The sequence below is a fragment of the Thunnus thynnus genome, chromosome 10 (genome assembly GCF_963924715.1).
Source record: "Thunnus thynnus chromosome 10, fThuThy2.1, whole genome shotgun sequence".
NCBI lineage: Eukaryota > Metazoa > Chordata > Actinopteri > Scombriformes > Scombridae > Thunnus > Thunnus thynnus.
Window position 1 is genome coordinate 26,113,653 of NC_089526.1, and position 144,179 is coordinate 26,257,831.

Sequence of the window (144,179 nt, forward strand, 5' to 3'; positions counted from 1 at the left end):
GTGTGTCAGATCCTGGATGATTTATACATTTGGACTGATCTAACAGCTCTGTGGAACAGCTATGACACCCTGACAAGGCAACAATGGATATGAAAAATGAGCCAATACCACAGCACTAAATCTGAGACTTTCAAAGCCAAATGCACGCATAGAATCGAAACCTCTAACATACTCGCAAGTATAATGAAAATAAAGTGGGGAAAAAAAATCCCCATAAGATTCTCTGCACAATTTTAGCTAAATCATTCAGTGTTTATATGAATGGAGTGATGGAGACAAATTGGTCCGAGTGGAGTGTGGCAGTACTTTGCCTTTCTGATGTCTTTCTGTGGCTGCGCGGAGAGCACATCACTTTACAGCTAAATGAGATATCAGGCCTATTGCTGAGCTTTGACTCAATAGGAAAATGTCAAATCAAGTTAGAGCCAAGGTGCTTTTCAAAATGCCTCAATTCTCCTTCTGTTTCTATCAATTTTAAAATACGTATGTAATTTATTGTTTCTTTTTCTTCCTCTTTTCTTTCTGTTAGCTTTACTCCAAAAAATAAAATGCTGTATGCAGCTCAGTAGCAGCAGAAACTGAAGTCAACCTTTCTCCAGTGAGCATAGCAGTGGCAAAAGCTGTGTTTATAATTATGTTGTGTGGAAGGCTAGTGGCCTTACTCACTTGTTAGATGAAGTGATAAAAACCAACATGATGGACTAAAGCATTTTTGCTTTTCTTAGTATTGTCCTTTTACCCTCTCATTCTCTGTCTGATGAAAAACTGCACTTGGTGTTCCTCAGAGCTCAGCAGATTTAGAGGAAACAATTACCAGTCCGGTGATCTCTGCTTCTCCAGTCCCACCGATAAACACCCTGCGCCCTGAGGTATGGTCAGAAAATGATACAGTTTTAAATGGGTTAAATTTCATTGTTTCCTTCACACCCTCCTCTCATCCCCCCGCCCCACCCACCACCCCCTCACCCCTCTTTCTCTCCCTCTGAGGTTTTATTTCACAAAAGTGTGCACACATTTTTTTTCTGTCGATGGGGGCAAAAAACGAGAGAAACAATAAAGAATATGAAAAGCCCATCTTCACAGAACATTAGACATCGCAAAACAACCCAAAGCTATGATCGGATATATCAAAACTGACAAGTAAAAGTTGATTGCTGAGTGTCTATTGATTGAGCCATATTTCACTGGAAGAGCACAGCCTCATAGTTGTCTTCACAGTAAACCAAACCTGCTGCAGAGCTGCGTTTAATGGAGATGGTCAAGTAAATACACAGAAACAGCCGGTATATTACAGTTGATAACTTTATTATTAGGTAGATATACACTCACCAGCCACTTCATTAGGTACACCTGTGCAATCTAATGCAATCCAATCCAATAGCTCTGCCATAAATTCTACTTTTACAAAGCTTATATGTTTCCAGTTTTTGTTGACATTGTCAGAAAGGTGATAATTCTACTTTATGTTTATTATTGTGGTCATAGTGGGTGGTGGTGGTGTACTGGAGTGCATTATATTGAAAGGTGTTCCTAATATTTTGGTCCCCTCTTGTATGTTAATGGAGTGGAACCCCATTCAATATAATGCACCCCAGGTACACCACCACCACCCACTACGACCTCAATAATAAACATAAAGTAGAATTATCACCTTTCTGACCATGTCAACAAAAACTGAAACTGTATAAGCTTTGTAAATGTAGAATTTATGATAGAGCTGTTGGATTGGATTGCATTACAACAGCACATGTGTACCTAATGAAGTAGCCAGTGAGTGTATAATATAACAAGTAACATTAGGTGGATGTTTTACATCTCACAATTTTTTTACATTATCATACAGTAAATGTATACATTTTTTGGTGTAGGTGAAGAGGAACTAAATGCTGTTGCTAATGTGTTTATGGATTTCCACACTTGCATTTTTCATGCAACAGTGTTTAACCACTATGGGTTTTTGAAGGTTGGCAAACTTTTGTGCCATTATTAAGCATCATAAAATTTGACCAAATTTAATATTTGGTTAATTTTCAACACAGAAAAAAGTGTTTCCAAAGGAGCTTTGCTTGTGTTGAAAGTTTCTGAAATAGCACCCAAATCATTAGGTGCTGAAGCTATAGGATAGATGACTTAATTGCATTACTGAATATAAATACATTATGTTACACTGTTAAATACACTCACAAACAGGCAAATAACAGTTCATATCAGTTACATTTCACTGTGGCTTACAAGATATATATTTAACAGCTCTTGTATACACATTTCCTGATTTTTCACAATCAATCAACATAACAGCAGTTTATGTAAAAGACATTTTTTTATTGTGTCAGTGCAAATAGAGCCACAAATTCAGTGGAGAAATTCCACAAACACATCAATTTGGCCATATTTCACAACAAAGGACATGACTATGAATGAACCAGTGTCATAGCATTTCAGGAAGGAAGAAAAAGGGTAACTAGTGAGCAATTTCAAACAGCTGAAGAGGAAATGGGTCAAACTGAGAGTAAAATGAATGTTTAAGATGTGTCAGACATTGCTTTAAACCAGTTCATAGAATGTCAGTTAATAGATAATATGACTGTACCGGATACTACAAAGCCAAAACTACAAAAAGCACCAAATGCTGAAATAAATGCTAATGCTTTTGAGTATTACCATATTATTATAACTTGCAGATCCTTTAAAGGTATAGTTCGACATTTTGGGAAATACATTTTTTAGTTTTACATTTTTTTTAATCTAAGTTAAATGGGAATATTGATACTGCTGTCATGTCTGTACCTGTAATATGTAGCTACTGCCAGCGGCTAGTTAGCTAAGGTTAGCACAAAGACTGGAAACAGAAACAGCTAGCCTGACTCTGTCCAAAGGTAACAAAATATACTGATCAATATCTTTAAAGTTCACTAATAAACATTTTAGATCATGTTTGTTTATTCTGTGAAAAAAAGTATAGAAAGACAAATTGAGCCTGCTAGCAGTGGCTTCATATTTAGCATACAGAGTGGTATAAATCTTTTCATTAGTTCATTTCAGTTTGATAAGGCTCAAAAATAATAAATAAATAACTTGAAAATTTACTTTTGATAATTTTGTAAGATATTTGTATTAGTTTTCAGGTAAAGGGAATGACACAGATAATGAAGTACAGTTTGAAGCTACTGTTGTGGAGCTGAAAAGCAATGATAATTATATTAATGGTAAAAGCAAAGTTAAGGCATGACAAAGGTTAAGAGACTTGGAGGATGAGAACAGGCAGAAATGTGCCTTCTATATGTTTTCTAGGCTCTGTTTGATCATGTGACATTTAGTTATGACAGGCACGCAGTGATATGATCATCTGTAATTTATATCTTTATCCCCCGCAAGTGAGAGAAAGGGACGGGGAAAAGAAGGGGATGAAAAATAGGAGAGATGCTGACACTGAGTGAACCACTTGAGCTGTAGAGAAGTGTACCGAACGCAGCACAGCCCAGGAGTGATTGAATGATCCCATTCTGGGCTTTTTGTTAGACAATAGGCAGCGATGTATGAAGATTGATACACAAGTGCTTGACTCGGTTTGCTGGATCATCAAACAGATTGATATTATACTCCAGCCAAGGATGAAGACAAAGTAAGTGTTATCATACTCAATACGGGGCTTGTCAGAGGCGGGAAATCATCCCGTGTCACTAGTTATGGGAGCATTTCGCAGACTGTCATGAGAATTTATCTGGGAGATGTGGCGCTCTATGGCAGTCTGCAGCTGACGGTGGAGGCCCCGGCTGTACCGTAAAGATCTTAGCCAAAGATTGAATTACAACATCGTGCTTTGGACTACATTTATTTCACTACTATCATGTTTGTCCCCACAGACACTGTAAATCCCCGGTCTTCTTATCAAGCAGCCATTTATTGTTGCACAAATAACATTATTCATGGTGATATCATTATTTAGATAACATACACATTACAGCAAATGATTTGTTTATCTATTGTACTACAAGGGCTTCCTACATTACCCCTGAGGTTTCTTCAGACTCCTCATTATTACTGAGCCCTGGTAGCAATGTGTACAAAGTGAGGGGAATAATGGATTGATATTGCTGGTGTTTGGTAGTTCTTTTAAGAGTGCTACATGTAGCTTTTTAACAACAGTTAATTATTACTGCATTAAACAGGAAACAGTGGTATACAGTAATTTCCTATTGCTCAATAACTGAGGGCCTCTGCTCTGATTTCTATATTCAGCAGGTTGGATTTGGTTTGTAATCCTCCAGAGCAAACACTGCTCAAGCTTTTCAGAGTTTCCAGTAATGCCAGCTTGCAGAATTCGTGTAAGACATGATGAAAGTGAGAAACACTTCAAATGTGTTGCATTTTCCAATAAACCAAAGAGAAAACACTGTGCAAAACTTTGCAAGAGGAAGCAAATGCGGTTTCACTTTGAGAAACCAGACTACCGGTATACCATAGAGGTCTCATTTCTTTCTCAAATTAATTATATTGGACAGCGTTCATATAAATGTTTAATAGTTAAGCATGTAGAATCTTATAAAGGGCGACATCAGTATTGTCAGTACTGTAGTTAGATTAGGCACTTCAATCATCTCTCACTTCATCTCTTTGCTAATCAGATGAATTTATGGCCTGCACATGTTTCTTCGAGGTGGAGTTTCTTTAGATGTAAAATAGTCCCTCGCCTTTTAAAGTTCCATAAAACTGGTGTAGTAAAATCAGGAACAGTCATTTCCTATGAAATGGTCTTTATTCACTGTTAAACTGTACAACAAAAAAAAAGCTGTTGCAAGTTATTTTCAGTTTTCTTTTTTCCCCTTAATTTACATGTGACAAACATGATACCTGTTGTTCCTTATTGAAAATGTTATGTTCCAGCATGAGTAGTAGTTTTTACTATCAGGTGCAGTAAATTCACCTCCTTAGCTGGAGCTCATAGGATGATTTGCTCTGCATTGAAAATGTCATTCTATCTATATGCAGTCATGGATGAAGTATTCAAAGTAGCAATGCCACGATTTAAAAATACTCAATTACAAGTAAAAGTTCTGCATTCAAAATGTAAATAAAAGTAACATCAGCAAAATGTACATAAAGTATAAAAATAAAAGTACTCCTTATGAAGCTGAATGGTGCCTGTCAATGATATGTTATTACTATATTGTATTATTATTACTGATGCATTACTGTGTAAGCAGAATTGTTTTGGTGTATTTAGTGTGTATTTTGGATGATTTAATCTAAAACCATGCATTTTATTTCATAAGCTGATGCTACAGGTTTTCAAATACTAATTTGTATGGCTGCCAGATAAATGCAGTGGAATATTTTCATCTGAATGTAATGTAGTAGAAGTTTAAAGTAGTATAAAATGAGTACAAGTATTCTGCAAATACACTGGAATATTTGATGATATGTGAGCTGTGCAGTCCCTCTGTTAATATGTCCATGCTTACACTACTGAAGCTTACTGGTGCTGTTTTCCTAAGAGATAGAAACACGGAGCAATATAAGTATGAGCTTCTCTCTAAGGAGAGATTTTATGCACACTGTAAAGCTGTCATTTATGTCTGTTCATACAGTGCCCTCACCTCTGTTAAAGTCATGTACAGGAAACACTGCAGGCGATGGCACTTATGGATATTTCTCTTTACATTCATCATTTTTACATGTACTCACAGGAAGCCGGGGGCTGTCACAAAGACTTACTGCTTTTCATCTTCATATTGAAATACCAGAGGAGGTATAGTTGTCCTGCTGCTTGTATTATATTGTTTCTATTGTTATGGTATGAAGTTACACTGCACTTATCCCATCTATGCATAAAGGCAAACACACACACTCACACACACACACACACACACACACGTAGACCAAGAGGGATGCTTGAGCCAAGAGGTGCTTGCTATGATTTGGCCTTGTTAAGCTGTTGACCCTGAAGAGAGAAAATTGCCTCTGTTGGGAAGCAGGCGGTGCACGTGTGTGTGTGTTTGTGTGTGTGTGTGTGTGTGTGTGTGTGTGTGTGTGTGTGTGTGTGTGTGGTGATAGGAGGAGGAGGGGGTTGTCCTAGTTTTGAGTTAAGGGCTCTATCAAGGGACAAACTTCTCTCGCACCACAAAGCCACATGATCCATCTCCCTTTTTAGCTGGTGTCAGGACCGTTTTATGTGATGATGATTTGATGCTTGGGTACCGGGCCTCCTTCTCCCCCGCTCAGATTGAGCTATGATAGTCGGAGCTGGGATCACTGAGCTACTGGGCTCCAGCCATCACAAAATAGCAATGTGTCCCTTAGCTGGAGAGCATGCTGACAAATCTCCTTCCTATTGCATTCACATATTCTACTTGGATTCACAACTTCTCACACAGAGACTGTTATCAAAAAAAAAAAAAAAAAAAGTGTAAATTCTCACTAGAACCTATTAATCTGGAGCTGAAAAACTTTTATATACTATAAATATACTACTATAAAAACTACAGTGTTTTATGAAATTACTGAATATTTTTTTAAAGTCGCACTTAAATTTGAATTTCAGTTTTTGTGTAATGAAATATAAACTTTCATGATGTGCAGGATTCATCTGGTTGGACGTTTCCCGTGGAAGCTGATGACTGACATTTGAGAGCTGCGTCGCTAGGAGACGTGCTGTCATCTTCTAAAGTGTGCTACTTACTGGAGAGTGTCGTAGCCCTGTTTGAAAGCGGAAGCTGGTTAGCGTAGCTTGCTAACATGTCCCACAGACATAAGTTTTTGTTCATGTCATTTCAATACCTGCTGAGTCATTGGCAGCTCCCACAGTATAGAAGGGTTCTAGCTAGCGTTAGTTCTCTGTCTTTCATAGATCCAACAAATTGCAGTACTGACATTGTCAGTTGCTACCAAACATAAGAAAAATAAATAACATTTAAATTTCTTATTTTTAGTAATTACAATTTTGACCAAATAAATACACAAGTTAAAAAAAAAAAAAAAACCCACTAAGGATATAAATTAATAAATTCTACATTTACAAAACTTATGCATTTTCAGTTTTTGTTGACATTGTCAGAAAAGTGATAATTCTACTTTATGTTTATTATTGAGGTCATAGTGGCTGGTGGTGGTGTACTGGAGTTCATTATATTGAAGCGTTCCTAACATTTTGCCCTCCTCATGTATGTTAATGGAGTGGACAAAATATTAAGAACACCATTCAAGTAATCAGGCAACCTGAGTGAAAACACGTGTCCATGGCCTGTGGGTGTGTAAGGGCTTCAAAAACTCTTAACTAAATTACATCAGTTGGACACAGCTTACAAAGATTTATACTATAATATTTTTTCAAAGGAAATGTGTGAACATTGAGTATAAAAGGTGGGCTCACCCAAATTACAAACAAATCATGTTGCTACTATTACCACTTGTGGTAAGTGAGGTTAGTTAAATCTAACCATTTTTTCTGCTAGTTAATGAGATATGAATCTCTTAGAAAAATGTCCCCATTTCCCAGGATAATCCACACCACACTATCATCGGAACTGCTTTTTCACCAAAGTCGACAAAAAAATATTCACGGCATATTCTGCTGATTATCCAGAGTAGCAGGGCCTCTTTAAAGAGGTGTTACTGTTGAATTTTTCAGTGTAACTTTTCAGTGCTGTGAGGATTAAGAAAAAAATCCATTTGTTTTGGGTGGTAGCAGAAATCACAGAGACAAATATTTTAAAAATATATATATATTTTTGTAATTTGACCCTTTAAGTACGGTATTTTCCCACTCATGCAGCTCCCTAGCCATACCACCTATGCTTAAAATGCTGGTAATAAACAAAATCCTTTGACACATTGCTATTATGATCATAAATGTTGTAAATCTACAGTATTGTCCAATTACATGTAGCTTTTAAACAGTGTCAGTGCTGTGTTTGTGATAGGCTGTGTAATAGTGTAATAACTCTGTCCCCTGTAAGACGGCCAGGGAGGCTGTGTGTAAATGAGACGGTTCTGCTACATTAGCTTCATAACACCATAATCCTTTCTCCATAAACCATTACATGCACTGCAACATTTCTGATTTATGGGGGGTAGAGAATCAATGGGAAAAAATTAATGCTCGCAAAACGTCCCTGGGACAATATTGAGCAGATTTTAATTGTGATTTCGTTCAAGTGGCTGTTAGCCAGATGATGAATGGGAGCTAACCTTCCACTCTGCCGAGCACTGGAGAGAGTCTTTAATATGACAATTAAGTGTCTGTCTTTTAGATTTTATTGTATCTTTCTCTCTCTATCTTGTGGGCTCTTCTGTCCTCCCTCCACCTTTTTTTTTTTTTTTACCTCCCACCCACTCTCCTTTTTATCTTCCTATCTCTCTCTCTCTTCACATCACTTCATCTGTACAGTGCAGCTTTTGCGCAGATTAAATTGAGACTCCAGTTTTCTCCATCTCAGAGCACTTACTTATGTTTTATGACACGCACTAAATCAATTTTATGTTGTTATTGATTTTTTTCCCCTCCTCTTATTACCCTCTTGCTTAAATCGACACAAACCATTTTGCCTTTTGCTCCCTGATTCTTCCCACTCTTGTCTTGTGGTGACCTTAAGTATATGACCAAGACAGAAAAAAACATCTATGAGGGGGGAAATGCATGTAAGTGCATTTGTGTGTGTGTGTGTGTGCTTGTGATGAAGCTTAAAAATTGTGGTTGTCTCAGAGAAAAAAAAAATCTGTGCATAGACTGATGTAAAATGAAAGTGTATGACCAGAAGGTGGCAGGTTAAACTTGGCAGTGCCACTTCACTTGTATTTAAAGATTCAAACACACACTTTAGTTTCTCTGTAACATCAATGCAGGAGGTAGTAAAACACACACATATAGTTGAGTTGCGTGTGTCTTACGGTGCTACACCTGACAGGACAAAAGGTTTACAGATATTTCAGTGAAGGTGAACCACATCACCTATTCAGCCTAATTTGTGGCCCCCACAGGGAAAATAAACCTTTCCCTTCCCTCATAAGAAACAGTGTCGGCTCCAAATACTTTTATAGAAATAATTGTCTTCATGAGTTGTTTTCATTAAGTTGTTCAGGTAAAAGAAAACATGGTTTGGAGGGATTTTTAATTTCACCTTCATCATTAAGAGTGACAATGCCTCTGGCACAATGGAAGCAGTCTCTTCTGACTGTGTATTTATTCACAAGTGTCTCTGCAAACTGAGCCAACAAAACTGAAGGCCAACATTTTCAATGATTGTGTGAAGCAATACAAGATGTAATATAATAGATGATAACAAAAATAGAGTAAAAACATAAGCGAATATAATCAGAAAACAATAGAAATCAGGAACAAACATTAATTATGGCCAAATTTGATATGTGCATTACAAAAAATATTATGAAAAGTAGATATTTTAAAGAGGATTTTGTTTTAACAGAACAGAAATTATAAATAGACTTCCTTTACAGTTTACTTATGCATTGCTTTAAAGAGAACTAACTGCTAAGTGCAGCGGGTTAAATGCAATGAGAGCTTAATCAATTTGTCCCTGTCTGTTGGCAGGTGCCCAGGCTTTGCTGTGTCCCAGTTGGCTCCATCAGGACTCCCAGCAAAGAGCTAAGCAGCGGCATCAATGTGACCATTTAGAGTGTGATCTGTGCAGATGCAGTAGGAAGGTCAGGCCATTGTGCGGGCCTCCTCCCTCTTGCCTTTCACTTCACCCTCTAGGACGCCGTCCACATCAAAGTTGTTATTGAGGCCCCTCAATCGGAAATCCCGGTTTGGCAGGGAAGCTTGGTCTTTAAGAAAAGAATGAGGGCCTTGACCCAACATGGATGACTAAATCAGTCCGCCGACAGCCAAGAGGAAGATTAATACTCATAGGGCCTCTTTACACCTGTATCTGGACTGAGTCTAGATTGTATTTACAACAGTCCTGACCTTAAAATGCATCTTTGGTAGAATCAGATTTTTCTAAAACACAAATTGCCACAAATATCTCTTTCATAGTATCATAAAGAGTAAGAATTGTATATGATGATTTTCAACAATTATTTAATTTTCAAAATTAAATGTTTTAACCTTGGTGTTCTGTTTGGGGTCCTACAGACCTCAGGCCCTCATTATCAGCTCACACAACATTCTGATGACAGGTTCCACTGAAGAAAATCACACAGTACTTCTTTTTGTGGCCCCAGAGACCCTACCTATCTCAGAACACTACCCATCCCAAATCACAAACCAGTCTCTTTGGATTTCTGTTAATCAAGATTAAATCAGTTTAATATAATGTACATTTCTTTGTCTGTTAATGATTTTTTTTTCTTTTTTTGCAAACAAGGGGAATTTACATTGGTTCATGCATGAAATATCACCTTATTTGGAGCCATAACAATGTTTTATGGCCATTTGTGCATTTCACACCTTGATCAAATCAAGCTCTGTTTATGATGAAGGGAATGATTCCCACTTCAATATGTGGGTTTTAGCAAGGTCAGAAGGAAATAAAGCGTTTTTATTTTACAATTATTATTCTTATTTTACACTTGCAGCAGTGGGGGGTCATGGGACACAAAGAGGAACTAAAGCCAATCTAAAAAAACCCTCAAAGGTAAACACTTTTAGAACACTTATTTACAGTGTTTAATTTTTGTTTGAACAAATGTAAAAACTGAGAGAAAGTCAGATTCTTAAAGGGTATAACACCCTGCTAAAGAAAGAAAAAAAAACAAAAAAACACACATAAGTAAATATGGTGATGATATGTTTCTGACATAGAACAAATCAACATTACTTCAACAAGTTATTTTCATAAAACTAACTTGAGTAACTAACTTTTTAAAGTTAGAAATACGTGAGAGAAATTTGTCTGAATACATCTGTGGGTGGTTTGGTGATCATATCTTCAATGTGTTTACATCTTCAATGTGTTTATGATCTCATCAGCAAAGACAAGTTAATGCAGGCACGAAAGATGCCACGGTTTTCTGGTTGACCGTCTGAAAAGGAAGAGGACACTACATCATCTCAGTCCTCAACAGAAAGGGAGAAAGAAAGGTGAGATGGAGGTAAGGAAGTAGATTGAGGAGGAGGTTGCAGATAGCAGGGTGTATGAGTTCTTTCCTCCCTCTCTTTCCCTTTTCCGTTTTCAGCTCATGTGGAAAAGCTTTTCAAATTATGATGTGGATTGACGTGCAGCAGCTGTCCCCTCTCCTGGGTCCTGTCCGTCACCTCACCGGTCACTGCTGACAGGACTATGATGGATTAGGAATTGTCATCCAGGACGCTTGTCACTTGTTTACAAGTCAGCCATCCCTCATCTCTCACCACAGGCCTTATAATCTGGCCGACACTCCTCCAACCCCACCCCCCCGCTGCCAGACACGCTATACAAGACAACACCATACATTACAACAGCTTTTTTTTTCCTCCCCCTAACCTTTCTCTCTCTCTCCCTCCTACATCTCTGAGCTGAACACAGTCAACACATTTAATGCATTAATATATGTGTTGTGTTCGCCAATCTCCCAGGGACTGGGGCGATGTCTTCTCCTGTCAACCTCTACCCCTGAGAACTGACTGGGTTTTATACAAACATCCCAGTGGGAGAGGGAGGGAGGCTCAGATCTAACCTGCATTCTGTTATTTGAACAATGGCGCTTTAAATCAGCTGCCCAAAACTATGGAAGATATTCTCTATCACTACAACCACTACAGTATAATTATTAGTGTTACGGTAAATAAAAACCTGGGTTATCTATAACCTGGTTGGTAGGCTTGAAATGATGTATGCAGAATAGCAATAACTCTTGATTTTCCTTCTTGAATTACTATTTCATATCACATTTTAAAATGTAAAACCTGAATTTACTTAAAAAGAAATAACATGATCTACTGAAAAAGTGTGGATAAAGATAAGTTTGCCTTTTACTACTACTATTACATCAGTGTTGAAATGAAATTGTTGATTGTCAAATAACAGAGCAACCAACAATTTTAATAATCAATTAATCATTTTGCTCATCTATCAAGCAAGTTTTGCTGGTTTCGACTTGTCATGTGAGGATTTGCTGCATTTCTCTGTATTATATCACTGCAAACTGAATTCATTTTGATTTTGGACTGTTTTTTGCACAAAACAAGCCGTTTACAGTCATCACCTTGGAGATTTTTCCATACTTTCTGACATTTTATAGACTAAAAGGCTAATTGATTAATAAAAAACCCACAAATTAACATAATAATTTGTAGCAGCCCTACTGTAAATATTGAAAAAATAAACATTTGTGTAATTTATGGAGGGACAGACACTTTTATGCACACTTATGTGTTATGTACATTGATTTGAACATGTTTTTGAACTGGTTTTCACAGTTTGAAGCAAAAACAGTAAAATCAAGCTCAAGACAAAAGCTTCCGAAAGCTTTCAGACCCAATGTTGTCGAGTCTGCATCTGAGAAATGTCGAAGAACGAAGCCCTGCCGAGCAGACTTTGATCTCTCTCTACAGCTTCTCTCAGTCTGTGGCCTGCTGTGGTAATGTGTGAGTTTATGCTCCCTCTGCAGGCATACTCCAAACTAGAAGACGAGCTAACCAGCCGGCCTTTCTAGCTTGGACTCAGCCCTGCCAGCTGTGATCACACAGAGAGGATGAGTGGATGCCATGTACGCTGTACTGCCGAGACCCTCCCTGTGGCTCCCAGTGTGGCCCTTGAGAGAGGCCATAATCTTCTCCTATCTGCCTTAATGGTTCCCTCTGTGGATGCTGAGATGGCAGGCCTGGGAGCGGGGGGTGGCACGCTGAATCCTACCATGAGCATATTGTCATTAAATTAAAAATTTTCAAACACTCCCTTGCTCATGGCATAACCGCCACCGTGAGAGCGATCATAATTGGCTCTGAAAACATGCGTAATTGCCTTCAGCTGGCGTTCTTTTACAGTTGACATTGTTGAGGCGGCGGCGGGGCGATTGGTGAGTTGAATATGCAGCTTGTTTCACAATGGCAGTCGTAATTGAAATATGGTACGTGTGAGTGGAAGATTACATTAAAGCTCCTAGATAATCACCTGACAGGGGAATCATTGAATTGACAATCTGCCACGGTGTTTCGGGGAGCGGGCCAGTGTAAGCAGGCCAGGGAAGGGATTGGGGGGGGGGAGGAAGGCACCAGGCAGAAGTAGAAGAAGAAGAAAAAAAAAAGCTCTTGGCTGTCTCACTTATTCAGAGCAGTCCTGGATTGCCAGGCTGGCATTCCTGGGCTCTTTCTATCGCCACACTCCCTCCCTATTCTCTGTTAGACGCTCACCCCTCTGCTGCTTTCAGTAGACCACTTCCCCTTTAAGAGCAAACAGATGGCTTTCCATTGCTGTTACATTTCATCCTCATATTCATTCATATTATTCTTGCTTTTTTTTCCATTGTGGTAAATTATACCTTTCTAGTCATACAAAATAAGGCTGCCTGCGGTCAGTTGACTTAAAGTTTAAATACCCAGAGATTGTGTACTGTAAGTCAGGAAGTATGTGATTGTAACATCCCATGATTCAACTCACATATTAATGTTTTGATTTCTCTGAAACTTCCTCACAACATTTTTTGCCCCGTCCTTTCACTTCCTCATTCTGATAGACAGCAGGAGGGGAAGTGTTATTTCACAAATATTTCCAAACCACAGTGTGCCAGTGCAGACCCATTACCGGAAAACTGATAGAGAATGCACAAAAGAAAAGAAAGGATGCTCACATTCATCCTCTCTCATGCGTGCCATAGACCTATCAGTGTTGTTGTTGTGGCTAGGGTAAAAAACCTTGCAGGTGTCTCCTCTCTTTAATCTACTTCTCCCTTCACCATTATCTTATATTTGGGTATAAACACACTGTCTGTGCAACCCGATAATATGCAATTAAAAACAAAGATCATTAAAAAGTTATTGGTGTCTGCCTAATTACTATAACTTTACCCCCCTTATAATGAGCGTGCATGGGTATTGATTTGAAGCAAATCTCCCTTTCCTCCTGGAAAAAAACAGGTAGTTACTTTGTGTTAAATCATTAATATAGTAATGATTTTTCCAGAACACTCTCAATTAAGACCAGAGCAGAAAATGACCCAGGGGAGTTAAAGCTCACGCTCTTAAAAGTGTGATGGTCCAAATATATCCTGGCTTCTCTCACCAGAGAGTATGGATAGGGCCAAACCGTGTTTCTGAATAATTTAAAGTGGAGATTGTTGATTAGGATGTGTGTAAATGTGTTTCTGTGTTAAAGGTCTGCACCTTTAATGTAATACAGTATGTACTAATACACTGTACTGAATAAGCTTTGTGTGAATAGGAAGTGATGTAGTGGTGAGGTTTGACCTCCAGTAGGTGATAAAAAAAACATTTGCCAGGATGTTAGACAATCACCATATATATAAAGAAGAAGCATGCAGTTTTGTATTACTTCCTTATTAAATCCTCTCTTCAAGTAACTTTTGTGTCAAACAAAAACTGCAAATACCAACACAAAGAGTCTATAGCCATGTTAGCAGGCAAACACATTCAAATTTTTTTGTGGGTGAAGGGAAACAATCATCTGTATCCTCTGGGCACCATGAATATATATTTTATCTTTCATGGCAAGTTGGTGAGACATTTCATTAAAAAACAAAAATGTCAACCTCATGGTGGCGCTAGAGGAAAAGTCAGAAGATCGCTAAAATCAATAGGATTCACCCTCTGAGGACCATGAATGTCTGTACAAAATTTAATGGCAATCAAGCCAGCAGTTATAGAGATATTTCAGTTTTGGCAAAAATTCTAGACCGAATGACCGGCATTGCCTATAGTGCCACGCTGCGTGATATGATAGATATGAAAGACACCCTGTCTCTGTCATAGTTTTCAGTTTTACATTATGTCAAGTTGTTTGCCTTTGTAATTTAAATCCTGCTTCTGTTTGATCTCTGAACCTCCACCCAAACCCATCTGAGCCCCTCCTCCGCTCAAGTCTCCAACAATTAGATCATTTGTCCGTCTATTATCTCAACACCTGCAAGAAAATCTGTCTCAATTTTCCCCTCTGCTTCTGATCTAGTCTCCCTCCCTTCCCCTGTGGCCCCATCGAGGCACTGGTTCGGCCCCAAGCAGCTTCTGTCTCTGTCAGGAGGCTTCTGGGCACTGCCATCCCACCATGCATTGTGCCCATGCCAAAAGCCTGTGCCAGTTCACTCCCCTATAGCACAGAATACTTGTCGTGACCCTGCCTTTTCTTTTCTTTGCGCTTTTTCGAGGCCCCTGTGCCAAACACACACAGGGCTCAAGTAGGGATACACAAAAAAACATCTCTCTCACTTTCCTTTCACACAGACCCATAATATTCACTTAGTGAGGGCCAGGAGGGGTTGGAACAAAGAGACCATTGGGGTTGGGCAGGGATCGTTATAGTCTCCGTAACCACAGTTTACAGAAGCTTTCTTTTGAAATGCTTGACATTTTACTTCCTATTCCTTAGATATAGTCGGCTGGTACAGTGCGTCATCTTTGTTTGACTTTATCACACGTAAAGAGCCGTTTTCGCTCGGTTTAATGTCATCGCCAAGGTGACCAGAGGTTTTTGGCAACAATGTAGAAACAGCCAATCTGTCAATGGAATGTGTGAAGTGTCAATATAAATCTATCAAACCCCTCAGGGCCCCATTCAGAAGATAATTTTTCATATGCATATGAGAAATTTTGGTGGATTACTTTCTCACACTTTTTTTTTTCTTTTTTTACAGCCAATGACAGATTGGAGTGAGGCTCCAGCTCAGGGGTCCAGAAGAGTGAGGAGGGGGTAAGAGAATGTGGGAGGGAGGTAGAGGGCAGGGAGCCAGTTTGGAGGGAGGAAGCAGTCGGGTGCCAATGGGTTGATGAAGAAATTTGAGTTCAGTTTTTACAGTAGGCATTTAAAACTTGTTGGGGTGAGAGCTCCAGGGAGAAAGAAGTACTTTAACATTAAATCCTAAATAAGTGAAGGATAATGTGCAGACAGTAACATTCAAAACTCAAACCAACAACAACAAAGATCTTCCCACCCCTAGGTCCTTGGGATAAAAGTCAAATCGGGGTCCATGCCCCGTAATGATTTTTTTACTTGAGTGTCCGTGACGTGAAAATGTTTGAGATCCCCTGCTGTACATACTTATGATAGCTGCAGAACGGTGTGTCACAGCATGACATTTATGTTCATGTGACATTATCAAAATGTTCATATGACAGCACACCAATTATGAATCTTGACGAGACGACACCGGAAAACATTTTGCACTTCCACTCTCGCTGACATGACCTTTTAATATGATCCTGCGTTCTTCCAATAGATGTCCCCTCCTGTGCTGCCCACTCTTTTTTTTTCTTCTTTTTTCTATTCATAGCTCCGTCCTCTCTGCTTCCATCCCAAGGTAAATCCCATTAGGTGGATGTTTTGTCGTGGAGACTTGTGAATGTTTCTGCCGCGCTGCTGTTATTTATTGGCCACTGACAGGGTCATGAATTCCGAACCAAAGTGAAACTCATATTGTTATCAAAAGCATAAAATTCCTATCACTTTAGGTGTCAGAGCAGAGACAAGAAAATGAAACAGGTACTCATAAAGGCAGCGGATGTCATAAATCAGCTGGAGGGACCCGAGCAAGGAGAAGCTTGATTAAATAAGGGGAATTAGGTATTTTTGCAAAAGCGGGAAATAACATTGATCTATGCCCCTGTCAGCAGCAAGGCTTGACACTATTGTGTATTGTTTATTTTTCTTGTGTATTTATAGTACATCAATCTCTCTCTGTCTGACTGAGAGATATGGGTGAGGAAAAATCCTGCCTCCTTTGGCCACTGCGTGCTCTGTTGCTGGAAAACTGGGAACAGACTTATCCAGGATCTGAGTTTGCCTTCTCTTGTTCCCACAGCAATTGAAACACCAATCATATTGTGTAGTTTTGTTTACCAGGACATGTGTGAAATGTGCTTATAGGACTACTGTTTATTTCCTATAGTGCCATAGGCATCAGGAGGCAATTTCAGGTCAGTTAGAGGTGAGACACTCCACTAGTTTATACCTGGGTGCAATCAAATTTCATTGTGTTTTACGGAAAATGACTTTCAGCAAATCATTCCTATTTTTCTACTGAATGCCAGATATCTATTTAAAAAAATAAGTGTTGTTATTAAGAAAATACAAAATTTCATCACACTTTACCTGAAAATTCTAACACAACAAACAATCTTTTACTTGTGTAGCCTCTCTAGATGTTCCATGTTGACCTCCATCAAATTTGTGCAGAAAGTTTATTTGCAAAGCAGCTTTCCCTCTACTTGAAAATTCCCCTTCTGCAAGGGGTGCTTGGAAAATAGTGTCAGAGACACATGACAGCTAACGTAAATTCCAAAGTATGACTTATTGCAAATGACATCTCTCTGAAAGCAAAACTTGCAAAGCAGCACATCTTGTTTCAGGTTGCTCTCTCTAAATGTATGATTTCAGTAACGTCCCCCACTATGATTTGGAGGTGTCTGCATGGCTGATGGGATCAGTGAACTCTGAAGAGTGGGGTGACGACCTTCCACCTCATCCATCACCCAGTGATGGACATGGGAAGCCGGCCCCTGACAGGTTGGGGGGGTGGAGGGTACAAATGGGGTTAAGGATAGGCCTGAAGAGGGATCTTGGTTACTGCAGAATGGTGGCTGGAAGAACAAGGGGGGGAGGTGGATGAAGAGAAGTGTGGCCAGGATTGAGGTCAGGGATGTATGATTGGGGTATTAGACAGACCACATTGGTTAAATGTTTATGTGGGGGACAAAGATGGATTATCTGACTGTTTTGCATCTCTTATGTGTGACAAATAAACAAGTAAGCATGATATGACTTTGTCTTCACCAGAATCTTCTGTTGTTCATCCTTGAGAACATTTTTTTTACTGTACAGGGCACAAAAACACATCACTAGTTTTGATACAGTTCTCCAGCTGACATTTGTGAAAGAGCATCCCAATCCAATACAAATGATGAATCTGGTAATCAGGAGCAGTGTCACTCCATTCTCCAAATCTTGCTGAGGTGTAATGAGTCTCTGAGGGCCACTTGCTCCAATGAAATGAGGACCAACGTCATCAATCTTCAATGCGGCTGAAGTGAAGTTGACTTCTGTCTAAAGGTGCTCTCCTCTGTTGATTTCTTCTTAGGAGCTCAGTGGAAAGCTCGTGTTCCCGTCACACGCCGAGAGCGCGTGCACTAGAGAGAGCGGTGGCTGCACGCTGTGCAGACAATGAGAACCAAACCTCCAATTGGCACAGCCAGTATTGAGTGACACTACACCATGAAACAAGGATGGAGCACACACATAAACTCACAAACGTTAGTGTGGAAAGGGTTCAGTGACATCTGACCTCGGCCATCCAAACGTCTGTCAACACCATATACCATCGTTTTGTGCATGACTGTGTGATCATATGTTTTCCTCTGTCTGACCTAAATGCAGTCATGTCTAGACACTTTCTTTCTGCTGCTGCATGGTTATATTGTGCACCTCATGTCAAAAGTTTTCTTTTTCAGGAAGTTAAACAAGACTCCTTCCCCTCTCCTTTCAGACAGTAGCTTCACACTTGGTATAGTGAAACCAGGAACAGGTCAGGGTTGAGCTGCCCAGATCACTCTCCCTCATAAATCTGCGGTTTCACTGTTTATGTTCTCTACACTGGTTTGATTTCATTTTTTACTGTGGTGTTGTTTTGTTTTTCTATGCATAACGGTGCCACAGATAATGTCTTTGCATACCAATGAATTAAATAAGGAGGCTATCATGTCTTAAATCCCAGATCAGATTAAATCTTGTTCTGTAAATAAGGATATTGCTATTGCTACATAACATGAAAAACAACAGGGATTAACACAGATACTGTACATTATAATCTTCAGGAAGATTTACTCTTATTGATCCTGTTGTTTCAGACTTTCTTCTCCTTATCTGTTCATCAAAATATTTGTGCAAATGACTGCATATGCTTGCCATGTATGTGGGAGTGTGATCTGTTTCAACCATTTCTGGATTAATATAAAGACACAAGCACAATACACATGTTGTGTGTGGATCGGGTGAAACAACAAGCTGCCCTTGCTTGTCTTCTGCTGGCCAGGGCCTCAGTGGGATGGGCAGTTTGTGAAATGACAGGACATGCCAACAAATTGCATCACTTCTGCCACTGTGGCCGAGGACAATGGGCCACCATATGCCGAAGTGGGGAAATGAATGGAGCTCATTTGTGCTGGCACCCTGAGCCCCCGCTCCCCCCGACCCTGCAGGGGCCTCCGTGGCACCGAGGCCGACACAGACAGACGAGCCCACCCTCTGCCACGCTGCCATGCTGCTGTCCACCACTGCATCTCATAAGCCAACTCTAACAAACACATTATTGGATTTGTTGTCTGGTTTATGGAAATTAATAAAAAAGGGAAATCAATTGAGCTACTTTGGTAACACTTCACCAAGTAGGGCTGAAAGAGCATTTTACATAATTACAAACAATTTTAAACACACTATAACTGCAGGATTATTGTTATTGGAGTTTTCAGAAGTTGGTCTGATTATTTTGGAGGAAAAAATATATTGGGCTAATAACATATGTTGCATCACATACTCTCCATGTAAATATCTTATAAAATCATATATAAATATATTGCGAATAAGTATATAGGACGTGTGTGCACCCTTATGCGAACCCTGTGTGCAAATTTGTGTTTATCTGTGTCTTTATTTGTGTGTGCATGTATGTGTGCAGGCCTGGGATGATAGCAGATGATTAAGGAGTGGCTGCTCTGTTGACATGAGATACTAATGAGGATGAAATGAGAAGGTCAGGGCTCGTCTCCAGGAAGGGGACACCCCTCCTCTCTCTCACCCCACAACCACCTCCCCCCACTCCCCACCTCCTCTCCTCGTACCCCCTAGTTGCCTAATCCCCCTCTTAATCGACACAGACCAGTACACGCACACACACACATGCACACACACACACTGTATACACAGACACAAACACACACGTATACACTGAGGCTCCTCTGATCAGGCACTCTGCATCTTCATAATGGAGGTAATTAGCAGCTCAACAAGGCTAGCTCAGCATTATGATTAGCACCTCTTTTTGAGCACACTCTAAATCTGACCAGACTGGCCTCTGCTGTCAGTCCATTCTGCTTTACACTGCCAATAAAGCTGACATCAAACAGTTCATTATACAATGAGGTTGATGCATATATTTGTCTCATCATATACATATTTGAAAATATTGTATTATTTCAGTCTGAAAGTCCCATTAGCAGCCTCTAGAGGTTGTGCCACTTCTTAAACCCAAACAGACCCGAGCAAGCAAGTGAGCAACTGTTTATCTCATTTTATAACCATGAAAGCCCAAATCAAAGGCACATGCAATAATGTTCACATGTGTCTATTTTATTTAAAAGTATTACTGATATGCTTCCCGATTGGAAATCCAAACACTGAACTTTAAGGAGCAAAATGATGTGAAGTTTAATATGAAACAAACAACATTTTTTTTACAAACTGACAGTGATTTCAATTTAAAAAGCTTTGGACTGATATTTTAAACTCACTTATGAAGATATTTAGATCCTCATTTCACAAAACAGTTCCACATTTTCTTGAGTTAGTGCACAGCAGCTGTCAGTCACTAAAAATATCACTAAAAATAATCAATGACTTATACAGCTCCCCCAAAGAACGTAATGATGGAATATCCAGACAAACGTAGGAGTGATGGCCGTCCAGCGATGCAGCAAAGCGACCTGTGTGAGTGCAGTGGAGCTCTTATTAATGGAGGTGCGAGGGTCTCTATCAGCATAGTGAACTGCTGACCCTGACAAGGGGAAGGAAGTGCTCGGCCAGCTGCACGCCATTTTTCATCTCTCTGATAGACCTCAAAAGAGAGGCAGAGAGGCAGAGAGGCAGAGGGGTGGGTGGGGGACAGAGGGGAGAGAAAAAAGGGGGCGTGCCCAATAATAAAAAGAAGTTGGTCCTGTGAAGTGTGGCGAAGTGTTGGATGGAGGCCTCCTAAGCCATAACCCCTGTGATTTTAAAGAGCGTCCACCTCACCTCGTTAATCAAAGGCTGATGCGTATCACCCCCCCCCAACACCCTCCCTACCTCAACCGGGTCTGTGTTGCACTTTGTCATTTTTCACAGGAGGTTCATGGGAAGATAATGATCCTCAGGTTGCCACCCAAGAAATGTAAAGAATCTGAGCCTGATTGTTATTGTGTGTGTGTGCTTGTGCAAAATGTACAAATGTATGTTTTTATAAATGAAAGGGGAAGGCTGGAGTCAAGACCGTGGTCCATATCAAGATGAGATTTTGCAACACTTTGTGACTGTCATATGTATAAGACATAATGCTTAATCATGCATTATATCAGCATAGGCATTATATGCACCATAAGGTATCATAATTAAGCTTGATATATGATTTGTAATAAACAAGAAAACTGAAATTTTACTCTTGTGTGAATCTGCCGTTCTTGCAACGTGTAATGTAAAAATGCCTGTGCAAATTGCCTGCCATGTTTTTTGTGAGACTGAAGTCCTAATAATAAAACTCACATGCAAATTGTACTTCAGGAGTAATGTGTTTTTGGCATGTGATGACTTCTTCTTCTCCCAGGCATCCAGCTTTCATCCTCCTCCTGTAATGAAAAAAATGGAGGCAGTTAAGGAATTTATAGAGAAAGGTTGTGAAAGCATCTTCCGTACAGTCTGCACGTTTTGTTCTGTTTAATTAGGGAGTGACCAAATCATGCAAAAGACAGAGGTTAGGTAGTATATTTTTTGTGACTTTCACACATAAAAGTGTTGCCCACTTCCTACAAATCAAACACAACCAAAATATGCTCTAACTTCATAAACGTGTCTTGTATTAAGTCTCGCTTCAGTCCAGTGTGATTGCTCTGGCTTGCTCTGTTTGATCAAGAGCGAGAGAGTGGGAGAGAGAGGGAGAGGAAAAATGAGCCTGCCAGTGGTTAATTGAGCATACAGATTCCTAATGTGTCAGGCGGTGGCCTCGCAGATGAGGGATGGCACTTTTTTACGACGCATCTTCCTTTGTTTCCTCTTTAAGGCTAATGAAGTCGGCCTTCCAGTTGCCACCTGGGCCGGACGCTCAGACACCAGAGACACTCTCACATCCCCATTCACAAAGTCTAACAGCGAGTCATCATCTTCAACATCCCCCCACCCAGACGTCCAGCCTAAAGACAAACACACAAACACACACATGCACACAATGACACACAGGCTCAAATGCAGGCGTTCTTTTAGACATACTGTACTGCATATGAGAACGCACGCACGTACACACAAGTCAGGTTATAAGCTGGACGTTTGTGATAAACTCACACTCTGGGCCGATGTTTACAGCATATTCATTATCAAAGCCGCAGACCTGTTTATTTTTACTGTCTCAAAACAGCAAGCATCCATTATCCAAATTTTTTTTGTGTCTCTCTGTCGTCTTTTTTTCCTTCATGCCTTTAGGTCACCCACTAATGAGCTTTACACTGAGGAAACGTGGAAGCGATTAGACGAGGCTTGGCTGTTTGAACAACATGGTGATAATATTGCACCTTATGATTACATGTATTTATTTCAACAGAAACAGGAGGTAAAAGGAGAAGCTACAAGGTCTGTAGTATTTCAAAGCTCCCACTATGTCGAGCTGGGTGACTTTTCCTTTCCTGTGTGCGAGCAAGTAGTGAATGATGATCACTGTTGTTGGCTGCCTTGTATTCCCTCCTTATCCTTGTTCTGCTTTAGCAAGGTGGGCCTAAACCTCCTTCAGACCATCTCCTCTGTCTCTTTGCTGTGGCATCTCAGGCCAAGTAGTTCTGGTCACCCAAACATGTTCAAGGTGCTCCGAGACCATATGTTTGCTCATTGGGGAACAGAGCAGGGAAGGGCTGGACTCTATGACCTTCACCCAGGTTGAGCAATGAATACTCCAGGCTCAGCTCGCTTGGGTTCATGCCAGGTGAACACAGTAGTTGAACATCCCAGCCATGCAACCAGAGCCCAGCAAGCATTTGCTGGCTGCCAACACACAGGAGGTGGAGAATGTGAGAGTGGGAAATTGTCAACTTTTTAGGAGGAAAGCTAACTACTTTTCAACTACATGGTCACTGACTTTGAGTTTGTGACAAAGTTTTATTTGCAAGGGATCCACATTAGGACAAAAGTAATACACTAATATGTGTTGGATTGCTGCAAGTGGCTCATTTAGAGCACAAAATGTTAAAAATTAAAACATTTTAGGTAGATTCTGTGGATGTTTGGGTGCCATATACCATATATGGTATACTCAGGTTTTTAAAATGCCATACATATCTAATCCAGTCTCTGCTGGGTGACAGAAAACAAAATCAGCTATTGGCATGCCATGCATTGCACGCATTGCCTTGTACATTTCCTTTAAAAACCCAACTTCCATTTTTTGCTTGTTTCATTATATGATATCAATTCCTTATTTAGAAATATTCAGCTATGACAGTTACGGACAGCATTGTAGCAGAATGCCTCAAACAGTAGCGACAGTTCCCTGTTTTAGTTCTCTAGGCTGTAGACAAAAGTGTTGTGGTTTTACACACACTCTGTGCCAGGGTTATGATAATGATGAGGGACTTTTAGTTTCAGTTTTAGCATTTTAAAGTCAGGGTCACATGATAAATATGTACAGTATATAATCAAAAATGCTATAATAATATCTTGTTCATAGTACATATTATGTTCAAAATTTAATAGAATTATAAGACTATATTACTGACAGCAAATAGAGAATATATCTAATAGTGGGTCCAAAACTCGCTTTGTACATTTTACTGAAAAAAATAATTCCAAACATAATTTAGGAGGACAGTTTTTGTTCATTTTTATGTGCATCATTTCTATATAATTTTTTTATAGTGTTTGTAAACTTTCCATTTCTAATTTTAGTTCTCTTGAGATACAGAAGCTGTAAAAGGAGTTCCCTTACATTATTTCCACTAATTGTTTGGTTTTAACCTCTTTTAACACACACTCCTTGAATTATACTAACGGCATGGGTTCCAAATAAGCAACAGATTAAACCTGTGCTGATAACTCAAAATGTCTGCATAGTCGAGTCAACAAGGGATCTTAATAGGAGGGAAAGGGCTGAAGGAAAATGCCATTACTCTCCAGATAATTTAAACATGTGTTGGCATTTATCTTGGTGGTCCAAGTCCGAACACTAATGACAAACTCTTGTTATTAGTGGACTGAATCAAAGCCAAAGGCATGCCCACCCAAAACTTTAATCCGTTAATGTTCCCTACTCTCTAATTTGGTATTACAAAAAAATACACTGGTTGTGTAGTTACAGTAGTTCTTCAAAGTAATATAAATACAGTGTAACACAACACATATTTGGCATGATTTGTTTTTTTTAGATCTCTCTCTTTCACTTCCCTCTCTCTCTCTATATCCTATAATCTTCTACCATCAAACTTTATTTTCGTGGGAAGATTAAATATTTCTGCTTGAGAACACCTTTTAAACTATGAAATGACTGCTGTCACTGACACACAGACCCCCCCTGTACACGCACACACACACACACACACACACACACACACATACACACACACACACATGCACCACGCTCCCCTGATTTTGGATGGATAGATGGTTGGGAGGAGGAGGGGGTGCTGAAATATATAATCTCCTGAAAAGAATGAGGCCCTCTGGGATTTTCTCAAAGTGGCCCCTCTCTGCACTGGGGCTGGGGGAGAGTGGGTGAGTGCTGGTGGTGTAAAAGAGGGGAGGGGGGTGGACTAAAACATGGCCACTCCACACTGTAACCTGAGCCAGAAGGGGGCCAATCTGTCAAATAATTAGCTGTTGCCCAGCACAAAGGTTTTATTTGCAGGAATTTCATCGAGGCAGGATTGAATAATATGTCTGTGTATTGTGCGGGGTCATGGGAACATCATCTCTTACTGGTGGGCCATAAAAGACGGCTAAATGATAATGAGAAAAGGCTCCGGTAATTCAATTCCTCAAGCGTTGGTTTCCATCTTTCTCCCCCCTCCTCCTCTACCCCTTTCTTTCAGTCTTTCTGTCTTTTTTCTCTCTGCTCAGCTAATTGCAGAACTTCATGTTGATGGCGAAGAGGCTTTATTCAGTGTGCAGGAAAGTGCACACTGGAGAATGATTGTAACTGCACAAAAAAATAAATGTTTACTAGATTATTACATCTTTATTCTTATTTTTTTTTATTAGGATACTGAATTCATGAATAAAGCTGATGATGTGCTGTGTTTTCTCATTGCACATCGTTAAGCATTAATATCAAAGAATTCATTTCAATTCCTTTGATAATTTGTTGGCGTATTGATCACTAAAACGTAAATGAATAGATAATCAGTAGTATGCGCTTTCCTGTCTCAAACCCACCGGCTCAGTTGTCTTTTTGTACATTGACCCCTGACCTCTGAGAGCAGCCAACCAGGAAGTGGATAGTGTTAAAAGGGATTGATTGGTTTGTGGTCTATAGATGATTGTTTATATCATTCCATACTGGAGGTTTGACCTTTGGTGACCTCTGTGTGGACCAATCCGCTGAGAGCCATGACCTGCATCCATTTGCGACAGCGTTAATTAGCTTTGACGGGCCTCGGCTTGCATCGGGGTTGTAAAATGAAGCCCTGCAGTGCCCTGATTGAAGAAAGACGCAGCGCGGCTACTCCACTTCATGCCTACCATTTCCTCCCACCGAATGTCAAACACATTAAACTTAATGTACCAGCAAATCTTACTCAATTATTTGTATGTTGCTGAGGTGTATGCACGTGTATGTTTATGTGTGTGTCTGCTTGCCCTAAATGGTGTTCATATGTCAGTGTATGTTCAGCTGTCTGAGCACACTCAAGCATGCTGGTGTTTACATGTAAGAGGGGGATAAAGTGGGAGAGACGGAGAGTTTGCTGTTTCAGTGGTATGTCCATATGGGATGAGGTTACACATCCTGCAACACATTGCACAGGGATGAGGAAACTTGCTTTTAAGTAAAATAATTGGATTATTGCATCCTGCGATCTCGCTAATTATAATGAAAGCAAGCTTACAATTTTCCAATTATTATTCTATGCCGATTCTGTTCCTCTCTAATAAAGAGGAGCACTGATGCAAAACAAAATGCCAGGACTCCATTTCCTGCCTGTGCCTTAGAGCTATTCAGAGATGAGGGACGTACACACCCTCCAAATATCAGCCCCAATACCCCACATAAAACATCTGACTGCACAACATGCACAACTCCCAAAATTATACATAATAGTATGCAAATTGTTGCCATGTACAGTACTGTTTTTTGTGAAATAAATACAGAGATGCTTTTAAAAAAGTAACTAATTACTTTTAAAATAAATCAGGAAAACACATATTGAGAAACTCTAATGTGTGAATTAAAAAAGGACGGTAGTAGTGAGTTTATGTGCTCTATTCTCTACTGCATCCTTGGTTATTGGGCATCAAACTGACATGAGTCACTCACTCTGCCTCGGACAAATCATTGTATTAAATCTCCTCCCCGCACAGTATCTCCCACTCTCTCCCTGCTCCTCCTCCTCCTCGGCCACAAGCACACGCACTCGTGCCTCTCAGTGTCAGTCACTCATACGTCTCTCTGCCCTGCCTGTCAGTCTTCCACCAAATTCCCTGGATCACAGTACATCTGACAGTATTTCATCTTGGATTTGAGGATAAGTGAGAGGATTTCAGTTCAAGCTCAGAGCTTAGCATGAAAACGCCGCTCAGTGTGAAAAGCTAAGGGTTTACACGAAGTGGGATCCCCCCCGACCCACCCACCCACCCTCACCCCAAACTTCTTTTTTCCTATTACGTTGCTCTCTCTCTCTCTCTCTCTCTCCTCTTCCCTCTTTGCAGGGTTTTGTTGATTTAGCTGTGAGTGGCTGCCTGACACAACATTGGCTAACTCCTCAAGGAGCTAAATACAGCTAACCCTATTGCATAGTTATTCTATCACTGGATTCCAAGGGGAACACAAAAAGGATGTATTTTAATTAAGCAAAACCCAGGGGCTTCAGTATTACTATAACCGCATGGAGGTGGAGACATTGAGATGAAGAAAAGAAAGAACAGGGATTAGACTGAGTGTGGATGGAGAGAAATTGTAATGTTTGAAATCACTCTGCATGATGCACCCAGCGCATGTGCAATAGTCAGAAAAGAATGCGTGTTCACATATTTTGATTGCACACATAAATCATATCATAAACAATCAATGTTTGAATATAATTATGGCAAAAAAATGTTATAGCGTTTTATTAGAAACGTCTCCAGACCTCATATAGACTACATTAAAGTTAGATAACATAATCTTACATAAAAGCCAGAAACCAATTCAGCCTATGTTGTCCAATGTATCAATCTAAGTCAAATCTCATTGGAATCAATACTTAAGTTATTTTCCTCAGTGCAACGTAACCTAACTGCACTAATAACAAATAAGGCTGCTCAGAGGATGGCATGTAGCCTGTGGAAGTGAATGTTTAGGGTATTGAAATGTAGAATGCACAGTAAAGTTAAAATTAAAGAATAAAGCTGGGAGATTTCTGCATTTTTCTTATTGGCAACAAATGCCATGAAAAAAACCAAAACTTACAATGAATTGATCCTACTGTGCTAACAGCTTTGGCCTTTGTAGCCAAAGCCAGATATACAGAAGTTTATTCCTCTGTGTCATAGAGCTCTATTGTTGTCCTAGAACTATTGAAAACACATGAGCGAGCCACACCGTTACATAAGTGGCACGTTCCTTCATCACCATCTTCTTGCTGCCAGAGATGCCTCCAAATGTGTATTAATATGCAGCTAAATATAGCCCCCCCCCAAAAAAAAAAAAAAAAAATTACTCCTGTTTGAGTAAAGTTTGTTAAAAACTATAGTGCCCAGCTGTTCGAAATTAAACATGTATCAATATGTTTGTTACATATTTTTAAAGATTTACATCTTCACTCAGAACAACTGAACTTGGGGCTGAGTGCTGCAGATGCAACAGGAAAGTATTGAGAGACAAACTAATGCATTGTTGGTTTTGGTCTTTTCATGGAATCTGTGAACAACAACAGCAAAATATATAGAACAGCACCAGACTTATTCTGTATCACTTACTTTTGTGCCATTACTGCAAAAGAAATAGACGCTTGTGACAGACCCATTAGTGGTATCTTTGGAGTTACAGAAGAAGATATACATGTTGGAAGTGATTTTTGTCTCATCAGCCTTTTTCTTCTCCCACCACCTTCCACTAGAAAACATAGCTCACTCTGGTCTGGAAGAACCTCCTTTTTGATTTGTGCTGTAAAGTGTCTTTGTGCTACAAACCAATATTTGTTTATCTCTGTTCAAACCCACAATGGCCTACAGTCTAACCCAGAGGTTTGATCCGATCCTTCCATCACTTCATTTGGCTTAATGAGGTTAATCTTCAATGACAGTAAAAAAACAGACAGATTAGATTTGGGGTTTTTATTTTTGGGCCCGGTACAATTTTTAATGTAAAACATTCCAGCAGATATCCTGCCAAATCCAACTAGGCAACACGCAACGGAGCGAGTGGCTGATACAAACCAGTCTTCTTGTTTAAAATATCACATTTACATATAATTACAGTAATTATACTAATGCTTTCCAATTTCTGTGGTATGATTTATTTAGTGTGGGAGGACTGATACTGAATTGACTTCTGTGTTTACTTGTATGTAGTGCATTCTGCCGCATACATGTCTAAGAGACTCTAATAACAGGTGAAGGGTTAATGTGGACCCCCCACCCCGACACCCTCATGCACACACACACACACACACACACATACACACACACATATACACATAACTGCAGCATAGGTTAACCCTGGAAATAAAGAAATAAAGGCATTACATGGAGAACCTGAGGAGAATCTTGAATGCCAGTTGCTGGTAGGAAAGATGGATTGCCTGAATTCTCCACCAATCACCAAACAACACATCGGCTGCAGCATTGATTGATGAAGTATTTAAGTCGTCAATCTCACATCACCTGCTTTTCTTCTCTCTCTTTCCCCCAAATGGCTGCAGAAAAGCTATGCTGTGTCTGCAGATCGAGTGAACCCTGACCGATGGAAAACTTCAAAGATTCTCAGCTTGTCTGATTTTTGGGATCAAAATCAAAAATGTTGGTCAGTTTGAATTAAGGTATACAGGTAAGACAAAAATGTTGAAAAAGCTAAACACAACGTGTAAGCAGATTGTACTATAGATTTGTTATAACCTGTTCACCACACAGAAGTCAGGGCAAGACCTCTCTAGGAGCATGCAGTGGGGTTCAAACAGAGGTCTTACAATAAGTCTGTTTGTGTGCTTTGTCCTTTATACATATTCAAGCAGTCATTTTCCAAACCGCACATTATGCCTGCACCACTACCCTCGCAGTACTATGTAATAGGCCTCAGTGTATATAACTCTGCCCAATATTATTGATTACAAATCATGATTAACAATAATAATATTGATAAAAATGGAACATTAGCCCTCACCTCTGACCTTATTTGCAGACCTCTTTGTACTCTATGATGTATTCAATATCATAATCATGCTTGAGTACACTTGGCTTGAAAAACGGGGAAAAAAAAAAAAAAATCAATTGGACTGCTCACATAAGCAGAGAGAAAACATCACACCTGCAGATATTGTGTTGACAGTGCATTGGAGAGCAAACACAGAGCCAGTGTCTTCTGTTATGCTGAAGAGGCCATTGATCCACCGGTTAACCTATTCTCCTGCATCAGTACAGCAGCAAACCCTCGGAGGAAAGCGACCACCCCCACCCCCCATCCATTGTTTCCCTCCACTAATATGATACCCCCTGAAGGTTCTCCACAGACCTCATTTCTAATCAATGCATGTGGTTGGTGGGATCATCCTGTCTCTGCAAATTAATGACTTCACTTTTTTCTGTGGTTTCATTCCATCGATTTGTTTTATTAGCCCATTGATCTCCATGCACCCCTTCCCCTCATCACTCTCCACCACACCAGCCAACCCTCTGCTTCCTCTTTGCTTATCAATATGAGAGCTGATTGCATCAATTCTGTTTGAAAAAAAAACAACTGCATATTAGGTATAACATATATTCGTGCTTTTATTTTGGACTACTTCTTACATTAGCTTGGCAGTTATCCCAAAACATATAGCAAATAATAATAAATAGGCCTGTAATTCAACAAAAATGCCCAGTGTTTTTCATGTTCATATGTGAATATCCAGGTTAAAGGAATCTGGTTTCATTCATTTAATACAACTGTCATGGTCTAAATCACTTAGACGTTCGTCTGGCCAGGGCTCGGTGGTCTTATTAACAGCCATATCTAACACTCTCCCCTATAATTCCCTTTGAGATCCGAACAAAAGGATAGGAAGTGCTTTACTCCGACAAGTCAGACTTCACTTCACAGGAGGAATTACAGCTTTTCATTTTCTGTCACTGGAGCGTTTTAGTGAGGTTCCCCACTAGCATAACAATGTTCTTTCTCTCTTGTTTTATGACTTGAACCATGCACAAAGAGTTGATTCACAGTAATTACATATGAAAACACAAATGCTGATTTGTATATGAGCAGTTCAAACTGAACTCGCTGAGAGATAGCTGCGTGAGTACACACACACACAGATATTCTTATGCTGACAGAAATATGTAGTTGGAGCTTTATATACAACAACAGAGACTTACACCCACAAGTGACACAAAAAAACACACAAAGATCCCTAAAGGAACATAAAATTTAAATGTGTGGTTGTTTGAGTTCGCCCCATGTCCATCAATGAAGCTGTCTGAATACATTAGGATAAACATTGTTTGCATTCTCTAGGCAACTACAGTTGTCCTCTCACAGCCACTGCAGTATTATTTCTGTCCTTTCTGAGCCATCAAATAGTGACACATAGCCGCCTAGGAAAATAAGCTGAAGTAATCCTGAAAGCTGTAAAATGTCTGGCTCCACCCATCCTCCCTTCTTCTACCTCATTCCTGTATCTTCCAATTTTTGGCTGTCATTAAACTCTACAAAGAGACTGTATTTTACTATCTCTAAACACATCTTTCATCAGCCTTTACTGTGATTACATACAGTATATTTAGATCAAGATATTCTGTCAAAATACAGCAGGAAGTGTTCATCTATATAACTTCCCAAGAGGCAACTCCTACAATTTATAATGTCATTTCTGCAGTGTAAGTGCAGTGTTACATGTTGGCTCTCAAGTTACACATTTTCAAAGCAGTTTCAATTATTAAACATTGAAATATTTGCTGTATTTCACCTACTTGTCCTATTGGCGCTTACAGTGAAGGAGGAATATCAAGTAACATGTTGCCTTTCAAAACCCCGGTCATGTTAGGTGTATGCTACATACACCTACTTACTCTGAAGAATAGTGCATTTCTATGGTTAGATATGACCAAACCCTGAGAATGTCCATGCTCAAAGATGAGAGAGAGTCTATCACACCCCACTCCCCCACAAAACTGCATGTTTATCCAGCTTGTGGGAATTCCTGTTCCTCAGGATGGATCTGGAGTCGTCACGATTGGCGACGTTCCCGTCCCACCCTGCCCGGCTCTTTTGTGGAAATCACATCCCACACAGATAGACGATTACTCACTTTCCCTCTGCTTAGACACTACACTAGTGACCTCGCTGATTCAAGAGGTGGAATGTGTGTTTTCATTCATAAACAGCAATCTGGTGAGATCTCTATATGTGCACACATGCAAACATGCAGATTGAATTTGCACTTTTTTTTTAGCTCCACCCATTGAAGTTTAACTCAACCAATGAGTTTGTTTTTTTTTCAAAACATTTTCTCTCTCTGTCTTGGATGTAGCAAAAAATAAAAATGAAGGTACACTTTTAATCAGTGATCATCATAAGACAAATCAAAGATATAGTGCACTCCTTAAAAACATTATCACACATATTTTTCTTTAACAGACTTTTCGTCATCTAACTTCCATCATCTTGATACTATTATCTTTAATTTATACCCAGGATTCAGGTCATAAAAATTTATCTGGGTGATTAAATGTGGCACACTATTCAGGACATTAACAGGTAGGTAACTCAAGTTTAGGTGGGTTTAGCCACCACTACATCCCTACATCTCTCTCCAGTCTTTACATAAATCCTTTCAGGGCTTCTGGCAGCAGTTTCCTGCTCTTTCATCTGGCTCCCTTGTGGTAGGACTATTAGCCCAGCCTGTATACCTGCAAGTGTTTGGGAGGCAGCTGGCTCTGGACGCTCAGTGCCTGCACGGGCCCAGGGGCTGCTGGGACCTGGGAACGCTGGCACCAAATACCGATGGGTAATTAGACCTTCATTCAAGAGCGAATGTGGCAAGCATTAGACACAAGGCTCTTTCCGGTTCAATTCATATCTCCATCCTGCCTTCCTTTCCCTTCCTAACAACCTTGCGCCATCATCACTTTTCCCCCTTTTTGCCCGTTTTTGTTTTCCAGTCTTGGACGATCCCTAATCTCAGGCCAATATCTTGATTTGGGATTATTTTAGAGGTGAAACTTCAGGGTTTAAGAGAGAGACAAAAAGTTGCCGGTCAACAGGGAGAAAAAGATCATTCTAAGTAATGATTTAAAAAAAATCTAAGCCAATTAGACTGAAAAGAAAAGACTTTTTGGAACCTGGGATAATTCAAAACAGCAGTCTAACAGCGCTTGTCTTTTGAGTTTTAATTTGTTATCCCAAAACTACTTAATTAACATGGTCAAAGCAACACACAATTATTATAGATATGACAATATAATCATTTCTGCTCTTTAAAGGCAGACCAAAAAGCTTTTCAGAAAATGACTTTTCAGTATTTTTGTGTTTAAAAATCAAAGCAGCAACAAGCCACAAGCACCATCTTCTCTTTCACTATAAACACACTGGTTAATAAAAACTGAAGTGCAGCTAAAGTGCAGTATAATAGCTCACCCACTTGAGCACATTCATAAAAAAAAACAAAAAAAACCAAAACAGATCATGTTTTTTTATAATTTCCAGTTTTCATCACAGACTGCAGGTACTCAAGTATCAAGATATGATTTGAACTGAACTGAATTTGAATTGTTATGATGTCATAGCACGAGTCACTTTGTATCTTCTCAGCTGTGAGAAACATGATACTGGTTGTTTCTCATGTAAGAGGAAAACTATGAGAGGCCCCTTCTAGTTTTGTGGTGAAAGGTGACATAACCCATAATTCCACTCAAACCACAATGTTCAGATCTCAGATGTTCCTCTTTGATACTGCGAGGGTGGTTCACATGACACAAAACAGTCACAAATGACAAATGACACAGAAGTATGAAACCCCAAAGAGTTCAACATTGAATAAATAAAATAATTAAGACATTATGAAATTATATGAACTAATATAGATACATATACAGTACCAGTCAAATGTTTGGACACACCTTACAAAAAGTTTTTCGAACTTTTGATAGGTATTGTAAATTGATTTAAGAAATTATTAAAACTCAACTGATTTTATTTCTCTATCTCCTGTTGGCTAGATGCTAAATGCCTACATAACTGACTATCTCGCTAAGAAGGTGTGTGAGCTTGGATTATTACTAGGCATAAAAGTGAAAAGCCATTTTTGACTGCAGTGGTTTAATGGTAAATTTTCAGTTACTTAGAGTTAACTCTAAAGGGCAAAAACATGAATTCTCTGTGCCAGCAGGAGCTGAAACGTTGGGAATGAAAACTGGTGACAATTCAACTGTCACGAGAAGTGACATGACATAATAATGCCACTGGGAAAAATGCCATTATGACATTTTGAGAACGGGTTTTTAGAAATAAAATTTATATAATGAAATAGAAATGAATATTTTCTTGGTTCATTTATATATTCCACTTTATTTATTCATCCATTCATTTATTTATCCAACATTTATTTATTTAGCAATGTCTTATTTATTTATTTCATATTAAAAACTTTGAGGCTCCATAGAGATGGGCATAAACAACTAATATGAAATGCCTAAATTCTACTGATTATAATGAGAAATAATTGATTCCCTCATTAAATCTTTGTGTCACAGGTAAGGGAGACATGAATAGGCTGACGGGCTGCTCTTTGCTGTGCAGTGAATTGAATCAGAAGGCTGGGGAGGATGCTGCTTTTAGCAGTCAGGGAAAAACACTGGGTCCAAATTAGCATAAACAGGAACACAAAAGGAAAAGGGGAGAGGAACGAAACAAAATAGTGTTGTCAACAGGACCCCCCAGTGAGGAATTTCAATTTCATATATCTAATTATCCCTGTCAGATGGAAAGAAGTGACAAAAAGCTGTCTTTGTTCTCTCTCTTTATCTCCCGCATCTCTCTCAATTAATTTCAGCATACGAATATGACTAATTGTCTCTCTGCAGCTCTGCAGCCACATAAATAATAATTTTGGCCCATGTTGGGGGGTGGTGGGATGTTCACGCATCAATTTATGATATTTGAACACAATGGATTGTGCATAATTCAGGTGATCACGTTAGCAGGTCGATGCAACCTCTCTGTAGGCATCACCCACAGTCTTGTAGCCCACATAATACCTCTATACTTTCCCTCTTTTGTAAACGAGAGCATTATGTCTCTCATTTCTGTCGTTGGGATTGTTTCTTTGTTTAGAATGGTGATATTAGCATCATAATCAGACAGAACGAAAGAGGCGACAGTGATGACTGATTTATGCATGGTTTTGTGGTGTGTGGAGAGACCAACAAAGCCGGTCAGCATCTACTGTGCATTTTCATCAGATATGTGCATGTTAAAGTTTATTATTTCAATTATTCATGTGCTAACTAACTCAATCAAATTCCTCAAATATACAGTAATTTAGCGCTAAAACTTTTTCAGTGGATAATTTTATTTTCAAAGTTGAAAAAAAAAGCGCTTGTTACTATTTGAATCCAAATGGCAGTGGCAAAAAAACACTCAGACAACATTAACCCTTCATACAAATTGCTCTACCATAAGAGTATTGCACTGTGGTTTACATTTAACTCACATCACAAGGTTTGTGACTCTGACAATGATTGTATAATTTGTATTCACTCAAAGAGACCTTGTCTTTTCCTGCATCTCAAAAAATATCAAGTGAGGAGGAAGGCCAAAAAATATGCTCTCCCACTGTAAAGATGTTTTATCACTTATTGACACTGACATTAGCAGCCCTTGAAGGATACTGCTAAAGTGATGACATTTGTTTATTCAATCAAATCCTTTTGAATATCAGCAAAAGCTAAAACACAATGAGCCAAACATCCCAAACCCGTCTAAACAAAGCTGCAGTCGAGCCTCAGCACTCCAACCATATAACATACTCACTCATTCACTCACAGAGAGAGAGGGGGGAGAGATGGAGGGGGCGGTGGGGGGGGGGGGGGGTGGTATTGTTACATTTCATTAGACACATTCCTTCTCTGTGGACTCTTGACCAGTTGCCATGGCATTTTAACTGACCACATTTCATATCAACCTCTCTCCCTCACAGTCAGCTTCAAATTCAATATGGCTTTAATTACATTAATGTATTTGAAGCAATATCGCCAAAGTACAGCATTAAATATTATATTTAATACAAACTTAAAAAGAACTCATTGCTAATAAAATATATATATTCAATTTAATTTCCTGGAGGATTATAGATAGTGGTTTGTTTAAATTGTTTAAGATAATATAAAAACATCTTACCGTACATTCATTTCAGATTAGATCAGATTATGACATCTCAATACACCACGCTTACAAGTGTTTGCACTGACTGTATTTTTTAAGCACTGAAAAATACATGAGTGCTTTCCATTAGATTGTAATTGACTGAGGAGTAACACATAATGTTATGACTATGAGTGTAGTCAGAAGTGCTAGTTCAGCTTAAAGACTGAAGTTGCTGTCAGTGTGATGTCCATCGTCTGTGAACATGTTGCCCAACCCTATCACCAGACAAGAACATCGATATAGAGTTGTGAAGTTGGAGGGGCTGCTAGTTCTGAAAGTGGTTTTCCCCATTCTGTATTCCCATGTCATTTTTTTTTTCTTAAAATGATATCCTCAACATTACTTAACATAGAAACTGAGGACTCTCCCACATAATGTTACAATCTTATAGGTTTATATTATGATCACCAGTTTCAATTATTTCACCCTCTAAGAAATCAAGTTTTGTCTGTGATTTTGGCATGGCAGACAGCTAAGAATGCTACAATACCCATGAGCCTCGACCGTCAGTGTTACGGAGATGCCAGTCAGAGGTACGAATCAGAACAGTAATGAGAATAAAATGTGGCGCCATAGTTGCTGAATTCACTCAAAAGTGACCAAGAAATTAAAATGGAACTGATTCCCACTACAGATTGTAAAATCAGTTTTCTCAACACCATAATGTTAAGCTTCCACCCGCTGTTAGCGGCACACTGTTTCTTGTCAAAATGCAGCTTGGGAGTCGTCGAAGTCTTTATGTACACAGTACCTTTGACTTTATATCACAGAACCAGTTTTTCATCTTTTGTACTGATGATTTAACTGGGAGAATTTTATGCCAATGCAAGCTGGGGAAGTGCGAGTCACGTAACATTGTCTTTGGGAAAAATTAATGGGATTTTTACTTTCAGAACCAGGAGTGTGATTATACTTATGGCAAATAAGATTAAGGTAATGGTTGGCGTGAGGAAACTTTCTACCTCATAAATAAATACAACACTACAGCATGCATTGCCACTGATGGTTGTAAGTTGTAAGATGCAGAATCAACCAATATGGTCATAATTTGTCATTATATTGGGCAATGAAGATACCTATTAGAGCCCTTACAGAACTAACATCAGCTGACTGTTGTTTTGCATTGCCTAATGTCTTTGGTTGATGTAGCACTCAAATAAAGCAAGGCCTGCAAGTTTTACATTGCTGTTCTTTGCAATGACATTGTCAGCATGTGGTTTTCACGGACAAAGTGGAGGTGAAGGATAATAAGAATGCACTAAATGGGTAAAATGACGAGGCTAGCCTGAACAGCCAGTTAGCTTACCTATAATGAACTTTCTCTTTCAATGACTATTAATGCCAATACAGGCGACTTAACATTCTAAGTTAGCTGATTGGCTGTGAGAAATGTTTGGAGAACTTAAGCTTGTGTTCTCTGAGAACCTGCTTGGGGAGAGGTATTTAACTGACACCTGTTGTAGTCAAACCAGAAAGTGTCATTCAGCCGCTACCTTTGGTGAAACACACTGGATCATATCAACAAAATACAACAGTCACTCATTCATTCAAATCCAGCAGTATAATTTAAACACGAAAACTTTCCATATACACATAAATTTGCATTTTTCCATCACAGTCAAGTGTTCACAAGAAAAAAAAAAGGCCGATAACAAAAGGAGAAAAAATTGATTAGCATTTGGTGTATAAATAGTTCCAGGACAAGGGCTGTTAAGTTTGAAATTAACATGTAAACAGTTGGAAAGTCTGCCCTGCTACCCCCTATCCCCTTCTCCTTAACACCCTTCCCTGGCTCCCTTTTAGCGCCTTGATAAATATACATAAAGCCTCACACAAAGACTGCCTTGTTCCTTTAAATGGGCTACTTTTTAATGGAGACATATATTTCCAGGATTATATCAGCATTCAGTTGCAAATTGTGAGTTTTAATACTCCAGTTGGGGCAGTCTATGAATAAGAGTATCATTTGAATGCAGGGGACACCTGGTGCTGAGGGCTGGGCTGTGAGGGGGCTTCGAGCTGACCTGGTGTCAGTGCCAAGACTTCACTTGTTCCCAGCTTTCCCATTCACACTCTCACTGCCAAAGCCTGTGCTCTGATACTGTAGACTGCGATACACATGTAACTTTATGCTCCCATCTTACAAATGCCAAAGAAGAGACATGAAGAAAGCAACAGAGTTCAGAATCAGACAAGCACAGAATTAAAACTTTATGCATCATAAAGACACTTAAGTCTTGATGTAAAAAAATTCAATGCAGGAAGTTTTTACTTTAATTTTTACTGTACTTATACAGATTTCAAACTGGTGCAGGTTGTCATATCAACATCTATTCAAAGTCACATTTGTGCTGGAAAAGCACATGTGAATACATAAATGGGTGAGGAATTATCTTATCATTCTCCAAGATTATTTTTGGCCAGGTCGGTTGCATCTAGTTCAAGTGGAAACAGAGGAGAGTTTAGAATTCAGTAGTGTAATGAAAAACAATAAAACTACACAGGCTTTTTTTTTTTTGTACATTACTTACTTGGCTGCATGAGAAGAGACAGGGGGGAAGAGGGGGAGGTGGAGGGAAAGAGTAGTACTATTTGGAGGAGGAGAGAGGAAGGGGTACAGGGTCTATTCATATGCACCCCACATCCACTCGACACACAATCAGGCCTGTATTGCGTTTTGCAAATTTATACCCAGGATGTTGGTTTAGAGTGTTTCCCTGAAAAAAAAGAGAAGGATTTTTTTTTCAAGTAAGTGTCTGCTTTCATGAGCAAGAGTGATTGAGGCACACAAACAAACCTTTGTTTCCGAGCTCACAGATGCAAGGCCCGAGCTCTGATTTATGCCCCACCCCAAGACACATTTGCACTTTTTTTTTTAATTCTTTGAGACTAACACTGTATGAAAAAGTATGCTACTATAAATGGAACAGAAAGGCTACTGCATAATGAAAACTGGCAAATTGTAGATTTTTTTTTTTTTTTTTTAATTTAACATAAATAATATTCTGTTACTACAGATTAATATAGAAATACATAGGAAAATGAAATAAAAAAATCTGAGGTTTCTCCCTGTGATTATTACCACTACACTCAGTGAGTGACATACAATTCTACACTATACATTCACCAGCCATTAAAACCAACCTTCTTACTCAAAATATTTGCACAGCCTTATGTTTGCAGTGGCTGAAGAGCTGTACTCATGACAAGCCAATCCATAGCCAGACACAAACAGTCAAAGTCAAATGCAAGAAGCACTGAAGCTGAGGGACATTGACTTGCCTCAGCCCTGTTTGAGAAGGTGGACCTTGGCTAGAGATGCGCATAATGTTCAAGCTTTAAATGAGAGGTTATCTGACTGCCAAATCTCCCTTCTCATAAGCCACTGATTGCACCAAGCCAAAATATATGTTTTGTCTTATACAAGAAGTGAACCATAATTACTATTTATATTCCACTTATTCATTTTACACAAACTATGTGTCAGGTTACTTTCCTGCAGGGGTGGATTTTGTGATTTGTGGGGCCCTCGGCAAACTTAGCATGGGGTCTATGATTTGCTGATCATATATTTTTTGTGTAAAATCTGAATCTGCAATATAACCAGTAACAAGCTGTCAGATAGGTTTAGTAGAGCGACAAATACAATGTTTAATCTGAAATAGTAGAGACTGAATGCTCCCAGTAGAAGTGGAGTACAAGTATATAGTTGCATAAATATTCAAGTGAAGTGCAACTACCAACTGCAATTAAAGGATTTGGCTGGTGATTTTCTATATTATTTCTTATTGTCATCAAATCTCATGTGCAGAGCCAAACCAACAATGAACTGCTCCTACACTGTAAAATGTAATTTGTTGATTCAACTTAAAAATACAAATTAAAAGGCTGCCTTAAAATTTTACGTTAAGTCAAAAAATATAAATAGTTCTTCTAACACTACCGAAACTTATATTGACTAAATATTGGATGTTGTATAAACCTTAGCTTTAGCTTGGTGGATTTAGATCTGCTAATTCATGGGTCTGGTCAAATGGTTGTTTGAAATTATAAATCTAATTCAGATTAATTTTGATTTTCATTTACATTTCCTAATTTAAAGAGTCACACTTCAATTTGACACTAATAACTTGCAGCTTTGGTTGCTCCTGTTGCTCTGCAAAGTCAGTACAAAGATAACAAATTGCTTTCAGTGATCTTATCATAGTAGTGTAGAGGGTAGGGAGTGAATTCAATACTTACCTTCATCCTGGTTTGCATTGTTTTTATTGTTATGAAAAGAAACAACCATGACTTATTTTAACATATTAAAGACACACAGTTAGTTTCCATCATGTATGTTTTCTTCAAACTTGCTAATTAAATCTGCTAATAGGCTGATCATGTTTCTTTAGAAACTTATCAAACTGTTTTAGAACTCATATTAATGAGTTCTAAAATGGTATTGAAATAAAAACTAGATATTTTGGCTTGAATCAAGTTGAAATTATAAAACGTACTGTATATTTTTAAGTGAAGTTAATGACTAAAATATTAGTTGATTACACTAAATTCCTGTATGATATTTTACAGTGTACTTTCAAGCATTGTGTATGTATCCAAAGTCTGATATATCATATTCCTTTGTGCCATAGACCTCTGTTATTGTCCAAAAACTATTTAGAACACATCAAGCCACAAAGCTGCACTGGGTAACATGTTGCTTCATCTCTGAAGAAGGCGGTTACCATAACCTGCTTGGAAATGGCTCCAATGAGTAAAAACAGCAATAAAAGATATTCATTAAGTCTAGATATTCATAAAAAATAGTAACCTTTAGGAGTGAGGTTCCTATATGGCAGATGCCACTACACATGTGCGACATGTGGTTCCTTTCACAGAGCTTTGCTAGCGTGTTGTGCTACATATCAAATAACTTCAGCACAAAGTTAAGAGGTTGTGTTATGAAGCACAACAAGCTAGCTAAGCTCTGTAAATGGAACTGAGTTTCCACGCATGCACATTGGCGGGTTTCTATCTTATCGCTATTGTTACTCTTTGGAGCCGTTTCTAAACAAGTTACGGTTACCACCATCTTCATGGACAAAGGAACATGTCACCCAGTGCAGTGGTGTGGCTCACTGACTTGTTTTTAATAGTTTTTGGACAACAACAGGGGTCTACAGCTCTGAGGAATAAGATATATCAGGCTTTGGATACACACACAGTACTTGTAAGCAGGATCAGTTCATTGTTGGGTTGGCTCTGCGCATGAGATTTGTGGACAATAAGAAAAATATAGAATATTACCATCCAAATCCTTTGAGCACAATATGTACCCGGTTATTTGTAAGTAGTAGCTCTCTTGCTTTCTCTTGTTATACTGTAAACTATGATTGCATCTTCCTCTTTCTTTCTTGAATGCAGGAAAAGGGGATTAGTGCTCCCATCGTCTAACAAGTGTGTTAGATGAAAATATCACCTCTGGCCCTACTAGTTGTTTTAGGGAGAGCAACAAAGCAAAGAGGTTACCAATGGGAGTTTTGCAGTGAATGCTTTACTTCCCCTCTTGTTTTTTTTTTTTCTTTTGAAATGCCCATTGTGATAACTGTGTTTCAGAGATTCAGCATCCTTAACAACAAGACTGAGTAGTGCAAGTAACCCTGTCTCCTAGATATTACGTTTCTACTGAAGTGTTTTCCCAATTACGTTGCGTTGGCAAATGTAATCACTGCCTTGATTATGTTCACAGCCAACATTTTTTCGAATGAATGAAGCGCTATATTTATATACCTCACTGAGGGAGACTGAGGTTCACATCCTGAGTCCCATGTGTGGTTAGGTTTAAGCAACGAAAGTACTTTAGTTAAGGTTAGTGAAAGATTGTGGTTTTGATTAAATGTGAATAAACACATTGTGTCTCATGCTTCAAGTCATTGTGGACTTTTTTCTGTATTAAACCAAGACCATCTTTCCCTAACCTAAACCAACTGCTCTCTGTGCCTAAAAAGTTTAATTATTTTACTCATATGTTTAATAGAAATTATTTTGTCATTATGTTGACACCAAATGTAATTTGGGTGGTATTATATTTCCTACGAAACACATTTGCTGTTGTAATTTAGTAGTATATAAACATAATTTCCAGGGGACGGGGTTGGCAGCAGTTGGAGTGGCCAGTCTGATGGAATAGTCCATTAATCTGTAGTACATAGGGGGGTGGCACTTTGACAGTGAAAACACTGTCAATGTGCTACCCACCAAAGGAAACACTTTGAGGGAATTTGGCAAGTTTGTTTTTGTATATACGAGTTAGAATGGTACCAAAACTTTATATGTTTAATATCCAAACATATTAAATCAATAGCTCTCAGGGCCCCCTTTTAGTTGGGAGCCCCAGGCATTGGCCTACCTTGCTTAATGGTAAACTACTTTTCTGTACTGGATTTGCATCAGTGGAAGTCAGACATTTTGATGCCCAGATGATGGGTTTGTAATATGCACACTACAGTTCTGGTACACTTCAGGTCAATGTGTTATATTTGCTGAGCTGAGAACACAGTCAAGTTGGCAGGCTGCTGACAACCTGTTTACGTCAGTCCCAATTAATAATTAGTTTAATGATTTGAGCGCTTGACATGTGCCCCGGACAAATGCAGGCAGGAAAATGCACACGCAGTGCTGTTTGCATAAATCTGCCATTTCAGCCCGGGTTGAGGGGGAACAGAGGGAAGAGAGCGAGTGAGCGAGAGAGGTGGGGGAATTATAGGACTCAGATGTGTGTGATTGGCGGTTCCCTTGGCTCCCAGGGTTAGAGAGTTCAGAGAAAAGCCGATTATTGCTCTCCCTCAGGTCAAGCCTTCATAAATAAACAAGGGGAGAGCCTGAGGCACCGTGTTTTAGTATGATTAGCATATCATACAGCCTATCGACAAGGCACTTATCATATTACAGCACGACCGTCCGCTGAGTACACGGAGGTTACATGTACAGGGCTGCTGAACATACATCTCTGTTCATTAGAAAGGTCCTCGGGGAGAGAATAAATCATATCAGCACGTGGTTATGGCAGCACATGCGTTTGATTTCGCCATACAGCGGATGTTAACTGGGGTCTTTGATAAGTTGGAGAGGAGTTGACAGTTAGCTTCACACTGAGGAACAGGAGGGGAGGCCAGTGGAAATGAGGAGGAGGATTGATAGAGTGAGAGGAGTGTAGGGGAAGGCCAGGACGAAAGTATAACTTTTTTGTACAAAGATGCATTTATTTAGAGTAACCATATTTTATTGTGAACAACATACACCTGTCCTCTACCAATACCAACTATTTTTTAAAATTTTGAATAAATGAGTCAGATGCAATCAGGCCGGAAATTGACATATCAGACAAAAGAAACACAGGTGTGGGACAAAAGTAATGGTTGGATGAATTGACCACAGAAGTACTTAATATTCCTGGAATATAACACTCATTAATGCTTCAGTTATTCAAGCAAATGATTAGTTAGGTAAGCAAATGACCATATAACTCTCAAATCAATTCATCATGTTAAATGTCACAATTTTATGAAATTGATCCAACGCGTCAAACTCACCATTTTCTCTTATGAATAACATTGGGTTGGAATTTAATGTTTAAACCATCACAAATCCTTACTCCATCTCCAAATCATGCCTGTCCCTCTCTTTTTCATTAACAGCAAGAACAGTCGAAGCAAAGATAATTAAATAAATGGACCAGTAAGGCTTCACTCAAGGCAAGTTATTCCAGAGAAGATTCAGTCACTTGCTTAAGACAAGTAACTTAATGAAATTTGTGTGTGTGTGTTTTTGTTGTTTGTTTTAAGTTCACATCTGGACTGGTGAGACCTCTGTTGGTCTTCCTCACCCTAACCCTGGGCATTTCCTGCAAACATAAAGAGCAAAGAAATACATCTTTAATAATAGTAAAACAAAAGTAACAGCATGTTACTTTCGTCCCTCCCCTTTCTCAGGCAACTTTACCCTAGCTAGCACCAAAGATAGGCTCGCATGATAAATTTAACCTTCACTGATACTTAGCCTAGGATATGTCTAACAGATCATATACATTTACAATCTTCAACAAATAAACGCAACCTTAAAACAGAAAACACTTCTGTTCTGTATTTTTTACTTGCTGAGTGAAAAATCTGTTTTTCTACTGTAACTCTGGCAAAATTGATCAGATCAGGCTGATTTTCCGCTGTGGACTCAATGGTCGGGTGCACCTCATGTGGACTTCACAGCATGTCCCTGACTTCTGTGTTACAAGAGAAAAGGTCCATGTTGTAACCGCCCCTCCGATACTTTCCTCCCAGCCCTCTGAAGGAGGTAGAGCTGTGGTACTTGAGACTAATCTCTAGACCACTTTTCTGACACCTTAGACTTGTCTTGGTCTCCTGTGTATTCGGACTCAGATTTGAATTGGTTTCAGCTTAATTTCAAAATGGTCCATTTTGGTTTATGTTGTCCTCAACATTACAAATGATCCCATAAAAACCCTGAAGGGTCTATGACCAGGGTTATGGTATGAGTTAATATTAGACTGATGAAATACAGAGAATAAGTGAATGCACACTGAACTGCCTATTTTGACTTTGACTCAGTTTCTTTGATCTTGAATTTGGTTTCACTCTTGGACTTGGACTCGGCGATCATGGTCTTGGCTACCTGCAAGGATTATCCAATGAACAGCGAAATGGAATTAAATAAGAGGAAAAGAGAGTTTGGTGCAGCCAACAGACAGAATAATGTTTCTATGGATGATGAAATTAGCACGGAAAGGAATTATGACTGTGTCTTAAAACTGCACGATGGAGTGGAAGTCAACCCGACTCTCAGACACGCTACTCAGATTTCAATTTAGGCAAGCCTTTTTCCTTAGCTACACAAGCTCAACTCACAGACCAGGGGCCACAATTAGCTGCTAGCCACTCTGACCAGGGAGAAAGAGCAAATGACATCCGCACCTAAGCCCTCCTAAGCCTGAGGAGACGGGGCTAGGAGCAGCCTCAGTGCTCTCCTCCCTCCAGTCAAGCATGGCCTCTTTAGGTGGTCCACACACTCGGGAAGGATAGTATATTTTAACTGGTATTAGTGCTGTTTACCCTCCCTCCAGGAGGCGGGACTGCTGGGGATGACCAGCTGGGTTGATATACAGTAGGCTATAAGAAGTTACAATGCAAAAACTGGAATATTGGATGGATGTTTTTCTTGTCTTGGTTTCATGGTGGTGGCACAAAGCTGGGATCAGTCCAGATGCCATGTTGCCTGGATAATCACATCCACTACTGGCATGGATCTTATGCCAAAAAGAGGGACAGGAGACATTGAGCATATATTTAGTTTTGAACCTAACGTTTTCAAAAAGACCTGATGCAAATGTGGTGAAATGGCTAAAATCTGAAGGTGTATTTGTTGTAGAGATTTCTATAATCCAATGGAAGTATCCACTTTTTTTGGGGAATTTTCAGTATGATATAGAACAGTTGTAATTCATTTCCTCACACCATCCCACTGCATTTCTATGCACCTAACGGTTTCTGAATGAGTGTGAATTTGTGTGTATGTGCGTGTGTCTTCCTAAGTGATGCCATCCACTGTGCCCCCTTCATGCCCACCCCCTCAAAATTCCCCCCCCCCACCCATGCAAATTAGAACTTCACACACGTCGCGGCAAGCTGCCGGGTGCTCTGTGATTTCACACGACCAATTAAGGCCCTCTTGGCAGTTGTGTGAACAGTTTCATTAGAGGAGATAATATTGCAAAGTGAAATGATAAGCAATCATTATGATTAATGCCCAGACATTACATTGCTCGTTAATGAGGTGTAAATGATCTCATTATTTTTTGAAAGAGTACAGATTAGATTAAAGTGGAGTGGACAGCGCTCCTCGGTGTTCAGACAAGTTAGTGTTAATTAGGCCCAATCTCCAGGAGCAAATGAGCCGCAACCCTTTGGTAAACAATTAGGCTCCCATAGCCCTGGGCTAGATGGACAAGGATAGGCAACTGAATGGATAGATCGCTTGAGAGATGAATGTTGAGGGAGTGTTAAAATCTGAATCCGAGTCATCGTTCTGTATCCAAGCAAAATTAGACAAATCATCTTTCATGTTGTGCAGAACAGTAGAGTAAGGCAATTAAATATCAGATATCATCCAGTTCATGCTGTTCAGGCTAGATATGATGTTGTTTCCTTCTTACATAATATCCGCAAAAATATGACATTAAATTTCATTTTCTTTCTTCCTTTTTTTCTCTTTTATCTATTTTTACTGTACAAAATATAAAAAGTTGTTTTTTACTAGTGATCAGGTGGAGTGGGTCAGATTAAAAAACAAAAACAAAAAACAAACAAACAACAACAAAACAAACAAACAAACAAAAAAACAGTGAGGCTAGATTACATTCTGCATCATCTCCTCTGAATCTCTGTGTATAGGTAGGCAGTTTGAATGGCAGACACCATCAACAATAAAATGAATATATAGAACGGTAACTACAGAATGCAAATACACTGAAAGTCTATCAATGAAAAAATGCAGACAATAAATACTAAAAAATGGGGTATGATTTCATGAAAATCTTAAGGATTATAACTTTTTATAGGTATTTTGCAGTGTGGATTAGAGTGGGGAGATTTTGTCAGTTCTGGGGGAAACACTGAATTTTTGTATTGTATGGCATGTAGCACAAATAGCCAAATGCAAATATGAAACATTAACAACATATATCAGCAGCCTTGTTATAAAGATACCCATATTGGTAAAAACCCTGAAAAAACATCAAACCTGACTGAAAAGTCATGGACACTGTACCATATCAATGCGTAGCTTATCTATCCATCGTTCATGTTTTACAAAATGGCACAATCCACTCAAGGGTAATAGAAAATTGGCTAATATCAAGATCATGTCTGACTACTGTACTCATTTTCTGTCCTGAGTCCCACATTTTCAAGCGTGGAGGCCTTGCAGCTGCTCTCAAGGCAAATAAAAGTGAAAAGGAGGGACAATTTTTAAGTGTTTTTATCTTCATTCCTGAGCTCAGTCTACTGGTGTCAAATTATTATTCATTGTGAGTCTTTACTGAATCAAACAACACTTTTTTTTAATTTAAAATAAAAAGTGTAATGTCCAATTTAGCAAAACAAAACACACAAAGGCTTTTGTTGTCGTGCTTTTGTATTTGACTTTGGTAATGAAATTCACTCAGCCAACTAGACCCATTGTGCTTTATTGAAATTATTTCAGGATTCATTGTCTGAGTATTACAATAATGTCAGTAAACATGAGAGCAAAATTGTTTCAAAGTTTTTTCAAAAAATGTAATATGTGTGATCTTTTATTTCAAGAAACTTAATTAAAAATACACATAAAAATTTCATAATTATCAATTAGAATTCTTCACCTTGAAAGGAATAGAAACATTTTTGACAAAGACAGATCTTGATGTCTCCAAGGTTGGTACAGTTTTCCTGTATCGCATCTTAAGACAGACTGGACCAGCCACAGTGGGAAATGTCTGTCTCTGACAACATTGATTTTACCATCCTCTCCCTTTGTCTGAAAAGATATGCTTAGATTATGACAAGAGAAGCGATGCTGTAATCCCTCTGCCATAGGAGTTATGTTTTAGAAACATCAGGCCCTTATCGGTGATTGATAACGCTTAACTCAAAAACATATAGAAGCATTAGGAACGTCAATATTTTGCCGGCGACTGAAGGTGACCCCTGGTTCCTCTGTTTGCAGTGTGTGCGCGGAGGGCTTTGATGGTAAATTTGTAAGAGTGGTTATGTGGGGAGGCTATTATGGATTTGCTATCTTGGCCTGAAGTGTTTGCGGCTGATTATGTGATTAAATCAATAATAATTTCTGTTTGGGCTCCTTTGCTCCTCTGCTTCATCTTCTTTTTCCTGTGTAGTTGAGCGGAACGGTGGGTGGGGACTGGTGTACACAAGTACAAATGCAGGCACACATAACCATATACTACACACACGCGCCAGAACAACTGCTCGGCAGATGGCATAATCGGAACATTCCAGAGTCCAAAAAGTTTACATGATGGGATTTATCACTATGGAAAGACATATGAAATGCTAATTGGTAAAAATTGAAATGTCATGACAGCGTGTAAACATCTTCAGTCACACACAAAAGGCATAATTTTATCTTGAACACAACAAGACAAGTTATTTTCAATAAAATAACACACTGATCTGCTTTTACCTGTGGATCTTGTGATGCTAAACTCTAAAAAAGACTAAAGAAGACGCCTAACACCTCAACTCTATCCATCTCTATGTTATTTTCTCTATATCTCAGACCCTGGTTTGGTGCCGACTTGTGCCAGCCACTCCTTAGCAACCGCAATCGCTCCCCTCTCTGGTTCTGCCAGGTTTGTTGTTATGTCTAGACTGCAGGAAATGCAACATTACATTTGTTTACAACCAACAGGAACTAGAACCAGAAGCTGTTACGTGATTAAAGAGTGCTACCCAGAGAGAGTGTGTGTGTGGCTCAACCCCCTGGGTTTGGCAACGATCGACTCGATATAGGCGAACCAAAATGGAGAAAGAGAGCAGAACTGCTGTCTGTATCAGTTAGATGAACAGATTACATTCAACACAGCACTCTCACCAAGATCCCAGGTACTGAAAGTAAGTTAGAGGGAGGCAAGTTGTGTGTTTGTGTGTGTTTGTATGTACTGTATTTATGCTTGTGTTTATTTGAGCACGTGACTATGTATAATATGCATTTAGTGTGGCTGTGGCCGCGTGTGTGTGATTGTGTGTGGCTGCGTTAACTCAGAATCCCTCAGCACCCTCTTAAATCTATACCCAATAAAAATCAGCGCCGTCTCGAAAAACAAAACCCAGGGAAACATCTGTAAAACATCGATTTTGCAGATTGCAAACCAACTGCATGGCTAATGAGAAAAGAAATCATTTTTGATTAATTAACCCAAAAATTGGAGAATCTAAGCTGCCACCAGGGAGATGACAAGTGCTTGCAGGCCTGATCACAAAGGAGGAGGACATACTGTAGAGCTGCTTCCAGCTCCAGCTTGCTTGGAGAGGGAAGGAGAGGCTTTGGGAATGCTGGTAGTTGAAGCATGGCTCCCATTACCGAGCCAAAATCACCAAGAGCCTTTGTGGTGATCAAATGAAGGAGTAAAATATTTTCCACTCAATGATACAAACCCAAATTGTGCCTATTTATTCATGAAGGGAAAATGCTGGTTAGCTATCAGCATAGGTGGAATTTATTGCTTTTACAGTACTATTTCAGTTTCTGCTGTGTTTTTTAAAGGATTGGTTCACCCAAATTACACACACACACGACACAATTTCTCACTTACCTCTAGTGCTATCGAGCCATGCAGAACGTTTTGGTTTTATTTGCAGTGGTTATTTCTGCCACAATTCCAAAACAGCGGAGGTGAATGGAATTATTTGTGGCGCATTAAAAATTACGTTAAAAAAACTTAAAGGTCTCATCCAGAAACAATGTCCCATTAGATAATCAAACACTGTCAAGAGTTTTTATTGGAAGTACTTTGTTACTTGAGTATTTGAAATGTTGTTGAACAGTTTCAAAGCTGTGAGCACCATATATGAAATTACATTCACCTTCATGGTATTGGGGCAAAAAAAAACAAAGATATCTCCATGGCTTGAAGCAAGAAGAGGTAATATTATCCAATAAATCACAAGAAAAAAAAAAAGATTAAAGGAATTTTTTCTGTCTTTCTTTTTGTTCTTGCTTTCTTGTCCTGTTGTCTTCTCTAACAATCCCTTAGATTTATTGTGGGACCCCCTTGGCAGGTCAAACCCCCAGGTTTACAACCACTTGAGGTAAGGGAGAAAATATGTTCTGCTTTGGTTTGGGTGAACCGACCCTTTAATTGAGTTATCATATTCTCCAAATATCACACTCCAATCCTGCAACTTGTTTTTCCGTGAGTGGTGAGAAGTATGAAGTAGAACATTATTGAACATTTTTGCCTGAAATTTATTTACTCTGTTAATCAATCAAATTACATAGCTGCAGCCATTCATCAAAGCCACACAAACACATGCATGTAGTTTGAACGAAAACACACACTCATACTCAAGAGCTCTGAGCCTGCTCACACACACATCAGACAGAAGTAAGCGTGCACACACACATGCACATACACTCACACCAGAGCTGAGAGAGGGTGTACAGCTCCAAGTTGGGCTGCACTCACAACACAGCTGGTTCTCCAAGGTCAATAAGAAACTTGGAGTGTTTATTTGTCCATGTGTTTTATTTGCTTTCTAATACAGCAGAGGCACTGATTTGACAGATCTACTTGAAAAGAATCATATTGCTTTAACGTCTAAAGAGCGTGGGAAACTTCCACTCACCAAAGAAGTTTTTCTCTCTCCCCTTCCTCTTTTTCATTAGTTTTTCATAATTCATTACCATCCTGACTATTTTCCCTGGTGTCTTAATTCTCCCTTTTTTCCCCTCAAGAAAGCATAATGGTCATACCCTAGCAGCTCACTAGGGTGTTGCAGTAACAACCTCCTACCCTCTGATGGCTAGACAGTAGGCCATTGTAAAGCTGAATCGCCATGGATTTATGGCCATAGTCCTGGTTCCCAGAATGCAATGTCACTATGTCACACCGTCATCAATCTGCTGTCTCTGACTAAAGACAAAGACGGAAAAAAAATCACCACTGAAAAGCAGCACAACAACAAGAGTGATACTTCTTTATGCATGATCTTATTTTCATCAGCTGCCTGTCATAGGTAATATGTGTGGGCACAAAGAGCTCCATTTACTCAACAACGACTGGGAGTTGCCACATCAGACATCATCTACTAGATCCAGATTGCACAATTAACAAGAGGCTGGTTGAGTGCCAAATGTGACCATTGTAGCAAATGAATACACCTTTGGACGCCAAAGCTTTTCCAAGACATTTAATCTTCATTAAGCAATAAAACCTGCAGCCTAGCAGCTATTTTCACCCACAAACATCCACTTATGATACAACATAGGCCTTTGATATGAACAAATATGGGCAGAATTCCACCAATGTATAATAATCCCCAATGCAGAAAGATTTGACATATTACATTTTTACCATAACCCTCAGTTCACCTCCAGTGTCTTTATGCTGCAGATTAAATTCTTCACTTTACACTGACAAATTTGTTGCTAGTAAAACACACACTCAACCAAAAACACACATAAAGTCTGCTGACAGAGACTATACGCTGCTATCTTGCCTCGCTCATAAACTGTTACCTTTCAGAGTCATTTCCCATGATCTACACACACAGATATTGAACATCATAAATCAGCTTCATAAAGGATGTCTGAGAGATTCTGTGTCTTTCTGAAAAATAAAAGAGGAAAAAAAAAAAAAAAAACTAAATCCGCATGATTAATGTGCTCTCGAACCCTCTCATAGCCATGGTAACCAGGGCAGTTTGCCATGCCATTTAGAGGATCCAGGCGCTGACATAAAAGTAGCATTTTCCAAGTCTCTCGCGGATGCATCTCTTTAGCTCAAAGCAGTTTTTTTTTTAACGAGTCTTCAGTCTAAACTCCTCCTGATTAAGCAGGAAACAAACATTATTCTACTACTGCAAATGTTGTTACATAACATGATAATATAATAAACAGCAAACATCTTTACAATGATTCCACTTCTCATGTCCATTAGCTGTTTTGCCATTTACCACTCATCTCTCTGTCCTTAGATACTCTTCAGAAACTTTTCATGTCAAAGTGAAAGTGTTTCAAGCATAATGAAAATGAAAGGCCTTGTGTCATACTGCAGTCACGACATATAAATCATAACCTCTAGTGAGAGAAGAACATCCGTATTGGATTTAACACCGGTAATTCTTCTTAATAATCACATACAGAGACAGACAGGCTAAAACAGATGTCTTCACATAGCATTCCTGGGCTGCAGTTTTTGGGGGAATTTATTAAGTGGAGTGACTAAGAGTCTTTTCACTGCAGGAAAATGCTATTGTAATACACAGGAAGGTCAAATATTGACATGCAGACGGACAGGGACTTCCCCAGTTTTTGATTGAGCTAATTTTCCCATAGGGCTCAGCTTTTAACAAAACTTATCATGAATTTTCACATTAAGACAATCAGCTATTTTGCGGGTAGTAAGGAACTTGGAAATCAATAATAGTTAGCGTATACTGGTAATATGTTTACTTACAATTACCAAACCATAGCCTAAATTAATTAATTAAATTCGTCATGTTTTTATAAAGGTTACCCATCAAATACAACTTCATAAAAACTAAAAAGAAATACAGGAAATTGGGAGTAATATTTTTTCTTTTGTACCCCCAATAAAACTGAATCTATATGTGCAACAAATGCATGCTTTCAGGTAAATAGGAGGATTTTTTATGTACACCCAATAAAGTGGGGCATACTTTGTTTTAGTTGTACGTAAAACAGAATGGAGAGGGGAATTACAGAGTGTAGAGGATGAAGTAAATGAGAAGTATGGATGTAAAAATAAAAAAAAGAGAGAGAAACTCACCCACTGGGACAGAGCTGCGATTATAAGTTTGCTGTTGATGCCTCGGATCCGTCAGCTACCTGATGTGTGCCTCCTTTAATTTACTATGTCAATAACACTGCTGTGGAAACATAGCCAGCATGATAGATGTAGACATTTTGCATAGACTTCCCTCCAAAGTGCCAATTCTTAAAAGTGCAAGGAGGAACAAAAAAAAATAATGAAAAAAAAAAAAAGTGCCACTTCTAAATCACCTTACATGCTTTTGCTGCTACATGTAGAAACTTTTTGTCTTTCTTTTAGGAGCTTCTGTTCACTCTGGTCACTTTTCCTGTTTCTGTTTATGACACATCAACATTCTCTTCATCATTAGTCACTACTATGGTCAGGGGTGGATGTGAGTGTTGTTTATCTTGTGCTGCACCTCCGTAATTCTGTAGTTTGGGTCATTACTATTTGTAAATTAAACAAGACAGCTTCAAAGATACGTATTTAATAAGAAAATCTTCTTTCAGAAAAAATTCTTTTGCACATGACAACAGTACCAACAACGCCAACAACAGTGGTTGGCGTTCACATTAAGTCAGTCAAAATTAAGTAGACTGATGTTTGCCATGATAGAAAGTACCTTGAAAAAGTTTGATTTACCTTCATTACAGCTAAGGACTTGACTGTTTTCTCAGACAAAAGGTCTTGAAAGGCGGCCACAAAGTTCAATTAAAGGAGGAGTGGAGAGGTGAGAATTGATTTAAAAGACAGTATTTCAAACTGCACCCCAGAGTACAGAGCAGGGCTCTCACATTGATGACACTAATTCTTCAGTGAAATTCATGTTAGTTGGTGTCTAGACATTTTATTACTTGGCTAAAGCACCAAAGAACGGCTATTTTCCCATTTCAAAGATGCAGCTGCCTACTTAAAGGCAAAAAATTGGGGGTATTTTTGGACATCTGTCAATCACACAAAGAAGAATTGAGGAATGGATGAGGACAGTTTGTGTTGCTAGCTCATTAACAATCAGAGGTTAATTAGGCAACAAGATAAGGTCCCCAGATTTACTGTATGTTGCCAGCACACCACCATGTCTACATGGCGTGAAGTCAAATACCCTACTGTAGTGCTAATTTAGATTTGTATGCTATTAATGTATAATTAACATTTCCTGCAGGTGGCTCACAAGTTTTTCAATGAACTTAGTTAAAGATAGTTTTCAAGTTAATTGCAGTTGATTGCTGCATTTTAGTCAGAGGATTAGGTTCACACAATGAGCTGGCCATATGAAGAACTCTAGGTGCTTAAGCAGTTTGGGTGAATATTAAATGCCTGCTAGGCAATGTTTGGACAAAATACAGTACATCTCACATTTTCTGAAACAGAATTTCTGCCTTGACTTTTCATATGCACCCATGTAAAGATGAGTTAACAACACAGGGTAACATAGATGAGGGCAACAACAAAAACAACCAACAATATCAAGCATTTTGGACAGTAATCAACATGTTGATGCCGTGATCCTCTTGAACAGAAAGGGTGACACAGAGTAGATTCTCAAAATGTGTCTTGGACTGCATCCCCATAATCTACTGCAATAGTTCCCAAGCTTTTTTTTTCTTCTTGTGACCCCTTAATACAAAACTGTTTATTTGCGACCCCTTCTCACAGAATTCATGTCTATGAAAAAAATGAAAAGTTTTCAAGGAAGTCAAAAAAAAAAAAGTGTTCTTATTTCCTTATGCAGAAATCATCTCATGGCCATGTAAACTCACCACCACAAACCCTTTTGGGGGTCTTAACTCCAAGGTTGGGAACAATTAATCTAATGGATACCAAAGCAAACTTTTTTTCCCAAAGCGTTGCTGAGGGTTTCCAAGAAAAAACTCTTCCTGATACTGTTTTTTGTCCTTTTTTCTGGCAACACCTTAATTCCAGACTAAGGCATCTTATGTTTTTTTATACATTTTCAAATGTGTTCCATAAATAAGGCTGTTGTTGCCTTCAGAACATTAACAAAACACTTCTCTGGTACCTTGGTCATTCTTGTCAATATTTTGAACAGCAAATCTAAAGGTATTCATACGCTGGCTATAAATTAAATGTCTAATGTCTTATACCTGGGGAGTACAAAAAACCCATTTATTTACAAGATAAAGTTGCAAAGTATTACTTTAAACAGAGAAACAGTACCTCACTGAATGCATTTTCTATCATTTAATTTTGTGCAAACATGCAGTCTTCAAAACACACACACACACACACACACACACACACACAAGTTGATTAGCAGGGCTCCTGTGAGTGTGTGTCATGTTTTAGTGGAAAATTACAGCTCTTTCAACAATTCCTCAGTCGGAATCCCATTCTAAAGTGGATTTTATCTGCAAATCACAATTATTTTGTTCATGCTCTGTTTTAATGGGCACACCCGCTGGGCTGAAGAAGACACTTCTCTATTCATAAATGTATTACTGCTGGGGAATCATTAACTTATTGTTAGCGGTGCGACTGATGGCTTATTGACATGACAACATTCAACCAACACTTTTGTCTTTAAGCCGTACATCCATATCACTGAAAACAATGTCATCTACCCCATTTTCACCACTCCCCTTGTGTGTTTGAGCTTAGTGGAAGGCTTTTCTGTGACCAGGAAAAAAAAACACACCCAGCAAGAGATAAGTGTAGGCTGGGTTTCTGGAAAGACTGAAGAGGTTTTCTTTATGACGAGGAATAAGAAAAACAAAAGCACCAGATGCCACAGTAAATGGGACAGGAGGGTGTGAGATGATGTTAGACAGAAATCACTGTTTGCTGAAAATGATATACATCTGTTTGCGTCAACTTAAGACAATAGCGATAAAAGCCAAAATAGTAGCAAAACAGAGCAAAGACGATAAATTGCAATGTGTGAATTATCTCAGAAGTGAAGCTCTGTCTGATATTTATGGCTGGAGATGCAGGAGAGTCATAGAGTCAGACAGTTTGCACAGATGGTGGCCATCCTTGGTCAACATTCAAATAAAAACGGAATGAGCGTCTCCCTCTGTGTCCAGCTATTCCTCTCTCAGTGAATGCAGACGCAGATAAAAGGACGGGGTGTAAAAGTGTTTAAGTAGGCAGAAGTTGTAAAGGAGAAAAAAGCAGAATCGCTATTCACTGCTTGTGCAATCCTTTCTGCCTTGTTGAACTTTATTAAATTCTGTCGTTCTCTCCTTCCCGTCTGGCTCCCTTTGTCAGCTTCTTCTCATGCGTGACTCTGAATTTTTTTTTTTTTTTTTTTTTTTTTTACAGAGGTGCTGTGGAGGGCACTCAGGCTGAAAGAATGTGTTGGTGATAATCATACCATCAGTGTACCAATAAGAACCCAGCTGAGATGAATCATGGTGAGGGTATCTGGATGTTGACTGTTGTTGAGTCAGTGAGGGTTTCTATATTCTATACATGTGAGAAGAGCTGTGTTCACTCAGCAGGTCTACATGCTTGGTTGTGAATTGCAGCTAAAATCTGATTTTTGGAAGTGTTTGTACATGACTCATGACTGACACACGACTGTTTATATGGTATAATCATAAATATACAACAGTGAAGAAAGCAGGTACACTCATGGCAAAATTATTTACAAAGACACATCTCATCATGTTCTGTCATGTATCTGTTTTCATTACATCTCATAGTGCATACCATCAAGATTTGACTGAGTTGAGATATTGTAAAAATCACTGGTTCCCAACATTTTTGGTTTGTGACCAGTTAAAACAATTTGAACAGTTTAATAAATAAGTGATATTTTTATTTATTTATGTTTAGAGGGCTGGGGAAATCTAGTAATTCACTAAAAAAATGGCAAAGATTAGAGGAAAATATGACAAAATTTGCGTAATTTTGCATCGCAGAAATTCTTTTTTTTCTGTTTTATCTCCGGCAGTCATCTAGCGACCCCTTCTGTGAGTCCCGCCCCTATGTTAGGAACCACTGATCTAAATAGCAGTGCATGGTTGTCCATTACTGAGACAACACCACTCAAACATGCTGTTGTAAAGCCAAAATTATTCATTTATTTTTTTATTTGAATGACTACATACAACATGTCATAATGCATCAAGATCCAATTGTGAGCTACACGCTGTTTGCAGTTCATACTGAAAACATTAGAAATGTTTCACATGGGAAGGAACAAATCTGAACTGAAACAGTCACATTGGCTTAACCCTAATCCTAACCCTAACCCTAACCCTATTCTCCAGATACCCGTTTGGAAAATCAACTAAAAATATAACTATATATTCAAAGACTAAAAAAAGTGCATGACAACAGCTTTAGGACAGGGAACCTCAGACATTTTCATATAACAGAACCAAAATAGACACACTAGAACACACACACACACACACACACACACACACACATAAATATATATATATATTTGTTAAAGTTCCCCTCCACTCACACAAATGTTTTTCCTCTTATTCCTACAGTTGAATGCTTGAGCTTCACTGTGTAGAATGATGTATGTGCAGAGTTTGTCACTGGAAGGCTGTTTTCACATTCAGCTACTGAAAGTGGAAAGTTCTTTTTTGCTGACTGAAAATCAGATTTTAATGGGTGGACCTACGAGCATGATTTGTGATATTACAAATAGTTTGGAAGCAAATCCTGGTCCAATATTCAACTTACACAAGTGTGATGTGGAAACTTGAGGCCTCCAGTGCACAAACACTGAAAATGAACTTTACAGTGAAGTAGGAGACATCTTGTGTCCAGTAGTTAAACTTTTGAAATGAACAATATTTGCATATTTATAGATTCTGGAATTTTTAATGAGGAAGAAGGAGTAGACACTGTTAAAAGGATTTTACAAGAGAATTTAACTTTTTTGTGGAAAAATCATATCAGACACAAAGTATTATTCAAAGCAGAGTACTTTATATACATCTTAAAACAAGTCTTGAGGGGATCTTTAAGATTGTGTCCCCATATGGTAAGGTTTTGTCTAGTAAATTAAATTACAGTGTAATAAACTATGTTTCATGTCGCCTGGGTTTCATCAAGGTCCCCAGACTCAACTTTGTGAGGTTCAAGATACCTGTGTGAATCACAGCTGTTCTGTCGACTATTTTATTTTTTCTGTCTAAGAGACAAGTTTGGTCTCAAAGTATGTCTGTAGTCTGGCCTTTCATTACAGCAGCTATGAAAGCCAGGCTAATGGATATGAAAGTCCGATCAATTGGCCAGGAAAGGGAGATTAGGGAGGGATGAGTCACCATATTCCTCCTTCTTGACAACCATGTCATGCCTTGCAGCCTCTCCAGAGACGTCGCTGATTGATGCCTATCTTTCATCAGTGCAGCTTTAATCTGACAATCCACGTGTTTTATAATCATATCAGCAAAAATCTATATCACATCAGCCTCTCTTTCCCTGTTCCTCACATTTTTGCTTTTATAGGAGGAAGAAAAACTGACAGGGCTGACAGTAGTGAGATGCACATCTTTATCTATTGATCACATTCTGAAAAAAAAAAAAAAAAAAAAAAAGATTGAGAGGTGATGAAGACGAAGGGCAAGAAAAGGCTGTTCCGTAAAACAAACAGTGATTGTGAAGTGACAGTCTGGGAAGAAGTGGCAGACTCTCTCCTGGTGCCGGCCAAACAAACAAACAGAGGGGCGAGACAAAGTGCAATCACTGACCTTTGTTCAAAGAAGCCATCTAATCTGTTTCCACTTTACTTAATTAGAAAAAGCAGAGGGATTTTTAATGTGCACAGTGTTAATGGGAAACAGCTCACAGGTGCTAATTAAAAAGAGAAAAAAAAAGATCTCTTGGGTAACTTTGAGTCCATTAATCTATATATTCATCCATCACAAACTTGGCAAACTTATCTCTGATTATATTTACTGCATTTTAAAGACTGGTAATAACCCAAAAAATTAAAATCCCACATGTTTGTGAATATTTAAGTATTCATAAACAAATAAATGTTTATTCCCCATACTTATACATACTTTTGCCCTGTGAATTACAGGGTCTGGCCTTCATCAAACCTAAGAGTTTGGTAGTATAAACTTTTTGCTCTATGGCTGATGGCTTTTTCCCACTGAAAGCTACAGGTTTATGCAGACAGTGATTAACCAGTGCTTTACAGGTTCGACAGAGGCTTTGTGTGTGCCCTTGAGATGGCAAATACAGTCATTTCCTCTTTGACTGTGACTGTTAAAAGGAGCCGGCACTGAGCTGCTCTGCCAAAATAGTGCTTCATGTCGTATAATCCAGTGAGTGTTTGACGGATGGTAGCCCACTTTAATATCAACTAAAAAACTGAAAATTTCAAATATGGAAATGTCACATTAAAAATAATGGCAAAAATGATGGTTACATATAAGTGTAATATTAAAATGATTTGGATACAGTTCTAACTGATCTAATTACAGATTTATACAAATTTGTGGTAGTGGAATATTTATATTTAATTTTTAAGCCCAACTTTGAGGTGCTTAACTTCTGCATCCCTTTCATGGCCAAATATTGTACTTTTTACATCACTACATGCATCTGTGAGCTGTACTTACTAAAATACAATGTCTTTTATGGGTTAAACTAACTAACAAATAGTTTTCTCACATATTAAAACATCAGTAATAGTAATCCAGTATTATAATGTATAATGGTATAACATTGAGGGGGCTATTTCGTGTGGTGAGTACTTTTACGTTAATACTTGAGTGATGGAATTTGACTTACATAACATAAGGGCTTTCTTTGTGTTTTTCATCTTTATGCTCTTCTCACTGGTTTGAAGTGAGCCAATATCTGTTGGAAAAAGGTGTTGTCATGTATTCCCACGCACCAATCAGAGTTTGGCGACATTTGAATCAGAATCTGATGACAGCTTGTGGGTTGTTTGGTCACTTTGCCTATCAAAGTTGATCAAACCACACACAGTCCCAACAAGGTTTTTTGAGTGTTAAACCCTTCTTAAATAAAACCTGAAGATGTTTTTTGTAATTTTGATTGTTGCTTATTTAGTCATGAATATTCAATGTTATGGAGAGAGACTTAATTTGAAAACATGTTTTGGGGGACTTTAAGTGCGATTTGCCTTAAAACATGTTTCCAACACTGGGGCAAGTTGTCACATGGTATGCAGTACATTGTATATTAAAATAGAATACCAATTCATTACAGAAAATAAACAAATAAATAAATCTAGATGGAGCTTTAAATGCGGCTCTGCTTTCCTAAAAGGTCAGAGTATCTTTAACACCTCAATATACACATTTCCTTTTTGCATTAAGGTTTTATAATAAATGAATTCTCTTGATATTCACTACAACAAGATAGTGAGAAACGATAACGCGCATATTTTTGCTTCCTACGTGATACAGGACCCAGTAGATGATGAGCTCAACCCCATGCTATGCACCCTTAACCACATTAAAGCCCCTCTTGTATGGGCAGTGTGTGGTCTGCCTCTAAGGGACGGCAGGGGATGCAGGAAACAAATTAGCTTTCTTGACCTTGGCCCAAGTTTCCCTTCCACCCTTCACCCCTCCTCCTCCCTGTCCTTCATCTGGCCACTTCAAGGGTCAGCTGGATGACAACACGCCTCTGTTGTCCTCCACAGTGGGGATATATTCAGATGAGAAGCTCATATAGGCCTGACGTGCATCGTGGGAAATGAAGTTTATGACTTCAGTTTATATACGAGGTCAACTGGATGTGGTCAGAATGATTACCAGTCATACACATATCTTGTTTATGATGCTGGGCAAAAAGAGTAATTGTGAACTGAAAATACAGAAAGGGAGAAGAAAAGAGGCTTATAATTTCTGAGTGAAACAAGCTTGAGGAAGGGTTAATATAAAGCACTGAATGAAGACAGATAATTTCAGCATGGGATTAAACAGTGAAATCACTTGAAGACAGAACGTTTCCTGACAACATGAGGCTGTCACACAGTCTTTTTCAACCTCAGTCTCAAGGTCACGATTACTTACACACACACACACACACCGCTGCCACCATGAATTAAAAGTTTTTTTTCTAACATGTTAAGTTTATATCTCAAAAGAAATTTAATTTTCACTACCATAGTGGCCTCTGCCCGAGCCTAAAATGAGAGACCTTTTGGCTATAGGAGTGAAAAGAATCCTTTCAATGATAGATATTGGATTGTAACACCAACAGGCAAATCTAATTCTCCCAGTTGACGCGAAAGCACGTCTGTGTGCATCAGTGTTCAGCCTGAGAGCAAAAATAACCTGGGGTGTCCTGGGGAGGGAAGTAGCAGCTCTATATTAATGCTCATACTCTTCATTGATCTATGAGGGCTCCTTAATCTTGTGGGCAGCTTCTTCCTACGTATATTTCATAATGTGATACATAGTGCATCGATAACACTGGTAAGGGCCTATACTTTCTCATGCTGGCTCACAGCATTTATTGATTCCAGACTGAAGTAAACATGTCTTTAACACATGGGCCTGTCACTCCTCGCAGATAAAACAAAATTGTCAAGACAAGGTCCTCGTTATTAGACACTCTAATGATGACACGAATCAATAGTTAACATGACAAGTTATCATCTGCAAAGTTAATATCCGATTGTAACCACAAGATGGAAAATGAGGAGATTAGAAAAAAAAAAAAGGCATCTCTGCGTGGTTGAAGCAAAGCAAACAAATGCTCGAGACACGTGTTTATTGCTCACCACCTTAAACTCTCCATGCTGTGGATTATTTATTTTATTTTTCAACTGGTGTTCTGGGAATGGATGACAAAATATACATACAGTAAAATGACTCAGGAGCATGGCTTTGGCAGTGCGCCAAATTGACCATATCCTTATGACTAAATGGTAGCTTAAGCCAGAGCAATTTCCTCCACATTTTCTGAAGGCAGTCAAGTAAAAATGATTATAGGTGTGAGCTGTGAGTAAGGTTTAACAAATATGGGTTTTTGAAACCAAAGTTACTGGATACTGGTGTTTTTTGCACTGACACTGCCAACACCTGTTTCCTATTTGCAATTTTTGTCGTGCCAAAATATGACATGAAAATAAGACATTGGCCGGTTATTGTTAGACCTGCCTCTCCTATCCTAATAGAACTTCTCTTGTTGACAGAAATAAAGTATTTACTTGTTTCTATTTTCATTTGTATTCTATTCATCTGCCCTTCTGAGTGGTTGTTTCACTACAGCATAAAGATATTGTTTCATATTGTGAATTTGATGCCAGATGAAGGTGTAACATAACGCTGTATATGTCATAGTACAGTCGAGTCCATGCTGAGAGGATGCAAGAATTCAACCCTTTTCTTTCATATAATTTAATTTTTCTTTGCACTTCCCAACAGGTGTGCATTAGACAACATTTAGAAAAAATATTTTAAAAAATCAACAATTTTCTCCCTAGAGCGGCAGAAAAAGCCTTATTTAAACCTTCACTAAGCACAGTAAACTGACTCTCAACTGAAACCAGGAATAATAAATTAAACGGTTCAATAAAGGATCTTTAAAGATGTGCAAAGACAAATTTAAAGCAGACTTATAAGTGGATGAAATGACTATCTCATATTAGCCCAGTATGTTGCTAGACCAACGTAAGACTCTGAACTGATTCATGTAAACTGGAGGTTCATCCATAGGCCACCAGTTGCTGATGACACAGACTAGTCAAGTGTGTATGTGTGTGTGTGTGTGTGTGTGTGTGTGTGTGTGTGTGTGTGTGTGTGTGTATTCCTCTAAAGTGAGATCACATGGCCAGCAGTCTGAGTCCAGACAGTAGGAAGTGAAAGTGCCACTGCAGCCACAACACAGGTCAGATCTCAAACACGGTTTTCCGCTGTACAGTGCAGTCGCTCTTCTCGTTTTACTCACAAAAGTGCAGGAGATATTTGAAGACGAACGACAGAGGATGAGCCCTGGTTTAAGTGATGTAACAAGTAGACAATGGGGGGAATTAGAAACTGTGCACATGTATTTTTAGTTCAATATCCGTGAGGGGGAGTAAAAAGAAGTTTCCAACCACTGATGAGTACATGTATTAAAATAGAAAATATATTAAATATACAAACAAATTCAAAAGAGTTTACACTCCAGCAAGTCATGAATTGATAGGACTTTGTATCTTGACATGAACATAACATCTAATTTCTGCAACAAAATACTGTAACACATATGAATTATTTCAGAATAAGAAAACTTTAAGTATGTTACCAATGTATGTTTAACATTTGTTGAGGAACTAAGTAGGTTTGTTTTTATCTATAGAGCATGTTTTTGTTATCAGAATTCTCCAGCTTGACGCCGTGCTCACTGTTGCATTAGAAGCCCCTTTTTTTTCAGCAGTTTAATGAGCTAAACCTTGGAAGCGTTTTGGAAAAAAGGGACACACCATGGGTTACTCAGTTTGATTTTATTTTCTCATTGTGTCTGACATCAAGGGAGGGAGAGAGGGGCAAACTTGTGAGGTTTGACAAAGACAGCGGCAGAAGTGGAAGCGTGAAAAATAAAACGAAAGGGGCATAGCTATTTGTGTGCAATGAAGAAAGACATAAAAAACAGCCTCGCACTGAGATAGTTGCTCCAAATGAAATACCTGGAGATTGCATGTTGCCTTGCATTTGCAGGGGTATTCAGTTTTAATTAGGGTTTTGAAGACATCTTTTATCAGACTGTCACTAATCTCTCTCTCCCCTACCCCCAGCCCCACTCCTCCCTTCACACACACACACACACACACACACACACACACACCCACGCACACCGTCATCCTCTCAAATTTTAAAATGCAAATACACAGCCACAAGAAAAAAAGACCGAAAAATTAAGAAGAAAAAAAAAAAAAGATTTTATGGAATAGTACAACAATTTGTCTGATACACACATTATCAAAAAGCAATGAATTGGGGACAAAACCATTGTCCCATTTCATTTTGGAGAACAAACCATTACCTCTACTTTTTAATTGCATTTTCTTTGGGGCAAAGGTGATAATTCATTTTGCTCAGGGTGACACACATGAAGCCGAAACAAGCATATAAAGAACTGTTAAAATAGTATTCTTGCCTTCAGTCCTGGAAGAACTATTTAAATTCTAACGTGGTAAGAGCATACTGTGGGACAGAGAAAGAGGCAAATAATAAATCATGCTTTGCTCTACAGTTCATGAACAAACAGCTGCTTATTTCAATCTTAAATGACATCATCATTTTGAATAAAAAGTGAAAGAAAAGGAAAAGTGAATTGAAGTGATTACTTAGTTTGATAAATGATTAAATTGGCATCAACTTTGTTTCACAAATTAAAAGATAGGTTCAGTGTGATATATATCTCCCACTAGATTCCCTTCGTATTCCTTGAAATTAAAAATAAAGTATATTTATTAAACACAAATATATAAAAATACGTCTGAATTTACACTAAAGCACGTACGTTTTCAAAAAAGTATCTTTCAACGTAGCCGTGTAACAAAGGCAACTTCTTGCTGTAAAATGTCGTCTTTCCCTCTCGTTTCTATCAGTGTGTGCTGTGGTGGTTAGACTGTCTCCCTCTCTTCATTCCTGGCCCTCTTCCATTGTTAGTCACCTTGTTTATTGGCTGGAGCAGCCGTGGCGTACTGGACATCATCTGAAACTACAAACGACAGGATGCAATAAGCTGGAGAATAGCAGCAATCTGAGGAAAGTTCTCCATTCACCAGAGGTCCCTAACTCTCTGTCTTCTTATCCTGGGCAGAAAATAAAAAAATCAATACGGGCTCACAGGGCTTGATAAAAGTGCTGGACAGGGAGAGAAGCAACGCTGGGTATAGTAAATTAAAGTGATCAAAATTTTCCAGTTGACTCAGCCCACAGCCTACATAAACTAACAACCCTGTCTCCACAACTGTCCGTCATCCTCTTCCACCCACTATCTTCATTCTCTCCTTCAATTTTATTTCAGTCATTCCTCACCATTTTGCTGTTTTTTGCATTGTTTTCTGTTGTTTTTTATTTTTTAATTGTTGCCTAGAGATGTTAAAATTTTGCAGTGTTTTGTATTAAAATCTGGGGATTTAAAAGCAATTTCTCTGCCTACACTGGTGAACTGCACTTGAGCAAGACACCAACCAAACAATTTTCTCTATGTAGAAGAGCAATAGGTCACCACTAACCAGACAAGACTAGCTGCAGTATCAGCCATTATTCAGTTCATTCTAGTGCTACTTGTGGTCACTGACTTGACTGAAAGTAGAAAGTTCAAATAAAGATGCTATACCACACATTTTTAACCATGACTATATCATTGCCAAATAAAATGTGACACTTAAACCTGCCTTTATTGTTTTTGGGTACTTGGGAGCAGCGCAACAAGCTGAACACACGACACTGACATAATTATCGCCTTATAAAGTTGCTATGGTGAAGGTGTTTGCAGTTAGCAGCAACAATAGCCTATTTACACATTCGGCACAAAGCAACTTTAACATTCATTTGCGGTCATGTTATTGTCCACCTAATGAATGTAAATATAATATTTAATTTCCTTGTAGCTCTGTTTTGGACTCAACAACTCCTGAGGGAACTCTTTGGCTATTTAGCTGCTAAATGCTCCATGATGTTCACCAGCTAGCCGCTACCTTTGGCTGTCTGTCTGTTGGTGCTGGGTAGGTAGTGTACGATGGGTTTTTCAGAGCTTTTTTTGCTGAAAATGGCTACCTGCTGTGAGACGGAACAAAAATAGTAAGGTTGCAGGTCTTAAAAACCAAAACAATGAGCAGAAAGATACTAAATCACTCTGTGGAGCTGAGGGGAACTGAGGGGATAAGTTGGTGATAATCCTATGTGAGTTTGTCACTACCAGAGACCCCTTTCACATTACACGGTGTCATTTGTTCTATTATTGATATAAAAATGATTCATTACTACAGCTAAATGATTCATTACTACAGCTTTAAGTATAAGTAATGGAGGCTAATTGCCATTTGACAACAGGTAGCCTCACTCTCACAATAGAGGTATTGCCAATGCTTGTGTTCCTCAAATTTAAGACTTTAAATCATGTTGCTTCATATGAAAATTAGTGTGTTTCTTCCATTCTGCCCCTCATCTACTCTGAAATCAATCAAAAAATTTTTTCCATCTATCTTTTGCTCCTTTCACCATCTGCCGTTGCCAGAACACTTGACATACTTAACACTGCCGTTCCCTCTTCCTGTAAGGAAATAGAGTAGATCTTCCCCCATGTCTGACCCTTTAACACACAATGGAAACTGTGTAAACTACCATTCTCATTTGTTAATTTTAATCTTGTGAAAATGTTCTTAAAATTCAAGCAATAATTTAATTTATGAAGGTTAAAGCGCTTTAACTCCCTGCCCAGATGACGTGTATGCACTGTATTCCTGATGAATGCCTTCACCTACTCTGTTAGAAGTGTGCCTGACCACACATAAACTAATTCAGTTACAGTAATACCAGCAGCAGCTGACTCACTCAGCTAACACACCCCATGCCAGCCCCACACAGGGCCCCTTGGCACCTTGTCCACCTAACAGTAAGAAGGGATTAACAGGGATTGGCCAATCCAGTCCAGTCTCATGGTTTGTGAGCTTTACCACAGAACTAAGCTGATATGCCAGCTCAACACTGATAACTGCAATTTGATGGTTGTGCTGTGTACTGTGGGAAAATGTCTCATGTCTTGTCTCTTGTTTTATATCAAGTTTACGGTGATAGTTCAGCGATTTCTGCATATTTCCACTGCAGTGGATTTCATTTCATATTCACTGCCTGGCCCTTAAAAGACAAAATGATGAAAACAGCTAATTAAAATAAAAATAACAAGAGGCCAAGTTGTGGCAAACACCACACAATGCCACCCCCAACTGCCACCCAGGTGGCTTCGACTGACCTCCGCTGTATGTTAATGTGTGTGTCTTCCTGTACGTGCCAATGTGACAGTGGGTGTGTGTGTCAGGGATCAGCTTAAAAGAAACACTAACTACCCGGGCCAGCACTGGCTGTGGCCTAATATCCTGTTGACCCTGGTTAGACGGCAGACAGCCTTGAGACACTTAAATCCAGCCGTAACCCTGAGCAACACGCACATGTCCTGTTAGCTCACATCCCAGCTTGGCTTTCCAGGGACCAGGGACCCAGCACGGCCTTCAGCCAAGAGCCCCCACAGCCCTTCATTCTCCTCTTCAAACAGTGTGTGTGGTGCAACATGATACTAATATAAAAACCACATACACAGTGATACAGGACGAGGTTTCCTGACTTGCAAAAATAACGTAAGAGGAAGAGGTGAAGAACTGTGAAGTGTCATATTTGATGGCTCCACTTCCCATCACATATACTTACTTATACTACGGATACTTACAGTTAAACATAACTCTCACACTGATACAGTGGTCAAACTTTAGACTGGAACTGTTGTGTCATACTACTTATTAATATTTTTAATTGACATGTTTTTTTCTCTGGTATCAAATATATGCAACAACTTAATATGTTTATGTATTTGTTTATTTAATAGAACACGACAGGTAGTGTGCAAAGTTGCAAGTCAACAGATTACAAGTTAAATGCTCTAGTTTAAAGGAGGATTAACACACAATCCTGTTTATCAGTGTGTTTTATTAAATCTTGTGTTAGCCATGCAGATCCTGATGGTCAAACTCTGCCTGTCTGTTTCTATATTTATCTATTTTAATCTCTTTATAAAGCAAAAGGATTTCAATTACAAATGCCACGGGAGTCAATCCAATTGAAAAACAGTTGGCAGTCCTGTGTTTAAAACCTTAAGAAAAGATTACAGATGGGCCTTCGCGTGCATATTCGAGATGCAATGACTTAAATGCATCACTCTGAAACTATTTGCCTAAGTGTTTCTGTCAGAGTTGCACAGCAGCCAATTAATTGCAGGTCTTTACTGTATGCTGCAGAGTAGCTCAGGGAATCAGCTATAAACCCCCTAAAGCCAAGCAACAGTGCATGCGAGGAACCTGTAACTACAGGAGTGTGAAGATTAGGATTACTGCACTTAAAGTTGAGAAAAATAGCCTTCAGAGTGTTATAATGTCAAATATTTTTTTCTTAAATATTTTAAGAATTATATTATTCCCAAATTCAGTTTAAGATCAGTAAGGCTAGGTTAAGGAAGGTTTCTTACTTGTAATCCGACACATGATTTCACACTGTGATTCTCTGTATGCACGCTTTGCAGCAGGTGCTTCTGAAACGTAGCTCATCCCTACCAAGCATGATCAATGAGTAAGTCGCCATGTAAACACACACGTCCATACCTCCCCTATGCACACACACACACACACACACACACACATACACACACACAAAGCTTGATTTTGAAGGGTCCTTAATCACAACTAAGCAATTGACTGATCAATGACAGATATGAGGAACAACTCTAGAATGCTAACAGGACCGCATTTGCTTTTTATCAGTTTCTTTGTTTTGGCCCATTTTTATCACAGATTATATTTCTCTCAGTGTTAAAAGGCTCCGAGCCCCGCCGAGGTATTAATTAAAATCTAAATACTAAATATTGATTGATACGTTATCAGGGCATAGCAGTTGGTCCGCAGGCTATTGATCCAGCCTGTGATTTATTATCATATTTAAGAAAAATCATTTTGCCAGATTATACGAGGTAATGGATTTTTAGCGGAGGGGTGTAATTCTTTTTTTCTTTTCTTTTTTTTTTGTATCGCGTTTGTTATGTGGAAGGTGGAGCAGATTTCTCAATTGCATTCGGAGATCACTGATATCCTTGGTGCCGCACCCCCCTGAGCCCCCCTTTCAGCCCTGCCTGGCCTGTGAGGGGCTAAAGCTTGTGTAAGAGAACGATCCCGCTCTTGTCATTGGGAATAATGGGTATTGGGATTACCTCTTTAATCACAACAAAGATTAACAGATGGTATGAGAACAGTTATTAGCAAACATCTTGCACTCATCAAATCAATAAGATGATTTGTAATCAGGCTGTTGGTGCAAGTGAAAAGGGAGCCGGGGCCGTTCCCAGTGAAAGATCCTGGCAATCAGAGGCTACTGTGTAGCAATTACCTCTCCACAAAATAGGTGCTCTTCCTCCACTGGCTGGCAGTCCTCCAAAACACACGCCAGACTGATAGCAACATAGGGCATTAACACGGCAAAACACAAAACACTGCATGGTTAACCTTGTATTTGATCAGGTGTTAGGTTGCTCCGTGATTTCATTTCACTTTGTGCCCTTTAATTTGGTGGATCTCGCCGTGTACTTGAAGGAAAAAATCTAAATGTTTACACATGCTGTCTCTCACTACAAAGGACTGTATAGCTCATTAGCGGGTTACCATAAATAAGTCAGTGTAGGGACAAAGAGGGAAGAGCATAGAAAGTATACAGAAAAGGGTTCACTGTGCAAATATTTCTCCCTGGAGACGGAGACAGCGAGAGAAAGAGAAAGGCTGAAGGACTGCAGACCGAGCAGGGCATCCGGGACTGTAAATGGAGGAATGTAAAATCTGAAAGCTAACTCTCTCCCACAGCGTTTAAGACTTTTGTTTCATCATCTTAATAAGTTCTGCGATTTATACAAACCATACTGTTCGAACAGTAAAACCTCACTCTATGCTGGTAATTCTTCACACGCACACACACACCATGCACACAGAATTCATTTTAAACTGTTGTTCCTAAATTCTTCTGCTTGTGTCTGTGAGGAAAACGATCTGCAAAATTGTCTTTTTTCTCTATGAATTTTTTGTGTTTGTTTTTTAAATCTGGGTGGTTTTGTTCTCACTCTGAGCAATTTTATTTCATGTTATTCTCAAACAATTATTTATGCTGACTAATTTTATGTCTGTCTTACTCATAAGAAATACAGCACATTTTCTGCCATCTTACTGCAAGAGCAATAAATGCAGGCCGAAAAACATGACCATGTTCACTCTTGCCAACTATTTTATTAATTCCTCTAAACAAGTCAGAATTGGCCTTTTTTTTGTTCCATTTAGTGGCAACACAATACTGTTTTACACCATCTCCACTTCAACACTGACGACAGGTATCAGCTGAACTCTTCAATTGCTGCTTTTAAAGCACATAGGCCTTCTGGCATCGACCTCACCTTGCTCGTATTGTTTATATCCCACTCTGCAGTGGGAACACTGAGATCAAACTGATGCCATAGAAGATAATGTTTAGTGTGTGTGTTATTTCAGGAGTAAAATGTAGAAACACACATTTCTGACCTTAGTGAGATGTTGTTAAAACTTGGCTGGGTTTAAATATTTGAGAAATCAGATGAATGCAGAGCATGGTTCCCTAATCTATTGTTTTCTGTCTTTTCTCTTATTTATACGCAGTCAAGAACACACACACTTGCACAGGCATGCGATTACATGTATACTCCCCTACTTGCACACACACACACACACACACACACACACACACTCACATTTCTAATGGCAGTCTAATCACTACAAGGAACATGCAACGGTAGCTACTCACCGTACATTTACCAATATGCTGACTTTCAATGGCTTTGAATCAAGATGCAGCGTACAGAATCTATCCATGTACTATGTCTTGACACACACACACACACACACACACACACACACACACACCGTCAGTAAGACAGTGTAGATATGCACTTACCAGGATTAAGCAAGGCAAATGGTGCCAAAACAATGACAGTATGAAGTAACTGATGCTGTTTAAAAATTCAAAGGCCTCTATTGAACAGACAATGTGGCACACATATCACTGGGCCACAGATCCCTGCAGCCCACTGGTCTGGCTGCTGGCTGCTCTCATGCACATGCATGGTCTCTCTCTCTCTCTCTCTCCCCCACCTTCAGCAACATATCAGAAGTGCTATACAGCCAAGCAAAAGCAGTATGTTTTCTGACACTAAGACTGTCAAAGGAGATCCTGATGTGTCCACTAACTGTAAAATTACAGTATGAGTCTGAAATCGCTGTGAAGCATGTTTCACCTGTGGTTTTGCTATAAAGACATTTTATAAAACACACACAGAGACGTACACACATGGACAAATAGGAACTTACAATCACATAAATGCAGACAGGCACCCCTCCCCTAACGCACACATACACACACACACATGCACAAGCAGTCACTTGTCGAGTGGCTAATATCTTTCCAAGGTCAAACCTGACAAGGAATTCCAATGAGATTAAGTGTCATCAGTGCGGCTTTAGCCCTTTTCTGCACATTGTTCTTGGAAATGGCATTAGAGCCACAGATGACCACGGCCTTGGAGCAGTAAAACCTCTTCCTTTCCTATGAACACCCATTTGATATGTCATGTATTTGATACAGGGCCTAACATTCAAACATCAGAACGTAATAATGTTCTTATCTATGTCTAGGAGGGTTATGTCAATATATCGGTCTTCCATTATAAAGTTTTATTAAATATCAGATATCAGGCAGTCAGTGTTATTCACCCCTGACATGATGGAGGTTTCTTCCTGACCACAGCTATAGAAATACATGTTTGAAAACCCTGCAAATTATTTTAATTGTTCAAAATATCTTATAAGTAAATTCTATATTCATCACATTCCTGGATCTGAGTTTCTCTGCTACTGATTGTGAGGGTCACCCTTCATTAGAGAACTGCACACTCTAAATTCATTTCAGTATTTTGAGAGTCATTTAGGTTCTTTAGCTAAAACTGTATTCCGGGGAATAAAATGAATAATTGGAGTCTAAAATTTAAGGCACTATATGTACTTTGAAGACATGTCCACGCTTACTGTATATAAAATCTGCTTAAATGCTGGCATCTCATATGCAGATCTCCATATATTTCCCTACATATGAGACAGTGTTTCAGTCTGGCAGTTTTGTTTGTGGACACTTCTAGCGAAGCACCAGCCTTGTCAATGTGTCAGCCAGCATTTGGTGTGCTGCCTTTCACACTGAATTTGACACATAGTCCTTTGGTGGCAGCAATGAGCATTTTGTCATCTCCTCTCGAGTGCCAACTCGATGTCCAATTACACCCCAGCTACTAATTTAATTACAGTAGCAGAAGAAATGGGTTGATTCAATTCATTTCAATTAGCTCTGATTGGACCAGTCAGATCAAATTTTGCTCATCTCAGGTACAAGCTGCCTGTCACATTTTATCTCAGCGTGCCTCATTTGGAACAAGATAAGCAGGTCATGATATGATAACTGAAAATTTATGGTTGAGTTCACCTATGTCTGATGTAAAAACAGTTCACGGATCAGAGGGTTACAGATTTAAATGCCTCCTAATCTCTGACTCTGTGATAAATGTGAGAGTAAAACACTCCACTTTCAGTGCAGGATCACAGCCAGTTGCCACTTAGTAGAGTCCCAGCTACAATAGTCATTACTTATGCATGATGTCCACAATTATGTATCAAATTGTGTGTGCATGTATGTGTGTGCATGTTTTACATATCCAACAAATTGATGTGTAGCGCCGAGCAAAGCTAGAAAACATGTTACGAAAGAAAAACCACTCATATCATGTCATTCAGTCAAGCAGCTGCTATAGTTTCGCTTAGTGTCGAGTAATACTACACACACTCAGAGAGGATTCCTCCTCAATGGTTCATCCAACACGTTACTGAAAAAAAACCTTTCATATGACACAACCCCAACAAGTAGCCCATGTCATCATAATCTTTATAAAGACAACCATTTCCAAGAATACATTTAAAAAGAATGCTGTCTAATATCACGACAAAACCCAAAAAGGTACTAGAAGAATACAGAAATATTATAGAATCATGACAGAATACTACAGGATTAAAAAAAAAAGTGATCACTTTAAAGTCACTGACAGATAATAAGCCTCTATAAGATTATTATTTTGCAGCTGTAAGTGGATTTTCAAAAATACCATTAATTATGAGGGCACTAAAAACCACGGATGAGGCTAATTTATCTCATCTGAAGAATTATAAGAATATTATAATAAAATGAAATAAATATCACAGTATCAGGTTTAGTAAATTCAATATTAATTGGCACATACACCTATAAAAACTATGTAAGGATATTATAAAGGTAAATACAGGAGATAAAACAAGGCAAATAAGTACTAATAAGGTCACTATAAACCGAATAATGAGTAGAATCTTACTATGAGTGCTTATAGAAGTATTTCAGGAACATTGTAGTGACTTGTCTTCAGGGACACTGTGATTATTATCTTCCAATACCAGGAAAAAAAAAAGTTACATCTCGTCTCTGATTGGTGCAGATCGAAGCCTCAGCAGTATGCCATAGGCTGCCATAGGCTGCTACAGTAGCCTGCGGTGTGTGTAAATGCGTCCTGGCACCAGTTGCGGCGGCGCAAAGACGTCTGATTGGCCACTGAAGGAACTCAATTTTTCAGACTGCGCCACAGAAGCGGTACAACCACATGCTTCAAAATGCGGACTTCCAAACATCCATACAAAATCCTATACTTACATTCTCGTATTTAAAGACTTCAAATAGACAACTTCAAGACTGACAGCCTCTTCCTCTTTTACAATGACGCACAACGACCCATAAAAAATACATTAAAAATGCGAGCGTCATTTACCTCTTGGTGTCTTCTTCACGGCCAGGCCTCCCTTCACGGTATCCGCAGTGAAAGACAGATAACCTGACGGCAGACTGCAGAGTGTGAGAGAGGAAGAGGAGTTCTTACAGAAGTCAGCCGATGCAGTTTATGAAGCAGAGAGGGCCAGTATAGAAGCCAAGTAGCCTTTTTCTTACCTTGCGACACAGATCCAGAGGGGGTGAAATGGGTAAAAATGGTTGTTTGGGTGATTACACGTTTCTCCTCTCCCTCCCTCCCTTCCTCCTTTCATCCATCCCTTGTCGTCTCCCCCCCTCCCCCTCCACCTCCCCTTCCGCCACCAGTGCTCTCCCCTCTCTCGGTGAATAGAGAGAGTGGCCCCGTTGTAATAGCCTCTATGGGGCTCCAGCTATGCAGCAAAACAGCCCGTCCTTTAAGGTTAAAAGATACCTCCGAGGCGCATCCGGCATCAGCTGTATCATAAAACAAACACGCATTTTTTACTTTTCCACCGCAGCAAATTAATGCGCAATTACTTTTATATTTAGCATTTAGCTTCTCCAAATTCATATTATAATTTTAATAGATCCATAAAGGAATAGATCTTTTTTCTTGTATAATCGTATCAGATATTTAAAAATATTTTGGGACATGTATGGAGGCAGATAGCCGAAATAAGACAGACACATTCTGTCAATCAAACATTTCACACCAAATTAATTACTTTTCCGGAAGTCCAAGATGTTTGGCAGTCCTGATCACACCGGACCTTCCTCCCTCCCTCTCTCTCTCTCTCTCTCTCTCTCTCTCTCTCTCTCTGTTTCTCTCTCCCTCTGTCTCTCCTCTCTCCCTGTATGTGTGTGTGTGTGTGTGTGTGTGTGTGTGTGTGTGTGTGTGTGTGTGTAGCCTATACCGGATTAAATGGCACCTCGTCTTAAATGGCACCTTGCCTCGTTTCCCCTCTCCTTTCATCATCAGCAAAATAAAGATTAGGCCTACAGAGGAGATTGTAAAGGCTCGCCTTTAGAGGCGCAGGGATCTTCATTCCTCCGCCTTTGTGATGATATTGATGATGATGATGGCCAAGTGGACAGTTTGATTTTTGTGTGGCGAGCTAGTTATAAAGAATCAATATTATATCAAGGGGGTAACTTTGGTGATAAAGGACTTCAGCTACTCTGGCTATTCATCATAAGTCTGTAGCAAGCAGATAGGTCAAAAGAAATTATATTGCTCTAAAGAGTGTGTCTCCTTATCTCTCAGTACCAGGGGAGTGGAGGACACGCCGATCGATACAGTAGCTGCCGTATACTCCTTGCAATTATCAATAGCTGATTTTGTCTTCCTGGGGCTGCATCTATTAATACCAGATAATAACAGAGCCTTTGGACATAACTTCTAAGGGGATGATGGAAAGAGAAGGAGAGGAAGAATAAAAAAAGAAAAAAAAAGAAAGTTTGCTCACAGGACGACCTTGTTGTCAACAGATTTCTCTCATATGAGTTGGAAACCGGGGAATAGACAAGTCAAACAGACAAGAGGGAGAGAGAGAGAGGGAGGGGGGAGGCTTTAACTGAGCTCCCCCTCTAACTGAAAAAAGCTCAGAATCCATCATTACAGTGAAATGATTTTTTAATGTATTAAGAATTTCGCAAGTCACGTGTTGGCAGCAAAGAAATAATAATTTCCAACGTTATTTTTTATTAAGTTATTGCAAGCATTATACACTTTTACGCATAGTCTATGTTATGAAGTGTGCTAAACTTAAAATTAATAATAACTCTACACGTTGCATCATGTTAATTCAATAATAAATAAGCATATTTTTTCTTGTTATTTACATGTCACGCGAGCTCGCAGATCTTAATCCTCCCAATCCTTTACCCACCATACTGTGACTCCATGCATCCAGACATTTGAATGCAAATAACAATTTGCAGAGGGTTAATATGTTTATTCAGTAGCACATCGAGTCCGCATCAATGCACAAGATCGTCTCTATTGTAGATTTTAACCAAAAGAAAGTAGAAAAAAGACAAGTTTACAAAGTATTTAAAAAAAAAAAAATGTATTTATATTATGTTCATGTCATGTTTTAAATTGGCCCTACAGCCTTACAGGGAGCTATAAATATAGGTTTTAATTTTCTACAGTAAATCACTATGATGTGATTACTGTCAAAACAGGACAAACTGTGTTTCCAATGGTCGCCACCGCGCGTAAAATGTTAATACACTAGAAATAAAGTTAACATAAAGGTTGGAAGTCGTGATGAAAAGCTCACCGTCTACCCACAAAGTCGCCGCTCTCATAAAAAAAATACTCTGCGAGATTAATATGACAGCCTATCCCTTACAGGCGGCGACTGGTGAGAGCTGTGAGATATTATATGATGGGAGGTCAAATCTGGGTGTTCACACTGGAGTCTGAGGACGATCCATTGAACAGTAACGTGGTGGTACATCCTAGTGGTGGCTGAAAGCAATGGGCTGAACCTCTGCTTGGGGGTTAACTCTCACACAGCGCAGTCCCACACACACACGGAGCCATGCCCAGCACCGAGAGACCGACACTACTAGTGAGCTGCCAGAAGATAACTTCAAAGTTGGCCTCGGTATGAGCCGGCAAACCGACCAAACAGAAGGCACTAACTGAAGCTTTAATTTGGAAAAACAAGCGGTGTTTGAGTGTTTGGCAGCCAAATATCAAGAAAAGCCACTTTTGGAGAGCGCACCGAGGCGAAGGCGCAACCGGGAGCTAAACCCTGCGAGAGGAGGAGGACGAGAGGAACTTCATCGCGATCAGCCACGCTGAAGCGACTTCTCTTTTACGGGACAAACGAGTTTTTGCTCACATTGACATACGTGTTGTTACTGAGAGGAGGACTGTGGCTAATCGCGGCACCGCTTTCTCGGAAGACGCGCGTCAAAGTTTGGAGAGCGGAGCTGCGCCATTAGAAAAAAAAAACCCTGGTAACAGTTTATTGCTATTGTCAAGACCTGCACTCGTCCTGTCCACGTTCCGGTTACCGATGTCCGTGTACCAAGTCAAACAGCCGCTACTTTACTGGAGAGATGTCCATCAAGAGAAAACTTTAAAGCCCTGAAAACATCTCAGAGACTGTAAACATCGCTTCATATCAGAAGGAGGTGCGTGTTCAGCTTCGGCACTCAAACAAAAAAAAGTTACCGAGAGAGAAAGTGCGAGAACTGAGCCAAGATCTCGAGATAGACTTTATAAGAAGACACGTTGTGAAGTTCTGAGATAAACGTGGGATCATAAAGGTCAGAGTGATGAAGATGAGAGATACTTCGCGAAGAAATGCAGCGGTGAATCCTCAGCACTTGTGAGTCAGTGCGCTTTGTGAAAGGAGGTGGAGGGGGGGAGAGAGAGAGTCTGACGGTCCCTGTTGAAGACCCCCCCGAGTGCCGGGCATAACAAGAGATTTGGTGTGTTGTGTTGTGTTGTTGGGGGGAGGTTGGATAGTAAAGAGAAAAGAGACGGATAAAGTCTGAGAGTGAAGCGGCTAATTGCTTAGTCCGTCCCTCATTACCATATCCAATGCGCGTCCGCTGGACTCCAGCCAATCCTCCCCACCTTCACACGGTGCCATTAATCGCGAGGCATTATTCACTATCATAATTATTATACCGACATGCGCAATCCAACGCACAGCAACAGCAGCGGCAGCAGCAACACCGGCTAATTTCAGATATTTTGTTCCCTCTCCTGCTACCAGACTGTTTGCGAACTTTTTGTGTGTTGATTCCTTCGCTCTTTGCTGATGTATCTGCAAAACGCAGAGACATCTCGGAGCGCAAACGCAGCAGCATCGCCAGCACTGACGCCAGCAGCATGTCCCGTCGCAAGCAAGCCAAGCCGCAGCACCTCAAGTCGGACGAGGATCCCGCACTAGCCGAGGTGATTTCCGAGCACGGTGAGTGGATTTGATCAGCTGAGGTCTCTTATCCAGGTTCTTCTTTCAAACACACTACTTCTCCTTATAGCTATTCTGCTGCACACCACTGCTGGATGTCTCTTCACTTTGTTTTAGGAGCGTTTTAAAAACTCTTTTCTTTAAGTTTTACCCTCAATGAAAAGTATTTTTTGGATTAATTTGGATTATTTCTGGGTTTCTGATAAAAACTAATTTCTTAAATATAGATGCAATTTTTCGTAATTAAGCTATTATGATACAGTTATCAAGTTTGTTTTATTCCCAAAAATCAGTTTAACCTGCATCCCGGCTTGTATGACTTTTAAGATTGATGTCAACGAATGTATACAATAATCCAAACAGTATACACTTGCAGCATTTATGTGTTGGAGGCCTTTTGAAAGGCCTGTTTCAAACTAAAAATGACTTAATGCTTTTCTTTATGTTAAATATCGGAGTCTTTGTAGTCTTATGCAGTTGACTTTGTATGTGCATGCGCGCACACCAAAATACACGCACAGACGTGCATACACACAATTTGATAAGTTGATTAAAAAAATATTCGATATCTCTCTAAGAGCAATCAAATTCTGACTTCTGCAGATATTCAAGCAAATCCTTTAATTGACGTCACATTTTTAATTTTTTACATTTCTTTAAAAAAACGGTTTTTGATTTTTTATTTTGCATTAGTGTCTTTTGTCCCTCAGCGCCTGTCTGGCTCTCCGAGGAGCAAAATGCCAGTTCTGTTGCAGGTCGAAGCCTTGTTTTGTTATGGAAATGTTTTTGTTTACCCCCCTCACATAAATTTAGCACACTTGATTTGTTCCCTTTTGCTCACAATGTCGACAAGATCGGTTGACAGAGCTCGTCCTCGCCATGTGGAAAAAAAAAGGCTCATTCATCTTTTAGTCTGGAGACTCAACCTTTTGCGCAATAGAATGATCCTCATAGAGCCAAAGTCAGATCTTAAGCAAGGTGAAACGTTGTAGGAATTATAGAAATAGCACGATAACTGTGGGGATATTATTTTCCTTACATTATTGTGCAAAAATCATTTTATGCATTAATGTTTTTCAGTGTACAATTTAAACATGCATTTTAATTGTTATATTTTACATAGCTGTTTTAAATATTGGGAAAATCAAAATGTAAATATGAGGTTTTAGATAAATTAATTTAGACTTTTTATGTAAGTCAAACATACATCCTTCAACAATATGATTTACTATTAAAAAAAACACTTTTCTTAGTATTTGAACTGTTGCACCTTTTTTTTCATTTCTCTCAGCCAAACCAAAAAAGATGCATCTCATGTTAAGTGTCCATAAAGCTTGATGTTCCCAACAAATCACTGCTATTATTTATACCTCGCTATCTTTACCCATGTTGGCCAACACACACACACACACACACACACACCTAGTCACACTCACACTTTGTAGGTCTTTATAATAGAAATGCGTGATGTAATCTCTGGGGAGCAGCTCTCTTTGCATGGGGTAATGTTGGTGTCACACTGATGACCCTTGTCTCTTTTGTTGTGATTCAGTTTGTGGATTTATGATTTCAGGGCGATTCACAATTTAACAGCAACATTGTCTCTGCTTCAATGTTGAGGTGACCTGTCCAAGATTTTGGTCAGAGATACGAAACGTCCATCAGGTTGCTCTCCTGTAGGATCACGGAATGAAAAATGAACTTCCTTTTCTGTAGTAAAACCTGACATTTGGACTATTTAGACGTTGGGAGTATTTCTTTAAAAAAAAAAAAATATTGCAATTTATAAAACATGAAGCACTGTAAAGATAAATCCACCAAGAGAGCGAATTAGTGTAGAATTCTGAAAAATATATACACTCTTCTCTTCTATTATTTTCTCCATTTTAACACCTTCCTGCATAAATAGGGGTATATGTGTAGTTTTAAAATAAAGATACTCAAACACAGACTGTGTTGTGGGTAACTTATAGTCTCTATGCCATTGTACTTAAGACTGGAAGTGGCTGTGGAATGTTCTTGCCTATCCTTGTTGGAGCACTATACTGGCTCGCTTGTTTTCACGCAGGACAGACGTTGCAGTTAAACAATCTCAAGCCTTTGGCAGAGCACAGTGAGCCCATACACACTTAGATAAACCTAATAATACCATGTCTCATCCAAAGCTACCTTACAGACCAGCTACAAATGTCAGACTGTCAGTGTAACATTGCAGCATGATCAGATTCTCCGCTGCCTATTGCCGTGGTGCAGCTCGTGACGACACTATTGATCGCTGGCTTGACAAATCATTGCATATAATGTCGAAGGAATTCAAAAAGTTCCAATCGTCAGTCGCTTCTTGATTTAGACTTAAAATCTATATACGTTGGGGCGAATGGTAAAGAGGAACAAAAAAAGTCAAGTATCCGAGTATTGTTCAGACTAAAAGCTCAAGGACACACACTGTCTGTAGCGCATTTCATGAAAATAGACATCATGCAAGAAAATATCCACAAGGTCAGGATGTTTGGTTATGATCTTAAATGCCAATGTTAGATCACCTTGTGTGTTCAGCTTTTTTCCAAATCTTCAGTTTGATCTGACTTTTTTTTGGTGTGTGAATTTCTTTCACTGTTGTCCACTGCAGCTCAGTGAGGACCTCTTTAATGTGCTGCATCCCTGAAAAGATGAAAAAATAAAATTAAGTGCCAACAAGCCCTTGTCTGGCATATCATCTCCCCCTCGGGCCTTCCGGACACTTGCCCCCCGGAGGCATGGGGGGTTGTGTGTGTGTGTGTGTGTGTGTGTGTTAGGATTGGGAAGTGGGGAGGGGTGAGGTGGGGGGGGTCTGCTTAGGAGTGCTTTTATAAAGCTTGCTGACTTAACCTTTGTCTAGCTCGGCAAGCCAGGTCCTGCCGCTAGATGTCAAGCTCCTTGTACAATTAGAACATGTGTGCCGTTGACCTTGGCAGCACAGCTTACTCGTGTCCTAGAAAGTGTGAACAGCGACGGGCTTTTCATCTTGCCACCACTTCCTCTGCATCCAGTGTCTTTGAAGGTGTGCATTGTGGAATGTGTGGGAGGCGGTAGCGTGCAAATTGTGTAAGAACACACTTTGTTTCCATCTTGTGCTTACACCTTTTTAGAGGACTTTACTACACTAAATGTATCTAGTTATAGATGGAGATGTACAGGATCAACCACAACCAAGGCAAGTAAAATTTCAGGACATTACTGCACTATAAAAATTATATTAATTATCTCAGTAAGTATCTAAGGAAGGACACATTAGTTTTAATGTCATAGAGAGGTTTCAGTTTTCAGTTTGGTGTTTTATTCACAGATTTTCAGTGTTGGTGAGGGTCGGATCCACATGTATTCAATGTGTAAATCTTTACTGAATTCTCACACACCATCATAATGTTTAAGTGGAACTTTTTTCCTTTCTCTACAACATAATGTTAGAGGCAGAGATGTAGTTATGGGGTGTAAAAAATATAATATAGTGAGAAGATCCCTGCTGACAGTGACAACATGGTTGTTGCCCACTTCCCCTGCAGTGGGGCTTTGTTTGGCTTTTGTTTTAATCCCCTCTCACCATTGGGTGCAGGCCTGTGGACCACCCACATAGTTGTGCCAAAGATGTCTTCGAGAAGGCTCTCAAATATGGCTGTGTCTTAATTACTACTCAGCACTGAAAACACACACACGAACAAGTAAGATCCTGATTGAGAGGAAGGACTAGACAAGAGCGAAGGACTTTTTAACTTTAGACAAGACAGCAGATTTTGGGGGATTTAGGAGAAAGCTAACAAGCCATCAACTGAAGAGGTAAAATGATTCATGAGTGTTTTTTTTTTTCTTCAGATCATTTTGTTTGTTTTGATGATTTTAGCATTGATCGCTTCAGAAAATGTTCGGAAAGGTCACGCAGGAGCAGTTTGACAGCTGAAATGTGTCCATTTGATAATGACGGTGCTTTGTTTTCTTGGTGTTAAGAGTACAGCCTTTTAATTTCAAAAACAGCATCTAAATTGAAAGGGAGCTGAAGCACAGATCGGCGTTTAAAAAGACACATACTTTTGAATTTCTCTTTGGCCTGCTGAGGATGAGCATCCATTAGATCGTAAAGCCTCCTCCTCATCTCGATGTCCTTTTGTAAATCCAGATCCAGAGAGACAGCGAGCCCATCTTGACGGGTGACACAGTCATCTGGACAGAGTGCCGTCATTGAATACTGTATTGCAAATGCTTACACAAACAAATCGTTAATGTTTTGGCTGCTCCACATCTGCAGGCAATGACAAAGGCCCCTCTGTTAGTGCAGATATGACTGTACCACTCTGCTGTAGGGCTGACCAGGCCGATGACACACACAGAGCTATGCTGAGGACGCTCAAGCCTCTGCAGGTCTGCATGGAATCACTCGAGGGGATGCTTTATGCATTAATAGCCACAGAGACATTACAATACCTGGGACTGTGCAAGAACAGAAATAATAAAGAATAGTAGATGTAATTTTTTTTTTTTTTTTTGAAAGATCTGTTATTTTTTTAAATTACACACAAACAATAAACCTCCAGGAGGATTTACAATGTGACAAATAGAAAGATTATTTTAAAAATGAGAACAAACACTTCTCAAAAATGCACAGTCAAAGAAAAGAAAGAATTTTTTTTTTCTTCTGTGTTTTTGTCTGATCCATTGATAAATTACAAAATCAAAATGCAGCGAAGTACACACAACTTCAACAGTCAAAGTTGTCCGTCAAAAATATGAAATAACTTAGAAATGTATCACAAAAAAAAGGATTCTCTATCAAATATAGTGGTGGAGGTGTAATAAAATAATTTAATGGAAAATGCAACTGGCACAAGAATTCCAACATTGTTAAACCTAGCAGGCCTCCTTTTTGCCCCCCCTCCCCCCTCCCTCCCTCCACTCCCATCCAACTTGGGCTGGTCCTACAGTGATGCATCTCTCTTTAAGGGTCCTAAGCTATCCTCAGATGCTTGAGAAGAATGCATTTTAAACAGACAGAAGGAGGGGCGGTTCAAGGAAGGCTGTAAGTGCAGCCGCTTTTTTAGAGATTACAGTACTCACTGCCTGTGTTTATGTGAATCAAATCAAACATACAGTATGACAAACATATTTTGAGCTGCAAAAAAAGTTTAAATCTAAGATACAATAACCTTAAAATAATCTCTTTTTTTATGAGATAGAGCTGACTTTACCTTATCATGGAGTAAATGTTACCAGTGTCATTGTCTGTGTGTGTATTCATTAAGTAAATCTGGAAATGGTTAAGAATGGGAGAATTTGTAATTGCTCAATGCTTCGCTCAATGCACGGCTCTGTGGCTTTCACAGAATCAGTGGAAAGCATGAATACCTCATCTGATATAATATGTCAGATTAGCGGTTTCAGTTAGCATGCCAAAGATTGCTGAGCAAGATAGCGGACACACAGATTCAATGTCTACAATCCCCCCATTGACCGCGTTCAGCTTAATATTTGCATCTGAGTAAATGAAGACTCTTAGAGGAATGAAAAACGGATTGGATTTTTTTTTTTCAGCCCTTCCTTTCTCATGCTATAGGAAAATCAATACCTCCCCCCCCCCCCACACACACACACACCACACACACACACACACACACACACACACACACACACACACACACACAAACTCTCTCCTTTTCACTGTCTTGCAAACACATAACAACCACAAAATGTCGCCTACATACAGCTGCTCACCATGATGGCACCTCACTGTTGGTTGGCACCCAAAGTGGTTGTGGAAGCATACAAATAATCAGGTGTTACACTGATATGTGTTGTATTGTAATATATTGACTAATTGTAGCGATGTTGTGTAGCGACTGTCCTGCATCTGATTCAGTGAATGTTTCCTTCAAACTTTTTCAAACGGCAGCGTACACACGAGTTAGTCACAGCATTTTGAACTACAAGATCGTAATGTAAAATTGTGAAAAAATCCTCACAATATTCTTTTGGTAATATTATTTAATGCAGTTTGCTACAAAACTGAAAATGTCACATGGGTAGAAAATGTTCAACTAAAAACAGGATTTTTTTAAATTCCCTAAATATAATTTAAAGTAGGAAAAATCCCATTTTATCTTTTGTTTAAACTTAAAAATACAGCACTTCACAGTAAATTTAACAAGGTAGGCCTGAGCAAACACACTTATTCACCCACTTGGCAGGCGTTTTTCAGTGATAGAAAAAGTCATGTGTATATGTGTGTATATGGCCTTTTAGAGGTGTTTATCTCTATACATATGCATTTAATTTGTGTGTCTACAAAAGTGTGCGAGAAAAAAACATGTCTGCGTGTGTTTGTGTGTGTATGTGTGTGTGTGTGTGTGTGTGTGTGTGTGTGTGTGTGAGGTCACAGGCATACAAAGGCCCCCACTTGTAATTGTATGAATGAATAAAAGAGATTGACAGTAATACCATTCTAATAACTAATCAGCTCAACACAATGCCTACTCATTTGTGTTGACCTTTCAACCCTCAATTATGGAAATGAGTTCTGCTGTCCGCTGCTGGGCTAAAGAGATTTTCAGCCTGCTGTCACGTGTCGCTGAATTTTTCAGTCACTTGCTCTTATTCACTCGTCGATTTTTGGTCTATTTGGTGATGTTTTTTTAAGAGAAGTTTACAAAATGACCAATTATGTTTTCGTTTTAATAGAATTTTTATATTGAGTTCACAGGCTGGTGAGAAGAAAATCATGGGGGAGGTGACTTGATATTACAAAAAGGATATAATGCACATCTGAAAAATGAAAATGTGCAGAATATTATATTTTATAATCAGCGTTTTTTTTCCTCTAATTTAACCTAGCAACATACGTGACTAAGTAAAATAATATCTTGTTCTGTCAGCCCTGCTCCCCAATGAGGATAGGAACACGGAGCCTGTCCAAAGCCTTTCTGTTGATAATTAATAAGTTACAGACACCAGACCTTGATAGCTCATGCCCCCTTTGGCCAGAAATTACAGGAGTGATGAATTTCTTTACTAATGAGTCACTGTAATTGGCACAAATACTTCATGTCTGCCTCACCATGGCTCACTCCATTTTAACCTTTAAAATGAGCAGGAGCACCGTATGCTCACTCACTTACAAAGCACAGTAAGACCTTTAATGTTGTATAAACATGTGCAGTCTGTAATGTGCAGTATTTTCTAGTAGTTTTTAGAGGTAATGCCACCCTAAACATTTCTTTTTATCTTTTTAATTCATAGCTTAAGCTGGTCAAGCCTTCTGGGTGAGTTGCACTCCTATGATTAGTGCAAACAGTAATGAAAAAATGAAAGCAGTTTCTTTATTCAGAGATGTTTCTTTTTTGGATTTTTAGTTATAGTCACATACACACACGTAAATAATTATTAACTTGGTTTTAGCCTCTTTATTGGTGACTAACTAAGTTAAGCAATTATAAAATCACCTAAGAACTTAACCTTGTTTTATAGCAGATTTTTTTAGAGTCCATCTTTTTGTGAAACAAATCATTTTCATCTGCAATAAATGTCTATGACACTGTATAAACATCTTTATAGTATAAAGTGTATAGTAAATAGTTTGATTTATAGGTAAATAGTTATATATGATATATGGTGGGTCTCTGAGTGTAACTGAATACACTCAAGACTGAAAAAAAAAGTATGTGCCGGATGCTGTGGTAGTGATTGAGCACACTTCCTATGAAAAGGGCGTATGTATACAGCCACAAACAACTCACACACACAGACTGTAAGGATACTCAAACACACACCGAAATTTTAAGAAAATACATAAAAGGGAGGCTGTTATTACATGGTTTTGATCAGGTGTGAATTAGGTCAATGTTCAGAGGCTGCAGCGGCTTGTTTGACTCTGATGGTTGCATGTGGAAGAGGAAGTGGCTTCCTACAACTGTGATTAAACATGTGTAACTAATCAGAGACTTTGCTGCCATCTCACTAGCATGTAATTTGTTGAGTCTTATTTCTGATAGCATGGGATAGAGAGAGAGAGACAGAGAGACAGAGAAAGAGAGAGAGAAAGAGAGAATGTAACATTGGGAATTTCTTAACTGAAAGAGAATGTTTTGTATTTCAGAATATTTCAAAAAAACATTTCAAAGTAGGTTTAATTTAAAATTAAAGACGCCCTTACTTTTAGCAACACAATTTTCTTGACATCATAACAACAGAACATTCCAGTACAGTCCCTCGCTTAGACTCAGGGCTAAAGAATTACCGTTGCAATGCCAAATGAAAAGGCCCAGGCATTTGAAATTCAGGTGGAAATGACTGGGCTGGATAGCAGAGGGGAATCCTAATGGGGCCATCAAAGCCCTGATTTGTACCCAACAGACGAGGCAGCCGTGAATTGTATGAAATATTGGAAATCAATAGGTTCTATGGAATTTCATTAAGCGGCAGTATCCACAATTGATAGGCCCTCATAATTTGATGGATTGCACAAAGAAAATTATTAGCTGGCTCTATGGAGAGGGTGTGAATGCACAAACCTGGGTCTTGAGAATTGGTGAACTAGGGCAATTTGTTCAGAGTAAAAAAATAAAAAGAATATTGATTTTGGTTATGTTAAAAGAGAGAAAAAAATCAAAGGTTAAATTCTTTGCAGCACTGCACTGCAAAATATGTGGATTCTTTATTGATTATTTATTCATTAATTCTTCTCTTTTTTTTTGTTCCCTCCTCCCTCCTTCCCTATCCCCTTCCACTCACCTGACCCCCTCCCCTTAGCCCGAGGTGAAGTGCTGGAGGATGCTGACAGCGGGAATGAGAGCCGCAGTGGCAGTGAAGAGACCCATGTATGTGAGAAGTGTTGCGCTGAGTTCTTCAAGTGGTCAGACTTCTGTGAACATTTAACAAGCTGCACCAAGAACCCACTGGTGCTCATAGTGAATGACAATGAGGACACACCTAACCCCTCCCAGGAGTACCCCACAGAGCCCTCCCCTGTACCCAGCTTTCCTAGCGAGCAAGCTGACAGCGAGGACCCCAGGGAGGGCAACCACAGTCCTGCCGGTGAGGGGGATGATGTCCCAGAGACAGCAACCTTAAATGGGGTCAATGTCCTAGAAAAGGAGGATGAGCAGATGGAGCTGGAGCTGTCTCCTGAAAAAAACATGGATCCTGAAGAGAGAGATGTGACATCCCCTGAGCCAGACAGTTCCCTACCTCAGCTCAATGATGTCGTCCCCTCCACTGTTACAAGCTATGCCATGCCAAGCACTAATGTTACCCTGGAGACTCTGCATGGCACCCGGGTTGCAGTTGCCCAGTTTTCACAGAGTGTGAGGGCAGCAGCAGGCAGTGGGGTATCCACCATGGCTATTCCCATGATCCTGGACCAGCTGATGGCCCTCCAGCAGCAGCAGATACACCAGCTGCAGCTGATAGAACAAATACGCAGTCAAGTGGCTCTGATGAACAGACAGTCTGCCTCACAGCCTGCACTCAACCACCATCACAGCACTGCTGCTGGAAATCAGGGGCCTGTATCCTCCTGTGTCCCCCCTGTCGCAAGTCAGCTTCAGCTACACAACTTCATCACTCCCCCTGTCCATCAGCTGCCTGTTAGGTTGCCGGCCACTCTCAATAGCCAAGGTCCTTCACCTCTGACCTCAGCAATAGAAGGGCCTCTCCCTCAAACACCACAAAGTAGCAGTCAGCAGTCTAACTCTTCAATCCCCAACACATCATCAAATAATTCGGTGTTTCCTCCACCCACTGGCTCCGGATTGTCATCTCTACTACCCTCCTGCTCATCCTCAGTCACAAACAACAACATTAGCACGAGTAGTAGTGTAATAGGAAGTGGTGGCATTAGCAGCAGCTCAGCTCTTCCCAGGAACTCCACCACCCCTCCGTCACTCAGCCACAACAGCCTCCTGAGCTCTGCCTCCAGTCTACCACTGATACCTCACAGCTCGTCGAGCAGCGTTATCTTCCCCAACCCACTGGCCAGTATAGCAGCCACAGCCAATGCGCTCGACCCCCTCTCTGCTCTGATGAAGCATCGAAAGGGGAAGCCCCCAAATGTGTCTGTGTTTGACACTAAGCCCAGCTCTGAGGATCCCTTCTTCAAGCATAAGTGTCGGTTCTGTGCCAAGGTGTTTGGCAGTGACAGTGCCCTACAGATCCACCTGCGTTCCCACACTGGAGAGCGGCCCTACAAGTGCAACATATGTGGCAACCGTTTCTCCACCAAGGGGAATCTTAAAGTCCACTTCCAGAGGCACAAAGAGAAATACCCACATATTCAGATGAACCCATACCCTGTGCCAGAGTACCTTGACAATGTGCCCACAAGCTCAGGCATCCCATATGGCATGTCTTTGCCCCCAGAAAAACCTGTCACCACATGGTTAGACAGCAAACCTGTCCTGCCCACTGTTCCCACCTCAGTCGGGCTCCAGCTACCTCCCACACTGCCTAGTATGATGGGGGGTTTTGGTGAGTCTCCAAGCCTCACTCCGCTCAACAGGTCCCCTCAGAGGCCATCTCCACCTTCAAGCGAGTGTGCGTCTCTGTCCCCTAATATCATCATTGACTCTGGCATGACCACTACTTCACCTTCCCCAAAACCCAGCCTAGGGGGTGATGCACCTCCTCTCTTGAAGCCTGAAGGTGTTCTCCTGCCACCAAGCTGCTCTACTCAGCCAGGGGAGAACACCACCACCACACCTACAGTAACTCAAGTGGTCCTTTCCACTACCACCACCTCCACCACATCGTCCTGCAGTGCCCAAGTCACTGAACCCATCACTAGCCCCAACTCTCTTTCCAACCCAGTCTCCCATCCTGTTCTCCCCATGCTTTCAGACCAATTTAAGGCCAAGTTTCCCTTTGGAGGCCTCCTAGACTCTATGCAAACCTCAGAGACATCAAAGTTGCAGCAGCTTGTTGAGAACATTGACAAGAAGATGACTGACCCCAACCAATGTGTCATCTGCCATCGTGTTCTGAGCTGCCAGAGTGCTCTAAAGATGCACTATCGCATCCACACTGGTGAGAGGCCTTTCAAATGCAAGATATGTGGGCGGGCATTCACCACCAAGGGAAATCTGAAAACACACTTTGGTGTCCATAGGTCCAAACCCCCACTTCGGGTCCAGCACTCATGCCCCATATGTCAGAAGAAGTTCACTAATGCTGTTGTGCTGCAGCAGCACATCCGTATGCATATGGGAGGGCAGATCCCCAACACCCCAATCCCTGAAAGCCTCCAGGAGATGGACACTGACCTCTCCTTTGATGAGAAGAGCTTAGATGCGATGAGTAATTATGATGATGACCTTCTGGATGAAATGGAACAGGCTATGGACGATGAAGCTGACTTAAAAGAGGGAGAAGTGGACCCATTAAAACCTTATTCACCTGGGAGTTCCCCACCAACTTCGATCATTTCCAGCATTGCTGCTATGGAGAACCAAATGAAGATGATTGACTCCACTGCCAACATGACCCGTTCATTTGGTCAAAAGCCCACGGTAAATGGCAGCAGCTTTGGAGGAGAGACTGAGTGCTTTACCACTGATTCCCTGTCTGCAATGGGGGATGCTGAAGGTCAAAGCTTGGGGAGCCCTGCTTTGTCTGAGTCCTCTGACTCTTTGCAGCATTTGTCCCCAGCTCACAGCCATTCTGAGAGCCAGCGATCCAAGTCCCCAGCTACATTCAACAATAATAACAACAGCAGTGCCATGACAGCAGAAGAGGGCCAAGAGAACAATACAGCAGGCTTGGCAACAGTGAAGTCGGAAAAATCAGAGACCCCATCTCCGCTTTCTGCAACTGAAGGCAACGGGGCCCTTGACCTGACCGCCACTCAACCTGGCAGGCACTTTATCAAGGAGGAGAGCCACTTCAATATGCTGTTTCTAAACAGAGATCGAGGTGTGTATGTACAAAATCTACTAACGCTGAATTCATTATATAAAGTGAATTTAATATAGATACAGATTTAATGTGTAGTTATTTCTAAAAAATAATGTACTCAAAATGACAATATCACACACACCATAATGTTATTGTAATAGCTTTGAGTAATTTATTTGATAACCAGTAAATGATCAAACATAGTTGAAAATAAAATTCACACATTTTATAAATTAATACATAAACTAAATAAACAGTAGTGGAGTGGGCTTCAGTAGGGAAGTGTGATTTATGAATTTTCAAGTTAGAGTAAATCAGGCAGTTGCCTAGCAGTGATTTGGGGCTCCCAGATTACAAAATTACCCCATTCAGTTTCAATGTTTCACCATTCTAATATTAATTTGACCTCTTCTCTTTCAGGTCTGAACACTCCTAATTTGGCCAGCACTGCATCAAACATGATCAAAATGGAGATGAATGGACACGGCAAGTCAATGTCCCTGAGTGACAACTCCCACTTGCCTGTGGGCATCCAAGTTCCTGCTGCAGCGCCCCAGACCACCATGAGCCCCAGCATCAACCCCATGTTGGCTCCCCCGCCCCCACGACGCACTCCTAAGCAGCACAACTGCCACTCATGTGGGAAGAATTTTTCTTCAGCCAGCGCTCTGCAAATCCATGAGCGTACACACACTGGGGAAAAACCTTTCGCCTGCTCTATTTGTGGAAGGGCTTTCACCACAAAGGGCAATCTGAAGGTATGTGCCAACTTGATATAGCACCAATTAGAACTGTACATAAATGGGGTTGTTCTGGTTGCAAAGATGCATACTATGTAACATGCAACACTCTGGGATTGATTCTGGCTGAAGGCCTTTGGAGTACTGTATACAGCCCCACCACACACACACTTTTTAAGTGGGTAGTTAGTAGTTAAACCACTAGCATGTGTTTAACAGGGATAGTTTGCATTTTCTGAAGTGGGGTTGTATGAGGTACTTATCCATAGTCAGCGTATTACCTGCAGTAGATGGATGGTCCACACCCCTCCAAAATTAGCACGGAAGCTATGCAATATACTGCTGTGGACGGGGCCAACAGCAAAATGTAGTATAGCCAACAAAAAAAGGCCCACCTAAAGAAATTAATATAATGTTAAAGTGTACACTATATTTTCACCGTTTTACCTTGCCATCATACAGCCATTTCCTTTGGTACTATATTTTCTCAATTGTAGAACTTGTATTGTATTGTATTCCTACGGATGCCACACACTGTATTACGCAACAGCACTTTCTGACCCAAACAGCTGATCTGCGGCGTAATACTGTGCAGCATGGGCAGGAATACAGAAGCTCTACGGTTGAGAAAATGTAGTGCCAAAGGCAAAGGCTGTAAGGTGGTAAGGGAAAGTAGTGAAAATATTCCTAATATAGTGTTCATTTAAACTGATATTGATTTTTTTAGGTTGAACTTTTTTTAGGTGGCTAAAATACGTTTTGCTGCTGGCTCCGTCCACAGCAGTAGATTGCTTAGCTTCCTTAACTTCTGCAGGTAATACACTGACTACGGATAAGTACCTCATAGAACCCCACTTCAAAAAATGCCAACTATCGCTTTAACATCAATACATTTCAGATGTAAAAATACGCATTTAATCTCAACTAAAGAGCTTCAGATTTTCAAATTTCCGTTTTAAGTTAAAATCATTTTACACGATTTAAGTCTCAACAAAGGCTGAAATGTGGCTGCTGCCTTAAGACTTTGTCATACTTTCTGCGTTCTGTGTCCGTGGACAGCTGTAGCCTTGCACGAGGACCACAGATGCGCATGCGGTTCCATTCATACTTTTTTCAGAGGTCCGTGGACACAGACACGTTCCACACGTGAGCACTAGTGAACAGGGTTGAAGCATGATAACTTTCCAGAATACTAAAGCCCAGTCTGTTAGTTTTACAAACCCCTATGCAGTGTTTTTCGGATCAGCCTTTAAATGCAATAATCTGTTACTCCAACCGGACTTGCTGGATCATATTTCATTGTGTCACCGGCACTTTAAGTAATATGCCCACATCAACACAGCCCATTGTATTGTTTTACACAGGGCTATTTTCAGTCTGAATAGAGCTGAGTTCCTGTATGTTGCTGAAACACACGAAAAAGTCGAAAAAAGAAAAGCAACAGCTTAATGAGAATAGGAATACAGTACACATATACCATAGACAAGACAGGCATTCTTGTTCTCCTCACCCATGCTACTCAGAGAAATGGGGTTATGCAAGTAACCTTAAGTTTGCTTTTCTTGCACATGTGCAGATGATGCACTTGCTATGCATACAGCCCACATGGTCACAACTTTTTAGCCGCACACAGACATCTGCAGAGAGGCCATGCGGATCCTCGCGGACATGGGCAGATGACGACATTTATGTCATATGGACCAACACAGACCCTCGTGGCCTCACAGCCTTTTCCCTTTGTTTGTTTGGATGTAGTATTTTCCCTGGATGTTGTATCTTCAGTTTACAATGACACTCATAATGTTTCTTTTTATTTTCTTGCTAATTTTAGGTTCACATGGGAACACACATGTGGAACAATGCTCCAGCCCGGAGGGGTCGGCGACTGTCTGTGGAGAATCCCATGGCCCTGCTGGGTGGGGATGCCATGAAGTTCAGCGAGATGTTTCAAAAGGATCTGGCGGCTCGGGCCATGAATGTCGACCCGGGCTTTTGGAACCAGTATGCAGCCGCTATCACCAATGGCCTGGCCATGAAGAACAATGAGATCTCTGTGATCCAGAATGGAGGCATCACCCAGCTGCCTGTCAGCCTCGGCGCTGCAGGAATCACTTCATTGGGAGCCATGCCTGGAGGAATGGACCGTGTTCACACTGGCAGCAGCCCTCCTATGTCTGGTATGGAGAAAGCAGGTCTGGAGGTCGGGGCCAGCCGCCCCTTCTCCAGATTTATGGAGGAGAACAAAGAGATTGGGATCAATTAAAAAGACTTTTCTGTATTATTCCAAGGTAGGCGTTTGGCAAAGACTAAGAGTCTGACAACAAGGAAAGAAACTGCTGATCCAGTCTAAACTCATGCGTACTATATTATGTACAGATTAAATATTTTTTGTTTGGTTTTGGAAATATAGTATTTAGTATTGATTAGAGGTCTTTGCCTTTCACCCATTCCCTCCTCACTTGATATTTCGCCTATACGAAGAATACTTTGTCTCTTGTTTGAGAATATGTCGTCTTGCAAGATTTGCATGGTACTTGGTTTTCAGTATGTTTGACTGCTTTTATGAATTCATTTGAAACCAGGATCCTGCCTCATTTATGATGGGGAAGCATCTTACAGGACTAAAACAGAAAAGAACAGAGATTTGTTTAAAGACAGTCTGGCCTTTGTCTGGCAACCTTGTTTATGATTGCTCTTTTAGATATAAAAGGGCCATGGATAGACTGAAGAAAAGACTGAAGTATAGTGTTTCTGTGCTCGCCTGATTTTTTTTTTTTCTCATGAACAAGAAAACTTGAAAAAAATAATGTTTGAACTATTTTAATCTTTACATTTAGTCTCCCAGCATTGTCTTATAATATTGTCCTGTGTCTTTAGTATTTATGATATTGACAAAAAAGCGGGTATACAAAAATATATTTAATGGCCCAAGCATTTTATTGATCCATTTTTTTTCTAAACTGCAGGCTTCACTGATGAATATCTCTTTCAATAAAGACAGTATGTCATTTGAGTTGACAACAGAGAAAAATGGTAGGTTTTATTTGGATATCTGTTGAGATTATGTGTATCTCATTACATGTACATGTACATGTACATGAGGCTAGAGATATCCGAAGCTGCTATGACCACAACCCTGCTTTTAACCTTTGTAAAAAGAAAAAAAGAAGTGATCCTTTTGAAGAAATATCTATGTATAGAAATACAGACAAATCTAAAACAGGTATGCATATTTTGTATCACATAAAAATAGACATCATGAGTTGAGAGTATTTGTCATGTTTGTGAATGCACTTTTTAAAAACAAGACGTTTTGTCTGTGAGTTACCGTTAACCTTTTGACTGAGCTATCTATCACGTGCTGTTTTCATTGTTTTCAGCGTACCACTCCTACAATTTGCAGTGTCGGTTCTCTGTTATTGCATCTGTGCTACTCGTCAGAGTGCAAACTCATCACTCAATCAAAACCTTCTTAAATAAAAAAAAAGAGAACAGGTGTGTGTTTGAATGGTTTCCTTATCTGCATCACGTTTTCCCTTTCTTTGTCACCCTTTAATTTCCATAAATTAAAATTGAAATACCACATACATTTGATCAAATCAATGACAAGGTGTCTTTTATCATTGTTATTATTCAAACTTTTAAAAAATATATTCAGAATATTATTCAATGTTTTAAAGCTAAAAAGATGAAGGAAGAAGAAAAAATCCTGGAAAATATCTTCTTCTATTTTATTCTAATTGACCACCAGAGAGTCTCACTGAATTTTAAGGCAATGAAACAATTAATGAAATTAAATATGTTTTATGTAAATTATTTTGAAATAATTATTAATTAAATTTATGTTATCAATGGCATTTGTATTATTAATAATAGCATTTAACTATTAATAAAATATATTAATTTGTAATTTTGGAGCTTCCTGGAAAATTGTTGCTGATTTATTTTCTCATCTTATGAGACACACTGCTCTTTTAACAACAGTTCACTGATATTGTTTTGGGAAAAGTTTCCCTCAAAAATACTCATTAAAATAATTAGATTTTCTGCCGTTTTTATTGTTGCTGCTTTGCAATTTTGGAATTTTATTTAAATTCGTGAAAGCATGTGTGCATGTGTGTGTTCCCCTTCTGTACAGATCAGTCTACACATTAGAAAAAAAAACACATAATTGCAGCTGAAGATATGACTTCTCTTATATTCAGGAAATCTACCTTTGTAAAGATAAATAGCACATCAATAACTCTACATGTAATTGAACAATTTATTCATAGTCAGAGGAAAATTCTATAACATAGTATGTTATTTATGTGCAAAATGTATTGTGGACAATCACTGTTTTCAAAACATAATACTACCCATAATTAATGACTATGTAGCAAATAAATTAGTATTCAAACTGAACACATATAAAATCCATACAACAGAATGCTGACAAAGGATGACATATTGATAATAACAACAAAATTGGCATGACGTCTGAACCAGTGTATTGTGTAATACAATGGGAGATCAGCAAATCACGTGAATGTGTGAGACAATCTGTGTTTGTGTGCCAAGATATTTCACTTCAAAACTTACATACCTTCCTGTACTGCCGTAGCAGTGTAGATGTGTGTGAGACAGCTCTGTGTCTGGATAGTAGTATATGCCGTTTGAGATTCAGTTAAGTCATCATATGTGTGTGCGTGTGTGTGTGTGTGCGTGTGTGTGAGCCGTAAAGCAATGGTGGCCTCCTCGCAGCGTTCCCTCCTGGTGCATTACACTTGACACATGGTCCACATGTGTGCGCACAAACAAACTCTCACACACACAGTCTCACTCTCACACACAAATACCTATGTCCTCACTTTCTCAAACATTAAAATAACAATGAAATAGAATTTCAGAGAAAAAAATATCCCTGCTGTGAAAATCGTGCACACAGGTGCAAGATGAAAGTTAATGCTAACTTCAATCACTGGGAACAAAAGAGCTTTTTTTTTCAGTTCTTATCTATGCTATAACTGGACTGGCAGATGTGACTATAGCCTTGATCCTGAATTCCTCACTATAGAAAGTAAGATTACCATTGTTTTAAACTCATTTCCATGTCAGATAGTAGAAAATGACAATAAATCATTCTTAAAGGAAAAAAAGAAAATCATTGCTGAAACCCTTCCAAATCGACAAATCTGATGATTTCAAAATTTCCTCTGTGTTCACCCATCCTGTCTGTTTAAATGGATGCCTGTATGGTTTCTAACAGGTGTTCTTATGCAGCTGATATGTAGGAGCGACAATTAATAGACACTATAATTACCAGAGCTACTCTGGAAACCTCAAAGAAGCAAAAATATAGTAATATATTACGAGAAAGATGCAGTATGAGGGCAACAATGTACTGTGTAACTCTCATTGTAAAACCAGTCAGCCAACTAGCACATTATCCACTGCAGCTGAAGTGGTGATTGGTCTGTCAAAGTCCAGCTTACATCAGCTTTCATCAACAAGCCATAAGAGTTTATTTTTGTGTTATTTTACTCTTTGACTTTCACAGATATATTACTTTTCATGTTGATGAATCTGAGTTAAGTCTGCCCTCGGGAGCTCTTCGGGTTGATCCGGTAATGCGTGCTGCCGTTTGTAAGCCCATTGTTTGACATTGCGCTGTCAGCTGATCGCACAGGCTTAGTCAGTGGAATTGTCAAGTAATGAAGAAATTTCATTCCTACTGTTTTTCTCTATGAAGGCACTTATTTTGCTCATATATGAGTGGAAACAAAATACATTCCATACATTCTTTGACCCATGTGCTCGCATTTAGCAAATGATTTTGCAGACAGCCAGTATAGATGCATGTAAGGACTCTTGTTTGAGAATCTAAATGGCAATTCTTCTCAAATGTATAATATAATTCAATGGGGTGTTGCTGGAGATTCATAGAAATACTTTGTGAAGAAGGGCTGTTTTACCTCAAGTGATTTCAATTACTATGACTCTCCAACGCAACACGGGGTTAAATGAGGTTATAAACTATGACACTGTAGGATTGTTATTTCCATAACAAAACCTCAGCATGTTACCCAGATTTTTTGCTGCTGTTCTGTTATTTCTGTCCATTAAACAATACAACACAATGGAATGTCTAACATGTGAAGTGCAATTTCATTTTACTGTTAAAAACAGAATGTTTATGAGAAACCAGGGGAATGCAGACAAGGAATTATTCGAGGTGTGTCCATTTAAGAGGATTTTAACAAGTATAATTTTAGAGTGGGTTATAAGGCTAATTATCTAAAAGTAAACATAACATGCCTTTCCATTTCTCCTGGATATTTTTTTTTCTTTTCTTTAAATGTGGCAGCTTTCCTCTTTGTTCAGCATACAGAGTAAATTGCTCTGGCTTTTTTGTTTTATCTGCACCTCACTCGTATTTTTGAGCTACCTGTTTGAAGTGAATATGTGTGACATTTGGGCATGGCACAGTGTGAACAGACAGGCCATCATTGGGACGGGGCTGTCGGCTGTTTGTTTAATGCCCTGCCTACTGTGAAAGTCTCCCTGAAACAGGCGCAGTAAATATCCCCATTGATCCAGAGGCAGGGGGCCCTACGATGATGTAGTGGCGAAGAGCCACAGGAGTAAATCTAACCGACAGTAATCCAATCCCATTCTCAAGGCTCTGGGATCTGAGATAGGTGCTTTAAATCCAAAAGTGTGGCTTTTTGCACAATTTCTCTGCCTTTGTTGATGCTGCTTCTCTTGTGTTTTACTTCCATGTCTCAGCTCTAGAGTCAATCCATAGCTTGCTGAGGCGATACGCAAGCTGGTCTTTGTATTTGTTTAAATTCAAAAGCCGGTAATGATGATCCCACAAATTCAGTCTCATGCTCATTCCAAGTCAAATTCCGGCCCACACTAATTTTTGCTTGTCTCAAGCCTGTGCATCCACCTGAAGTACAAACTCCAAAATTAAGAGAGTGTGAAAGGTGTGTGCGCTTGTGTGTGTGATAACACTCCTCAGGTAATCGGTGTTCTCTGCGGATGGTAGAGGGATACACTGGAAACTCTGAAACCCCATTAGGCTGGAATTTCCCTTTGATGGCCAAAAGCTGCCTACCTAGCGCTTGACTGGTTGCTTGGCTGCTCCAGCAAGTGTTAGTTTTCATGCAGGCTCTCAAGATGACAAAGTTACGGACTCCAGATCCCCTGGAATAGGATTGTGTGGTTTACAAATTCAAATTCTTTCCTGTATGGATTGTTGAGAGCTGCTGATGCGTGGTGCACTTTAGTCTGGTGAATCATTTGAATCATTAACAGTTTGGTACAGTGAGCTATCAACAGTTCGGCATTGCTCACCAAAGGAGATGCCTGTGGTTACTAGTTCACATCAGTTCTTTTTAATGCATTTGACTGCATCCAACAGTAGTCAGTGGTTAGCATAACCTACATTTAACGCCACTTGCCACAGAGTGCAAATAGAGTGAGAGGGGTTCAGAAAGTTAAGGAGAACATCACTATTCATTTAAGTCACAGAACCTGTGTTCTAATGGGAATTATTGTAGGGAAAACTTTCAGCTAACTCCTCCATCTTTTATTCCATTCAGCAGAAATGCAAGCAGAGAAAAACCCCTTGACTTTCCTCACTTCTCATAACACTTTTAAATTGATACACCTAGCAGGCCTCTATACTAACAAAGAGGCACTGTATATCCATCTCTGAAAGTCTAACTGGCAGGTCACAAGCAGGTTGAAGGACACTCCTTTTGCCATGTTGTCGAGGTCTAGTCAAGGTGGTGGGTGGGTTTGTGTTGTGTGTGTTAGGTCCTTAAAGAAAGCGGGAAAAAAGAAGCACAGGGAAGGTGGGGGTGTTTTGGAAAATCAATGAATGCGTGGAACATAGTGGTGGTCCACCTGAAAGGGAACACGTCATCAATTAAACAAACTTGACGAACAGGGCCAATTCATCAGAGTGCAGCAAGGATCAGCTATTGGGTTCAGCTTCGACGTGACAAATGCCGGACCTCCTCTGTGTGCCCAAGGTTGCCGATCGATAGAGATCATCATTGTGATGTGGCCTTTTATCTCACAACCTGCTCCCTCAAGCCTTATATTATTCCCAACACAGAGATCTCAAAGGAGGAGGAGGGGTGAGAAGGGCACGAGCCTGATTGTATCTTTTATTCTCAGAACGTATGGGCATTATTTGTTCAGACTGTTTTCATGGCTTTTGATGATCAGCCTTGTCCCGAAGCAGGGAAGTTTTGAGGCTTTTTTATTGGGTTTCGTACCTACTGCTGCAGTTTGTTTTGTCTTGGGATTATTCCTTGGCAGATGAATATCAGTCTGGTTAACACGTCGTTGCCCACTGAGGGATTGAATCGTCTCAACACAAGCCTGCTCCCCCTCAGTAGTACTTATTCAAATGTGTCAAATCCGGCTGAGAGGAAAGCCTCCTGGGTTGCTATTGATCTGTGCCATTATGGAATTCCATGCCAATAAACTGTCATGACTTACTGTAACAGTCCAATGATTAGGCTCCACTTCAGTCACATGACCATGGAGAGCTTCCTCATTATCAGAGGCCATTATGAGAAAATGGAGTTTTGTAATGCAGTTATGCAATGATAAATATTGACTTATTTCAGCTTTAATCGGCTAGTTTAACTGTGTTATTGGTGTATGGGGCCTATAGAGTTGCCAGTAATTGCAGTCATGTTATGTGCACCATGATCCACTCTTTTGACTTTTTTTTAACCCTACTTCTTATGTGCAACCAAATCAGACACACACCAAGTTTAATGTAATGGTTTCTTAAAATAGAACACATAGAGATTTTGACTTGCACAAACAGAGAGAGTGGGTCACGTTCAAAAGTTGAGAGAGGTTCAGCTGTTTAAAAAGCACTAATTGACATTGAGACACTCAAAATGTAGAAAGGGTCAACAATAAACTTGAAGAAAGTGTTGATGAAGAAACAAATCAATGAAGTGCTTTTATTCTTTGCCATATATAATCTCTGCTACACAGGACAGTGTGCTTAAGGGTTAGGGCTGTGAACAGCATTGTAGAGTTCCTCTGGAATAAACTGAAGAAATGGTAAATATGATAATTTCCATATAATGTGAACATCCTATCATCAAAAAGATTTTGCAGGCAGGTTTTAGACATTTATTTGCAGTTTCAGTCTATATATGCTAGTCTCCTACATTTCTAGGTCTAAATTTGTGAAATCTGTTCAGTTCCTTGCAAGTGCTGAAACTTTACACCTGGACTGTAGTGTAAAATATGCATGTGGACACTATCGGTTACATGCTTGTAGCCTACTCCAGCTGGGAGAAATTGAGGATATTACAACTCACTCTGTGTTTCACCAGCCAGCCCCAGTTTCCCCACACTGATTTTGACCAGTCTCTGCTATCTGCTGTTCATTAGATGAGATTTCAGCCCTGCTAGTAGCTGCAGGAACGAATAAGGACAAGGCTTGGAAAACTACTACAGCAGTAGCACCTGACAAATATGGCAGGCCAGGCTCTTGTTCTGTTACCACTGAAATTAAATATGTAGCTTAACATGCATCTGTCACCATTTCAACTGCTCAGTTCAGTGAAAATCAGATGTTGTTTTTTTTAAAATATAAATAAGTTTTAGGCATTGCAGAATCAAGTGTTGACTTTACAGTTGGTTCATCTTTCCTTTACTTGCTTGCTCAAGTTAGACAGAGAACTAATCGACTATTCTCTGAGGCTAATGTATGATGGGCGTGTTACACAAAAGCATGTAATAATGCATGTAATTTTTTATGTAAGCGATTACAGTGAATATCATTTGTTTTATGTTGATGCAGTGACTAAAAGCAATGGGGAACCAACAGAAGAATGAATTATGCTGAGCACTGAAATTGCCTTGAAGTACATTACAGTGTGCATTAAAATGTAAGAAACCCAGCCTCAGCAGATCCTGCAATACCCTCTTGACTCATACTGTTTTTGATGTGGCCAGATTGTGAACAGTACTTGCTGATGTATGGAATTTGAAGAGTTCAGAGTTGTCACTGTCAGTGATTGACATGATGAGAGGATCAATGTAAAAGCCTTCCTGCCAAGCAATAATCCATCCAAACTGATCACGCTTAAAATTGCCTGAGGGTATTGATTACATGTGCAGGCCCAGAAAACACCGTAAGCACTGTGCAATAACAATCAAGTTGTCTAAGGAGGCTGATTTTTCCCCCTTTCCTCTTTGGCATTGCTTATTCTCTTCAATTCATATAGCTTATAGTGTGCATTAAAAGTGTTTCACTTAAACAGACAGGGGTCAGTATTCCCAATTAGTAAAGGCTTTAGCATGCTGCTTGCTAAGTAATTGTAAGCAAATAACGGTGTCAACAGTTTGAAAATAAAACAGTGATGTAAAGATGCTACTTCACATTACTTCAAAAATAAAATCTCAGATGTTTTTTTCATTGTTGAAGATGATTACAAATCAGTGATTCCCCCAAAAGCAAAAAAAAAAAACAAATGCACAGGACTTCAAAAAATTCTAGCCCAGGTCATAACGTTCCTATAATATTTCATCCTAATTTACGATGACACATTTTAGGTTAGATAGCAATAAAGACAGTACTACATACTTAATGCTGAAGATTTTGCATGCATAGCTCTCCACCAGAAACACAGAGAAGGTTCCACCAATGTTATTATCACATCCTGGACAAGATTACCATTGGACCAAATGGGAAACATCCAATGTATTCCTTAAAATCTCCCTTTCATATTTGTTTTTCAAATTAGTCCATTAAGTCTACTGAGAAATAACGTCTCTCCTACTTTGTACTTGCGGCAGGTTTAGGACTTGGAAGTGATTGTGGCTGTTAGGCACCATATAACCAGCCATGTAATGATGATTCTCACTATGGTTTAAATAAATACTTAAAAGGAAATAAAAAAGAGATATGGTGTGGCAGCAGTTTGCCACCTTAGCAGCCTGCCATATAGTATGTAGGACAAAGCTGTCCATGATCACAGTAGACCATTGCATTACACCTTATCATTTCCTCTGGAGCTGAAACTCAAACTGAGACTCATCAATAATGTACCTATGATCTCCCATTCAGAAGAATCTCAATGGCAGATCAAGCTACTGTAGTATCTCCTCTCCACTCTTCATTTCTACTTCTTCCACACACTTTCTTTAAAGTAATGTCCATACATGTAAATTCACTTTACTGACCACAATCTCCACACTAATGTTCAGGAGTGTTGTTTGCCGCATAGATTTTCCCACTAGTCCAATGCCTAAGATTCATTCTGTCTTTTTTATTAAAACCCACAGTAACAGATGTCTCCATAATGAGCTCTTTTCTTCTGTTGGCTGATAAAATGTCAACTGTTGTCTCTGGACAAAATGATATTCCTGACTATATTGGGTGAGAGATGCTCTTCTATTCAGCTCTCCTACTCTCTAACTGAATTATTAAATACACAGAATCTGGTTAAGCAGTGTACATTTTCCTAAAGGTCAGAAAGTTCATTAACTATGGACTGCCATTGATTGGACCCTTGAGTATTTCTCTGCTTGGTACAAGTTTTCGACCTTGGTTATTGTGTATTGCAACAAGACTACCATTCTAACACTATAGCAAATAAAGTTAACATAAGGTCTATGATGTAAATGTAAGTAAAATACATTGTAAATAAAAAGGTTATTTATCAGAATAAATCAAGTTTTATCACTTACACTTATCAGATTTTATTTCACAGAAGTTATAAAGGTAACAGTTCAAAAGGTTGTCCTCTTTGCCCAACTCAAGGCCACATGCCCCACACCCCACCGGCTGTATCTTTGAACAGAAAAATCCATAATTACTATGACAGCCACAGTATCTGTTTCACAACAGTCCGCTCATGTCAATCAGCATGATGCCGATAAAGATCTGTATTTTGATTGAACGTGTGCAAAACTACTCATACTTTACACAAGCGACTTTGATGTTAAACCATTTGAAATCATATCAGATTCTGCATGACGTAAGAACACCCAATCAACAGAGATGATTTCATAAAGAGGGCTCTTGGGTTTCAGCGTCATAAATAACTCATGGTAATCCCATATTTCTCTGACTTCTCTCATTTGAGCTTGGGATGGAAAGAGGGCAGTTGTGACAAACATTGTTACCGCGGCTGCCAAGCCTTTCTGACCTGGCTTTATGTGTCTCGGCTGCTCTGGTTTCTCTGTGCAAGACCTCATGAGGTGATGTCCCAAGTTATCCATATCCTCACCTATTTTAACCCATTACACACTCTGCATATAGAAAAAATTTCAAGTTCAGCCTTAAGGAAGATTGCAAATACAGTCATGAAATGTGTTTTGAAGTCATTGAGGCAACAGTAACAATTTAACGAGAGAAGAAACCATGATCTTTGTATAATATCCGTACTCTTTCATACTTTAAGTAATGTTGCTGTTTTTGGCTGCCTGTTTTACAGTGATAATAATGTGTGAGGGCGTGTGCATGTGAGTGTGCCGCTCTGAAAGGATTTTTGAAATGGCTTGAATCATAAGTCATGGGTACCCCTGCTGAGACCTCTTCCTACATGTGCAATTTTCCGAAGCCAGCCGCTCGCCAAGCAATAATTATGCTGAAGTTTTCAATTACACTCCTTCCATTTCATTAACAAAAAATGTTTGGCTATTGTATAATTAGATATATGAGCTTACCACCTACATTTAACATAGCCACTACACAGCAGCTTGATGGAAAACAGAGAAGGATTTTAGCATGTGTGCATTTACAGCGGTTTAGTAGTCTACTATAAAGTAAAATCAGCTAGACATTATGCAGCAGGCTTCCCCCTCCTTTTTTTCCATCATTTGCTAAGGTCCTCTAATCTACAAGATGTATACAGACCTATAATTGAGTATCATGAGATGTTTGATGAAGTATGGGAGGTTTTGTTAACATGCAAAGTACACATGTACACTGGCTATCAGTTGTTGGTGCCTATAAATGTATATGTTCCAAGATTAGACATTTGAACCAAGTGTGCCAGTGAGAGATTATTAGTTACCTTAGCCACTGGCATTAAATTAAACTAGGGAAAAAATACCAACCCAAGTAAATATTTATTTTCCATTAAACAACTTTATAGAGTGTTTTGTACTTGGAAACTTAAACTCTGCCTCTCCTCTCTCCCTGTTGCAAAGTATGACCCGTTGATGATATTATATAAAAAATTAAACTGTCCATCATCGTGGCTATCTTGCCATCTTAAGTGGCTGTACCCTGTTACCACACAGGCTTGAGTTTCAGGGCAATGCAATCCAATACAAGCCACAGAAACTCTCCTTAGTCCTGTCATTTTGTCTGTTCCCTTTCACATCCCTCGCAACAGGTTTCCACTGGAGGCCAAGGTTGTTCTCAGTTAAGAGGTATGTGTTGCTGCTTTACCTACATTACCAGAAAACCACAGAGCTTATTGTGACTGAGAGTAACCTAAATCTTTAACTCAGTGTCTATGGCAGTTATTCGTCAGTGCATGACTGGCAACTCAAACACAGTTTGGACATTTCTAAATATTTTTTTTTTTCACCACAAAGTTATTGTTCACTTGAGATGTGGCTGACCTGGTTGTTTGACACCAGTGCATTGCTGATGGACAGCGATGCCTCTATGTGTCTCTGTGATGTCAAAAAGCTGACTGAGACCATGCTGGAGACAAAAAAAAAGGAAAGAAATGTAGGAGGGAAGACTGATCTGATGACGCAGAGATAAAGTCAGCAGGGGACAGAGTTTTAATGAGGCTGGCCTCTCATTGGAGAGATGGCTAGATGTTCAGCTGGGCTGTAAAGTGATCCCAGCCTGATATTCCCCGGCCCTGTGACAGAATTATTAAAAGCTCATCCTCTTAATGCAGCATCCACAGTGTCACCTTTCACAAGTCCTCAGAGACACTCGCCCAATAGCACTGTCTTATTTCCACAGGTAAATTGGCATAGAACAGATGAGTATCCAATCCAACGTTACCAACTGCAACTAGTGACGGTAAGTTGAACCCTCTCACCACAACTTGGAGCATGACTTGCTTTCAGCCACACTTAATGCTCTTTTCTATCTGTCAAAGTTAGACATAAGTATTATGTATATGAGCCCTAATTCCCCATCATTAGTGATACTAATTCCATTACGGTGGTCATCAGTTGCAAAAATGATCTCAAAGTGGTGTCCATTTTTAAGGTAATTTTGATACTAAATGGATTTTGTCTCTTTGTGCATAGGAGCAAGTCCCCTCAAGCCTGTACTAATTACATCCATAATCAAATGCGTTCTGTGCCTCCTTGTTAATGACATTGATCTTTTGGAATATCCAAGCCTATATTCTGTGAGATTATTGGATAAAGTGCAGGGCGAAGTCTGTGTGACCCCAGAAGGAAGACGTCGTTGCAGACATAAGTGGGTATTAAATGGATATAATTGACAGTGACCCTTCCTGGCACTCTGTGCTGCTGAGGCCTCTGGTCCATGGATCATACAGCAGAGGGGATGAATTAGCATGGGTTAGGAATGGGAAAATTAAAATTAAGAAAAGGGAGATGGGCTGAGAGATGGATCAATGTTGAGCCAGTGGGCTTATCAGCTGATAGGGGCCACAGAAGCAGTGATAAAGCTTCACTGATGAGGCTTCACTTATATGATTTAGAAACTTCTGCTCTTAATTTCACACCTTCACCAACTTTACTTCCTCAGATACTTATGTATGTGAATGTTCTCTTCTTTTTATGTTTGCATCAGCAGCCTCATATTCATACTGGTTGGGCATTGACTATGTTTGCTTATTGATCATTCAAAGGTCACAAACTTATAGCCCTAATCCATTGTGATGATGTAGACAGATGATTTGGAATGACATGAATCCAACCTTGCAACATATAATCTGAGTTTCCCCCTCACAATATAAAGGCTAATCGGGTCTTGTACTATGTTTGTAAATGCTTCTAATTGTAGAGCCGAGTATTTCAATTTCTATGACACATTGACCTCTCTTTAGAAGTCTTTCTGGCAATCGCTCCACCCATGCACAGGTGGGTCCCATTGTGGTGTGTGTGCTGTTTGGTTTTCTGCTGTACTGTTGGCATGATGAGGGTAATTGGAGTGTTGGTCTGGTGAATCAGTGCCAGCCTGGGTGGGCAGATTGCATATGATGATCATGTTCTGACCAGATGGCTAGCTGGCATCAGGGCTTGGATTGGCTGGATGTGTATATATATGTTTGTGTGTGTGTATGTGTGTGTGTGTGTGTGTGTGTGTGTGTTTGTGTGTGTGTTGGGAGTGGTTAAGTTGGTAGGAATAGCAATTTGTTGCAACCACTCATTTAGATATGTATATTGGAACTCTACACATATACACTCAGAGACAATGGGCATCACACAAGCACAACTTGTACAAACATATTTGTTTTGTAGTGACATTAGTGATTTAAGAAAATTTGTCACATTTACAATTTTTTTTGTACTTAGAATTTTCTTTTTGGTACAACATTCAATGCCTTAATCTGAATGAATTTAGAAAATATTAAATAAATTAAATATGTTACTCAAATCAACTAATATATAAAAGTAACTAAAACAACCATGTTGCAGAACTGATATTATGTTCAACATATTATCGTCATCATGGCCAATTAACTGAGTGGGACAACAATGTTATTTTCTTTCTTTTTCTTTATTTTTTTGTTGATATTTTTTTTTCAGCTATTTGGCATATTTTGGCAGTTGTGATTGCTAGGAAAATTCTCTCATGCTTACAGCAGCCCCAGCGTCTTTATGCAGGGTGCCGTCAGGAGAAACATCCTCTGTTGGACCCGACAGTGTGACATCTCCCACTGTGTAATATATGTATCCATCTCTGACTGTTACATTCCATCAGCTGACTCTTGTTTGCTTTACCCAGACGTTATATAGCATTTAACTTCTTGTCAAATGCTACCAACAGCAGGACTTCAACATTTTTGTGAAACATACTCACAAATGCAAAAAAAAAGTAGCCTTCTAGCAATTTGGGGGTGTCAATTATACTTGTGATCAAATATCACAAAAGCACACCTATTCATGAACATGTGGCATTCATGAAGTTGAAACAAGCAGTTTAGGTACTCATGTGAGCCTCACAGAAAAAAGAAAGAGAGGTTTAGGATAAGAATAAGACAAAGTTTTCACATGAGGCACATTGAGCACTTTTGAGGTGTGTAAACATACATAGCAAATGTATGTAAGCTCTGACTCTTTTTCTTGCACAAGTTTGGTATGATTTAGAGTTCTGCCACTGCATCAAAACAGTGGACCACTAGCAGACCACTAGCAGACCACATTGCGGTGGCCAGTCTCATGTTCTTGTCTAAAATCCAAGCCACTTGGAAATGTATTACTTTAGAAGATGACAAATGGCTCCAGCAAAGTTTTGCACATGCGGCCGGATAAAGTTTATCTTTAGGGCATGTGCAGCTGCCAACAGCACTTCCAGAAAACTTTAATCTTTCCTTTCAGAGGCTCACTTCCTATTTCTGCGCAGGGGACTTGATGGGAGGCAGACTGGGGGTGTTTTGACACCCGTCTGAGGAAACGATCGCAGTGAGTGGGCCTGCTGCTGCCGCTGCTGTAGCAGTGCAGCTTGTCTACTGTGGTTCCCGCTGGCTGTTTCTCTGTGACTTGCACCCTGGCTACTTAATTAGAGCTTTAAGTTGGGGGGAAAAGAACCCAGTCGGAGCAGAGTACTTCTCCTAGTCAGCCAGTCATGTCGCTAACCAACCACAGGAAAGTGCTTTTATTGAGAATAATCCATCAGTGTGATCTGATGAAGTGTTGATAAATGATTAACCTACAGGCTACATGATAAGCAACTTAATAAATGTTACAGATATGTGATCCTCGTGCAGGTAGATATTACATGGGGTTGAGTCGCTCGCCCTCACACGTCAGCGAGGGCAAACATCATTACAGCAATGCTGTACCGCTGCACACCAAACAAATAAATTAAAAAAGCATGGAGCAAAGCAAACTGGCAACAGTAAACACTATTGATGTGGCCGGCAGATTTCATTACAACACTCTGCTGTTTCAACTAATGACTAACTTCTTCAGCAAAATCTAACATTGTGAGAGCAGCAGCAGCAGAGGGAGAGAGAGAGAGAGAGAAATGGAGAGAGAGGGAGGGAGCATTACTGGCGTTGCTGTCAGTAGAGGGCTCAGGCCAAGTGGGAAAACGTCCGCACTGTCAATGGGAAGGAGGGCTTGATGTTGCAATGATAGGCCTCTGTAATGGGCACTTCGAAAGAACAATCAGTGCCTTCTGTGAATCATATAGCCTGGCATGTAATTCATGTTTGCGTCTGTGAATTTGTGCCAGCGCATGAGAACAAAAACTATTTGTAGTTTGTAGAAACTAAGCTAAAGGTTATGCATGTCTTTTTATGAGTCGCAGCATTGTGGCTCATAGTCTGACTCATAGATCATGACATTTTTTGGGGCTGTTTTTCTATTTTTTTTTTTTTTTCATTTTTTGGGGGGGGCTTGTTTGCTTTATAGAGTCGTTATTTTTATGCAAAGAATTTCCTGTTACATGACTTTGTTGTTTTATTGTCAGATATTTTGTTGCAGGGACACTCCGGGGAGTATTATGTGTATTTATACAATCATACTGTTATATTGGGAACATTTTGAGCTTGTTAGGGTTGATGTTAAAATCACTCACCACCTGTATGTCACTGCCCATGCATCAGATGCTTGCTGGTGAAAGTCTCATCTTACTGGGCCAGTGCCAACACAAAACAGTGATTTTACACCTCCCAAGTTAAGTATGTTACTTTTTTTTTTTACTTTTGTATTGTGTATGGTGTGAACTCCAACTTCATAATGTTTCTAGGATAATTTAATAGTATCCGTGGCATAGATTTTCATGAATAAGCAATCAATGACATAATATGTCTGGCATCAACTGAACAAAAGATGGAGGACTGCAATTAAATGGATCGTGTCTTTCCCTTCTGTTTGGCCAAAAAGAAAGAAAGAGATTCTCTAAAGCTAAACCCCCCTTCTCTTCCTACCAGATTAAAAATTCATAAGATTTATTGAATTAGTGAGGAAATCCCAAAATATATGCAATTTGATCAAGCGGGGATTAAAAGTGTCATTGTGCTTGTCAATAAGGGTTGGTGGCGATGTGGCAGTATCACATTGACTCCTGCGTATTAATACTCAGTGTCCTATTGGGCTATCAGCTGATTGTTTGGAATGTAAATGATGCTGCTGATGGCTCCGGTGACTGATGGCTTAAATTCCAATTAATCAATTGCTTCATCAGTTTCCCTAATTCAGATCAAATATCTCCTGAGTGCACACTCTTCTTTCAGTGGTATTAGAAGAAATAAATGCTCCCGAAGTAATTTTCATCAATCTCGTGTACATGCCAATATCCCTCACAAGCCCGGTCCAGGTTGAAGACTTAATGTCTTAAGTGTGTCGATGTGTGAGTGTGTGTGTGTTGGAGAGGGATTTGCATATTCAGATGGTAAGGAAGGAGAGAATAGGCTCAGATATTTGTGGGTAAATGTTTTTAATCGCAACTATATTTTACTTCACAGGTATTTTTGGTCGTAATTAAGTCTGTAAGTCAACAAACTTAAATATTTTAAACATTCAAGCTCTGATTCACACATGCAAAGTCTTCTTTTTGCTGGATGCCAGATCATGCATTCAGCCACCTTTGTCAGCAAGCATATAAGCACACTATACCCTCAGGCTGCCTGATATTCCACCGCTCTAAGGCGGTTATGACAGGTCATAAGATCCCACCTGTAAGGAAACCAACCAACCGCACTGAATGAAGCTGACGTGAGCCGGCCTTTTGTACCGTTGGCCTATACATATCGCGGCATCTCAAAACCCAAGCTGCCATGGAAGGCCTCACTGTACGATAAGCCTTGTCAATTATACAAAATAAAATCAACTATTCATAAGTAGGCTGTAATAGGATATTGGCTGACAGATTTAATAATTCAGTTTTGCTGAGGCTTAACTGGTATTAGTTTGTAGCTAATGGTTGCCTTTGTAAAAAATTCATTGAAGACAATGCTGGAGTGAGAAGATACACATAATTATGCCTACTTCATTTACTTTAGCCCCCCTGCAATTTAAAAGCGACTTCTTAAGAGTCCTCGACTGCTTAAGCATGCAGAAGCAAAGGTACTGTAATTTGATTTATGAATTTGATCCCACCCACCCCCTAATTTAATTCATCAATGTTTCAGAAGGAGCAATTATGCATTGTGCTACAGCTCTTCATTGCTCTATTATCCAGCCTGAATATCTTTGTCAGAGGGTGTGTAATGGTATTGCTAAATATTCCATAATGGCTAGACAGGGCCTTGTCCCTCACACCCATTATTAGTGTGTCCTTCTACTCAAATTGAACTTCTTTTTTTTTTGAATAATAGCTTTTGACAACAGCAGATAACAAGGACACGACTCAAGTTTAAGAGGCTGTGCAGAGCTATGCTTTGTGCTTTTGGATTTCGGATGTGTATAATTTTTTTCTGATCTTTTGTTTCATGGTAAGAACAAATATGCCATTTGCCGAACTAAAAGCGTTGTTTGATGTGGCCTCTGCCTGCTGGTGTATGGGCTGTAGTGGGCATGCATAATTTTAGTGATCCATCTTACATAGTGTTTTAATTTGCTCACAGATGAATAATGGCAACCAAATTATTTTTAGCAATAGGATCAGAGCAGAAATGAAATATTTTTGTGACAATGGCTCAATTCATCCATTCATGCAATTATTTCCATTTATTTTTGTCTTTATGCATTTGCTTGATGTCTCTGCATTGCTTCTCACTTTCAGTTGCCAAAAAAAGAAGAGAGAAAAGAGCTTAATGATGAGCAAAAAAAAATGTGTCTGTTTGTTTGAAATACATCTAACACATCTAAATTATCTGGGCATGAGCGGGTGGCCAACAAGAAGTTGCAATCTGACTTCAAAGAACAAGCAGCAACGTATAACCCTCCTACCCCCCAACCCCCACCCACCCAACCACCTCCACCACCCCTCGACAAATGCTCAGTGGTCGTGAACTACATCGATCTGGGGTATAATTCTCTATGAAATTGATGGATGAGGGCAGCCATTGACAGAAAGGGTAAAGACCACTTTGAGATGTCCCCTGTGAATAAGTATGATGGAAAATAGATTGTTGAAGAAGATTTATGTTTGTTCTCCACTGCCACAGGAGAAGGCCCTCCACCCCCAACCACCCCCCGCCCTCCATACCCACCCCAGCTCTGACCAATCAAACATGTCATTGTGGTCAGATTAAACTCACTGGCTCTATTCAGCTGCCAACGTTGAGACGATTAGCTCATTCTCAATATGCAACAAGACAGAAGATGCTTTTTTTCATGGGGACACACGCTGTCTCATTATCAGATATGAGCAGTGAACTAGGAGGGAAACTGGTTAAAAGTTCCATAATGATCTCCTTAAAGAAAAAAAAAACATCTAAAAGATACAAATAATTTTATTAAACAAAGAGCAATAATTTATGTTCTGTTATAGATATTTCACCAACTACAAGTTAATGATAGGCTACTAGTTTTAATAGTGAACAAGGCATTAATTAATTAACAGTAATAACTGATTTTTATCCTGATTTAAAGGATTAGTATATTTCTGTAGTTTATTCAAATATAGTAGCTTTCAGGTGGATTTTCCGTTTACCATAGGCAGGTACAGCCTTCCATTTGCAGCCTTGTAGATGTGTGTCTACTTTGTCTTTTTTCTCCAACCTTACCTTACCTATTCCCATACAGCTTTTTTTTTCAGTCGGTCCAGTGGAGATGCTGCATTTCACTGAGCAGAAAAGGCATTCACCAGCTGAGCTCAGTGAATGTGTGTACAGTATGTCTAGCTCCTGTCCTGGCTCCTCTGTGGTGTAGTATTGTTTGGCTGCCAGCAGTGTAATCAGATAATACCACTGAGAGGTCAAAAGCACTGCAAGCTTTAGCTTCATATTTCTGTCACCTTTTACAAAAGCAACCAAAAGAGCTCTTTCAAAAAGTATCTGCACCCCACTGTAGCTACAAATAAGTGAACTTTGAAAACTCTTTTTTTTTTTTTTAAAAGATTTTTTATGGTAACTGAATCTTGAAACATGCATTTTTTTTACTTGCAGAGACTAACAAAAGATACTGTACAAGAACTTATGTTTCTGCTTTAGTCCTGCTTTCTAGCTTTATATACTTGCAGGTCCTATCTGATTATTAGTTGCTGGTTGGTTGTGTGAAAGACTTCATGCTTTTCAAGAGTCTTGTATAAGCCAAAAAAAAGGGGGTGTGAAGTATTATAGTGGGCATTATGGTACCAACTTAAAGCCTGTATATTGTACTGTACTGTACTTCCACAGAATATGCAGATGTGCAGTGGATGAACATGCTTTTTCTTACTTGACTAATGAAGCATAACATTAGTTCAGGCAGCGCACTGAAGTCTCACTTTCATTTTCTGGCTGGCATCAGCTGTTTCCAATATGCTTCACAATCATTGGCTCATTCACAGCTGTGTGGCTAATAACATACAATCATATTCATGCAGCTGTGTGGCGCAGACATTATAACCTGACACTGCTACTCTGCTGATTACGATCATGCCTGTGCCATTTGTTGCCGCAGCTCCCTCCACCATCCTTACCTCCTCCTCATATTTTGTATTGTTGATTTAACAAAGATTAATATTGTATATATGTTTCTTAAGAGGGTTTATCCCCTCAGCAGAATCCTGGCCACTGCTGGGATTCTTTGAGAGCTCCTTTAAAAAGCCTTTTCCACCAAACTGAACTGTTTAACCATTTTGGATGTTGACTGCATAATGGTTAATTCAGCTCAGTGCAGGAATTAAAATTTTGTTGTGATGATGCAACATTTAACCAGTCCAGTATTCTATTTTGGATGATTCCATACCTCACAATTTCCCTCCAGCTCCAACATCCAGTGCCAGTACAGGAAGTAGTGCTATATACACTATTTAGCAAGGCAGAAAGTAAGCATGTGGAGGTCAGGGTGGTAATGGGCATGTAGTTAATGTTTGCCTTTAACCACTTTCCCTCACTTTTATCTTATTGTTAAGTGTTTTAGTTGCAGAACCCTAATTATACTTTAACCATGGTTTATTTGACATATATGACAATCTTTTCATAAACTTAACTGTCCTGTAGTTACCATGCACATATATTATCTTGCAGAAAGAAGAATTAAAAAAAAACAACAACTTGGACTTAACAAAAACGAAACAAGCAAAACAAAAACAATGTCACTGAACACAATTTGGTGTATTGCATAATCACCCAACATCAACAACAGTCATATAACATCACCTCCCCCACCAAACATACTTTATCCATCACATCATCTTTTTGTCATGGACTACAGAAATCCTTAAATAGTTCATGTCCCCGAGACACAATCTGTGTTCCAGACTTCATGATCGTTTTACTCATTTTACTTCCTTGAAAAGCCTTGACATTGTTATTATTATTTGGAGGAACCAGCAGTGCACATTTACAAAACATATTTTCTGTAATCAAACTGTAGTTAGAGGGTAAGTGAGGGAAATCTAGAACAAGCATGATGTCCATGTTTAACCTTTTGGTGTCATGATCAGCGTCTTGTGTGGGCTCTGCCTGTAGCCCCTTCCCATGATGCTCTGCTGGTAGGGGTCCTCTCCTTTTGTAGCCTTTATTTACATGATCCTCTTATGAAAACATCACCTTTGGCTTCCCAGAGAGTTGAAACAGGATAAAACTAGTATCAATTAGGCCGAGAAAAAAATCTTCCTACAAACGATGTATCCACAACTTCAGACCTCAGTGGGTCTCGCTTTCATCGGGTTGCCAGAGGGTAAAGAGGTCTCTCTTTTGTTTATGTTTGATTTGGCAGCCATTGCCAAGCATCATTTGTTGTCAGTAGAACAAGGGGACAATGAGGAGTTTACCTTTCTCATTTTATTGAAATAGTTTGCTGCAGTGAGCTCATTTTCCTTTCATGGTAAGCGTCTAAGTGGAAGGAAGGAGAAATACTGCAAGACCTTGAATGATAAAACATCAAAAAACACTGACAGAAAATTGACCCTGTCAAACACACACAGAACCAATTTCCATAATGCATGACCTGTAATTACTGATGAGGTCAGAGTGGATGTTAAAAGGCCTGTGTATCTGCATGACCTGACCAGTAATCGGATGTATTCCAAATTAGAGTGTTAATAAGAAAAGCTGTTTGATTTCTTACTCTAAATATTTTGTTTGATTATTTTAATAAGTGCATAACCATCTGTCACAAATGTGTTAAGAAAAGACCCTAAACATATTGGGCCTCATTCACAAACAGTGCATACACACAAATCTGTGCTTAAACCATGCATACAAATGTTTTAAGCTAAAATCTGGGATTCATCAATATGTTCTTACCTTAATTTGTTCTTACTCTGTGAACAAATTTAGAACTCACTTAGACCATGTGCACACACAAATTAAACATCCCACAGTCTTAAAAAAATGATGTAGACAATTTTTATTCAATGTAAACAGTATAATAGAACCATTATTATTTAAAAATGATTGGGCCTAAATATGCAACATTTAAAAGTGTGAAACTGCTAATAATACACAATGTATTTAGCTACTAATTATAAATTTGATAGCTAAGACTTAATCCATAAATCATCATCATAAATTTAATGAAGTTACTAATGTATCAAAATTGTCCTGTTCCCACTTTTAGATGACAATAGCTTATATATCAGAAATTCCATATTGGAATGTTACAGCGATTAATTTCCCCCATCAGATTTGGCTGTGATATATGCAGCTGGTTAACCAGCAGCCTGCTCAGTGTCCTCACAGCCTGACAGTTCAGTAGTGGCACAGGGAGGGGCGCTCTGCTTTCGGCACATCACGTGTGAAACATGATGCACACCTGGCACAGCAGTAGGGATTTATTTAGATCAATTCTACAGATCTACACTTACCAACTTTTTATGCAACAGGTATGCAGGCTGTATACAGGATTCACAATCTGGCTCCAAACAGTTTTTCTACATTTTTTACCATCATAGTCCTCTTTGCAAAGAGTGACAGCTCTTTCCACTGCTGCTCTGCTCCAACAGAGCTTTCCTTAGTTAGAGAAATGGGGGCGGGGAGGTATGCTAATTACCTGTCCGCCTGTCAATTTAGAATGATTCTGATTCACTAACATACACACGGTGGTAAGTACAAAATTGGCCGATGCGCACATGTCATGAATCCAACGGTAATTTTGTGTCCACACTTATTTTGTGCACAAAGGAAGAACATTTCTACGCACATATTAGTGAATGAGGCCCATTGCTACTAAAATATCTCTTTGACAGCCTCTAACTGAGATTGATGGTATGTTAAAGCTTATCATCCTTTCATTATTTCACATCCTCTCCAAATGTGTGTGTGTGTCTGTGTGTTCTTGGATAGCTATGTCTCAGAGGTTCACAGAGATAAACAAAAGATGAAATACACTGACATATTCCCATCTCATAAAGTTGTTGCCTTTTTACACATCAAGCAGACACGGAGAAACATTAGCGTTAGCCATGTTTCTGGCCACCTGTTGAATTTTAGTCAATATTCACTGTCCTTCTAACTCTCTTTTGTTCTCCACCAATTGTCTGAGGGAAATATGGCTCTTTAGCTGCTTAAGACTCCGCCATGTTCATCAGATAGGTACTAAGTTTTTCTGTCTGTCGTGTGATGCCAGGCTTAGCATGCGGATGGCTGAAAACAGCTGCTTAATGGGTTGATAAGAGTGATGGGACTGAATTAGAAAAGTAGAGTTGCGGGCTGGAAAAACAAAACATTGAGCTAAAAGATGCTAAAACACTTCATAGCAGTGAGAGAAACTACAAGCCCATTCTCGTTCCCAGGGCGTCAAACACTTTGTCACACCCCTCAGCATCTGATACCAATGCACAAGGTACCCTTTTAAAGAAAACCACAGTATGAGTATGAGAAATAATCAAATATCCGCCGTTTACAAAATTCTTACTAACACAAATAGACAAGATGAAACAAGGGCAAAAGAAAACTGCAAGGAGGAATTAGAGATTGACATATCAGAAGGGGTGGCTGTGGCTCAGAGCGGGTCGTCCACGAATTGGAAGATCTGCGGTTCGATCCCCGGCTCCTCCAGTCCACATGTCAAAGTGTTCTTGGGCAAAATACTGAACCCCAAATTGCTCCCAATGTCTGCGCCAGTGTGTGAGTGTGCATTAGATCAGATCCTGATGAGCAGGTTGGCACCTTGCATTGCAGCTTCTGCCATCAGTGTATGAATGTGTGTGTGAATGAGTGAAGGTTGAGACGTATTGTAAAGCGCTTTGAGTGGTCGGAAGACCAGAAAGGCGCTATATAAATGCAGTCCATTTACCATTTAGAAGATGAATGGAGGGAAATGGATATCAACACTCACAAGACAACAAATTCGCTTTTTTTGGCGGGAGTATTCTTGGAAGATACAACTCCATTACTTTATAACAATTCAATGGTCAAAATACTATGATGAGATTACTTCAAAGTGCTGGAGGAACTGTGGGGACTATAATGCCAACCTTTCTCATATATTATGGTTGTGCCCAGTATTAAAATCATTTTGGGAAGCAATACATAATGAAGTTCAGATGGTATTGAAAGTAAATTTCCCACTGGACATCAAGTACTCTCTTCCTGGTATGAGCCCATTATTTAAAGTAGAAGAAGACAAATACTTGGCAAGAATCTTTAGAACTACTGCACTGAAAGCAATCACACGCAACTGGTGTCAAGCATACAAGCCACAAATACAGACGTGGAGGGATTTGATCATTAAGCGTATACTATGGAAAGTATAACATATATAATTAGAAACCAAAGACACATAGCCGATAATAGATGGAGAAAATGGACTGAACGCTGCAACCATGTGAAGTATGTTGACCATGTGCTTGGAGTTGTTTTGCTTTTCTTTTCTGCTGTTGTTTTGTCTTTTCTTTTTCTTTTCTTCTTTGGTCCTCGGGGAAGTATGTTTTATTATTAAGCTGCATAAGGGAAACTATTATGATGACATATACTGTAGTCCTTTTTTTTCTGTTACTGTTTCACAATCAGTTTTCATCTACCTTTTAATTTGGTAGTACTTATTGGATTATATTATTATTAATTTACCTTTAATATGATTATGGTTATTATTATTTTATTTAATACTTATTTATTTATTTCACTTAAAATGATTGATAATGGATTTATGTATGATGCTTACATTGTGGTATGTTCTTTGTCTTGTTTTATTTACATTGTATGACAAAATGTGTTTGTATCATGGAGAATGAAGTACATGCATAGATGAAATGAGTTAACAAATAAAAAGTTTTTTAAAAAAAGCTGTGGGGTCTGTTTAAACAATTTGCAGTGATAGATGATCTATCTTCCCGCATGAGCATGAAGCATATTTTCTTTTGGTCAGCTCGGTCATTAACCATGCTGCAGGAATCAGAATAGGGTTAAAAGTTGAAGACTTGGGGTTATGGTTAAGCATTAAGGCAAGTAGTTTTGAGGGTTTGATTCCAGGCTCAAGTAGGGAATCAATATAATGACGGTCCTCAGAAGTACGTGATACACTTGCGTCTGTTTCCCTGTGGTCACTTGTCACCTTCATGCTGCTAAAAGATGTGTGGGGCAGTGAGGATGTCCGGGTGGTGAAATGAGCTGTCACACACACTCATCATCTTATGCAAAGGTGTAACCTAAACCCTCATAAGACACCAAGGGCTGAAAAAAAAAACGAGCATCCTTACACCGAAGGACCTGAATGTCCCTCTTCACGAAGAGATGACACCGCCAAGATCTGCGCTGCACAGTTTGCTGTCTTCCCAAAGCACTTAATGTGATCAGAGAATTAAAATTTCAGCGAGTCATTTAATGATAGCCCGGGCCAAAGGGCCTGCAACACCAAGCTAGAGTTTCCTGTGGTTCTGCAGTCATATCTCTGGCATCCCAAGACCTGAGTACATTATAGCTCTCCTGAATGCCTCACCCGCTCCCTGTCCTTATTTAATGTGATCAGATAGATTTATTATGGGCCATGAGGTCATTGGGATTTTCTGTAATTGGAGTCAGGCTGAATTGTATTAACAGGTCCATAACACTATAAAGGAGAGCATTTACATTTAATTACTTTTATTGAGCCCCTGCTCATTTTATTTGTAATGAAGCACATGCTGTGATTGAGAGCAGATTGTAACGATATTTAAATAAGAAGAACAAATGTTGCCCTTGAACTGACAGGTTAGGTTCGTGATATCTCTCTTTATGTCTTTTTATTAATAAAGATGCGGAGACTGCTCTGGGAATCTTGTAAATATGTAAATACAGACATTACAAGGACATTTTTTCGAGGATATTTTAACAGCTTAAGGCCAAGGATTAGCTGGCATCTCAGGCTCGCTTTTTTTTTTTTCTTTTTTCTTTGAAAATGTATCTGCTGTTCAAGTGAGCGAAGGGCTTCTCAGTTTCACTTGAATGAATAGAGCATATCAAAGTAGCAACACTTTGATGAGTTTTTTATATATCTGAAAGGATTAGTGTCGATAGACTTGTAATGCTCAGAAACAACTAAACAATTATAATATAATTTAGTAGTTTCATGCTCATTTAATTTTCTTCTTCTGTTTTCGTAATCCTGTGCAGCGGGTCTGTATACTTTGGAAGATGGCCAATATGTGCGTATAGCTATGAGATATCAATGTCAGCACCACTTTTGGCATGCGTGTCTGCATGTGTGTGTCAGAATTTCTGTGTGTGTGTGTGTGTGTGTGAATTTGTGTCGTTGTGTCTGTATCTGTGTGTCTGAGCTGTAGATGCTTTGTCTCGTTAATGAGAGGCGTTCAGGGCCTCCACGGGGGCCTGTGGAAGATAATCTTCTCCTGTTTTGCTATGAAAGCTCTTCTGAACGTAACCGAAGAAACTCACTCAAAAGGCGGAGGGCTAGGTTGAATAATTCAGCATTTACAATCAATTTTGGCCCCCACCTCATCTCGACACCTCCCTGGACCACAGGGCCTGCAGGCTCATCATGGGAATGTTGACAATTCCCTTTACAATGCACTCTCTGGCCCTGTGGCAACATGAGAGGCTGTGGGAGCATGGATATTTGTGTGAGTTTGCAACTTAGTATGTTGAATTATTAAACCCCCCCCAAATGCTGTTTTATTGTAGAGTGATAGTATGCCATGTTTTTTATTCTCCAGCCGCAAAAGAAATTTACAGACACTGTGACATCTTGTGAAAATTGGATATACAGTAAAAAAAGGTTGAAGATCTACTGTAGATTACTTACAATTTGTAGTTGATAATCTTTTTATATATGTCAACTCTGTGTTCAACCATATGTATATGCAGCTACATTAAAGTATACACATATAACAGTATACGTGGAAACGTATGCTGAGAGTGTATTGGTCTGCTAGGTGTCAGATTTCCTCAGGTATGATTCGGCTGTGAGTGAGGAGGTGGGGGTTGTGGTGTTTGAGGTGGAGGTGCCGGTGCAGCAGGCAGCTATATTCTCCTGTACAATAAGCTGCAGTATAATAGTCCTGTGGATTACCTCAATTGCAGGTGATAACAGACAGGCAGTGGAGCGGACAGGCCGATACAGGACACCCACTCCTGTGTGGGAAGCCGTATGAATTATTTCTTGTTTGCCCGGAGACTGTCTATGAGGACTGGGGGCCAGTGATGGGTGGGAGGCGGTGGGGGTGTCGATGCTGTAACTCAGCTTGACTTTACAGGGAGAGGTGGAGATATAACAAAGCACATCCAAGATTACGTTTGTGACTTACTGTTGTTACTCTATACTGTGTAATGATGGCGGGGTTTTTTTATGTCAAATCCTTTAATTTGATTGTATTGTTAAATCTGGATTCTTTCTGATATCAGTTGAAAATGTTTCAACATAAATCATTACTCTGTCTGCACATGTGCTGGTTTGGCCTGATGCAGAGCTTGGCCACATACTCCACGTCACCGTCCATCAAGTGCTTGCTGGGAAGTGGTGTGTGTGTGTGTGTGTGTGTCAGTGAGCGTGTCAGTCACAGATACCTTATCAAGCGGGAGGCTGTAGCTCTGCTCAGTGCAACGCAGTATGCAGGATTCTTTGTCAATGGCGGAATCATGGAGGAAGGTGATACCTGGTTTAAGCATGATTAAATTGACACCCCATAGAGTGTCTCAGATACGTTTTTGTGCTCTTGATACTGTGGCGGCAGCTTATTCAACGCTGTCTCGCGTTCAGTCTCACCTGTCATGCTGACATCATTGCATTGCAATTACAGTGAGTGAGAGGGAGAATGCATTAGGCCAGCACTGTGGGAAGAGTATCAAGGCAATGTTATCTCTGTCTCTCAGCCTGATCTTAAGGAACACCAACATCATCCTGGCAATACCTTAAATGTTCTTTGTGAGTGTGTGTGTGTGTGTGTGTGTGAAAATGGAAAAAAAAAAAAAAAAAAAAAATCTATGGGAACTGAATTTCCTTTACAAAAAGTTTAGTTTCACCACGCAAATCGGTACTGCTGTCTTGAATGCATTTCCTGTTGTTTTCTTTAGGGGAAATCGCAGTGAATACACTTAAATTAATAACAACTTGTGCTTACTTGTACTGTGTTCTATATTTGAAGTTTTACAGCTGTCAAGAAGCCAAATTAAGCAGCTGATGGAAGTCTGATTAACTTTTTTTTTTCGTTCTCCTGGATGGTTCCACATAGCTCATTCTAACCTAAATTAAATTAATCCAGTATGACTTCAATACAGTAAGCACAAATCTATTAGCTTGGCAGCCCTCCAGAAAGTATTCATCTTCACAGTCATCTGTGGACCTCCAAAAGACTAACTTCCTGAACATCTGCTCCCAAGATCAGAGCTTTCTGAGACTATTTTGGTGTTTGCAGTCGCTCAGAGGTTTGAGTTCATGCTCTGTGGTGTATTTATTATTTACATAATTCAGACGCAGACAGTATTTATTTTCACTTTGTTCTCCTCAAATGTCCCACATTTCTGTCCAAGCACGTGGTTCTCCTTCAATGTGACTTTTTGTAGCCACTGGCCCTTCAAAGTCATTTTTTGAGAAAAGGATTTTAATGTTAATCATTGTATTGTGGTTTGTTAAAACTGTTAAGACAAGTGAGGGACTTATCCGACCATTTGAGTATTAGATGTGAGTGTGTGTGTGTGTGTGTGTGTGTGTGTACGTGTGTGTGTGCATGCGTGTGTGTGAGAGAGAGAAAGAGAGAGAGAAATAGAGAGAGAGAGAGAGAGAGCATTAGATAGTGAAGAGGAATCACAAAGAAGAGCTTTGTTTATGGTCGTCTCTCTTGGCCACACGCAGGGCTTAGCAAGAGAGCATTTCCTGTACTGATTCATTCTCCACTCTGTCATTTGTGTAACTTACATCCCTGTTAACAAAAGGAATCAAATATGTCTGTGGCTGCATGCATGCAATATTTTTCACTGACATTCTCATGTTGCAAGATTAGAGTGGTAACCTTTTTAATCTCACCAGGAATCACCAGCATCATGCAGTATAAAGTTAAAGAAGGACAAATACTGCAACTAGATAACAATGATATCAATAAGATTGATCAGCAAGGTTGGATTACCAACGAGGGGCCTCGAAAGTCCCTGGTTTATTGCATGTCAGTTGGTTTGAGTAATTTGATTATTTGCAGATTAGTCTGGGAGTTTATATCACTGAAGTATAATATAAACTAAGGTGCTTCCAGCAGTATTAAGGCCAGGGTATGCTTCAAACAAAGTAGATCCTACAACATGTCATTTAACCACATATAAGTATATCTGCCCTGAACTACCTCACTTGAAAGCGGGGCGAAAAGCCTACCATCATAGAGAGGGGTATAAATGGGCAAAACAGCACACACTTTCATACATTTGCCTCAAAGGCATTCATTTCTTTGCATCCAGTTGTACACAAAAAGTGATGGAAGAAGTTGTGTGACAGACAAGAGAGTGCTTGAGGGTGAAGTTCAAACCCTGACCACTGTCACGTCTCCACACACCTGCATGAAGTGGGTGTGATTGTTTGGATGTCTGAAAGATGCGTGGAAGGGAAGTTCAGACGTTGTTTGATGATCCAACAACATTTAGTCTGATGCATACTGACTTGAGTCTTGAGGTCCTAGCTTCTAGAGGTGCCCTGTGTGAAAGTTTAGTTTTCATTATTTTAGCTTATATTGTGCTCACATGGTAAATATTCCTGAATTAAGTTTCATCAAATTACCACAAAATAAGTGACACAGAAAACGTGGGGCCATAATTTTTCAGGACATAGGAGTACTGGTGGATCTGGGTATATAATGAAACTGCAATCCGTAGTGTGTTGTTTGGTACTTGGAGGTATAAATGTAGATGGAAGTCAAAATGGGCCCTTAAGCATATTTTTGCCACAGGGTCCCCTAACAGGTTAATATTGAGCAGTGTTGTACCTCTCAATAAAGAGGAGGATTACATTGACAGCAACAGCAATGAAAGTATTGCAGCAGTTCTACACTGTAAGTTGATTTTAAGAACTGATTTGAAAGATGATAGTCCTCCTCCAAAGGTTGATCCCTGAGACCTGACTGCTTATTATATAGACTGAATAACATCCGTTGGTCTCACTCTTGTGCTCACAAGTTTTAAAAATATTATTCTGGTGAATGTCTAACTGTTGCTCAAATAAAGATCTGTTTTCATGAAGATAGCTTTTTATGAGAGTACATTACTAGTTGCAAATCCGCTTCTTGACGCAATATTGGTGACTATGTTATAATCAGGGGTTGCCAAGGAGTATGATAGACAATGTGGGCAGGATATCCCAACCCTGAAGCTAATTTTGAGGACATGTAAATATGCTCATTTGCAGAGGGTGGAAGAGTAATAAAACATGCGGCCCATTCCTTCACCAGAGCCTAGTTAAGCTTGGCTCTGCCTCTGTGTTTAGGCCCAGCAGGCAGTGTGTCACAGCAGCCTCTCTGTGTGTGGCCTCCTTGTTTTGTCATCATTTCTTATGTGTTTAGGAATCGTCCGCAACAATCTGACCGCAGCGTGTCGTCTTGTGAGTTGAATGTGGAGGAAGCGCACACGTGGCCCGGGTGTCCCCTGCTCCGTTTAGCTGTAAACATATGCATATGTACAAATACTCAGATACATGCGTATGTAAACACACACACACATATACGCACATGCACTCTGGGTCGCCGCTTCCTCAACTGATTTATGAAGGCCATAAAGATATAATTGCTTTGGTTACATATGGAGGATCAGAAGTGCCACATGCAGAGAGTTGTAGCTGTCCCAGTGTCAGCTGCTGCCCTCTGTGTTGCAGTCGTCCTCAAGCAATTGAGGGGAACACCTGAGCCGTTTCCATATGATGCCAGCATCGGGAGGGGGGGCACCAGGACATGGGCGGCTGTCTTGCTAATGGGACACTTAGACGTCTGGGCTTATGTCATTCAGTCCCAGCGCGCTGCATCCAATCGCCCCCCTATCGCAGGGATCCAGCTCCGTGACGATCGATCTGCGGCTAGCCTCCTCCACCCCGGCGGTCATGGCTCAGGCAACCGGAGCTGTCAGGGTCCTGAGGCGTCCCTCTCACCGTCTACCTCCCCCAGCCCCAACACACCCACACAAGCACACACACACAGACACATACACATATACACACAGTACTGTCCCACTGTCCCTGCAACTCCTCGCCTGACCTTGATCTGCCTCTGGAGAACCCAGCAAGACCACTTTGTAGTTGCATTCTGAGTACACAGACAGAGGCATAACTACTCCAATGAAAGTAGAGAGAGAAGAGGGACAAATTATTTCCAAAGTCATGCTGAAGATCATCCTGGAATTTACTCTCACTGAACTGTGCACGCAAGTTGTGTAATGAAACTGGTGGTTTTGCTCTGACAGCCAGCTGATGAGCGTTAAAAGGTAGACAACCACAATAAGAACAAAAGGTTGTTAGAGTATGTAAACTCAGGAAGCACTGATCAGTGGGTTCTTTCCACTTAAAAGTCTGAGGTTATAGGGAAAGATTTTGGTTTTGGTTAAACACTGAGTCCCATTCCATCTCTTTCTGAAACTCAGTGTTGACGTTTTTAACATTTAACCACAATCTTTCCCTAACTTTAACAAAGAACCACAAACACATAATTATTCTTTAAAGGAACTATTGTAAGAATTTTAGTTTAAAACATTCAAAAAACAACTACAATTATCAACAGGATGTGAATAAATAAGTTTTGACATTATGTCAAATACATCTATGTATTGTGTTTCAGAGATATCTATTGAAGTTAGCATGCTCACTAGCTAGCCCTGGCACGTCCTGTATCATAATACCACTTTGTACCTCAAGAGGCAATAGTGAGTCACTGTAGCGGCCAGTCTGCCCTCAGTCCAACATGAGAGGATGATTTATTTAAGCAAATGTTAGCTCAACATTAGCACTGAATTGATATTGCCATCATACTTAGTCAAAGTCCTAGTTATTTAGTCTGCTAGCTAACAAAGCACTGATAATGCACTATTGATTTGGTACTAACGTAGCATAACGTAACAGCCACCCCAGCCTCCTGGTTATAGGCTGCCCCCAATTGGTTTGGAGTGTGGGGTATGAATTCAACAGGTGGCAAATTCTTACATACATCACCTTTAATTTCCAGGCGTAGATACTGTAGGGAAAACAAATAAATTACACAAGACAGTGGATATTTTGCAGAAACATAATTTAAATGTTTCCTCTTTATGTTAAAATCATAATCTAGGTGGCATTCTACAAAATAAATTTGTCGCAGCAAATATGAACAGAATTTTTTAGGAGACAGCATTGCAAAAATCATAAACAGGCTAAAGGTTGAATCATAATTGTGCTATAGAGAAGGACAGAATGAACTTGTCCATATTTGAAATTTGCTGTAAATTATTAAAATATTCATCTGTTGTTCCTGTATCGCCATGAACACACAGGTTATCTGTCATGACTCATGTGTTCTCATGTTGCGTGGATGTCTTAACCCTGTTGTGAACAACATGCTGCGAGGGGTGGGGGCCTATAAGCTTATGAGTGGCCCTCCACCTCTTCCCATCATTGTCATCTAATATTGATGCTGTGTCTTCTCAGCTAAGCTCCGGTAATGAGGGGCTGATTTGAGATCAGGACGCTGATAGAGATGATAATCTGCATATGCTCTCTCATGAAAATGGAGAAGGGCCCTCTTGAAATAACCCTGTATGTCTGGCTGCATAAACCTTCAGCATAAACAGGCAACAGGCAGATATCTTAAGTGTGACTGGAAAAGTGAGGTGATTCCTGAATACTACTCGGGGGTTATTTGGCAGTGCCAGAAAATATGGAGAGGAAGCAACCCCAGAACTTACATTCTCATGAATTCAAAACTAAAGCATCAGAGCAGACCAATTACATTAAAATTTTAGAGTATTTATCAGTTACAAAATATCTTTAAATCGTTCTCTATAAATATTTATAATACGAAATTTGAAGCTTATGTCTCTGCCTCACTGTCTCTTTTTCCCTTTTCTTTCTCACGCACACAAACACAGACAGAACTTACAAAACACACTTTGAAATACAGGATGTGAATCTTCCGATGTTCTGCAAACCAAAGTTTGTTTTTGTCTACATGGAATACCAAAAGCCCATATTCAAAAGAAACGTTTGCAATCACGCTATTGCAATGACGGCGTTGTTTAGAAAAATAGAAACACGCACAGAAAGCGCGCTGAGTGGCTGAAGGAGGCTTGTTTGCAGTTTGCTTGTATTCTAATATCTCCTTTATGCAAAGCTTTACTGAAACACTGTGTGTGGTCCACTTCGGTCCGGTCTGCAGAGCGGATGGCCGCGGTGGCCACGTTGTTGTCTTTGTGACTTCATTTTTCAACATTGGCCAGTGTTGCTTATAATAAAACCAGATTATGAAAACATTTTGGAGTCCTGACATGCACTGACAAATTCAAATATCAACAAGGAGATATGACAAAAAGGGCACCCAAAGCACTCTGCCAATGCTCGTGTAAACAGCATTAGTAAATGAAATGAAGGTTATTGTGACATTATTTGTCTATATTTCATCATTCTATTTTCAGGTTTGTTCTATAAACAGCTGGGATTCCAGGGAGTGAACCAAGGTGGGGGTTTTCAGGTTATTCTAGTCTCTCTTATTGCTGCAGAGCACATCACCAGTTCCAACACATTCTCATTTGCAGGTCATCTGAGTTTGACTCACTTACTATTAACCATAATTGTATTTGGTTCTTATTTAACATGCATTATTTCTTGATTTTGGACAAGAAATGACTAAAATAAAGTTTCAAGCTTGCACAGGATTTAAATGTTGCTTTTCAGCCACCTGTTAGAGCCTCCACTACAGCTTCATATACTGTTTGAGTGCACAGTACAATCCCTATTAATATATGCACACTTGAATAGCTTGAGCATCCCTCTGATGGTGCAGTGTGGGACCCCCTCCCCTCTACCCATGACCACCTCTCTGGAGAAATATCACACTGTTGTGGGTGCTAATCATGTTGAGCGGTTTAGTCTTTCATAAACAAAGTATAAAAATTAGGCCACACTAACAATCTGGTAATTCAGTAGCAGTCGGCGGACGTTGCTGCTATTCCATTTCAGGGTGGATTATGAATGCGTGTGCAAAGCTGTTGCCCTCTTAATGATGGCCCTGTGATATTACAGCTGCTCACAATTAGCCAGGACTCCCCCCCGGCCGCCAGAGCTCCCCTACGTAAATAAACGGTCGGACCGGGGAGGCTGGGCACAGTAAGCACTGAAACAACACGGCTGATTTGGACATCTGGTGTGGTAATAGAAACGTCTCTTCCACACTTTGACGTAATGAATAGGCATCAGAGTCCTGGTTTAAAAGTGACTTGTATGGATGATGGAGACACGGCGTGCTTCATACATCGCTGTTTATACTCATGTGGACAGGAGGGCTATTCCAGGTCAGAGAGAGAGAGAGACAGAGAGACAGAGGTAAAAAAGCTGTGATACTTCACAAGGAAACATTTGGCATATGGCTGTGGTAGGGGCTGGACAAAATAATGGAAACATCACATGATAAAGGAGTAAATTTGATGCCTAAATATCTTTAAATCACAGTCAGAAAAACAGCTACACCTTCAGCCATATAACCCTGAATACTAATAGAGTATTGATTTATTTGTCTAACCTTTAAAATATCACTCTTTTGATATTCAAGTTTTTGAAACAACATTAAAGTGATTTAGTATTCCATGCCCACAAAGTTGGGGGATATTTTAAAGACATATTAAAAAGTGAACAAAATTGGAATCAGCTGAGGATGAGACATTCTGACATCATAGTGCCTTCTATGGGTCAAGCTCAAAATCACTGTAGCTTTTATTTCCTATAATGCAATATGTGCTCACGTCTTTCTCCATGCCTCCAGTTTATGACACTCTTATGGGTGTAAATGAATAAATTATATGGATATGCACAGATAATGCGCATATCCAATCTATATATGTCTTATATGTCTTATAAACGTCAGGCTTTGTACCTCAAGTTTCAAGCCCAATTTGAGGTAACCCTGATGACGTCACAAAGTTCCTCCAGAGCTACAAAGGACATTATACAACTGTTTTCACAAGTTGAGTGGTACTTCTTGTGAGAAATAAACTGATCTTAGATGTGTAAAATCAGTGGAGTACTTAGAGTACCCTCTAAGCAACTAAAAGAGTTACAAATGTTGCAGATGTGCATGCAGCTGTGGTCAACTGCAAAAATCTTCAAAATTATGACAGAATTGGAGCAGCAGCAGCAGTCAGGGAGCTTTCAACTTACTTCCTCTGACTCTAACTGTTCAGCAAATGTAATGTAATGATCTACTGGTGTTCATTAGGTCGGATGAGTGCTCCTCTGCATCGTAATGGCAGTATAATGGCTGAGGAGTATCAGTCCATTTTACAGGACCAAGAGCACCCTAGGGTGCAACTAGTGTTCCCTCATAACATTCCCATTTTCCTAGATGATAATGCCCTTATATACTGTGGCCAGCATTGCAAAAGGATTCAGAAGTGGTAGTTATACAGAAATGTGCAAATGTAAAGCACTGATTTGGAAAAGTTTATTTTTAAGTTTAATTCTCAAACATTTGATTTTCATTCAAACATATTTTTTTGTTTTCCTATGAATTTTCTTATGCCTGTTTATGAGCTCTATAATGCCTGTGGTCACTAGAAGGTTCTGAACCTCTCATATGTTAATAAGTGTTCGGAAAATTCCTTCCAATCCCTGTCCATCTCGCTTGTAAATAAAGTAAACACAGACTGCCAAGGGAAAGGAATATTTACTTTTCATCTGTATGGTACATCCCTCTTCATCATCTGACCCTAACCTGGGTAACTGCAGTCAGAGCAGTTAGCCGAAGCCTTTCTCCTTCAGTCCACTGATCAGTAATCAATCTGCTTTGATACATGGTTTCGTAACCTTGACTTTCAAGATAAAGTTGCACCTATCCATTGGAAAGGTCAGAAGCAGAAGTTAATTAACCAAGAGGGAAATGAACTAATGGGGGTTTTCGAGTGGCATTTAACGAGACACCTAATCCCATGGAAAGAACAGTCACAGTATCACATTTTTTATTCGGTGTACACTTCCATGCTCGATGATGACAGGTGTTTTGGTGTTAGACATTTACAGTCACACTTTTTTTTATGTAGTATTATTATACTAACAGCTCTGTATTATTTTACTACACTCCCCTGCACATTCCTGGGTTTATTACATTGAATAGAACAGTGCACCTTTACTTTTTCTCACCTCTGAGATGACAGTAGATTATATCTTGATCATTAGTGCCTCCTGCTGTGAGGGCTGACTAGTTTTACTTTCTGACAGAAAGTAAAGGTGTGAGCAACAGCGTGGTAGGTAAAACCTTTTGGTTACAAATGACTTGTGTGGCTCAGCTGGTGTGAGAAGATTGACATTTAATTGTTAATTAATTTCTGTTGTGATATTCCATCACTTATACTATTAGTGCAGTCTTGATAAAACAGCACACCAAAGCTCAAGTTTTGTCTTTTTTTATAAAGTAACAAGAATTTTCTAGTATAGGCAGGTGCCTTGAGTCTATCCCAGCATGCATTAGATGGAATCTCAGTTGGAAACCCTGTCTGTATCAGGGCCAACAAACATGGACAAAACACTTAAGTTTATATTTATGGAAATTTAGAGTCAACCTGGCTGTAGAGGAAGCCCTGGAGAGCTCAGAACAAACATACAAACTGCACAGAAAGTAGGGAATCAAACCCACATCCTGTTATCTATGACTTCAGTATATTATCAACAACTGTTAATGTTCCTTACTCTGACTTACACCCCCCATTGACTCTAAACAGTGAATGCCAACGTGTGGTTTTGATCACATATCTGCCTGAGTGGCCGTGACTGTCGCTGCAGTGCTTTGCATATGCGATTCTATATGCAAGCGTTTAACCCCAGAATAGAGTTTACACACTGTGTGCACAGGCTTTGAGAACTAACGTGGCATGCAGGGCACATGTCTTCAACAGGGTGTGCAGGATGCCCAGGGGGCTGGCAATTTTACAACAGCAAACTCTCTCAGAGCAGCCGGTGTGATCTGCGTCATGCTGCTCCAAGCATCACCTGTAACTTCTCCGTCTTTTGACTCCTCGCAGCTTCAAAATGAGGCTCTCATTTCGTTGGTTTTACCCTGCGACACAGGGAACGTGCTCCCCTGCAACTTTGTCCATAATGTGTCTTTACTTCCTCTATTTCTTGTCTTTATCTTGGTCTTTTCTACCCTCTTCAACAACCCCCTCCCCACTGCGCGGCCGTACATTCATGACCCTTGTATCGCCATCTGGTCCACATTGGGGACTGCCACTGTCATCTGCTGATAATTACTGTCACCTGCACATTGCGCGGTGCGATAAACACTTGGCGTTACCAGTGGCGAGCTGCAGCACCGCAACGCTTGTTTAGACCGCCTCAGAGCTGGTGGGAGAGAGAAAGAGAGAGAGAGAGAGAGTCTCAAGGCAACACACAAGGGATTAATTGCAGTATGATGTGCCTTTTCACAAATCTCCAACAACACCAGGTGAAAAGAGTGTACCTGTATCAGGGTTCCAACGGACCAACCATATCTAACAAGATCCATCGCCATACCAAATATTGTCCGTCCCCTGTCCCTCCTGCCATGATTCTCAGGTCAAGACACAGAGGGTTTCCCACTCGCATGTTTATACATCTAAATCACTGACCTTTGCTTGCACAGGAAAGCCATCTGTGCTGATATACAGTATCTCAATGATAAATACTTCCCTTCAAATATTTATAATGGGATCAGGAAACCACAAGAACATTAATAGTTTAAATTAGGCCCATCAAATGCAAGTGAGTTGTTAGACAACATCCAATTTTTGAAGTTCGAGACACTCTTTTCACACGCTGTGGTGGGTATAAAAAAAAAAGAAAAGAAAAAAAAAACCTCAGGAGTAAAGGGTTGCAATCATAATGATTTAATGATGGGCTTATCCTCACTGCAGTACAGTGTAAATCCAACCAGCCAGAGAATATAGCTTTGTCCCCTCCAGTGGTTTATCCTCCGGTGCTTCAGTCTCTAAATCTGTTTGTGACGCTGACAATTATTTGACCCTTGTGAGGAAGTTGAGTACTTAACCGCTAAACACACAAAGGTTCAGAAGTTTGGAAACAAAGCAATTATGTTTTATGTTTTAAATACATGTGCAAGACTTCCTCTAGCTCTTAAAAAAAGATTCAGTGTGTGAAGGCGTTTTCATTTTGTCACACAAGGACTTAAATTGTCTACTCTGCTTTATTTGATATTTTTAATTTTGCAAAGGAAAGTGTCAATATATCATCTGGTCTCTACTTTTAAACGGGGGTAAATATATTCTGTCTGTTTATGTGATTGTATTGTAACATGTTTTCAAAAGTTTTTAACGTTTTGACCTTTCTCTTTTTTTGCTTTGAACAACTATACTTCACTGCTCTGCGTTATCATTTAGATATGAACATGTGTAATGTACTTGTAATTAATTAATTAGAAATTGAAGTAAATATACCTTGAAATTGTTAAGTGTATGTACATATGTGTATTACCTCTATATTCAGGGGCATATTGACCTCAGTGTTTCGTCTTTTTTTTAAAAACATGAATGTTCAGAAACACAGTAAAGGACAAATTATGATACCTGGTGTTAAACATGTTTTTGTAATTTGATTAACTGTGTGCATGTTACCTTCATGTTGGAATGTTTCATCATATTTCACACACCTTGGAGATTTCAAGGGTGATAAACCTCTGCCAAACGAGCACTGTGTGCAACCCAGCCAGTCCACCGGTATCATATTAATGCCTTTTCCTTGACAATTGAATAGTTGGGAGAAAATGTCCCTGATTGGAGTTCCTAAACTGTCCCCAGTGGCCTGAGAGAGCTGATAATTGTGAGCGGGATAGATGTGTATATCAAATAGTTTACAAAATGAAGCCAGCTGTGTTTCCCCTGCATACTGTGGCTTCCTGACACGCACCATTAAACCTTATTAGCTACTTCCTTTAACTGAGATCCTCCTCACCCCATCTTCCACCCCTCATATTAACGTTTTTCTGTTCCTCCGACTGGAAATTATTTGCTTTATTGTAGAGTGTCAACCTCTCGCTGTAGTTTTCTGACGCAACATAATTGGCACTTTAGAATATAATCATGGATGGGAGCTGTGTGATTGTGGTCTTTTATGCACAAATTTCAGCAGATTGTTGATCACTTTGTTCTGCCTTCACCCCCTTGGTTTCTCTGTGCATACGACTCATCTCTGATCCCTCTGTCAGTCTGGGTACCTTCTCCCAAAGGTCCTCTCTTCAGCGTGCCGCTCACAAGCCATTAGCTTTGAAATGACTCATAAAGAATCAATTGAAAATGATCACAATAGGAAGTGAATATCGGAGGGGACGCTGCGTGGCTCATGAACAGATGTCGGCATACACGCTGCATGTCACGCTGCTTTATACAGACATTACCAGCGCAGCCAAATGGGACCGATAATTGCAGAGATGTTTAGATATGACAATAATTTCTTGGAATGCGAGACAAGGGGGGGAAAAAAGCGAGCTGAAATGACTCCAAGTACATGGACAGGTTGGCAGCTGCTAGTAGGAGCACACACTCACCAAGTCAGCAGATCATAAATCAGGAAACGCAGAAAAGTGGATGAAATATTACCATATGAAGCTGCAGGCTTTAATATTCCAAGCTATGAGGATGATGTATTTCTGGAGGCTGAGAGTGTTGATGTAACCCAAAGTTGTTGAAGTAATTGCGCCTTGTACCTGGGTGGTCCCAATGAGAATAGAGTGTATGGTATGTGAATGCGTGTGTGTTTATGTGCTTGTATTAGTGTGTGCAGTGTTAGTTCTGGCCTTTTAAAATTGATAGCTTCCCATGTGGACATATATAGTAACAGAGAAATAGTTAATTTGTGTGAAAATATAAAATTAGAGCTGTTAACCCCTGCAGCGTGAGGTGGATTGATGGAAGTCTTTTACAATGAGGCCCTTATGCAGGGCAGGAAATTATTCTGATGGTGCTGAGAACTAAGATTAAAAAGTGACAACCCACCAGGTGATTAGTTATTGAGAATGTTTAGAATATTGTTAGCGTAATTATGAGTGTGATATTAGTCACTGTTTCTGAGTACCATGTTCGACATAAACCTGTTGATGGGTCAAGGGAACAGAGATGGTTGAAAATGTCTTTATGTATACAAATTACGTGTAGAATACTGTGATTATAGCGTATTTGAAATTATTCCAATGGCAGTTTTGATTTGCAATGTTGTTCATGAGGTCATTATGTTTGGATGGGCGCCAGCTTGTCTGAATTTAATGACGATGAGGGTTCACGACCCATCACAGACAATTAAAATTTGTCTATTAACCTTAATGGTTGCTACTCTTTGCTTAACCAACCTAACCATACCTTAACAACAGTGTATTTGCCCTAATCAAATTATTTCCCTAACCTTAAACATGCCAGATATTGCAGAAAGCTGTTTTAAAAACGTTGAGCGTAAAAACAACATTGTGATGAATGTAATTTTGCAGAATAATCCAATAAAAATGCTCTAGTCTGGTGATAGGGTTGGATGCTGCGTGGTAGGAATGCTCAGTAGAGGAAGAAGAAGCAAATATTGTGATATCAAGGTCAATTTGAGAAATTTGTTTCCACCAGTCTTTATCTCATCGTCTTGTTTTCACTTCAACCAAGTCTAAAACCTTTTACAGATGTGTGTGGCTTTAATATTTTTCAAATTTCTGCCATTCCTGCTAACATTTTTTTTTTTTTTATGAGCAAATTGACAATGCAAATAAAAACAGGTGCGCAGACACGTATCGTAGCATCTTTTTTTTGATGGTATCACTAAGAGTCCAAAATTTTAACATCCTAAATATAACTTTTGTTTAAACCTTTTTTACAGGCAAGTTCAGGACTAACTCTGGTAAAGGAGTAACACACAACCATCACATCTGGTGAACTCCCTTCATTAAACCACATCCTTATAATCAGGCCAGTTGTCACTATTTGAACTGGGAAGCCTCCACTCAACAGTTTTCTATCATTGCACGAGAATCGGATACGCAGCAAACATATTTCTCATTAAAACATCTTCTCATGTGCCGCATTATGTTCATTTAATACACTTCTTACTTGTCATTTATCAAAAAATTGTAAATGAAACAAATAATAATAACCAACTGACCTTTTGTCTTTCTTCTTAATGTGGGACAGCCAGATTAATGTGTAACTTGACTATATTGAGTGTTAGAAACAGATATTTCTTCCCTCTTTCTCTTAGAGGAGCCCCACATGTCCTTGAAGCTTTGCAAAGTGTGATTTGTAAATGAGATAGGCGAGTATTACAGACCCTTGGTATTTCTCTTGGCGCCCTGCGATCAATTAAAGCGCGACAATAATAAATGTATACATTTAGAGGGATTTCGCTGCGGTGACAAATGATTTTACCCTTGAGCTATTGACATTGTCTGGGAATAAGCTGTGTCTGTCCCTGTTGTGTATTCTGTCTGAGGGTCCCTTCCACTGCTCGGGGAGTCTGAGGACATGGCAGACACATATTCATCATTAACATGTGAGCATGGATGCACACAGGAACACACACACACACATACACACAAACATACACATGTGTTTTCTCATGCATGCAAGCATCCTCTGCTTAACGGGTGTAAAGTGTCTGCCTCATTGTGCATCTCTCGGCTCACAGGTCAAAAGAAAAGTTAGATTTAATCATTGTTCTTACTTATAATGGGATTTAGAGAGAAATATCTGTGTGCTTCTGTTGCTTGCTGATACAATCTTCAGATGGAGGTAATTGGATCCCCTGTAGTCAACTGAATGATGATTGTGAGCTCTCTTATTAAGTGGGACGAGAAAATTGAAGACTTGATGTGTTCTTTGTTGTACGGCTGACATTTTCTTTGCTCATTAATTTCACAACTCTCTTTTCAAATGTTTGTTTCATTACTCTTTCTCCATGGTGAGCAGGTTCACTCTTGAGTGCTCTCTCTCTATCTCACTTTTCATACTTTTTTTTTTTGGTATCTGACATGAAAATTGGAAAATATATCTTCTAATCCCCTTTTGATTTCATTCATGGCTTTGATATGTTACCTAGTTCATATGATTGATTGGTTGAGGGGGTGATGGAATCGTAGTAATAGAAGTCATTAAGCTGGTGGGGATCTAATATTACCAATCTGCTAGCCCCTGAAAGATCCATCAATAGGTGAGATATTCTCTCGCGGAGAGGGGGGTGACACATTTAACATATTTCAATAACGTAATTTTCATGTGGGGCAGGTCAGGCTGTGAGTACAAAGGGCAATAGTGTTGGAGTGTGTGAGTTGAATCGGGGCGTATGCTAAGCAAATCAATAAAACATTAAAGGCAGCATGCAGAGAGCAGCCCATTTGGTACCTGTCTGCCAAGGGCAATGGTCTAGCCACTCAGAGAAGAGAGAAGGATTGGAGTTGCTGGGCTTGAGGAATGCTCTGGCACTAACATAATTGGAAGGTAGTTGCCTTATGACTGCAAATTGGGTTTTTGCGCTTCATCAATAGGCATTTTGACAAGCAGCGTCCATCACGGCGCATCTCACTCTTGCCACGCCGAGCAGAGAAAGAAGTGTCTCAATAATTACATTAAATCTCTCCCTCTCACCCACCCCCAGCAACCTTCCTTATTGTTGGACAAGAAAAGCAATATGGTATAATTAGGTTTGATTGGGATGGTGGTGGTGGGAAAGAGAGGGGGGTTAGATACGTTTCCGGTGAGATTTGCAGATGAATGAAGTTACCATAGCGACGTGCATCTGTATCCACCAGTGCGTAAAGCATAAAGGCACGTGGGCACGTAGGACAACACATAACATCTGTTAACTGAGAACATGCCAGGCGTATTGACACTGACCTGCTGTGAGAGATGAACGGGGCCTAAATGCAGATGTGCATCAGTTATAGATGCTGGAAAGATTATGTATAGTGTTTCACCTGTGAGGTGTTGGGTAAAAAATATGGCTGCACAAAGGTTTGTGTATGTTTGGTTTAACCCTCACCGTGATACACTGTTGGGCAGGGGAATAGCTGATGTGGTGTGAGATTTACAATGTACCGGTAAGTTTATGAAAGATGATAGCAGTGCTTTTGGACTGAAGCTGTAATTCATATTTGATGCCTTTTATCATCAGTTAAGATTTCTGTTTCAGTTTTCCTACAAATTTGAAAAGAATACTCTTAATCATTATTTCTACCATAAGTATGTTAAAGTGGAGAAACATTTAGACCATGATGGGTCACAAAAAACAACACTAACACTATACACATGCTGATGACATTAAAGTGTAAAGTTAAATTAAAAAAAAACAAAAAAACACCCTAAAATACTTAAATTCTGTGAATGCAAAAAGCCCACTACACCCCACTGAGCAATGTCATAGCTTAACCATAGAAGAACAAGGCTAACAGTCTTATCCACACTGGCGTCTATGAAGCTGTAGGCACTGCTTTGCTTGAAGCTAAATGTTAACATCAGCATGCTGACATGCTCATAATGAAAAAATGTTCATGCTGAAGTTAAGTGATGTTTATAAGGTATGTTTATTTAGCTGTAGGGAATGTCATTAGTTTTGCTGGTTTTCAAGTGTTGCACAAACTGAAGTTTTGACCCACTTATGATGCCAAAGCTAAAGTCAAGCCAACACCAAAGTTATTATGATTCATCCTTGGGAACATGTACCAAATTTTGTGCAATCCATCTGATAAATATCAAGTTCCTAATCACCGAATACGTGAAAACTTATTCCAAAGTCATCAGTAGAAATACTCCACTGCCATCTGTACCATGTAATCCAAATTTCATGGCAATCTATCCAATAGTTGCTGAAATATTTCACTCAAAACCAAAAGTGTCAACCTCATGGTGACGGTAGAGAAAAAGTTAGTGGCTCATCAGAGTCAACCCCTGAGGTTTCATCCTCAGGGGAGTGTAATTCAGTTGTTGAGATATTTTAGTCTGGATATAAATGTGAACTGAGCCAAATATACCATAGACTCCTCCTAGCCTCAGTATCCCAGAATGCCATGTAGCCAGACATGGTACTGTACATTTCCTGCAAGGGACAGGACTTTGTTGTCCTGTCACCAACTGATAATATACCAGTGACATAGGATCAAATGAAGCCACTATTTATACTAAGTATGTATTCTAAATTCACATAGAAGCATTCACTAGAAATAAACTGTAAAGTGTTGTACAATCAGTTCCTCTGGGAGACTGAGGACAACAGACAGCATTAGCAATTGGGAATGTCTCAACTTGACTGCCCACATGGGGGTGAGGTTTTAAGGCACCAAGGTGTCTTTAAAGACTAACATGAGGATGAGATGGAACTCTACTAACATGGATTTCTTGTTGATGGAATTGTCACTTTATGTTACACAATTTTAGAGGAGAAAAAAGCCATGAAAAACAGACAAATCAGTCGATCCTTACTTTTAGTTCATGCACATATTGTCTGGAGTGCCATGAACCCCCTCGTCTTTGTGTCTGCTTCTTATAAACACAGAACTGGACAAATAAAACAACAGGAAGTGTATGACAGAAAGCTCTGTTTGGTGTACGGTTTGATGTGTCATCACATTCGTTTTATGGATGTTTCTACTCTTGTTTTTGTTTTGAAATTGTGTAAACTTTTTTGCGAGAGATGTACACAGATAAGTGAATGTTTGGATTGCTGCTTGTTTAGTCATCCTAGTGTCTGTTATTGCTGTTATAATGACAGGCAATAATTGCAGATATCATTTTCATGATGGGGCTACACAGACAGAAATATTTGAGATGCTATATGCTATATGGTGACAGTAGCTGAGATGAGACAGCTGAGAAGGATTTTGCGATGCTGAATAAAACTACTGCGATTTTAAATTGCTTCCAACATTAAGTCTCATTTGTTAACTACAAGAACACATTACTCCATATCCACTGCTCAGGTTTCATAATATCTAGGTTGGCTGCCATGTGTGGTTTTCCTTAAAAGGCATGGCCTGAAAAAGTAAAAACAATTATCCTGCTATTTTGGTGGCATATTTCTTTAAAATTGGACAGTCTGGGGATCTGTAATAAACCTAAGTGCTGGAATGAAGAAAAAGCTCCTTTTAAAGCCGTCCACCTTGGGGAGCATGCCACTGGAAATCCTCTGGCTCTTTTTAATACATCAAAGCAGCAAATTAATCCTGAATACAACACATGTACAGGCAGGTAAATGAAGACAAAGCCACAGTGGACCTAGGCTACATGCGTCTTATTACAGGCGCTTGATAAACTCCACCTCAAGCCTTACAAATGGCTTATTGGGAGGTGTGGGCGAAACTTATTCTTAATAAGATTGTCACTTTACAAGGGAAGTGTAAACGAGAGAAAAATTGAGTTAAGAACACAGAAACAGTCTCTGCACACACTGGTAAAACTTAGTAATATCTAAAATCTGCTACTTACTGTAAATGTTGGACAAAGAAGAAAATCTCTCTACCTAAATGGCAGTTTACGCTAAATTTGCCATAAAATAAGTAGTTTAAACGAAAACAAAAAGAGGAAAGAAGCGTCACTGGTGCCAAAAAATGTAATGGGCTCCAATCATTTTCCACTTAGCCTTCTAAATAATTCCTACATAAATCCTCCATTATCTGTAGCTGTTCTCACTGTGACTAAGCTCTTACTCATTGTCATGACAAAGAAGGGCAAGCCATGTCATGAAGTGTTGTGGAAGATTATGGTTTGGAGCAATGACTCAGGAGTGGCTGACGTGAAGCTCCAGGACGTCAGAATTATCAACCAGCTGCTAATTGCAGTTATTATTCAGTTTTAATTGTTGCGTGATGAGGATCAGTGGTGTCTAATAAGGGATGAGCAACCCACATTTTATGCTACAATACAAAAACCCAATATAGAGATAATATTTATTATCTTGTTGACAGCTTAAGACTATATAAAATATGACTGAATGAATGTACATAATTAAAATAGAAAAGACGTTATTGCAGTGATGAATATTTCAAAACAGCTTCCCCGTTAAGAAGCATTTTCAAGCAGGCAGATGATAACTAAAGTGACTTCATGCAAATTTGTGATGATGTTAATGTGTGATGTAATTTTTTTATCTGTGGGCACACAAAAAGTCATCAAAACAATATGTCAATCAGCATGTTTTTCTCCGTTTTGACACTTGCTATAGATTAAGCAGAGATAAACAAGAAGAGTCCTGATGCCAACAATCACCAACTGTATATTTTTATTAGTTATGATCCGTTAAAATAATCATTTGTATATTTAAAGTCACCCTGGGAAGTTTTGGACAACTGGCTCCATAGAGAAATGTTTTTTTATGAGCAGATCCCCATTTCGTTTGTGTTTCTCACACTATTCCACTGACTGTCAGGTGCCATTGCACAAGAAACACAGCATTGCAGAAAAACCTAGTGAAGAAGAAGACTGCCAAGTAAACAAGGATGTTCAATTTTTTTTTTTTTAAATGGCCTGCAAATGTTTCATGAGGAGGGAAATGCATTTAACATGTTTGTCAGGCCTCAAGATTAAAAAAAGGTGTTTTTGAGACACATTTCCGAAGCTTTGAGTGAAAATCAGATGTCTTGCCATTTTTGCGTGTATGTTAACTAAGGTTACCCGTAAATAACCCTATTAGCACGAGTGATGTATAAAAGCAAAGTGAGACATTTCCATGTGACAGTCATCAAGCAAGATTTACAGTAGCTCATTGTTAGACAGTCATTTACAAGCAAAGGTCAAGAGGAAAATGTGTACTAGTTCACAATTTTGTCATTGTAAAAAATAAAAAAGTATATTTTTAAGAAGTACTGGACACTGAGATGGACGAGTTTGACATAACCGTAATGTGAGGAAATGCTGGGAAGAGACATATTTGAAAAGTGATTGTTTTCATTCATATTCTGGCAGATTATTAATAGAGCTCTCAAATATTACTTCATTAAGCCTGAATTACCAACTGGGCAACTGCTCCCGGGGCCCAGACCTCCATGGGATCTTTAATAGAATTTCATACAAATATCAGGTGTACAGTATTTAATATTTGCACCTAATTTTCCAGAGGATCAAACAGAGTGCCGCGTTCTGCCGCATGTAACAGCGCAGTAGTATTTCAGAGTGTATTTTTCTGTGACATTATTGACACAGCTGTGCAAGTGAGGTGACATATTTTATTCCCTGCAGACCTAGAAGACAGTATAATCCCCCGGAGATGACTTCCTTTTGATAGCGAGCACTGAAAGCTTCCTGTCACTTAGTGCAGTTTGACAGCATCATCACAGCAACCATTGATCTGTTTGCTTGACTCTGCATTATTAAGATGACAATTGTGTGCATGAGTGTGTGCTGTGTGTGTCCCAACTGTAATGCATGTCTCAGATCCATTATAACCCGATTAGATTCCCCTCTCCTGGAAGCGCCGCTCTGTGACAGAGAGCATAATCTTTAATGGAATTTGTGTGAAATTAAATTATACAAGCATCAATAAACATAACATAATTCAGAAGAGTAAATGGGCTTAATTTATTGGATGGGCAGGCGTAATGGCACCGGTGTGTATAGAATGAAGATGTCAGGGAGACAGGTTTGAAACAGCGGGGTAAAAGGGGTTGACAAATACATCATCGGTGTGTATGCATGCATGTGTGTGTGTGTGTTTGAGTGCGTTTGTACGTTAGCATGTGTGACACTTTAAGCGAGAAAGATAAATGTTAACGATGAGGCATAGCAGGGTCCTCACTGTTCTTACTGTGCTATGTGTGTGTGTGTGTGTGTGTGTGTGTGTGTGTGCGTGCGTGCGTGTGTTCAATATTCTGAGGCAGGAATTTGGAACAGCAGGAAACTGGCAGATTCTTCATCCACATGAGTGGGTAAAGAAAGTTCAACCTTTTATTAGAGAAGACTGTAATTTAATGGGCAGGGTGCACACATGGACTGAGAAAGCCGAACAAGAGATGAAGACAGAGGGTGGTGAGGGAGGGAGAGAGAGAGAGAGAGAGAGAGAGAGAGAGAGAGAGAGGGAGAGAGAGGAGAGAGGAAGACAAAGATTAGATTGAGAGACAGATGAAAAGATAGCAAGAAAGCAATGGAGATGTAGAGGGAGTCAGATGGAAGAGGAGGGGGAAAAAAAAAAGGTTGAAAAGACTGGGGTGAAAACATATTGAGAGATGGGATGAGGAAGAAAGGGGTTGGAGTTTGTGTGTGTGTATGTGAGTGTTTGTGTGTGCGTGGCGTGGTGCTTTGAAAGGAAGATTTGATGGAGTGGCTCTGCAGCTGTAACAGTCAAGTGTTTGATTGCCCGGGAATCGTGTGAGGTTGTCATTTTGCGTCTTAACCTTTTCGGGGGAGCTTTTCTTTTTTTTTTTTTTTTTGGGTGGGAGGTTAATAATCAAAAATGATCTGCTTCACTAGAGCAGATAAATAGTGTCAAACACAGCTGGGACAGAGAGGGGCTGACTGGCCACCACAGAGCTAAATTGATGGTTGTAGCTGCAGAGGAGACGGGGAAAAAGCCCCCTCGCTCTACTGTATGACATGAATAGACTTCTAGGTGTCGTCCTTTTTTTCTCTCTCTCTCTCTCTCTCTCTCTCTCTCTCTGCTCTGTCGTTTTTGTGATGAGCCGCAGTCAGAAGCTAGGAGGCGCAGATGTAAAGTGCGTGTCGCCCGAGATGTGAGAGCCAGCTGCAGCTGAACCGACGCAGCGCCTTTACAGCGACCTTTCAATTTACAATCTGAGAGGTTGACATTTTTATTCTTTTTTTTTTTTTTCTCAGTCAGGTTGTGTGTATTTAAGAAATGCTCTCCGCAGTGTTGACTCTGCGTGAGGGATTATGTCATAGTCAGACTGGGACACACATACACACACAATAAGAAAGAAAAAGGCGCAAGCTGTTGAAGACATATGTCATTGTCACATTTTTTTTTCTCCTGCTCGCAGAAGGCCGGACTGTTTTTGAAAGATATACTGTCCACAAAAGCCTCTTCTTCTTTATCCCATAAATCTGTTTGTGTGGCGGATAAAAGAAGATGGACTGAGAGGAAAAGAAAAGCAACTCAGTTTACTTTATCATCTTTCACCCTCCCGCCCCCTCCGTCCTCCCCCCCCCTGCCCTCGCTCCAGCACCAGATTTGTGGCCATAATCGAGGATAACTTACAGTATAATCTTGTTTGTTCCTTTCTTAAATGGAGCGATAACATCTCTCCGGATCATGAGTAGAACGGCGAGGGTGGATGGGGGAGAAGGGGGGGGGGGGTTGAAGAGGAAGAAGGGGGAAGAAGAGGGGGTTGGGATTGGAGCAACGGGGGAGGTGGGAAGGGTGAAAGGATAGAGAGGCTGTTGCACCTCTTTTCTTTATGTGGAAATGCTATAGCGGTGGCGTTTATGACCGGCTGCCCTGCTGCTTCCACTCTAGGATTTACCAACCTCCTCACACACAAACACACACACACACACACATACAATCCATGTTTGATGTAGGTACAATGTTATCTGGAGAAAGGACAGTAATAAATAGGAAGAGGTCAACAAAGGTCGATCGTCGAGGAAGATCCCCTGTCATAATTTGTTTAAGGACCTGCATCCAATAGCTGTTTTGGGGATTGCCGATGCGGAGTCGGGGGGTTAAATGTAAACAGTTCATTATTCAGGGCAGTGAAATAGGCTTTTGTTTAGATCAGTCACAGCCGTAAGAGCTACCACTGACACTTCCATAAACTGGGTTGAAAAATCTTTATTGGGAGCACCACATTTGTGATGATTGGAGTTGTCTGTCTTATTAGAAATAGCAAGATTCAAAGAAAAGGGTAAAGCCCATACAGTACCCGTGTAATCAAACTTTTAATTTTAGCGCGTTTTGGTATAAAAATGTATGGCATTATCACCCAAAGGCATCCAAAGGTAAAAAGGATTCTATTAAAACGCCTGAAAGCATTCGCCTTATGATTTAGATCTTATATCTTTATCAAAAACAAAAAAAAAATATTTATGACCAGACTACAAACAACCCAGTCATAAAAATACAAGTTATGAATACAGTACAAACGAGAGGGGACCCAAAAACTCCCAGAAGCCATCTATAGCACTGGAGTAGGGTGCAGTTGCCACTATAAGTAACATTTGCCAACAGCTTGGTGAAATTACCTTGGGACTGAAAGGGAGAAGATTTGCCACTGTGGAAGAAATCCAGGAAGAATCTGGACATGGCGACAAAAGATGAAATGTTTCCAATAATGAGAGAAGTGCTGCTGTAACACATTGCCAGGAGATTAGTTTGAGGGTGGATTAGAAAGCTACTACTGAAAGATTTATACCGGGAATTTTTGGGTCCCCCTGTGTATATATACTGTATATACACCTAAATATACAGTATATATTGACACATACAACACACATACACATACAATTCATTACACAAAACAGCTTTTCACACTCACCACTGAGTTATATGAAAAGGTCAAATAGTCATCACTAATATATAGAAGGCACCAGCATACCTGTGTCTTCATTTATAAAACTTTGCAGAGATATTTAATATCCTTAGTTGAGCTCAGAGCTAATAACCATGACACCAGATCACAGGAGAGGTTGGCTTTAAAAGTTCCTCATGCACCTTACCACTGGAATGAACTACAAAATAGATTGAAGTTAGAGACACTTATTAAAGTTTTAATAGCTGATATTTTTCATAATGTTTGTGATTGTTGTAAGTAGTGTTTCTGTGAGTATTTATGATGATTGTTTTGTGATTGTGATGTGAATGAACCGTCTTATTGTGATCCTGTGTAACCTGATCTCAGGTCTCTCTTGAAAAGGGGATCTTGATCTAAATGAGATTTCCTGAATACATAATCCTTAATTGATAACTGATACTGTACATGCACATAATGCCAATACAATTTATCACACTAAAGCCATATATCTAGACAATATCTGGAACATTAAAGGGAGATTGTGTAACTTTTAACCCTAATTTTCTCTTTGGGTTGCTAGAAACCCCAGGCCCTCTTTACAGTAACAGCTCAAAAGACATGCTTGACATAGTTTTATTAACTTGATACAATCTGACCTTTACTATTTTCCAGAGTCCCCAGAACAGTATTCTCCCCAAATCCCAAATAAATCTTTACATGTCTGTTATTGAAGTTTTCAAACAACTTGTTCATAAGAGGATGAACAAGGAGTTAGGCCTTTTTATGGTCTACATTGCCCCAAAATAAGTAGTGTCACTATGTAGGGAAACTATGTGCATTTCTCAGTGACTGACTTTTTGTTCACACAGCCCGTATAACATATAAAACATGAAATATTTGGTGTAATAACTATGCTTTATGGTCATTTCTGTATTTAATCACCTTCATCAAATGTGTTTGTGGCAAAAGGAAGGGTTAACACTTCAATACTTTTTCTACATATCAATTTTGAATAAGGTCAACAGAAACGGAAAAAAAACATATTTACTGGAATAATGATTGATTTTCCAATTTTATTTAGGCTATTTTTAATGCACATATACAGCTGAGGGATCCAACCAAACATAAGGGTTAATGCACAGATACGATGTTCCTGTGCGAAAGTAATGTGAAGCCTGGCTGAAGCTGCACACTTATTAAAGCCTGTTGTTTATGCCTCTGTTCCTGGGAGAGAAAGGACAGCTCTGAGATGCAGATCCCTCATCAGGAGAGCTATGGAAATGTACGCCTTGTTAATTATTTAAAAGGCTGCACAGGCTCAGAAGCTTTACCGATAAAGCCAATCGGAGATGAGGGATTGTTTGCTCTCTGTCAGGGAAGAAATGCGATAAAGAAGACCCCAGCCTTGTGTCTGCCAGCCTTTAAACCTTCCAAGCCAAACCTTTCCCATGTTCAGGGTGTGGCTGATGGATGAGCCTGCATTTCTCAAGCTTGGAACCCCCCAACACCCCCACCCCCATAACCCCCCAACACCCCCCCTGCTGTACCTCTCTCAACCTACCCCTTCTTCCCAGCTTGGACAGGTGATACAAGTGTATATTTATTTATTTCCTTTAATACTCTTCTTTATCTCCTTCATTGTTAGTAGGCCTGTGAGATTGATCAATATTTAATTTTCTGGGAGAAGTAGCGGGGAAGAATCAGAGCTGCAGTGACACTCAGGAAATCTTCCTCCACATGCCGGCTTCATTCGCTCATCCTCTCTCTTTCCTCATCTCTTGTCTCATCCCATTCCTCTATCTCCCTGACATCTTCTCTTTCACACCTTCATCCTGTTACTCTGTTAACCACTGTTTCTCCATGCTGAACAGAAGTGCCTGTTAGTTCTGCTCTTCCCACTGGTGGGAGAAAAAGAGGCTGAGATTAACCTCTAATGTAATGAAGGATCATAAAAAGGAGTTGCTATATGCTCTTGCAGGAAGGCCTTGCTATGAGCAGGGCCTTTTGGTGACCTCTGACCCCATATGATCATTGCCCAGTGCTTGGATATGCCCTTTAATGACTAAGCAGTCTAATCAATGGATCATTTTTCACTTTGGCTAGCTTTATGCCATAAGCAGAGGAGAAGAGCACAACAGAAAAGAGGCAGAGAGAAACTGCTCTGTCCAATATTGTCATTTTCTTTGTCATTTGGGAAATGCTGACACTTTGATGTGCTAAAGCCACTTTGCAAAACCCTGAAGTTGAAGTTGCATCCGTCAAAATAAAGGATGAGCAGTGGCAGAACAAAAACACTGTGGTTTGAAAATGAGTAAAGGGAGGCTCGGCCTTGCCAATAAAACCTTGAGACAATTGCTTAGTCAGGTTCAACTAATCATGTCTTTTTGTCGATGTATTTGAAACGAG

The 144,179-nt window shown here is 39.6% G+C and overlaps 1 protein-coding gene and 1 long non-coding RNA gene across 2 annotated transcripts; one reads left to right on the forward strand and one right to left on the reverse strand.

Annotated features, from left to right (window-relative positions):
• Positions 1–21,027: 21,027 nt before the first annotated feature.
• Positions 21,028–73,226, reverse strand: LOC137190601 (uncharacterized). Its single transcript, XR_010930252.1, has 3 exons — positions 73,159–73,226; positions 72,983–73,056; positions 21,028–21,694 (listed from the first exon to the last, which is right to left on the reverse strand). It is a non-coding gene; the product is annotated as an uncharacterized lncRNA (long non-coding RNA).
• Positions 73,227–75,187: 1,961 nt separating this feature from the next.
• sall3a (spalt-like transcription factor 3a) lies at positions 75,188–92,807 on the forward strand. Its single transcript, XM_067602285.1, has 4 exons — positions 75,188–76,898; positions 85,668–88,823; positions 89,226–89,563; positions 91,377–92,807. The coding sequence occupies exons 1-4, from the start codon at positions 76,817–76,819 to the stop codon at positions 91,806–91,808; spliced, it is 4,008 nt and encodes a 1,335-aa protein (XP_067458386.1). The 5' UTR covers positions 75,188–76,816; the 3' UTR covers positions 91,809–92,807.
• Positions 92,808–144,179: the final 51,372 nt, after the last annotated feature.

Excerpts from the sequence above, each read along its gene's own strand:
- sall3a (XM_067602285.1), top strand. The coding sequence starts at position 76,817 with ATGTCCCGTCGCAAGCAAGCCAAGCCGCAGCACCTCAAGTCGGACGAG. Across the intron at positions 76,899-85,667 it reads CGAGGTGATTTCCGAGCACG|CCCGAGGTGAAGTGCTGGAG; the intron begins GTGAGTGGATTT and ends CCCTCCCCTTAG. Across the intron at positions 88,824-89,225 it reads GTTTCTAAACAGAGATCGAG|GTCTGAACACTCCTAATTTG; the intron begins GTGTGTATGTAC and ends CTTCTCTTTCAG.